General features: G+C 51.4%; 5 protein-coding genes across 8 annotated transcripts; 2 read left to right on the top strand and 3 right to left on the bottom strand.

The window, feature by feature from the left end:
- Positions 1–1,115: 1,115 nt before the first annotated feature.
- Positions 1,116–28,240, top strand: ITGB4 (integrin subunit beta 4). Its single transcript, XM_077787350.1, has 41 exons — positions 1,116–1,690; positions 5,788–5,879; positions 6,252–6,334; positions 6,798–6,899; positions 7,305–7,509; positions 7,997–8,093; positions 8,490–8,661; positions 9,280–9,543; positions 9,907–9,996; positions 10,145–10,267; positions 10,385–10,552; positions 10,810–10,886; positions 11,003–11,214; positions 11,477–11,580; positions 11,707–11,805; positions 12,550–12,676; positions 12,817–12,936; positions 13,413–13,519; positions 13,829–13,862; positions 15,242–15,424; positions 15,517–15,620; positions 16,035–16,093; positions 16,694–16,717; positions 16,866–17,014; positions 17,096–17,275; positions 17,803–17,951; positions 18,423–18,627; positions 19,088–19,248; positions 19,604–19,784; positions 19,982–20,119; positions 20,635–20,817; positions 21,024–21,155; positions 22,110–22,310; positions 23,192–23,365; positions 23,837–24,010; positions 24,902–25,051; positions 25,754–25,942; positions 26,191–26,346; positions 26,774–26,938; positions 27,359–27,472; positions 28,033–28,240. The coding sequence occupies exons 1-41, from the start codon at positions 1,686–1,688 to the stop codon at positions 28,161–28,163; spliced, it is 5,583 nt and encodes a 1,860-aa protein (XP_077643476.1). The 5' UTR covers positions 1,116–1,685; the 3' UTR covers positions 28,164–28,240.
- A 2,330-nt stretch (positions 28,241–30,570) lies between these two features.
- Positions 30,571–35,510, bottom strand: GALK1 (galactokinase 1). Its single transcript, XM_021541638.3, has 9 exons — positions 35,420–35,510; positions 34,670–34,841; positions 33,688–33,877; positions 33,259–33,378; positions 32,625–32,760; positions 32,077–32,258; positions 31,707–31,857; positions 31,369–31,531; positions 30,571–30,759 (listed from the first exon to the last, which is right to left on the bottom strand). Exons 1-9 carry the CDS (start codon positions 35,458–35,460, stop codon positions 30,688–30,690), a joined length of 1,227 nt encoding a protein of 408 aa, XP_021397313.1. The 5' UTR covers positions 35,461–35,510; the 3' UTR covers positions 30,571–30,687.
- A 7,155-nt stretch (positions 35,511–42,665) lies between these two features.
- Positions 42,666–44,359, bottom strand: H3-3B (H3.3 histone B). Its single transcript, XM_021541667.2, has 4 exons — positions 44,239–44,359; positions 43,686–43,827; positions 43,454–43,607; positions 42,666–43,368 (listed from the first exon to the last, which is right to left on the bottom strand). The coding sequence occupies exons 2-4, from the start codon at positions 43,811–43,813 to the stop codon at positions 43,240–43,242; spliced, it is 411 nt and encodes a 136-aa protein (XP_021397342.1). The 5' UTR covers positions 43,814–43,827; positions 44,239–44,359; the 3' UTR covers positions 42,666–43,239.
- Positions 44,360–47,670: 3,311 nt separating this feature from the next.
- On the top strand, positions 47,671–92,255 carry UNK (unk zinc finger). Of its 4 annotated transcripts, none has more exons than XM_077787349.1 (17): positions 47,671–47,883; positions 65,805–66,014; positions 67,474–67,650; positions 68,086–68,216; positions 68,349–68,484; positions 70,588–70,705; positions 71,642–71,726; positions 73,534–73,676; positions 74,941–74,988; positions 75,863–76,063; positions 80,181–80,249; positions 80,921–81,095; positions 82,240–82,341; positions 83,831–84,019; positions 86,877–86,974; positions 87,480–87,737; positions 88,095–92,255. In XM_077787349.1, the coding sequence occupies exons 1-17, from the start codon at positions 47,786–47,788 to the stop codon at positions 88,248–88,250; spliced, it is 2,394 nt and encodes a 797-aa protein (XP_077643475.1). In that variant the 5' UTR covers positions 47,671–47,785; the 3' UTR covers positions 88,251–92,255. The 4 variants fall into 4 exon arrangements, with proteins under 4 accessions (XP_077643475.1, XP_021397343.1, XP_021397344.1 ...); XM_021541668.2 differs by having other exon boundaries at positions 86,793–86,974; XM_021541669.2 differs by lacking the exon at positions 74,941–74,988 and having other exon boundaries at positions 86,793–86,974.
- A 2,528-nt stretch (positions 92,256–94,783) lies between these two features.
- Positions 94,784–110,231, bottom strand: UNC13D (unc-13 homolog D). The gene is made up of 32 exons (XM_021541695.3): positions 110,175–110,231; positions 108,102–108,134; positions 107,593–107,700; positions 106,838–106,897; positions 106,577–106,643; positions 106,318–106,495; positions 106,145–106,189; positions 105,706–105,774; positions 105,468–105,537; positions 104,241–104,345; positions 103,881–103,973; positions 103,042–103,145; positions 102,723–102,840; positions 101,164–101,288; positions 100,809–100,899; positions 100,478–100,534; positions 100,294–100,391; positions 100,008–100,059; positions 99,556–99,686; positions 99,202–99,322; positions 98,579–98,719; positions 98,321–98,419; positions 97,774–97,980; positions 97,546–97,614; positions 97,166–97,245; positions 96,844–96,949; positions 96,698–96,769; positions 96,492–96,575; positions 96,092–96,212; positions 95,436–95,559; positions 94,980–95,185; positions 94,784–94,887 (listed from the first exon to the last, which is right to left on the bottom strand). The coding sequence occupies exons 1-32, from the start codon at positions 110,229–110,231 to the stop codon at positions 94,784–94,786; spliced, it is 3,195 nt and encodes a 1,064-aa protein (XP_021397370.3).
- Between the last annotated feature and the right edge of the window lie 8,772 nt (positions 110,232–119,003).

The following is a 119,003-nucleotide window of genomic DNA, read 5'->3' as shown; positions in this document are numbered from 1 at the left end:
AGCCTGGTCCTGCTCTGCCTTTATTTTATCCCATGTCCCAGCTCTCATGTTGCAGTCACTGTCTTGATATGTTAAAAAAAAAAAAAAAAAAAAACTAACAACAAACCTCCTTCATTTTCAGAACCTTTATTGAGCTCTAGGAAATCTCATCTCCAAAAGGACTGGAGTTGCCAAGTTATGTGTTGGGAAACTCAGAAATACCAGATTTAAACTGCCCGGGCCATCTTCCCCTGCACCCCAGCCTGTTTCCCATTTGCTGTAGTTTTTAATGGCACAGGCACATCCTCCTTTATCCTGGGGCTAAGGCAGTTTGCATATATTAACTTGAGCTTCCTAATTTCTTGTAGTGAAAGGAATTCTGCTCCTCATCTTTCAATCAGTTCAGGAGAGCAGCAGCCTCTGAAATGCCACATTGAGAACAAGGAGGGCAAAATTGCCTTGCTCATAGGCAGGAAATGTGCCATTTTCCCATCTGGCTGTTGCTATTGTTTGCGTTGAAGCTCAGGGGATGCAGTTTTCCTTGTGAAGATCTATCAGGGGCCAAAATCCAGCTTTTGCCATTGCATCTGCTCCAGGACGTGTGTGCTCTGCTCTGTGGAAACTCTGAGTGGTTCTGAGCCGTGGCCAACCCCAGACTCTAAATCAAAAGGGTGTTGTGGACAGCAAAACAGCCTCACCTGAACTCTAAACCCTCCCCTGCTGTTCTTTGGACTGGGGAAGGGATTTTGGATCCAGCTCAGCAGAAGGGCTGGAATCAGCTGTGGGATTGCTGCTCACTGGGCCATGGTGGGATGCAGGTGTGGGTGGGAATCATTCATGGTGCTACAAGGGGTTGCACTGACTCTTGAGGCAGATTTACTGTAGGTGAGGAGTGCTTTGCTGTGCCCATGCCCTGGATAAAGCAGGATGCCGATCCATTCTCTCTGCATGCAAAGCACCGAGGCTGGGCTCGACATCTGCGGGCTGCCGGGGCAGGAATTTCCCTGGCATTCCAGCAAGGAGTCACCTGAGTTCTGAGGGTGACACCTCCCAGTCGTGCCAGGGGGAAACTGGGAGGAGAAACCCCTGCCCCGGGAGGTCGGGGAGCTCCCTCAGTCTGCCCTGAGCAGGCAGACGAAGGCGAGCAGCCCCTCCGGGCTCCTTCCCACCGCCGCTCAGCCCTTTTCCTGTGGGATGGTTCTTCCTTGGGATGGTGGGAGGGTCCGGAGGGCTGTGCCTGCCCGGCCAGGTGTGCGAGGGAGCGGTGAATGCCAGCCCTGCGTCATTCCCAGCCCTCCCAGCTGGGATAAAACTTCTCCTCACCTGGGATCCCATCTCACTGATCGCAGCTCCCACCTTTCCTCCCTGCCAGCCCCTCGGGAGGGCGAGGCGGCAGCGCGGGCATTGAGAACAAAGTGGATTTTTGACTAAGGGGACGGGGAGCCGCAGGGAGTTATGTGGGATCGCGGGCTGGCTGCACTCCCCGCCGGACCGGGACTTGACATTTAACCGGAAAGAGAACAGGGATACAAAATAGAGAGGAGAGAGAAAGAAGAAAAAAAAAAAAAAGGAAATAAAAGCCCAAAGCTGGAAATCAAGTCGCACGCAGCACGTTCCCCCTGTGCCTTCGGAAGAATTTCTTGGCTTGGTGTGTGCGTGCCTGTTATTCGGCAGAGGATTTGGACTCTGAGTCAGACCCAGCGCTAATGAGGTTTGTGGAATTAATTCATCTGTGCTCTGCAGCTCTCGCTTGAACTGTGCTGCGTGGATGAAGCGGGCAGTGAATTAACGCGCGGGCAGGTGGGCAGGACACGGAGCGCGGGGCTCGCTCCTGCCCGCCTGTTCCCTCTGGTTTTCCCTGGATTTTTGGCTGTCGGACACCGTCCGGTGCCTCTGGGCTGCCTGGGAAAAGCCACCCTCGTCAGCGGGCAGGGCTTTGGGGGCTGCACGGGTCCGGGTTTGTGTCCGCGGGTATTTGGGTGGGGGTCCCGGAGCGGTGCGGGGGTGCCGCGGGGGGAACGACAGAGCAGAGCCCTTTGGGGACAGTGCTGGAGTTCCAGGGTTTGCCCAGTCCCGGGGGAAAGGCTGTGGTGCCTCGGGGCTGGCACCCAGGGAAAGCTTTCAGGGGTGGAAGTGTGCGAGGCCAGGCGGGCTGTGGGGGTCTCCGACCCGCGGGACCCACCGGGGCTGTTTTCCCTGCCAGGGAAGGGAGGTTCCCGGAGGGAAAGGCCGGGAGAGAGTGGGAGGTTCAGGGTGGGCTTTGCTGAGCTGCAGGTGTTGGGGGTATTTGCAAATTGGTGAATCTGAAACGGACGGGAGGGTTGGTATGAGGGGGCTGACTGGGTGCGTGGGGGAAAGGGGGATGAGGAGCACCCAGGGAAGGGAAGAAGTGTCTTGTGGGGCCAAAGGAGCACAGAAGTGGCAGGAAGAGCACATGGAGGGTTCTGGGGCTGTGCTGGTGTTTGGGCAGGCTCCAGGCACGGTCCTGCCGTTCCTGCCTCTGCTCCTTGAGGTTCCCCCCTGCCCGAGCTCTGGAGCAGCAGGAGGAGATGGTGGCACAGCCCCCAGCCCTTCACGGCATGGGGGGTGTTGGCCACCAAGCAGCTCCATGTGGGTGCCCAGGCTGGGTCCTGCTGTGTTTTGTCCCTGGCTGGAGGGTGCTGAGGGCAATGTCTGGGGTCTGGAACTCAACCTGGGAGCTGAAAACAGCAAATGGAAACACTCACATGGAGTTGCCCCAGCTGCAGGAGCACACCTGAGGAAGGAGGGGGAATGGATGGGGAAGGCAAACAAAACAAGAGTAGGATTTTGTGTGTAAGATATTATTTGGTTTGTGGGTTGAGTTTTGGTAGTTTGGGGGAGTTTGGCTTGATAATTTCCAAGTTCTGGAGCATGGTCCCAGCAGCTCTGTGCCACCACATGTGCAGGGGAGAGAACATGAGCTGTGTCCCTGATCCCCTGGGCTGTGGCTACACTGCCCATCCTCAGCACACACAGACACGTGGAAGGTCCTTGATGCCATGGACCAGGGCCAGTCCCCACACAGCCCCCGTGGCTGCAGCCGTGCAAAGAGAAATTCCCACCCAAGAGAGGAAAGGCTGTGCTTGGGAACTTGCTTTGAGCATCTCCCTCACTTTCCTGCTCCCACCTCCCAACCTGCCGGTTCTCCCACGTAGCAGCTGGGACCAGGCTCCTGCTGTTGCTCATCACAACCTGCTCCTTGCTCCCTCTCCCCCATCTGCCCTTCCAACCCTGTTCTCTGTCCCATTGCACCAGTTGGAGCATTGCCTGAGTTTTTGGGGATGAGGTGGCTAGCCCCAGCTTCTCCAGACTCAGGGCTCTTGGCATATTCCTGGAGCAGGTTTGTTGGCCATGCTGAGGGGCAGGGCAAAGGCTGGGGGAGCAAGAGGAGACCAGGAGGAAATGCTGGAGCAAATCTGGGAAACAGTAGGAAGTTTATGTGCAGCCAGGACCTGCTCTGCCTTTCTCCTTGTTTTTGCACAACTGAACAGATTTTGTTGTTGTTGTTGTTGTCATGAAAACCCAACCAAATCCTGCAGCTTTCCTGAAGTGGAAGTGGCATTTTCCTTTTCAGAGGACACTTCTGAAAGTAAGGGGTGGCCACTCCCATATTTTTGCTTGAATATTGCAGGCTGCATTCCTCAGTGGCCATGCTCTGTGCCACCAGCACCCAGCAGGCTGGCATCTGCCCAGCAAAATCCTTGAAGGTTGGTGGCTCACAGGGCAACAGAACGTTAATATTGAGCAGGATTTTATGGCCTTTTATCTCAGCACTTGAAAAGACATGATGGCAGTTTATGTGCCTGAGGCCCAGGGTGTGTCCCTCCGTTGTTTGGTGACTTTTTCCTAATTGGTGATTAAGGGAAGAGGCATTAGGTCCTCATGAGCTGAGCAGTCTGGTCTCATACTCAATTCTTTCCTTGTGGCCCTTGCCATGGTGGGAGATGGGATTTGCTGGGTGCTCAGCTGATGTTTTCAACTGTGTTCTCCTTCCATGGGCTCTGAGGATTTCTTCTCTACCCTTTCAGCTAACTGGCACCTCCTCACATCCCTGTAGCACTGTCCTGGGCTGGGCAGAACGAGGGGAAAAGGGCTTCAAAATCTGCCTGTGTTGGTAGCAAGGGACACAATATTTGCCAGTGGGTGCTGGTGTGAGGACTGTCCCTGAAGGAGTCACGGGCATGTCCCAGGTGAGGAATGCTGGCCTCAGAGCCAGCGCTGCAGCTGGAATTTGGGGGACAGGGACCACCCAAAGCCAAACCTGCAAAGGGCCCGACTGGGGACATGGGCTGGCTGTCAGTGTGGCAGGGAGGGAAGCAGAGGAGCTTCTTGCTCAACTGGCACCTTTAACCATAGGACAAGCAGCTCATTGGAAAAACAGCACATTGGCTCCAGGTGCTGAGGAGCAGCAAAGCTTCCCAGGGTGTCCCTGCAGAGACACTGCCCTGAGGCTCCTGAGTTTCATTTTTAGCCACTGGGCATTAATGGCTGAGGAAAATCCCTCTGGGCACAGCTGGCAGGATGAATAGATGCCAGTGTCACGTTGGTTGCTGCCTGTGTACCCAGTGCCTCTCACACGAGGCCACAGCGATGTCCTGTGGTGGCGATGCTGGCTTGGTTGAGCCCTGTGTCACAACAATTCAATGTATTCCCCTGGCTGCAGAGGCCAAGTGTGATCTGGTGCTGCTGGGACCAGGCTGGGCTTTTCCAGGGGTTTCCCTGCAGCCCAAGCCAGGCTGTGAGTGGCTGAGTCTCCGTGTGACTGCTCTGTGCTGGATGTCCCTCAGGGAACTTGGACATCATTACTGCCTGCAACAACTTTTCCTGTTTCCTTTCCCTGTTTTAAGTGGTTTTCACATTCTTTTCATTTTAGAGTCAGGGCTGACACAGCAAGAAGCTATAAGACAATCCATTCACATTTTATATTTCACAATTGCATCTACCAGGAAGGAGATGGTTTAATGGTGTCTTTACACTGTTATTTTTTCCTTGACTGCTCTCACTTGCCCTGCTGGGTGCAAGGATGAGCCTCTAGCACAGCAGCTGCAGAACTCGAGTTCCAGCTTTGTGCCTTCTGTTTACCACATCCAAATGCTGACTTCTGCATGGCACTGAGTTTTCTCAGTCACGTGTGGTGCGGGGAGAATGGTTCACTCTGTTTGGGATTTGACCTCTGGGTCCATCAAGGGGTCCTGCTGCCCTGGACAGGACCAAGGGGATCTGCCAGGCTCTCAAAACCACAGATTCATTCAACAACTCCAAAACTCCAAGTCTGGCATTTCCCAAGGCCTCACCCTCTCTTTATTGTTGGCTTGACCATCCTGGAAACTCTTAGTGTGATAGGAAATAGCTGAAGGGAGGGGTCAGTGTTGCTTTTGAGGAGAGCTGTGGACTGTCACTTTGTTTTCCTTTTTTTTTTTTTATCCTGAACATGCCAGGAAAAGCAATGTTTTGGCCCTGTCAGTGCTCACACACATGGATGGTGCTGGGCTCTCTCTGGGAGCCTCCTGTGCTCCAGCTGCCTGCAGCAACCCCTCATGTCAAGCTGTGCACACCAACTCTAGGCACAGGGGTGGCATTTCTGGGAATTTTGAGCCTTTTGCAGATGTCTGAGCAGAAGACAAACCATCCTTGGCTTTGCTTTTGTGCCCTGCCCTGCCGAGCTCAGCAATTGTTTCCAGCCCAGGATGTAAGGGCTGGGAAGGGGCTCTGTGGGAGCTGCCCTGGTCATATCCAGGTCCATTCCACCTCTTGGCTCTCTGCAGTGTAGTAATCCCTTTATTTCAGGAGGAAGAGGATGAATGTGCTGCCAGGGGCGTGTGCCAGGCTGCTCCTCCTGTCCCTGCTCTGCGCCACCGGTGTCTGCCAATGGAGCAAAAGTGAGTGGAGCTGTGGTAGCCCTGCCTGCCAGCTCCCTTTGGGGACTGTGGGTACCTGTCCTGGGCTCCAGAAACACCTTGGGGAGTGTGTGTACCTGTGCTGGGCTCCAGAAACACCTTGGGGACTGTGTGTACCTGTGCTGGGCTCCAGAAACACCAGTCTTCATGGGGACAGCATGTGCTGTGTGCTTTTCCTGCTGTTTTCCATCTCCCCAGTTTTGAAGATCCTCCCATGCTACCCTGCTGCTGTTTTGCTGCCAGTTTCCACTAACCAGGCAAAACCTCAATTTTCCCATGGGATCAGCCTTTCTCACGGCCTCCCACAGCTCCCTTTGTTTTCCCCATCCCTGATGCCCTGATCTCTCCTGGCAGACAACCGCTGTGTGCTGTCTCGGGCAAAGAGCTGCACCGAGTGCATCCGGGTGGATAAGGACTGCTCCTTCTGCACCGACGAGGTGAGACCTTGCAGGGCAGCCTGGGGCTCCTCTTCCCACCCTGCTGGTGGAGGGATCCCCCCACCCTCAGTGGGACAGGGACACAAGAGCAGGGGCAGCTTCTCTTCTGGATGGGAAAGGCTGTTGCAATGTGGATTTCCTTTTGGTGTGGAACATGAGCAGGGAGGGGAGTCCAGGGCAGAATTGCAGCACAACAGGGGTTTATCAGAAAATGTCAGTGTGCCACAAACAGTGTGTGCAAGGGATGGAGGAAGAATTTTAGCTCACACAACCCAGTAACTCACCGGTGGCCACATTTCAGCTGGTGGTTCTGTGTGAGACTCGTTCCCATCTCTCCGCTACTGCTCTCGAAGGTTCATAATGCTCTAGGCACAGGATCCTGCTTCCTGCCCCGTGTATTTCCCCCTTTCCCAGTGGATCTGGTGCTTTCTGTGGCTCTGATGCTGCTCTTGCTCCCTGGCAGAGCTTTGAGGAGCCGCGCTGTGACCTGCGGGAGAACCTGCTGCGCTCCGGCTGCGGCGAGGCCAGCATCGTGTACACCCAGGGGGAGATGAGGACACTGAAGGTGAGTGCTGGGGACACAGCCCACACTCGCCTCTCCCGAGGGGTCCTTCACTCTTCTCCAGGCTCCTCAGCAGGAAGAATACAAAGCCCAGATTGCTATTTATGTAGGGTCTACTCGAAAGCAGTGCCTTTGCTAGCTGGTGGGCCTGTGGGCCACTGGCCCTGATCCAGGCTAGGGTGTCTTTGCAGACAAAGCAGATGTAAGCAAAATGCTCACATCCCTCTGGAGGAGGTGCCTGGCTGGGCACGAGTGGGTGTGGGGAAGGCTGTTGGACAGTACATGAGGGAGGAGGATGTGCTCATCCTTGCATTTGTACTTCCCACACATCTCCCTGCTCCTTGACTCCTCTTCATTGCACCCGTGCTGGAGATGGAGTCCATCCCTTCATGTCACTCTCCTTCACAGAATTCCAGTATCAACGTGTCCCTGCAGAGGACCCAGGTGTCTCCCCAGGCCATGTACATGAGGCTGAGGGCTGGCGAGGAGATGAGCTTCAACATGGATGTCTTCCAGCCCAAGGAGAGCCCTGTGGATCTCTACATCCTCATGGACTTCTCCTACTCCATGTCCGATGATCTGGACAACCTCAAAAGCATGGGGCATAACCTAGGTGAGGGCAGAGCTGGGAGAAGAGGGGAGCCTGCTCCTGTGCTGATGAAGGCAGGCAGCTCCTTCCTGCCTGTGGCTGCGAGTCCTCTGTCAGCACCAGAGAGGGGGCTGCAGCTGGCAGTGGGCTGAGAGGTGTTTTAATTAGAGTTTCTCATTATCTCTGTGCAGCCCAGGGTGGGGATGTCTCTCTGGTCCTGCAGGGATCCTCACATGCTCTCCCCTTCCAGCCCAGCTGGTGCCCCTCTGAGCTGGTCTGTGCAGGGCCTTTGGTATCCTGAACCTGCTGGCTGCTATTGCAGTTTTGGGGCTGCCAAAGGGGGTGTAGGTTTCTGCCCTATAAAAGCCCAAAGATCTTAAAAGATGGCAGTTTGGGGACCTTATCTAAGAGCCCACCAGCAGATAAAATGCCCACAAAAGTGCTTCTTTCCCTGGAGCAGGGAACTCACAGGCATCTCTTTATTTATGTGTGTCCTTTGCTCTCCTCCCAGCGGACTTCCTGCAAGCCCTGACTTCCAATTACACCATTGGATTCGGCAAGTTTGTGGACAAAGTCTCATCCCCTCAGACAGATATGAGACCTGAAAAGTGAGTGAGCCCTGTAGGTCCCCGAGATGGGAGTAGAGGAGTGGAAAGTGCCTTCTGTTTCTCCTTGGCTTTCAGTGTCAGCAGTGCAAGAGCCTCCATCCATCTACCTTCACCGCCAGTGTCCTCCCTGGTCTCCCCATCCCTCAGGGCTTGCTGTAGCACTGTGACAATGCCAGTGTCATCCTCTGCTTTCAGGCCTTCTCTGCTCTGCCACATCAGACTGCACATCTTGTCTTCTCTATCTCTGCCCTCATCCCTTCTCCCTCTCAGTGCTGGTGGCTGAGCTGCTCAGCCCCGTGACTTCCCCTTGAGGGACTCTCCCCACATCTCCTCTCCTTGCACCCCAGCATCCCTTGGCTCCTGCTCCACACAAGACCTTGGTTCCATCTCTCCTAGGCTGCGTGAGCCCTGGCACAACGCCGACTCCCCGTTCTCCTTCAAGAACGTCATCCGCCTGACCAGCAACATCAACCACTTCAGCCAGGAGCTCCGCAAGGAGCGCATCTCCGGCAACCTGGATGCCCCCGAGGGCGGCTTTGATGCCATCCTGCAGACAGCTGTGTGCAAGGTGAGGGTGGCCAGGGCTGTGTTTTTAATGAGTGGCTCTTCCTGATGCCCACTGATGAGCAGAAGAGCCGTGTACTAGGCAGCTATCAGGGCAGCCAGGGAGCCCTGGCTCAGCTGCAGTTGGTTTTTGCCCTCCCAGGCACACACTGCCAGTGCCAAGCTGTTTTGCATTCCCAGTTTTCCCTAAGCCTCATAGAATGTGTGTCCTGGTGTTTGATGCCCAGCAAGGAGCTGTTTTCTGGGCACCCTGTGTGTGCTCTTTGCTCTGTCCCCCTCCACGCCTGCGGTGATGAAACTGCTCCCTGGAAAAGAGCCCACTTGGGCTTGGCTGCTTGGCTGAGGGATGAGCGCAGCTCCAGACACGTCCAGGGAAGCGTGGGCTTGCCCCCTGTACACACATGTGCCTGGCACTGAGCTGCTGGGTGGGTGGGAGACACCCCGTGCTTTGGGGGTGTGGATGGGTGTTGGGATTCCTGGGGAATACGTGCCTGGTTGTGTTTGCTGCCAGGTGCAGGTGGTGCCTTGTCCCTTGGGTATTCCAGCTCCTGTCAGTGCTGGCTGCAACAGGGGTTTGGGAGGCACAGAGATAAAGGTTCCTTCTCCTCCTCCCTGGCTGCAGGATAAGATTGGCTGGAGAAAGGACAGCACTCACCTGCTCGTGTTCTCCACTGAGTCTGCCTTTCACTATGAAGCTGATGGTACCAACGTCCTGGCAGGGATCCTGGCGAGGAACGACGAGCAGTGTCACCTGGACAGCCACGGCACCTACGTGTATGACACCAAGCAGGACTATCCCTCGGTGCCCACCCTCGTGCGCCTCTTGGGCCAGCACAACATCATCCCCATCTTTGCTGTCACAAACCACTCCTACAGCTACTATGAGGTGAGGAGAGCATGGGATTGCCTTTCCTTCAGGGCCTCTGCTTCAGCTCAGCTCTGAGGAGAAAGTGTTCCCCATCGCTTGTCCCCAAGTGCTAAACCAACACCTCGGTATTTGGGAGGGTGCCACACTGTACTGGGGGGCTGCTCTAGGCTGTGGGAGGTCTTGGGGTGTATTCCTGGGTGCAGGAATTCAGGCTTCTACAGGTCTCCCTGTGTTGGTTTCTCCTTGTAAAGCAGCGGAGGTACAGAGCTGGGGAGTAATTTTGGTTGGCAGGGACATTTGGAGGTCTCAAAGCAGAGCCCACTCCCGTGATAGAGGAGGGTTCTCAGGGCCTTGCCTCAGGGAACTCCTGTCTCTCTGCAGAAGCTGCACAAGTATTTCCCCATCTCTGAGATCGGGGAGCTCCAGGAAGACTCTTCCAACATCGTGGAGTTGCTCCGCGTAGCCTTTGAGGTAACGGTGCTCTCTGGAGCTTCACTTTGGCTCACAGGGAGGGCAGAGGGCGGGCACCTCGTGGGCAGGAGGGCAGGATGTGGCCCCTCTGGAGCAGGTCACGGGGTACTGCTGAAAATCAATGTTGTGTTTATCCTCTGGCACCCAGCGCATCCGCTCCAAGATGGACATCCGGGCTGACTTCACCCCCAGAGCCCTGAAGACAGAGTTCACCTCCCCGGAATTTCAAAAGACAGAATCTGGCTCCTTCAACATCACCCGTGGAAAGGTGGTAAGTCCTCGGATGGCAGCAGAAGGAAGGCACGTGTGAGGGGATGGGCTCCCCGTGTCCAGCTGGGATGTGGTCCAGCAGAGCTGGCTCATCCCTGCAGTGTGTCCCTTCCTTCAGAGCAAGTTCCACATGCACGTGAAGGCTCTGGAGTACGTTGGTGGGCAGCACGTCTGCAGCCTCCCCGAGAAGGACCGGCAAGGAGTCATCCACGTGAAACCCACGTCCCTGAGCGACAGCCTCACGGTGTCAACTGCTGTCATCTGCGACGTGTGTCCCTGTGAACAGGTGGGGTCATGCAGAGAGGTGTCCTCCTGCTGCCAGCCTGGGGTGGGGATGTGTTGGCTGATGAATGTTGGTCCTGCTGGATCCCTCAGTGATGCTCAGCCTGGCCAAGATCTCCATCAATGCCTGTTCCCAGCTCGGTGTGATGTCCTGCGGTAGAGCTTGGTCTTCAGGGCAAAGCTTTGCCCTTGCATTTCTGATGCCTGAAATGGTCTTGTGGGCAGCTGGGCCCATTCAGCAATGGCTCTTTTCTCTTCCAGCAACAAGAGTTGGACTCGCCCAAGTGCAGTTTCCACGGGAACTTTGTGTGCGGACAGTGCATCTGCCACCCGGGCTGGTAAGGACTGTGTCCGGAGCCACCCCTGGTCCTGCCAGGGACCCACAGTGACACTCATTTGTCCCCGGGCATCCCGCACTGTGTGCTGCCCGCCTCAGCACCATCTCTGTGCCCAGGCGAGGGGACACGTGCGACTGCTCCCCGGCGTCGTCCCCCAACAACGAAGCCTGCGTGCGCCCCGGGGACGCGGAGCCGTGCTCGGGACGGGGCGAGTGCCTGTGCGGGAAGTGCCAGTGCTACTCCGAGGAGCAGACCCTGCGCTTCGACGGCGCCTTCTGCGAGTTCGACGTCCTGCAGTGCCCGCGCACCTCCGGCTTCCTCTGCAACGGTGAGAGCACCCCCGGGGCTGGGCGATGGATGTGCTGGGCTGGTGGCACACACAGGGCGTCCTGGTGGGGTTTGAGTGACCAGTGATGGGCTGCAGGGACTCTGCGGGTGTAGAGGTGCAGGGAGGATGCTGTGGGGTGTGTTTGCAGCCCCTCTGCACTTCATAAAGCCCCTGTGCACCCCAAAGAAAGGGGGGGAGCCCCAGACAGGGCTGGGGGGATGGCTCAGCACTGCAACTCAGGCAATCCCTGCTCTCCCTGCAGATCGTGGCCGCTGCTCCAGGGGTGCCTGCGTGTGTGAGAGCGGCTGGGAGGGCCCGGGCTGTGAATGTCCCACCAGCAACGACACCTGCATCGACAGCCGAGGGGTAGGTCCTGCCCTGCCCTCCCCAGCTGCTCCAGGCAGGGCTGCCCCAGTGCTGGAATCTCCAGGTCACTGAGGTGCCTTGCTGACTCCCAGTGCAGCTCTCAGGCTGTCACCTCTTCTCTCCCAGGGCATTTGCAATAACCACGGCAGGTGTGAATGTGGCAGATGCATCTGTGACATGGCTTCACTGTACACCAGCTCCACCTGTGAAATCAGCTACTCTCTGGTGAGTTCCTCTGAGTTATCACTCATTCCTCCAGGGAAGAAAGGCAAAGCAGAGACAAAGGTACATCTCAGTTGGGAGCAAAATCTTGAGCAAGGGTTTGTCTCAACTGTCCTGTGGCCAGAAATGCTCTGGCATGGGAGCTGCTTTGTAGCCATAGCCTTTCTTTGCCATCCTGTTCACCAGCAGCAACTACTGAGAGACTGTCTGTATTTATCTGCACCCTGGTTTGAAGCTCAGCTTGTGACTTGTTCTGATTTGCCTCAAGATTGGGAAAAAAATAATTTCATGGAATCACAGACTGGTTTGGATTGGAAGGGACCTTAAACCTTATCTCATTCCAACTCTCCTGCCATGGACCAGGATGCCTTCCACTAGATCGAGTTGCTCAGGGCTCCACCCAACCTGGCCTTGAATGCACTCTATTTCCCCATTGACAAACATGGGCTAATCCCACAATAGAGATGGAGAAAGCTGTCTTGCTCATGTTTTGGAAAGGCCACTGAAACCCTTGGAGAAGATCTAATTGCTGCCCAAATGCAGGCTGTTGGTATAAGAGATCCTGAAGGATTTATAACTGGGCTTACAAATCCTTCATTAGCTGCTTGTTCTCTGTGATTTCTCTTTTTGGCCTGGACCTTGCCCTGACTCTGGGATGAGGAGCTGCCTCTCCAGCTCTGCCTTTCAGAGGCTGTGTCCTCCCTCACTCCTGGGGTGTCCCTGACCATGCCACCCACCTCTGCCCAGGGCTTCCAGGCTGTCTGTGAGAGCATCCGGGACTGTGTCCGCTGCCAGACCTGGGGGACAGGCAACCTGAAAGGGAACTGCAGCTCCTGCCACCTCCAGGTCCAGATGGTGGAGGAGCTGAAGAAAGGTAACGGGACAGGCAGAGCTGGGCACAGCCACATGTGGTGTCCCCTGTGTGCTCTGCTCCGTGTGGGTGTGCACGTAGGGCTGCTCCCCAAGTCTTTCCTGGCCCTGGTGACTTCACAACCATGTCCCCTCTCCCCACAGACGAGGCTGGCGAGTACTGCTCCTTCCAGGATGAGGATGATGACTGCACCTACCACTACACCCTGGAGGGAGACCCCAGTGTCCTCCCCAACACCACTGTCCGTGTGCAGAAGAAGAAAGGTGAGCAGGGCCCTGGGAGGAGCAGGGGATGTCCAGCCTGGGATCTGGATCAGAGTGACCAACTCCACGGTGCCCCCAGTCCCTGCTTGGTCCCTTTGCTGTGCCCCTGGGCAGGGTCAGCTGCAAGCAGCTCCTCCTTGCCCACCTTGCTGTGTGACACGGGTGGGTGACACTGTCTGTCCCATGAACTGCAAGGGGTGGAACGTGGCACCCTCAGAGAGACATTCAGAGATCAGAGCCTTTCCCCTGCTGCCATGGGCAGGGATTGCTGCAAGGTGCTGCAGCCCTTTGGTATGGCTGGGTGTGAGCAGAGGTGTGATAGCCCTCCCTGAACAGCATTTCTCATTGTGCCGAGGTTAACTGGGCTGCTCCATCCCTCAGAGAGCTGTGGTCCAGCTTTCCCCTCCCTGCTCCCTCCCTCCCTGCACATCTCACACGGGGCTGATGCCTGGCACTGACGTTGCTGTCACTTGCAGAGTGCCCACCTGGAAGCTTCCTCTGGCTCATCCCACTGCTCATCTTCCTCATCCTGCTTCTGGGGTTGCTGCTCCTGCTCTGCTGGAAGTTCTGTGCCTGCTGCAAGGTGAGTACCTCAGGTGGCTTCCCCAGCCTAGGGAGAGAACCAGATATGGCCAAAAACATGGCAAATTTCCAGAATTCACCCAGCCTCCAGCATGGCCAGATTCACGGTGGATTCTCATGGCTGTTGCCAACATGAGCTGCTGGTGAAATTTTAGTCAGCTTTCCCCCATCTAACTAAAATCAGGTTGAGAGCCCACTCCACCCACTGCCCACACATCCCTGCTGATGTGGATCCTCCCTGATGGAGACTTGGAGGGGTTTTGTCTTTGGCCACAAAGTGATTTTTTGTCTCTGACCATTTGTTTTCTAGGCTTGCCTGGCCCTGCTTCCCTGCTGTGCACGAGGTACCAGCCCCTGGTCTTGGGGGGAAGGGTTCTGGGGGGTGCACTGCCTTCCTGGCTTTTGGGGTGTGCTGGGGTGAGCATCCCTCCTCTCTGAGCTGCAGAGGTGGATCAGGGAGAAGGCTTCTAGCAGAGAGCCTGAGCCAAGGAGTCGTGATCCACACTTCTTCCCTGCCCCACACCCTGGTGTGAGAAGTGGATTCATAAAAGATTTTCAAAATATATCTGTATGCAAATACTGAGATAAGGTGTGTTGAGTTAAGAAGGCTATGGAATAGAGATGACATTGTTGAGAGAGAGATTGAACTAGAAATAAGTTTCAAAATATGGCTTTATAAAAAGACAAAATATTTTAGAAAATTAGAACTGTGAAAGATAGATGGTAGCAAGGTTATGTGGGGTAAAAATATACGTGATTAGTGTTACAAGTAATACCAACATTTTATAGTAAAAGTTAATAGGCTGAAAACCATTTATAAAGCTTTATAACTAAGAAATTAGTTTCTGATAGAATGGCATTGGGTTTTACATCTCTTATGTCTCACCCTTCATCAAGACTGATAGAATAAAATAATTTCAAATGTCTCTCAATTAACCCCATCTCTGTAAAAGCTAAAAAAACCAACACCTGGGATGCCCTGCTGGGAATCCCACTGCTGCCTCTCCCTGACCTTGTGATGCTTAGCTGGTGAGACGTGTTCTCCCTGCTCATCCATCCCACTCCCCTGCTGACATCCCTGCGGCTTTGGGGGGTCACTTGCTGCTGTCCCCCGTCCCTCCCCAGCCCCCCGGGACCCCTCCGGGGCCGGGGTTTTCCGCGGTCCCGCTGCCCTGGGCTCACCAGGCAGCGTGTGGGTTAGCACGGTCCGAGCTCCGGCGTTGCCTCGGTCGCCGCAAGAATTCGAGATAAAGAGACCAAGAGAGACCAATGGTATGCTTGTCCAGAGAGATTGTATTGCCTGAACCATAGCAGGGACCTAAGGCCCTGGGCTATTGCCCAGATACAGTTTTATACAGCAAAATGAAGAGATAAGGTCTAAACAAAGGGGATACTGTCCAGCTTAGGCACATCAGAATCACCCCAGGGGTCAGATCCAATGGGAACTGCTCAGGGATGGGGAGAAGGGGGTTCACAGAGAAATGCTGAAGTGAAACTTTCCCGAAACAGTGGAGCATACATAAATATATCTTTTCCTCAGTTTCCCATTCCCAAGGCCTTTCTAAAACCCTTCCTCCACACTACCATGCCAGCATGATAGCAGCGCATCCCAACACCCTCAGTGTGGTGGAAATCCTCCGCATCGCCCGGAGCAGAACCTCTGGCGCTGGGCAGCTGCTGGCTGGCGGCGTGCCCAGGCTCTGACCCCACCCTGGCTCTGCAGGTCGCACCGTTGGCTTCAAGGAGGACCACTACATGCTCCGCCAGAGCCTCATGTCCTCCGACCACCTGGACACGCCCCTGGTGCGCAGCGGCTCCCTCAAGGGCCGCGACACGGTCCGCTGGAAGATCCACAACAACGTCCACAAGCAGGGCGTCACCTCCCCCGCTGCCACCAAGGACCTCGGTGAGTGCCCCCGTGCTGCTTCCAGCTTCTGGGTGGGTTGTTTCTCTGACCAGGAAGGGATGGAATTTGATCTGGGGGTTTCCTCTTTGCAGTTCCCTACGGGCTGTCCCTGAGGCTGGCCCGGCTTTTCACGCAGAACCTGATGAAAACGGAGACCCGGGAGTTCGAGCAGCTGCGCAAGGAAGTGGAGGAGAACGTAGGAGCCTGGGCACAAAGGGGCTTGGGGTGGCCTTGGGGACAGCCACACAGGGGGCTGGGCAGTGCCCCTTCCCTGCGAACCCACAGCTATGGAAAGGAAGGAGCAGTTTTTCTTCTTTTGTGAAAAAACACAATTTTTAAGGTCACAATTGTAAGAATTGGCAAAGCATCTCATGGAGATTTTGGGCTTACTTTGGGGCATGTGATCTGAAGCTCCTGTTTGGCTTCAGTTTGCAGCCTCTTGCTGTATACTGGGATGAAACCTGGTGTGGGAGGGTGAGGGAGGAGGGCTGGGGTGGTCAGAGGGCTCCTGGGTTTTGTGGCAACAGCATCTGCTCACTGAGCAGCACATCCTGCCTAGTGAGGGATACGCTGTGACTCCTGTCTCTCTTGTGCCTCCTGCTCCTTGCAGCTGAACGAGGTTTTCAAGCACATTTCTGGCTGCCACAAGGTCCAGCAGACCAAGTTCAGGTGAGTCAGTTGGGGAGAGACTCCTGCAGGAGAGGGTTCCCCCAGGGCACTGCTGATGATGGGGTGTGAAATCTGCCGTGCTGGGAGGAAGTGTGGTCTGTGAGACAAGCCTGGTGTGGTGCTTCACCCACCCAGGGCTGCAGAGCAGAGCCCACCCAGCTGTGGAGGAGATCTCACCTGAGCTTGGCTCTGGAGCAGCAGGAGCAAGTCCTGGTGGGATGGTGTTCAATGGGAGAATTCCCACTGGCTTCAAGAGCTTCAGCCTGGTGCAAGCCCACTTAGGAGTGGGCTGGGAGGAATCTGGGGATGCCAGTGCTGAGCAGGGAGTGGTATCTCCTCCCCACAGCCTGATCCAGATGTGGTCTCCCCTCTGGGCATGTTCCTTGCTGCATTGGGAAACCCAGGGCAGGAGAGAGCAGCTGGGCAGGAGGGAACATGTGCTGGGGCTCCGTGGGATGGGTTGGCACCCGCAGGGCAGTGCTGCAGCTCAGACCTGCACAGGGCTCTGATTCACACAGCACTTTGTCTCTCCAGAGGTGTTAGTCACTGTGATTTGGGTTTATTTTGGTTTTTTTTTTTTTTTTTTTTTCATTCCCCCAGGTTACAGCCTAATTCTGGGAAAAGGTAAGAGGAATTTGCACCTCTCTGGTGCAGCTTCTCCCTCTTTGTACGGACACGTGTGGGGTGACTGAGTGCCCCACACACTCACTGGCCCCCCAGATGAGTTAGCCTGGTCTCAGCTCTCACCTGCCCTTCCCTGCCCCCCTCCCAGGCAGGATCACACCATTGTGGACACAGTGCTCACTGCCCCTTACTCAGCCAAGCCAGACATCATCAAAGTGGTGGAAAAACATGTTTCCCACGAAGCCTTCAATGACCTGAAGGTTGCACCGGGTTATTACACCGTGACCTCAGACCAAGGTAGGGAGCAGAGCCTGGCACTGGCTCCTGGCTGGGTACAGGGGGTTATCTCTCACCTCTCACCCTTGTCTTTTCCCCCAGATGCTCAGGGAATGGTGGAGTTCCAAGAGGCCGTGGAGCTGGTGGATGTCCGTGTCCCGCTCTTCATCAGGGACGATGATGATGATGAGAAGCAGCTGCAGGTGGAGGCCATCGAGGTCCCCAATGGCATCGCAAAGATTGGGCGCAGGGTTGTCAACATCACCATCATCAAAGAACAAGGTGAGGGGCTGTGACTGTGAGGTTTTGTGTTTGAGTGTCCTGTGTCCAGACTGATGGGGTCTGTAAGGCACAGTCTGCATATCTGAGCACCCCTGGGCCACAGAGCAGAGACTTGCTTGGTGACTCCTTTCTGAAGTCACTTGGGTCTAAACTGGAGCATCCTTTAATGCATCCAAAGGAGGGTCATCTTCCCTGCTGGCAGAAACATTTGACCATCACAAAGATGTTCCATGACAGATTAAGGGCTGACCATATTCCTCTGCTGCTCCAGTTCATTGAGTGCTGGCGTGAAGCAGAACCTCTTTGATGTTATTGTGCTAATGTCCCCAGCACTTTCCCTCAGCTTCCCTCCTGGTGTTTTGAGCAGGGAGCACAAATGGGAAGTGGGGAACTCTCCAGCCCATGGAATAATACCTCATGCAGTTCACACCCAGGGGTAACTGGAACTCTCTTCAGGAAGGACATTTGTTTGGGATGTGATTTTTGTGTATTTGCTTGACGCATTCCTTCTCTCCTGCCCTTTCCAGCCAGCAGCCTCATCACCTTCCTGCAGCCAGCCTATTCCCACAGCCGCTTTGATAAGCTAGCCAAGATCCCTGTCCTCAGGGAGATCATAGACAACGGGAAATCCCAAGTCACCTACAGGACCCGGGATCTCACGGCCAAGAATGGCAGGGTAAGGGTGCCACTCCTTCCTTGGCAGGCAGGAAGGAGGGGGAATGTAGGGCTGGGAAAAGGCCAGCCCTGGGGATGCAGAACAGGAGTTACCAGGATGTGGCTGGGACAGAGGGGACCCAAGGCTTGAGGTCACCACAAGGGTGAATTTTCTTCTCCATCCCTTGCTCCCTCAGGGAGGGAAGACCTGAGAGGATGTCTGTGCCTGAGGCAGGAGATACCACCTGCCCCTGGAGCTGTGGGCACTGGGAGGCAAATGAGGATTGACTGAGGGATGAGGGGAAGCTCTTTGGGAGTCTCCTCATGGATACTGCAGGCTGTAATCATAGAATCATGGAACAGTTTGGGTTGGAAGGGACCTTACAGACCATCTCGTTCCAACCCCCTGCCATGGGCAGGGCCTTCCACAAGACCAGGTTGCTCAGAGCCCCGTCCAGCCTCACCCTGAACTCATCTCTTCCTTCTCCTCCAGGACTACATCTTCACGGAGGGTGAGCTGGTCTTCCAGCCTGGGGAGACCCGAAAGGAGGTGCAGGTGCCTTTGCTGGAGCTGACAGAGATAGACACCCTCCTCAACAACTGCCAGCTCAAGCAATTTGCTGTCGACCTCCTGCACCCCAAGTACGGCGCCAAGATTGGTCGCTACCCCCAGACCACGGTGACCATTGCTGACCCAGGTAGGGGCTGGCAGCCGGGCAGTGGCAGTGGGGGCTGTGGCACCTCCTGCCCAGAGCAGCCCACCCCGATGCGGTGCACAGAGTTCCATCCTCGCCCAAAAAAGCCGCGGCGAGGTTCCTCCAGCTCCAACTGGTAGATTTGGGTCCCCTCTAGAGGCACGAGTGGGAATAGTCAGTGGGTGGGGAGAAGATGGATCGTCTCCCTCAGTAAAGGAAATAGAATGGATTCTTAATTCCTTTTCCATGGGAAATTGAATGAAAAGCCGTAAAAATAAGGGAGAGGTAGGATTTGCCATGAATGGTGCCTGGTTCCTGTGACTGGACAAGCAAAACTGTCATCAAGCGGGTCACTAAAATAATGTATTTATCACAGCATGGCAGCGCAGTGCTGAGAGGCACACTTCCTTCTTTTCCATCCAAGGGGGAAGACTGGCACTGATATAAACTTTCTTGTCTGCAGAGCTGGTGGATGGTGTCCCCTCGATGACTGGCCTGGCCCAGGTCCCCCAGTCCCCCAAAGGCCGCCTGAGTGCGCCTCTTAATCCTGATGCCCGGGCTCTCAGCTCCAGGGAAATCAGCTTCAACTGGTTTCCTCCACCAGGAAAACCCCTGGGGTACAAGGTAAGGGGTGAGTGGATCCCAGGGAAGACTGTGGGTCCCCTCCTGCTGGTGTTTCACACAGACATTTGTACCGAAGGGGTCCAAGTACACACCCAAAAGAGGGAGCAAGTTCACCCCTTCTGGTCCCCTCCATCCCTGAGGGACCATTGCTGGTGGATGAGGCATATGCAAGAAAGATTCCTGGTGGATTCATCTCCAGTTCCATCACTTATCATGATGACCCAGACTGTCCTGGCCTCCCATTTTGGAGGAATGGCACACCACCAATTCCAGAGCTGATTTAGCAAGAGACAAGCAATTTCTCACCCATCATGTGAGGTTCTGAAGGAATCATGGCTTGCACTTGCTTTGCCAGGTGAAATACTGGATCCAGGGAGACCCTGAGTCAGAAGCCCATCTTATTGATGTCAAAACCCCATCAGCAAAGCTGACAAACCTTTACCCCTTCTGCGACTATGAGATGCAAGTCTGCGCCTACAACGCCGTGGGAGAGGGGACTTACTCGGACATCATCCACTGCCGCACGCTGGAGGAGGGTGAGTGACCACACACCTCCCTGCCCTCCACGTGGGAGCCAGTTTGTGCCTCTGCACCCAGCACCGGGGTCAGGGCTCCAGCCCTGAGCTTCTGGTGAACTCGGGATCAAGCACCGAGTGTCTCCCGCTGCAACCCAGCTGTGATCTGGGCAACTCTGGGCATCCCCTGGTTCCTGACTTTGCTTTTGCCTTCCCAGTGCCCAGCGAGCCCGGGCGCTTGGCTTTCAACCTCGTGTCTTCCACCACGACCCAGCTGAGCTGGGCTGAGCCTGCAGAAACCAACGGGGTGATCACAGCCTATGAAGTCGGCTATGGGCTTGTCAATGAGGAAAATGGTAAGTGCTTGTTTTTGGATGGACAGTCCAGCTAGGATGAGGGGCTGGAGGGGACTTCCTGCAGGCTGGGCCGGTCCCAAACAGCAGCAGCAGAGCCAGAACAGCTCCAGGCATGTTTCTTTTGAGAACTGGGGTTTGGATGGGTCACTTCTTGATGGAAAGAGCACAGAAAAATCACCAGTCAGGATTTAACCCTGCAAATGCCAAAAATCTCTGTTTCCATACACTTCCATTGTGTTTTATGTTGTTTTTCATCCCAAAAACTTAGTTAATAGGTCTAGATAAAGGGGTGGGGTGCAGGAGAGGGGGGGATACACCAGAAACAGAAGACTTCTCATGTAGGTTGACTTCAGCATATGGTTTGGGAATTACCCTGAGGTGATGCTGCTTGTTGTGAGCAGCCCAAAGAGCTGCTGCACTTCTCCCCAGAGCCAGGCTGTATCCTGACACCAAAGTGTGGGGTGTTGTGGGGTCCTCTGTGCCTGCTGTGTGACAGGCATGCCCATGCCTTGCAGTACCCACTGGGACTGTGAAGAAGGTGCTGGTTGAAGACCCCAAGAAGCGCGTGGTGCTGATCGAGAACCTGCACGAGTCGCGGCCCTACCGCTACACGGTGAAGGCCCGGAACGGCGCGGGCTGGGGGCCCGAGAGAGAGGCCACCATCAACCTCGCCACGCAGCCCAAGCGCCCCATGTCCAGTGAGTGCCAGCCTGGCAGGGGCAGAGGGACAGGAGCAGTGCTGGGGAGAGCTCCCCATCACCCCAACTGCTTCCACACCTCCTGTCTGCTCTGCTGCTCCAGCCATCCTGGGAATGCTGAGAGCCAGCCTGAGCATTGTGCGGTTTTTTGCTGCTTGTGTGGTTTTTTGCTGCTTGTCTAACGGCGCTTTCCATCTCTCCTGCAGTCCCCATCATCCCTGATGTCCCCATCATTGATGCAGGAGGAGGTGAGGACTATGACAGCTACTTGATGTACAGCACAGATGTGCTCCGCTCTCCGGCCGGCAGCAAGAGGCCCAGTGTCTCTGATGATTCAGGTTCGTGTCTCTGAGCTTGAAAAGGTCATTTCTAACATCCGTTTTCCTTAACAGCAGCTTTCAGCCATGAGCTTCACTGCTTCTTTCCATCTCTCAGGAAATCCAAGTTGTGGAGATGGTGAAAATCAGCCTTTCCAAAGCTCAGTAGTTGAATTCATGGGAACACTTGGCTGGTCACAGTGTAAATAAGGCCAGTGCCTCCTTGTCGCAGCCATGGGGCAAAGAGAAATCTCTGTGTGGGGTGGGAGAGGCCTGCCCTGCTCATCCTCCCTTTGTGTTGCCATTTGGCTGGACAGTGAGACATCAGCAAACAAGCACCAGCAAAGGCACAAACCTCTGAGTCCCCTGGATGCTCAGGGTCTAGGCCAAGCCAACAGGAGGGAACGCAGCAGTGCTGGGAAGGCACTGGCCTCTCTTCCTCCATGCCTTCACTTTCTGAATGAGGCTGACTCCCTGGTCTTGTGCTGGGGCATGAGTGAGATGATGTGTCTGTAGGATCTTCTCTGGAGGGTTCTCCAGGGCCTGGGACCCAAGAGTGAGTCCCTGGTCTTTTCAGAGAGCAAGGTGATATTCAGGAGTCCAACCACCCTGAGTGCACATCAAGGAATGATGAAACCTCTCCCGAGCAGAGGACAATTGTTGCAGACTCTTCATGCAGGGACAGGCATGTGGTGGGACTTTGACTCTCACCTTTTGTCATGAGGCACACAGGGCTGGAAAACAGTCTGGGGGTTGAGGAACCCCTTGCATGTCACGCTCCCACCACTCTCCACCTACCAGATGGTTGCACCACCTGAACTCCTCAGCTCACCCTTGGAACACGGGCTGTGAACAGGCATCGTCCCCACTGGTGCTTGTCCCTTCCTCTCCCCAGCAAGCAGCACAGAGGTGGTGGGTGGCCCACCCTGACCCCTGCAGACCGTGCCAACACCAGTGCTTGCGTTGTCCCAAAAGGCTCCAGGTGGAAATTTGTGCCGCTGCTGGGAGAAGACCTGGACCTTCGCCGCATCACCTGGAGGCTCCCACCCGAAACCATTCCCCGCCTCTCTGGCAGCAGCCGCCTCTCCTCGGACACCGAGGGGCTCCTCCAGGAGGAGGACAGCGCTGTGGCTCCTGGCAGTGTGAGGAGGAGCGGGACGCCCCGGCCCCAAGCAGGTGAAGGACGGCTCCACTACGGCACCGAGTGTCCTGTCTCGTCCTGCTTTGAGCCAAGGGGCCGGTGGATGGGCTCTGTGCCCTCTGCCTCCCCTTGTGTGCCCACCCTCGTGTTGGTGTGATCTGCTTCAAAACCTTGTCCTGGTGTGTCTGCTCACACGAGTGTCAAGGTAACCCCATCTCGGCATGGACTTGGGAGCCTGCTAGCAAGTTGCTTCTACCAAAGGCTGGAGCTTCAAGGCAGGAGCAAACTCAGATGATACCTGCTAAGTGCCACCTCCAAGGCAGCTCTTCACCTTAATTAAGTGCCCTGAGCTTCTGGGGCAGATCTGCTGGACTGTTAAACAGAAATTACTCTCTCGTAGGTGGCTGATCTCTCCTGGCCTGCTGGGAGGGGATGGGGATTTGTTTCTCGAGGACCAGGACAACAGAGCAGAGTTTGCTTTTCAGATCCAGCTGAGATGGGATCCAGAATGAGATCTGGATAAACCTCCTCCAGAATGGGCCACTTTCCTTCTTCCACCTTCTTTTAAAATCTGAAATGATAAACCAGTGCTTGTGTCTAAGGGGAGATGTGAGAGAATGTGGCGGGAACCACAGGGCAGTGCCCCAGCAAGGCCGAGGTCTGGAGTTACCTTGGGCACCATGGGTGTGTCTGGTGCAGGGAGGAGTCTTTGTTTATCTCTTTGTTTCTGCGTCTTGTGTTGGGTGTTGTGGCTTGTTCTAGATGTAACATTCCAGAATCATGTTCTAGAGTGGTTGAACCTGGGATTCAGCCAAGGCAGGGGGGGCACCGTGATGCCTCCTGCTTCCTCCCCATGGAAAGTGGAGCAGCAGCTTTGTCCACAGCCACATTCCTCACGGTGTGCCTTCTTCCACAGAGCACTTGATGAATGGCCGAGTGGACTTCTCCTTCCCCGGCAGTGGCAGTGGCACCCTGACCAGGACAGCCAACACCAGTTACCACCAGCTGAGCTCCCACATGCACCAGGAGCACAGGGTGATGGGCAGCTCCTCGCTGACAAGAGATTACTCCACAATGCTGATGGGACATGGTGAGTACCACAGGGATGGGACTGCCCTTCCCTTCCATCCCTGTGACTGTCTTTGGACCTGTGCCCTAAAGTCCTCGTGGGGTGAGGACTGTGCTCACAGCTAAGGTGGCCTGTGAACTGCAGGTCTAGAAGGTCATGTCCCCACCACTGGTGTCTTGGTGCTTTGTAAAGGCCTCTCTGCTTCCAGACCAGTTTGGAAAGGGGTCCCACCCTCACAGGCAGGGTGCTGAGGGAAGGGAGCTCCAGCCTTATCCTCGCACCACAAAGCACTCCAGGGAGAGCACTTGTCTCTTCTCCTCACTCTGTCCAGCAGTGTGGTTGCCTTTCAGCTCCACGTGTGTCAATCAGCTGACAGAAGGTGGTTTAAAGATTCTTCAAACTTGAGCCTTAATAAGTCACCTGTGCAGGAGCCTGGGCTGAACCTGCTCTGAAATCTCCAATGGTGTTTTTCTTCTTGCACCGTTTCTGTAGATTACCCAGGGACACTCCTCCCTCCCATCCATGAAGATGCTGGGAGGACACTCCTCCGGCCCCGGGACGTGGGTTTCAGGAGCAGGGCAAAGGTGAAGGGTTACTACCCCAGCATTGGCTGTCGGGACTCTATAATCATGACTGATGGGTCCACAGGGATGTGCAAGTACATAGGTACAGCTTGTTCAGTGTTTCCTCCCAGCCACACGTCCCATAACAGCCCAGCCACAGCCCATCCATGAGCTGCTGCCATCCATTGCTCACACCAAACCTCCTCTCCATGGCTTGCTGTGTGCAGTGCTGATCTTCCTTCTGACCCAGCCTGCACCTCCATCACGTCACCTTTCCATTTGCAGGTGAATTGCAGGTTTCAGCCCACCTGGACTGATTAACATTCACCACCACTGCTGCCACCGTGCTCTGATCAACCCATTGTCCCCATTCTCTTCATTCCTAACGAGCTTCTTGTTCTCAGTCTGACTCCACAGGCCTCTGGAGAGTTCTTGGGGAGAACGTGTGCTCCTTATGAGATGTCCCTCTGCAAGCTCCTTGTCAGTGAGGGGCTTCAGTCCCTGAGTGTCACCTGGGAGGCAGCTGGGCTCTCCGTGAGCCTTGTGTCCTGGTGGGATGAGCTGAGGAGCACCCAGATGTGGTCCCAGGCCACATGAACAGGGCCTGGAGGGCTGATTTAAATGTAGATTAGGGCTGGTTTAATTGACCTACACCTGATGAAATCTATGAAGCTTCTGGCAAACTGGACTGGGTGTTTAGGGGTGAGGAAGGTCACAGCCAGCACCAGGCCCCTTCTCTGGGCTCTTTGCCACAGGGGCACGAAGCTTACATTAACTTGTCCCAGCCGAGGCCATGGCACACCCCTGTGGCTGTGCAGAGCCAGCCAAGCCAGTCCCCCTTACAGCAGGTCAGCTTGCAGAGGTGACATCTCACCACGTCCTCCCCGAACCATCAGGACCATCCCATGTTTGCCTGTGCCACCTCCTTCTCTCCCCCAGCCCCTTTAGCCCCCATCCCCAAAATCTCCAGCCTGATGTTCCCTTTGTGCCTCAGACTCCAGGAAGCCACTGGGCATCCCTGACACCCCCACCCGCCTGGTGTTCTCTGCCCTGGGCCCCACGTCCCTGAAGGTGAGCTGGCAGGAGCCGCGCTGCGAGAAGGAGGTGCAGGGCTACAGCGTGCAGTACCAGCTCCTCAACGGAGGTCAGTGAGCAGCCACTGGGGGCTTGGTGGGAGTTTCGGGTGGTGGAAGGTCTGCTCTGGGTCTTCTGGCTCTGGTTGACCCTGCTCTGAGCCAGGGGGGTTGGACCAGATGATCTCCAGAGGTGCCTTCCAGCCTCAGCCATTCTGGGATTCAGGGTCCTAAATCTGCTTTTTGTGCAATATATATATATATATATATATATTTTTTTTTTTTTTTTTTTTTTTTTTTTTGGTGAGGAAATGGTGCAGCTACCTCACAGCTTTCATTCCCTGTTTCTCCTAGAAGAAGAGCAATTCCTAGAGTTTCTTGTAGAATCATCTCTCCTCCAAAAAAAATAACTCATTTTAACGAATTCTCTCCATCAGCCCAAACATCTTACGTTAATTTTTTTTTCAATACATGGGACTTGAAGGACTGAAATGAAAATATCTTATTTTTACATGAATCTTAGGGCAGTATTAGTGAAAATATAATTATTTTGACTGAAACTCCATGAGTTTTCAAGAAGCTGTTGGTTGTCCCAAGCCTTTTTTTAAAAAAGACATCTCATCCTGCACTACCCATTGTTGGTGGCAAGGTTGGGGAGGAACCCTGGATGACTTTTGCAGCCAGTTTATTTGAAACACAGTTTAGGTGAAAGTTGTGGCTCTGTCTTTGTGCCTGCAACGTGGTGTTGACATCCTCTTCCCCCTGTGTCCCAGGAGAGGTGCACAGGATCACCATCCCCAACCCCAGCCAGAACTCGGTGGTGGTGGAGGACCTGCTGCCCAACCACTCCTACATCTTCAAGGTGAAGGCGCAGAGCGAGGAGGGCTGGGGCCCTGAGAGGGAGGGAGTCATCACCATCGAGTCCCAGGTGGACCCGCAGAGCCCGCTCAGTCCCGTGCCAGGTGAGGTGCTGGGGACCCAAGGGTGGCACTGATATCTGTGGTGCTGTCTACAGTGCTGGCCTGGCTGTTTTCTCTCCCCTTGCCACATCCTCACCTCTCCTTTCCTTCCTCTCGTTTTGGAACGGGACCTTCTCCCCCACACATTCACATCACATTCATTGTCCAGGAAGCCGAGCCCTTCCAGCTCGTGCAGATCCCTCCCAGGCTCCCTTTGCTGTGACTCTGACGTGTCCCCTGTGCCCTTGCAGGCACCCCCTTCACCCTGAGCACCCCCTGTGCCCCTGGACCACTGGTTTTCACTGCCCTCAGCCCGGATTCTCTGCACCTCAGCTGGGAGAGACCCCGCGAGCCCAACGGGCCCATCCTGGGCTACAGGATCACCTGTGAGAGGCTGCATGGAGGAGGTACAGTATCAGGCTGAGGCAGCACGGGAGCACCAGATACCTCCAGCTAAGGCAGCAATCTGCTTTATTTCGGCTGGGACTAAAGAGTTTTTTGCTTACATCAGTGCAGACAAAGTGGGGACATGAGGCCGATTCCTCCCAGGCCTGGGAGCTGGTGGCTCCTGACACTATGTGCCATTGCGTGGTCTGGTCTAACAAATGTGGTGGGAAGAGGAAGGACCTCAGCCAAAACCCCGTGGAGGTTGGTTGTTGAGGCTCCCCACTGCAGTGAAGTGGGGTTGTTTTAACCCTTAGAAGAAGTGGGTGCAGTCCTACAGCCTGTGGGTTGTAAAGCTCAGGGACAGCCGAGGCAGCAGAGTTGAGAGGGAGGGTGTTTGCAGGAACCATCGCTCTGGGCCAGCTTCACCACCCTGTGTCTCTGGATTAGGGGAGCCCAGGACCATCTACGTTGAAGGAGACAACCTGGAAACCACCCTGACCGTGCCCCACCTGAGTGAGAATGTCCCATACAAGTTCAAAGTGCAAGCCAACACCACCCAAGGCTTCGGGCCAGAGAGAGAAGGCCTCATCACCATTGAATCTCAGGACAGAGGTACAGGACCCTTGTTTTTGTGGAGGTGCAAAGAGAAAGCTCTTAGAGCAGGGAACACAACTCCTGCAGTCACTTTCCAGCTCTGGTGGTGACTCCATGCTCCATGAAAGACATGGAGACAGTTTTCCATGAGGGCAGTGCTGTGCCTGGTGAGCACTGTCTCAGTCCTGGTGCATTAAATGAGGGAACATCTGCCAGTGTTTAACTTGTGGTGAAACTTCTGCCTGTTTGTACAAATACCTGAAGACAGCTTCTTACTGCTCAGGTGTGAGACCTTCCCCGTCCTCCCAGTTCCTCCTGAACCTGGCTCTGATATCAGCAAGGGAAGATTCCTGAGTTTGCTGGTGATCACTGTGCAGGGTTGAAGAGTTGGAAACTCTGTTATTTCTTGACTGACTTGTCCCTTTTCCTTCTCCCCAGGTGCTTTCTCCCAATTTGGAGGACAGCAGTACATGAGAGAAGTTTACAAATTCCCCACTGAATACACCACTAAAACCAGCATCAGCCATTCCTCTCTGGATCCCCACTTCACAGGTAGGGGCTCATTGTCGCTTTGCAACCCTCAGAAAACAAAGGATAATTCTGCTTGTCCAAAGCCTGAGGCTGCTTTTACCTCAAGAGCCAAAGGCAGGGGAAGAGGGTCCATCAGGTGGGATTGAAGAGGGTCAGCTCTTTTCCTACACTGCTTTACCCCAGGGAGGGTTGCAGTCATCTCCACACGTGCTGGCCAGTCCTGGAGGGAATGCTGTATTTGAGAGTCCTCCAGCACTATCACTAGGGACCAAATCATAGCTGTTCCTGCAAGGTTCAGTCTCTTCAGAGCAGACAAAAACAGAGCAGGGGGACAAACATCTTTATTCACATCAGTGTAGTTATCCTGTGTTACCCACTTGTGCTCATGGGTTCACACTGCAACACAGCTTGGGAGCTGTTAGGAGATCCGTCCCCTTGACTGACGTAGTGAAGCACTGGATCACTGGTGTGGAGAGGTCCCTAAATATCACTTCCTATGATGGAAAACAAACTGCCTGGAGTCACGGGGCAGCGCAGAGCCTGTTCCCTGTGACCCCACTCGTGGTGCCTTCCCCTTGCAGACGGGATGCTGGTGACCACCCAGCGCGTGGAGAACTCCAGCAGCACCCTCACGCAGGAGTTTGTGAGCCACACGGTGATGGCCAGCGGGACCCTCACCCAGCAGGTGGAGAGGCAGTTCTACGAGGCCTGAGCCAGGGCAGGCTGAGCACCAGCAGGACTTTTGGGATCAGGTGCCAGGATTTTATGGAATGACCCAAGGGTGCTTCATCCAGATGCCTGGGCAGCTCCTCCTGCAGGCACAGAGCCTCCGTGGCACTCCAGCCTCTGGATTTATCCTTTGGAGCTCAGCACACTCAGAGCTCTGGCACAGCTGGGTGTGTAAGCTCATCCTTCAGGGCAGAAATTGGGGTGTCTCTGTGGCTTCAGCCTCACCAGGTAAATGGAATGATTTTGTTACCAGGTCCACGGTTTTGAGAGGGTCTCAGATGTCAAAACCATGATTTATAGAGGGTCACCATTTCCATTTTTGCTCCAGGCTCTCTGGCAACTCTCCTGTTCACTGGAGTTGATTTGTTCAGTATGGGGGTTTTGGGGTAACTTGTGCTTTCTTATTGCACCTATTTGTGTCTGTCCTTTGCTGCTGACATTTGGTACCATGATAGCAAAGAATAACCTTTCATTTGTGTTGCGTTACTTGATGGCCTCTGATGCTTTTTTTTTTTTTTTTTGGCATACAACATTGTACAGTTTTCATAGTATATATATAAATATATATAAATGTATTTTATTATTTTATAAAAAAATGGAAGTGGATGAGATTATGCTGAATGTGGAGGCTACACAAGGATTGTAGCTGCTGGGAAAAATGAGTAACTGGAAGAAATGAGTTAAGGGCTTGATCCAAAGGCCACTTGAACCCTGTGATGAGGCTGGTGGGCTCTGCCTTGGACCTTGTATCCTTCAGCATCAGAAGCTCCAGTAGAAGGCTGCAAGGGCCCAGATCCACTCACTGCAGAACATCTCCCAGCTGGAGCACTTGGACACAGAAGGGCTGGGAGCTTCCTGGAGTAGAGGGATGGGAACTGCACTGGGATTCCTCACACAGCTGATGTGGAGAGAGTGAGATTTTGGGACAGAGGATGTTGGGTATCTTTTAAAAGACTTTTTGCCCAGCAGCAACATCCATAAAGGGACTTGTGCTCCATCAGTAAACACAAAAGAAGAGCAGGCCTGGGAACAAGAGGCACTCCCAGCATCCTGAATGAGTCTGAGATTCCTTCAGCCCCAGCTTCAGCTCTCCTCACACAGGGCTGGGCTGAGCTGAGACCCTGCTGGGTTTCATGTCCCAGTGCTGGGCAGGATCCCTGGAGGCTCCCAGCCCTCTGCCAGGGAAAACAAGCAGACTCCCTGCAAGGTTTCCCTGGTGTGTTGCAGCTGCATGGGAGCAGGTGAGGAGCCTGCCTGAGCAGCAGCTGCCATGCTCTGGGTTAGAGCTTCCAACCAAAGCAGCAGCTGCTGGGGGCCTGGCAGCATCACCAGCCTGCTTTGATCTCACAATGAACCTTGGTTTTCTTTATTGCTTTTTTTATTTCTTTTTCCTTGTGGACTGTGAAACAAAGAGCTCACCACCAACAGTTCCAAGAGTTCCTCTCCTCTTCAAGCTTTTTGTTTCACTGGGGGGAAGGGCTGTACACCTTTCAGCCAAAGATGGATGTGGATGGATCAAGTCCACAGGACTCTCCACGACTGCAGATGGAGCTGGGTCAGTTTTGAACTTGGCTCAAGGGATCCTTCACCAACCCTGAGGTTTTACTGTGCCTTCAAGAAGCACTTCTTTCTCCTGAGCAAGTGCCAGTGGCACGAGGCTGCCTCCTTCCCTGCTCCCATCTTGCCTGGGGTTGGGATTTTCTCTCCTCCTGCTCAAGGATTCTGTGACCCTTTCCCTGGGCTTTGTGGCCCAGGGTCAAACACTGAGAACTGCCTAAACAGGGACTTTCCCAAGCATTTTAACCAAAGATGCTCCTGTTCTCCAAGAGCAGAGCATGGCCCATCAGCTGCTCTCCAGGGAATCGGGCTTTCCCCACGCACATGCACTAACCCAGGCCTGTCTTTTTAAATTTCATCTGGTTGTTGGAGCTGGTGCTGTTTCAGCCTTTCCAAGATGGATCCAGAGCAGGTCTTTGATCAGATGGCTTCCTCTTGCACTTAATAAATATTTTCTCTATATTCTGACTCTTTATTATTATTTATTATTTATTATTTTTTGTTTGTTTGGCTGGGTTTTGTGGTTTGGTTTCTTTTTGGGGGGGTTGGTTTTGGGTTTTTTTTGTAAAATAAAAAAATCCCTCCCCCACCCCTGCTATCCTCCCTCTGCAGCAGATGCAGGGCAGGGCCCACAGGCAGATTCCCAAGCAGGAACTTCTGCCACATGTCAGTGCCTGCTGCTCCTGCTCTGCCATCCCCTCCTGTGACTGCAGCTCTGCTGGACTCCACAGCTCTGATAATGGCTCCTTACACCAGTGCAAACTGGAGTTAAACCAGTGTCCTCTGAGGAACAGGCCCAAGTGATTTTGGCCCACAAGGGTACAGAACAACTGTGCAAATATTTTGCTTTTATTAGGCAAATGATGCAGCTGGACAAACTAATCCCCTTGGGAAAGCCTTGAGGAGGGAGGCAATGGAGCCCAAGGTTCCCAGGGTAGGTGGTCACTCCTCTACAGGGGCAGAGCCTTTGCCCCTCCCGAGGGCTTGGTGAGGTAGAAGGTGGCTGTGCCACTGTATTTCTCCTGAAAAACAAGAGGAGCAGTCGAGGCTGGGCTTCTGGGGCTGGGGGATGCCAGAGGAAAGGCCCTGCTGGGCAGTTCCACACTCACTCTACCTCCACTCTTCACTGTAACTCCTGGTCATGTTTCCTCTTTCCTACCTCTGGCAGAAGCCAAAGGTCTCTCCTCATTTCAGACCCTCCTCTGCCCCTTCTTCCCCCTTCCCCAGCCATTTATGGGGTGCACCATGATCTCATAGAGCAGCAAAATGATGCTCTCAGGCCCCATGTCCTGACACCTCCATTCTGCTGGCATTTCCAGCTACCTGTGCTGAGTTAGGGAATACTGGTGCTGGCACTGAGATCTTTCCTGGGTTATAACTGCCAGTGTTCAGCTCAGGAGTACCCAAGCTCAGCTCACATCACATTTCTGTGAGCGGATTTGGCCCTCCTGAAGCTCGCTCAGCACCTTTTCACTCCCTTTCTCAATGCAACGAGGTCCTGTGGCAGGGCTCTGTGACTGGCACTGGACTGAACTGCCTGCAAGAGCAACAGTTCAAGAGTGTCCCTGTGCTGTGCTCCGAGTGTTCCCTTGGGATCTTTCAGAGTCTCCTGGGGCTTTCCTGCCACCTACCTGGATGTGCTGCTGGGCTCTGTCTGCAGCCCCAGCTTCCAGCAGTGTCACCGTGCAGCCTCCGAAGCCTCCCCCAGTCATCCTGCTGCCATAAACTCCATCGACTTCCAGGGCTGCTGCCACCAGCTCGTCCAGCTCTGGGCAGCTCACTTCATAGTCATCCCTGGAAAGAGGAGAGCCATGCTCTGCCCTGTCCTGCACCCTGGGCACAGCCACTGCACCACAGACAGCTCCAGCTCGTGTCCTGGTGCAGCCACCGCCGTGGCAGCGATGCTGGGTGCTGCACAACCAGCCCAGCTCTGCCTAGAAGGGCTGTCAGCATCTTTGGTCCTCCTCACCTGAGGGAGTTGTGGCTCTCCACCATCAGCCTCCCGAACGTTCTGTAGTCCCTGTGCTGCAGTGCCTGTGCTGCCTGTGCTGTCCGTGCTATCTCGCCGATGACGTGCCTGGCCCGCCGGAACACCTCATCCCCCAGCCGGCTCCTGGCCTCTGCAGAGACGTTTGTGCCCCTGCAGCAAAGCCTCACAGCCTGCAGGGTGCTGCAGGGCTGCATCCTGCAACCATCCTGTGCTAAAGCTTCTCTGCCTGCAGCACACTCCCATCACGGGCTGTGCGCCCACCCGCCTGCCCCAGGTCTCAGCCCACGGGGCACCGAGCTCTTGCTGCCCCAAGGAATGAGCAGAGATGGGGCAGGGGGGCTGTGCCCACCTTCCAGCTCGGCCAGGGTGGCATCCCTGAGGCTGGCCTTGCCGAGAGCCGCCGCTGCCTCCTCGCACTGCCGCCGGCGCGCGGGGTACTCGCTGCCCGTCAGCGCGTGCCGCACGTTGGAGTTGGTGATGAGCACGGCCAGGCTGGCATCGCTCAGCGGGACCAGCACGGTCTCCAGGGACCTGCAGGGACAGCTCAGCCGAGTGCCCGCCCCGGCTCTCAGACACCTGAGCGAGGCCACGTGGCAGGCAGATCCTGAACTACAGAGGCAAAGTCCAGGTGGTTTGGGATTTCACTCAAGCGTTTCATTCCCTCCAAATATTCGTTCCATAATAAACCCTGACGACCGCAGCCCAGGCAAGTAGCAGAAAGGTTGCAGGAGGAGGAATCAAGACCAGGAAGAATTAAAGTGCAGGCTGCCCTGCCCCCATGACAAGGTTTTGGGCTGGGTTCAAGGGCTAACCTCTCCCTGTGCTCCTGCCCTTAGTTCAGGGCCACAGGGCCAGCCCATCCCCAGCTGCTCAAGGAGCTCAGTGCTCGACCCTGACCTGCAGTCGATGAGCAGCGCGTGGCCCTCCTGGCCCATCACGGATATGAACTGGTCCATGATCCCGCAGGGCATCCCAGCAAACGTGTGCTCGGCTTTCTGGCACGCCAGTGCCTTGGCTACCAGATCCCCATCGTCTGTGCCACAGCAGAGACACACAGGTTAGCAGCTCCTGCAACTTTGGCCTTGCCTGGGAGCAGGGGAAGCAAACGTGGAGGTAAAGGGTGGTTTTCCTATGGAATGGGGTTTTGCAGCTGCAGGTGCTTGCTCCTGCACCACTGCATGGCATCTATGCCAGCCTGGGCCCCCAGATCCAGCTGGATGTGATAATTGACACTGGTGTTTCAGGTATCTTGATTTCTGGTGCCATTAGGGTGGGGAGAGGATGCTCCTAAAGGAACTTGCTCTCATCCCCCTGGCCAACCCCAGGAGTGGTCCATGGATTTTAGAGGTCTGGGCAGGTCAGGCTGGATGAGCCAGAGGAGCCACACAGGCAGGGCAGTGCCAGCTGGGGAGTTGTTAACCCGCTCACAGCAGCATTTTGCCAAGGGCTGTGGGATCTAGCTAAGGGCACCCCTGTCATCCCAGCTCCCACCTGGAAACATGCCAGGGCCCAGGATGGGCTGCTGCCTTACCAGGGCACAGCTGCTGCAGGAAGGTGTATGTAGCCACCTCCAGAGCAGCCGAGCTGGAGAGGCCCCCACCCAGGGGGATGTCACTGGCCATGACAGCGCTGAAGCCTGGCACGGGACCACCTGCAGGACGAGAAAAAAGAAGGGAGAAGGGGGGGCCGTGAGCCCCTGCAGGGCTGTGTGTGCCCCACAGCTCACAGGGAATGGCACAAGGAGCCCCTGTGCAACATTCCAGAACACAGGGTGACCCACAGCAGTGTCACCCTGCAGCCCCCCAAGCACAGGAACCTTTGGAGTTGAGAATGAGTTTGCTGGAGCCTGATCCTGGATTACACAGACACTAGAAGAGCCCCTGGAACACTCCCAAAGGTGGATCTGAGCACCAGTTCCCTGCAAGGGGGGCTCTGACCCACCCCTCAGCCCGGGCCTTACCCCGGTAGTGCTGGATGACGCCCTTGACGTAGTTGGCCCAGCGAGGCAGCCCCGGGCTCAGGGAGCTGCCGGCACGGGGAGCCAGGAACTGCACCCTGCGGGGCTCGTCCGCCTCTGCCGAGGTGGTGACGATGGAGATGGTCCCGTCCTGCGTCGGGGATCCCACCAGCACCGTCCCCAGCTGCAGGGCCTGGGGTGGGGAAGGTGGGCTCAGACCCTGCAGCACCCCTTGGAGCATCCCCAGGGGTGGCAGGTGACAGCTGTGGCTGCTTCAGCCCACAGCTGGAGCAACCAAGTGTTCTCTTTACCACCCCAGAGCTCCCAATGCACACTGCAGCTTGGCACAGAATTAAATTTCCTGCCTATTTACTGACCTACAGGGTCAGTCTTCCCACCAAATGTCGTGCCTGACCCGCCAGCTGGGTGCTGGGTGCTGCTTGTTATGCTCTGGGGAGTGGTAACCATGTCAAGAAAGGGAGAGGCTTCGAGAAGTTTCCTTGCCTGCCAGGGAATTCAGCTGACCTGCTCCCACTCTCCTTGGTCTCACAGTAATTTGATTTAGGACTGAGTGGGGACTTCACTGCTGAGCCAAAGCGGCTCAGAAGGTGCAGGAAGCTCCTGCTGTTCTGAACCATCTCTGCCACCAAAACATCATTCTCTGGGAACGGGAAGTTGTTTGCCGGGGCTGCAGAAAGAAGGTTTCAGCCTCTCGGAGAGGTGGTTGGGAAGAGAATCACAACCCCGCGAAGCGAGCGAGGAGCTGGTGAGCAGGGGAGGCTGCAGCAGCTCCGGCTCCGATCCCCGCGCTCCTGGGCAGGGAATCCTGGAGGATCGCTCAGGGTCCTGCCGGGCTATCCCGGAGGGGACATCCCGGCACGGGGGTGGCAAGGCGGTGGCCGAGGGCCCCCGGCGGCTGCCAGGAGGAGCCGGAAGGGTGACACGGCCAGAGCCCGGGGCCAGGGCGGCAGAGCACGGCCCTTACCATGGGCAGCACGAAGCCGCCGTTGTAGTCGGTGTGCTCTCCGATGAGGTTGACCCGGCCGGGGGCCCACGCCGCCAGCACCGGCGCTTTCCCGAAAGCCGCTTCGTGCGCCCGGCGAGCGGCGGCCAGCAGCGGGGCCGGAGCGGGACCCAGCGGCTCCGCCATGGCCCAGCTGCGCCGCCCCCGATGGTCCCGCACCGCCCCCGATGGTCCCGCACCGCCCCCGATGGATCCCGCACCGCCCCCGATGGTCCCGCACCGCCCCCGATGGATCCCGCACCGCCCCCGATGAGTCCCGCACCGCCCCCGATGGATCCCGCACCGCCCCCGATGGTCCCGCACCGCCCCCGATGGATCCCGCACCGCCCCCGATGAGTCCCGCACCGCCCCCGATGGATCCCGCACCGCCCCCGACCTCCCCGCACCGCCCCCGATGGATCCCGCACCGCCCCCGATGGTCCCGCACCGCCCCCGATGGATCCCGCACCGCCCCCGATGGTCCCGCACCGCCCCCGATGGATCCCGCACCGCCCCCGATCTCCCCGCACCGCCCCCGACCTCCCCGCACCGCCCCCGATGGATCCCGCACCGCCCCCGATGGTCCCGCACCGCCCCCGATGGATCCCGCACCGCCCCCGATCTCCCCGCACCGCCCCCGATCTCCCCGCACCGCCCCCGATGGTCCCGCACCGCCCCCGATCTCCCCGCACCGCCCCCGATGGTCCCGCACCGCCCCCGGGAGTCCCGCACCGCCTCTTCTCATGCTCCTCGGAATCGCCGTTCTTCAGCATCCCCACGGACAGGGCGAGCGCTCGCCCGCACGCATCCCGTGTGTGCCTGCGGCGAGGCCGGCACCGAAGATTTATAACACTTATATCCAGGTGCCAACGCCTGTCCCAATACACGTAGAGATAAATGTTTGCTTTGCACATGGGTCTCCTATATGCGGGTTCCGCCTCTGCAATGGATGGAATTTACATATCTGTATAGAACAGTCAGTATATGTGTCATTGCGTTACACCTATGTACATCAGCGTCCGTGCTTTCCGTTTAAGTACACGTACACCTGCGTGTATTTGTGTGTGTATGTACACCTGCGTGGGGCCGGGCTGCTCCTGGGGCGGGGCCGGTTCCCGGTTCCCGGTACCCGGTTCCCGGTTCCCGGTTCCCATCCAGCCGCCGTCGCGGGATTACCTGGCCCTGGGATCACCTGGCCGTGGGATCAGCTGGCCCTGGGATCACCTGGCCCTGGGGGAAGAGGAGCCAATGGCCAGGAAGGAGCCGCTGCTCAGCGCCCTTAAAGGTGAGGGCGGCCCCCGGCACCTGTGCGAGCTTCTGGCAGCGCTTGGCCGCGCACCGGTACCGGTCGGACCGGACCGACGGCGGGGCCGCGCTGGGGCTGCCGGACCAGCCCCGCCGCCCGACCTCGGCTTTGAGGAAGTTTACCCGGTTTACCTGAGGAGCTCCTGCCCAGCGCAGCGGCGGCAGCCGGGGAGGGTCGGGCCGTGCCGGGGTGTCGCAGCGCTGTCGCCCCGGTACCCCCTCGCTTTCCCCGGCTGGGCACCCACGGGTGCGGCCGCTCTCTCTCCTCCCCGCAGGAGGGGTGCTGCGGCTGCGGGAGGGCGGCGGCCCCTGCACGGACAGCTCGCCGCACCTCGTGTCCCTGTGCCAGCTGCTGGAGAGCATCCTGCGCAAGGGGCTCCGACATGAGTGACCCTTCGTGCCCGGGCGGGCGGTGGCAGCGTCCCCGAGCCCGCGGCGAGGGGTCCCGCACTCCTTTTCTCCCGCAGAACCCACCTGGGGCTTCCGCAGGCGGGATTACTGGCACTGGCTGGAGCAGCTTCCCGCGGGGACCAGCGGCCGGTGAGCTAGGCTGGGGTGAAAATCTATGAGCTGTGCTGGCCTCTATGGCGACATGCTCACCCCAAAGAGCCCAGGTGCAGGGAGGGCGCTCCGGTGTGCTGCCAGAGCTGCTTCTCCTGTCCCCAAACAGGCCGACCCCTCTGTCCGTCAGCATGCGGAGGGCCGGGGGCTGTGAGCGGCCGCGGGCGGCTCTTCCTGCGCCTGGCCCTGCAGGGGAAGGTGCTGGTGGCTGGCACAGAGCCCCCCGCTCCTGGAGGTGAGCTCGTGGGGGGAGCCGCTACCCACGGGCTGGCAATGGGGGGTGTAACCTGTGCTGTCTCATGGGTTTCAGTTTTATGATCCAGGGAGCTCCATCCTCGGCACTGAAGATCTCCGGGGTAAGATGGGTGGCTCGCTGGAGGCAGGATGTGTTATAGCACTGCACTGCTGCAGGGGAGGGGGGAGAGTCCACTGTGATTTTTCTCATCCAAACTTAGCACTGGAATCTAAATACATTGCTGCAGCGATGGAAAAAAACCACACCAAATGTAAATATTTAAACATGATTTGACTCCATCTAAGGCTGCCTTTAGTGGCATGGGGTAGGGAAATTTCTTCTGAAGTATCTTCCATGTTATTCATTTGTACTAAGGATTCTGGCTTAAGCAGACCCCATCTGGCTTTGAGGGGAGGTCATGTCAGATCAGCCTGGGCTGAGGGGTGGCACAGGGTTTAAATGGCTACATTGCCTTGACAGGCTGCAGCACTCCATCCATCCACAGCCAGGCTCCTTGGGGGGGCCAGGCCAGGGTGGAAGCCCTTAATATTTTGATTATGATAAATAACCCCACGTTAAACCTGTACATCAATGGTTTATAAATCACCTGTGCTCCTGGTGCGTGAGCAGATTGCAGACCTAGCAGTGCAATTGCAAGACTTGTGTAGGAGAGCCTGGGCAGCTTTGCTGTGCTTCTAAGGGTAAAAACAGTCAGTAGCATTTGCTGCAAGTCTTTGTCTGAATTTTGGGGAAAAAAGGTACCAAGCTGCACCTGGGCCAGTGGGATGAGCCTCCAGCAGCAGCTTGGGTGCATGGTGCTGTGATGCTCTCAAGGCCTTGCTCCCAGGACTCATTAATTACACTGCAAATGGCTTTATCCTGTGTTCTGCCATGCCCCTGTGAGGCTGTGGCTGCCAGGAACCCGGCAGTGACTCTGTCTCTCTATCCCCATCCCTCTGCAGAGCCCTTCCTCTCGCTGGTGCTGACAGAGATAGATTTCTCCCTGGACCTGCAGGTGGGGTGGTGACCAGCACAGGGGTGCCAACGTGGGGCTCCTTCCTTGCCGGGACTCATGGCACTGACGCTCCTTTGTTTGCAGAATTGCAGCTTCTTGGACGAGAGCTGGCTGCTGCCGGTAAGCGCCCGTCGCTCCCGGAGCCGTCCTTCTGCCACCTGGCCCTCCCTGAAAAGTCAAATGAGGGAGACGAGGAAGGGTTTGGTGGGGAGGGATTGCCACGCACCCCGGGGTGAACTGGCTCAGGTTCACCAGGCCGAGCAGAGCTGCCTCTGCTATTGAGGTTGGATCCTGCTGGGTACCTGCACCATCACCAGGAGCAGATCCCAACATTCCAGGGAGTAAAACCAAGCTAGAGAAGTATCCAGGCCTAAATTGCAGATATAAGTGAAGTTTTCCCATGCTCCCTTCCCTGATTTCCAAAAAAATCCCCATTTCCCTGGGCTGACACAGATTACGCATCAGTTGGTTTTGCTCTCGGTTTGCTCAGTGAAACATCAGTGTTACTGAGAACAGCAGGGATGCCTTCAGGTCTTTTGACGATGAAGAGCATCCCTCCACCACCTTTTAAACCCAAAAGAATCCCCAAAAAGCTCGGGGCAGCTTTGGGACTGGTCAAGGCGTGCACTGAGCCGTGGGATCCCGCTGGCTTTGGGGCATTTCTGACAGCCAGTGCCCCGGGCTGAGCTGGGCACGTCTCAGGGCCCCGGCTAATGCGATGTGACAGTAAGTGCTGCTGCAAACAGCAGTGCCTTCGGGGAGGGGCAGCTGCGTCCCCCGGCTGCGTGGGGACATGTGGGGTGAGCAGGAGAGCTCTTCAATGAGTCAAGGGTTTGCTGTTGCTTTGCCATCCCACCCCTAGAGCAGCTTTGTCCCTTCAGGGTCTGGGCACAGCCAAACCCTGAGGGAGGACAGAGAAAGGAGCAGCCACTGATGGTCCCAGCTCAGCCTGGGACACTGGGACTTGCCTCTCCCTGGGCTTCCAAAGCCCTGGGTTGGCATCAGTAACAGAAATTATCTAGGGCATGGAGTCCCTTGGATGTCCCATGGCCATTGGCAGGGCTGCTGTCACCATCCACTCTCCTTCAGGTGTGCAGTGCTTACGAGACAGTCCCGTGCCGAGCACTGGGGATGGTGCTCAGGTAGGAACTCTTGATCCTCCTCTCCACTCTCCAGAGGGGTCTGGTCATCACAGCACTGAAAATGCCCCAAAAAGGGAAACAAATATCCTGCTGAGAGCATTAGGGCTGTCTCTGGTTCTTTTCTCCCCATCAGCTCAGCCTCGCCAGTATCTGCTGTCCATGAGGTGGCTTTTCCCTGCATTCAGTGTATGGGTGAAGCGTCATGGATGGTACAAAAGAGGAGACAGGGTCTCTGGTGCGCAGCTGAGGCTTGGCTGCACCCCCAGGTACGTGGACGGCCGAGTCTTTGTCACCAAGGTGCTCCCTGGGAGCCAGGCAGAGGTGGACGAGGTGGTGCTGGTCGGTGACATCCTCGATGAGATCAACGGCTGCTCGCTGAGATACACATCCCCCGGGCAGGTGGGTGGGGACAGAGGGCTGGGCTGTCCCCCTCTTCTGCCCCTGCTCCCCTCTGCTCCTTCCTCCTCCTAGGCTGGGGCTGTGCTGCAGGGGCTGAAGGGACAACCGCTCGCCTTCCGCCTGCTCCGGTGGCGCTGGCACGACGGGACAGTCTTTGAGCCACTGCTGCCCTACCTGAAGGCCCTGAAAGAGAAGGAGCCCCACTTCCAGCTCCAGCACAGCCCCCAGCACAGGGGCAAGGGGGAGCCCCGGCAGCTGCAGGGGGGCAGGTGGGTCTGTGCCATGGGCTGCCCCCAGGCAGGGCTGAGCATCCTGGCACTGGGGCACCCTGTGCCCACACTATCCCCGAGCTCTGCTCGAGGCTGTGGGGCCAAGGCTGCCCCCACAGCCTGGGAACATCTTCCTCTGCAAAGAGGTGTGGTGTCTTTCCTCTCATGCTCCTGAGCCCGTTGCTCCCCAGGCTGCTCTACAAACTGTGGTTCCTGGGCCAGACCAGCGTTGGGACGGTGAGGCTGTGGGGCAGAGACCTGCCATCATCTCTTCTGGAGTTCTTTTCATGTGTCCAAGGGTTATTCCCTCCCTCCCATTCCATTTCAGCATGGTGGCAAAGAGGTGCTGGAGGGGGCCATCCCTGCCGTGCTGGAGAGGAGCTTGGCAGTGCGAGTGAGCACCAGGGCTGGGGACACTGTGGGAAGGCTCTGTCAGAGAATGCAGGGAAATATCTCTGCCATGGAGATTTTTTTCCTGCCAGCTCCAGGTTCACTTGGCTTGGCTTGAATATTTGCCACCCCATCACCCCTGTGGGGTTTTTTCAGGTCAGGAGCATCTGGGCAGCCAGGATAGGAAAGGGCATTAGGGAAAAAAATGCAACCACATGCAGGAAAGCACTTGGAAAACTTTAGGAAGGCTAAGCCTGATTCTGGTGGTGCTTTAGGGCTCAGGTTACTGTTGTTTGAGCCTCTGGGGGTCGTTTGTGAAAAGATGGAAGTGTGGAAGTACTGGGTGGTGGGAAAAAAGGGCAGCAGAGAGAAAACTTGCAAAAGCTGAGGCTGACTGTGCTTCATCACCTCTGCATTTGGATAATCTCTGGTGAGTGTCTGATTAAAAACAGAGCTCAGGGCTGTGCTGATCGGGGCTTCTTCCCCCTCATCACCCCTGCAGGAGGTTTTATTTGATGTGAAGGAGGCAGAAGTCCTTGTGCAGGAGAAGGCTTCTTCCAAGGCGAGTGACATCCAAAGTCTGGGAATTCGGTGGCATGTGGGGAGCCCAGCTGGAGGTGTCCTGGGGACAGTATAAACCAGGAACGGGGCCAACAGGGCCTGAGCACAGCCCCAAACACCGGCTCCTTCCTGTCCCCTGCACAGCTCCTGTGCCGCCATCCCTACCCCTCCATGTCCTGCGTGGGACGCTGCACGTGGAGCGCCAGGATCTTTGGGATCTTTGCCTTCTGTGCGGTGTGAGCGCTGCCTGCGGGGACGGAGGGATGTGGGTCTGGGAACGGGAGCAAGCGCGCTCCAGAGCAGCCGCCAGGGCCCCGGCGCGGGGGAGGCAGGGCTGGGCTCGGAGCTCTGCGGGATAATGGACGCGTTTCCATTTTTAGCTCTTCCCCCGAGAGCCCTGATGGGAGCACGTTCGACTGCTTGGTGTTTGCATCCAGTTCTGAGCAAGAATGCGAGGAAATCGTCGGGAGAATCGGTAAGGGAAGGGTTATGGCTGCAGCTACCATCAGTCACGCTGTGGAACACCAGGAATTCTGTTCCAGTCCACCACATGCAGGATCTGACTTCATTCCTTTTGATGAGGTTACTAAGATGAAGAGGTATTTTCATATTTTTTTGGTGTGTTTTTTTTTTTAAGGTCCACTAGACAATGATTTTATTTTAAGAAACAGCTTCTAGGCATACCCAGATGCTTCATTGTTTCCAGTAAGGACTTGGAGGAAATACCATTTTCAAGGGATGTTATTTTCAACATACTTTTCTTGCAGGAGCTGAGGCTGCTACTGCAGCACCAAACCAAGCATTCACAAACAAATCTTAGGACTTGGAATCTTTCATTTTCAATTGGTTTAAATGCAGGCTGTGTGGTTCTTCCTGAATTACGTGGGCTCCTGAGGATCCTCAGGTTTCCCATGGGGACATTCCTGGCAGGCAGGGTCCCTGGAGAGAACTGCCCAGGTGATTGACCTGACATCACCGAGCCTCACCTAAAGTTTGAGCTGATGCTTAACTTGGTGTATAAGTTGTGAACCTAATTACTTTATATCAAAGGAATCCTTTCCCCTACAGCTTTAGCAGGAATAGGAAAATACTTCTTTTAAAACCTATCATTTCAGAACAGGATTTTGGCAGGATGCTGCTGAGCCAGGGGCTGGGTTTGCCCCAAGTGTGCTCGGGGCAGCGTAGGACAGGGAGGTGAGGAAGAGGAGGAGGCTGTGTAAGAAGGTGGGTGAGGAGTGCCTGTTCCTCCAGCTGCAGGATTTAAACACACGGAGTGGTTTGTCTGAGGGAGAAGAGCACGATGAGGCACCACTGTCCCAGCAGCAGCTGAGGGATGCAGGCCCTGCCTCCCAGAGTGAGCTGGGATGGATTTCATGCTCTTCCTCACCAGCGTGGTGGGAGCTCATGGACAGCCAGCACCAATTTGCACAAGTCTGCTCAGAACTGCTGCTACTCTTCCCCGAACACCTCAGCACTTCCATTGGGATAAACCAAGCCGGGCTGGCTCAACCACTTCCCTGTGCTGCTTCCTGGGACAGCTCCAGCCTCACTCGCAGAGCCTGTTCTGGCAGGGCTCAGCAGCCTTGCCCTCCACGCTGCTGGTAATTACCGTGGTTCAAGTGCAGCCTGAGCACTCCAGACCTGCCTCACCCAGCCCGCAGCGAAGCTTTGAATCCAGACTCCATCCAAAAAAGTCTGGATGGGAAACGAGAATCCCACGGAGCACCCAGTGAGCATCAGCAGCTGCTGCCCCTGTGCAGAGCCAGAACTGGCACAGCCCAAACCCACAGGAACGCTGTCCGCCTGCTTGGGAACAGCCAGGTCAGCCACAATTCCAAAATGAACTTTCCCTGCATGTGCTGGAAAGGAAGAAAGAACTTAAGAGAAAAGTCCCCCAAAAACCCACTGCAGCCTCAGCCAGTCGTCCTGGACCCTACACAGCTGTAGGACTCTGCTCTCACATGCAACAGCAAAGACTCAAAACACTCCAGCAGTTCTCCATTCGTTACGATGAGCCAGCAGCAGCCCAGGATTACAGGAATCTGTAGGAGGCAGAAGCTTCTTCAAGCCCATTCAAACCAAATGACAAAGACTCCTCACATGTGAATGTAAAACATTTAATTTAAAAATGTTGACACTACAATATATAAAATAGCTATTATAAATGCACATAGTGTATTCTATAGCTGCCAGGTTTACGTTTTTAGGAAACTGTAAGTTACACTGTGGTTAAGACTTGTAGTTTCACCCTCTGAAGGAAGTCCACAATTGATCACAGTGATGCATGGTCAGACTAACAGCCCCAATTGTTAAACACTTGGATCAAGTCATAACCAGTTTTATTGCAAAAGGACCCTGTACACATTTATATCAATTCTAGTACCTTACAAGTTTATCTACCCAACAAGTCATTAACATACAGAAACATGCATGAGAAGCAAGAAAGAACACCCATCCCTTCTGCATATTAGCAACTTGTCACTCCTGAGCCGGAGGCTCAACATCACTGAGGTTTATGTGAACAGTCACTTTTAGCATTCATCCTGAGTGAAAGATGGAATGACTTAAGTACAAATGCAACATATTATAAACAATTTCTTACAAAAAAAAGTCACAAATTAAAACCAAAGTATTTTACAGAATTAACTACAAAACACCATAAAAACAGCCTTCACTTAAGCCCTCTCTCCCCGTATCCTGCGAGCCAACTGGATATCTTTGGGCATGATGGTGACTCTCTTGGCATGGATGGCACACAGGTTTGTGTCTTCAAACAGACCCACCAGATATGCCTCGCTGGCCTCCTGTTTCAAGAGCACAAGAAACGTTGTTAAAAACCCTCAGCGCAGCTCCCCCAACAACGCAGCCCAGCCGGCCCCTCAGCAGTACCTGCAGAGCCCCAATGGCCGCGCTCTGGAACCTCAAGTCTGTTTTGAAATCTTGGGCGATTTCCCTGACCAGCCGCTGGAAGGGCAGCTTGCGGATCAGCAGCTCCGTGGATTTCTGGTAACGCCGAATCTCACGGAGCGCCACGGTTCCCGGCCTGGATGGGAGAGGGAGGAGGCGGCGGTGAGGCGGGGCAGCGGCTGCGGCAGCGGGGCCGAGCCGAGGAGGGCCTTACCTGTAGCGGTGAGGCTTCTTGACGCCGCCGGTAGAGGGGGCGCTTTTCCGGGCCGCCTTCGTGGCCAGCTGCTTGCGCGGCGCCTTCCCCCCGGTGGACTTGCGGGCGGTCTGCTTTGTACGGGCCATTTTTCCTCACTTACCTACAGAGACACACACACACACGCGTGACACCGGGGCCCGGCTCTCCCCGTGAACCTAACGACACAGCGGCCAATCCCCTCAACGCTCCGAACGCCGCCCGCCCCCGGCGCGGGCAGGCGGCCAGCGGCCTCCCCCGGGACGGGGAGGAGGAGTAACGGCCGCCCCCGCCTCGCGGCCCAGCCGCTCCCCTCCCCGGGGAAAGCGGACTGAGTCACGCCGCCTCCTCCTTCCTCCCGGGCCGCTCCGGGGTGGGGGAGGTGCAGTGGTGGGGGGATGGGAACCGGCCGTGACTCAGGGCACGTAGGCAAGGCCCGGCCTGTCCGCCGCGCTCCCGGCGGACTCAAGGCCGCGAGCGGCCGCGCAGCAGCACCACCGCCCGCTCCGAGACGCGTCCGCTGTCCGGCACTTACCGGTAGGAAGAGAAGGAAGAGCCGGTGCCGGTAGCGCTGCGCGCCGAAGCTTCTACGCCGTGCCGCTGCTCGAGCCGCTCCTCAGCCGCCGCGCCGCACACTGCGCCCTCCCCGCCGCGGGGACACGCACTTTATAGTGGGGGCGCGCGCGCGGCGCGGTGGCGTCACAATGCCTGTAAGCAACGCGCCGCACTATTGGCCGGGACCACCGCCGGCGCCGTCGCGTCACCACACACAAAGGCCGTGCTCCGGTTCCCCGGCGCTGATTGGACTGGCGGCCAGGCGCTGATTGGTTGTTAAAGTAGGCGTCCGATTGGGTGTTGAGGGAAGACAAGGATCCAATCGGTGGCGGGCCGGCGCTCTGCGCGCTGATTGGACGAAACGGGGCAGGGTTTGGATCCTACCCTTTGTTGCGAAGCTCCACAATGGGAAGTCAATAGGAGCGGGCCGAGCGGCGGCGGCGCCGCGGGATCCCCCGGGCACCCCGGGCCGGCCCCGGCCGCCCCCGCCGCGGAGCGCCGGCACCGGCCGGCGGAGCAGAGGCGCCCGGCGGGGGCTGCGAGCGGCGAGGGCCGGGCCGCGGGGTCCCCCCCGCCTCCGCCCCCTCTCCCCCGGGAGCCGCCGGTGTGCGGCCGCTCGACACCCGCGCTCGGGGGTGGCCGTGGGGGCGAGCGGAGGCTCCCGCAAGGGGAGGGGGTCTGGCAGCGCCTCCGGCACTTCTTGCTCGGGTTTATCATTCCAGATGCCAAGGAAGGGTTGTCACGGCACTTGGACTCGCAGCGGGCAGTAGGGCTGGGATGTGCCTGCCCCAGGTCACAGCCTGACCTTTGGCCCTGGGAAGGGAGCATTCAGCAGCTGGGGCTCAGCTGTACGCTGCCATTCCTGTACGCTGCCATTCCCCAAATCATACTCATCTGTGGGTCACCTTCACCCCCAGAATGGATAACAAAGTTTCATTGCAAGTAGAAATCCAGAATCCATGCTCCCTGTTGGTGCCATCTTAGCATTTATCTTATTAAGATAAATAACAATTCCATTTAAAAACTTGTCTTTTGGGGAAAACTGCTGCCTTAAGTTATACCTTGATTTATATTGCTATTTTACTGTATTTGCACTGACTGTGGAGGCAGGTTCCTGCCCCCATGGAAAGGCTCCCAGGATCAAGAAGAACAGGTCCCAAATGCCCTGGAGTTGTAGCACGTCAGATATGCAGGGAACACAAACAGACGCTCCTAAAGGCGTCCCTGAGGTTCCCAAAGCAGAGTGCAGCTGGGATCACCCAAGCTCTGCATCCTCGGCCCCTGGGCTCAGCACTGGCCTGGTTGGAAGAACCAGGATGGAGCTTGGAACGTTGGGAATGTGTTGGGAGCATGTCCTGCTCCTCCATCCGGTCTGGCACTCAAGCAAACGTGGCACCGTGGTGTGACGGGGCTGTCACATGTGCCCAGGCTGTTGCTGCCCGAGGGACATCATCTCCCCTGCCCCTGGTCCTCATTTTCATGTTCATTTCCTCTCTTCTAAAGGAAAATGTTAATTATTTATCAGAGGCAAAAAGCTGTGTATCCACGTAATGGCCTGGGAGGTGTAGGTAAACACTCACTGCGTTGTTTTGGAAGGTGGAAAGGAAAGAATGACCCTTTAATCTGAGTTATTCATGCTTAGAGAAAACAAAATTTCTGGTGGTAACAGCGTTTAATACATTTAATTTGTTACTTTTGAGAGCTCACTGCACTGTCACCAGTGCCAGGAGGCCGGGTGAAACTTTGTTACCAGGAGTTCAGTGTCTCCTTAATTATAACCTTCTCCACTTTTCATAGCAATGGCTACTTCTCATTTTGGAGATACTTAAGAAATGTTTTGCTCTAGAAAACCCTGGAGAACAGCCAGGTGTCCCTTGGGGTGGAACAGGGTGAGGGACAGAAGTACACGCAGAAGCTGAGGAAGGTGAAGGTGGGAAAAAAGCATCCTGGGCACCTCAGCTGGAGCATCCTGGTGTTTCCCCATCGCTTGGCAGGGCGTGTGCGAGGTGTGAAACAACTGGAAAACAGCGTCAGCAGCAGGGTGTGAACACCAGCCTTGAGCGACTGGAGCCTGTGGCATCCAAATCCCTTCAGACAAAGTGAGGTTGGTGGTGTTTTCAGTCTGATTCCTCAGTAATTGAGTGGCGTTTCCAACAGGTTGATGGCTGACAGTGGCTCTGGTTGGGTGTACAGGTGTGTGTGGAGATACTCACTGAAACACCTGCTCATGCACTGACTGAGGAAAAGCCCTGCTTGACCAGGAACTGCATCATTCCATCTTTCCAGGGAGGGTGGTTAGATGAATAAGAAGGTATTGATATCCTGTGACTTATTCCTGCAAATGCCTGGGAATAAGCTACTAAATCACCTCAGGACAAGCCTGCCTGCAGTAGAGACTAAATCAGTATAAACAGGAATTTAAAAAGTGATTTGCCTCCCCAAACCAGCTGCAGAGACCAGGCCTGAAGTTTATTATTAACGTTGGTCACCCAGTGTGGGCTGGCAGAGGTAAGAAAGGTGTTTGCCTGACAAATGCCCTATGCCCTTTCCCACACCACTGGAGATCCCAGCGCCAGGAGCAGTTCTGTGCAGAGCCTAAGAGATCAAAGTCCTATTAAAAGAAACTCCTATCATTTCCTCCCCTGGGAGAGAAGTTCATTGGCAGAGCAAGCGCTCCACATGGGAATTCGGCCGATTCCTTGGACACGGCTGCTTTTGGGAGGGGGTGGGTTTCTCCCAGGGGAGGACGGGCAGCCCGATGTCCCAGCAGCCAGGTGCCATTGGTGTCACCTGCTCCGAGGTAGGTTCTTCATGCGCTCGCTGGGCCTTCCTCCCCCTCCTCCTCCTCCTCGGGCCGCAGCGCTGTTCCCGGGCACTTCCTGCACGGCGCTGTCCGTGGGTGGGGAGGGCCGCGGAGCGATGAGCGATGCCAGCACTAAAATAACCCTCTGGCCGCGCTCCCGCGTCCACGCGCGGCCCCTGAGGCAGAGGAAGAGGGGGAGGAAGGAAGTGAGGCCGCCTGACACAAATAACTCCCGGCCCCTCAGCAGCTCCCCCGGACCGGCCTCCCCTGCTCCCGTCCCGGCCGGCCTGGAGGGGCTGGGCCGCCCTCAGGGCTCGATGTCCCTCATGGACTCCGTGTATCCCCAGGGCTCGGTGCCGTCCCTGCGCTCGGAGCGCCCCCGGCCCCCATCCCGCCCCACCACCGGGGGGCGCGCCGGCGCGCCGCCCCCACCACTCTACGCACTACACCTCCCGCCGCACCCCGCGCGACAGGAAGCGAGGAGGCCGCGTCGCCGCGGGGCGCCTCTGGGAGTTGTAGTCCCGCCGGCCGGAAGCCACCGCCCGCCGCGTCCCGGGCCGGCGGGCGGCGCGCGCGCGGCGGGACTACAAGTCCCACCCCGCCCCGCGCGCCACCGGGGCGGCAATGGCGGCGGCGGCGCCTGCGCGCGGCGCCCTCCGTGCGGACCGCGCAGAGTGAATAATAAAGGTCTCCTCGGCGGCGGCGGCGGCGGAAGGCGGGAGGCATGTCCAAGGGCCCGGTGGCGGGCGGCCCTGCCGCGGCCGGGCCGGCGAGCGCCGCCAGCGCGCTGCAGGCGCAGCCCGAGAAGCCGCAGCACTACACGTACGTAGAGCCGGGAGCTTCCCCGCCGCCGCCCGCCCGCGCGCCAACACGCGCCTGACGTCAGCGTGCGGCGCGCGCGGGGGCGCGCGGGGGGACGCGCGGGCACCGGCTGGAACCGGCCTGGGCCGGCGCGGGCCGGGGGCGGCGGGGGGAGAGGGAGGGGCGGGGGATCAGCGACCCCCCCCCGCCAAACCCCCGTGATGCACCGGGGCCGCCGCGCCTCCCCCGCGGGTGAGGGACCCCCGGAGCCCCGGGTGGCACCCCCGGCCCTCGCCCGCCGCTCCCTCCCTCACGGGTGGCACCCCCGGCCCTCGCCCGCCGCTCCCTCCCTCACGGGTGGCACCCCCGCTTGGAGTGGGGGTCGATCCCCCGGGATGTGAGGGCACCCCCGGGTGACACCCCCGATCCGCTCCGCGGCGGGTGAGGAGACCCGCGAGTGACAGCCCGCCACCAACACTAAGGCCCCTCTGGTGACACCCCGGCCCCACGGGCTGTGAGGGGACCCCTGCGTCCCCAGCCCTGACCCTGCCCAGGGTGGGGGTCCGTTCCTCCGCCTGTCACCTCGTGGGGCTTTGAGGGGTTGAGGTTTTTGGTGAGCTGTCACCCAGGGCTGTCACTCCTGTCCTCCATCCCCTGAGCAGTCCCGGGTGTTCCTTGTCACCTGTGGAGGGAGGTATGAGGTGACAGGAGGTCCGCAGGGTCACAGCTTCGGTGGTTGGTGATGGAGCGGGTCCGTCTCCAGGGAGATAAATATGGCAATGACACAGGTGTGTGGAATATCCCCCTTGGAAGGATTACATTGAAATCTGGACAAGCATTTGCCCTGTTCCTGCTTTTCCTGGCTTTGTGCGGGTGTGATCTGGCTGTGCGGGACACACCGGTGTTGTGTGTCACCTCCATCCCTGGAGACACTCCCTTAGGGGACACTTGTTGCTCCAATGTGTCTTTCCTAACCAAAAAATACTGCTTCACTCATTGTCCCAAGGAAACACAACCTGTCAAAGCTGTGTGAAGTTGGCCTGTGATCAGTTGTTGGAGTTGGAGGTTGTGGGGATGATATTCCCATCCTCATTCCCATCCTCTTGTACCATAGGGATAACGGATTGGGAGCGAGCATTATCTTTGTGAGGTGGGCTGGTGATGGATGGGTGTGGTTGGAAATAGGTAATGTGTTCCCCGTCCTTAAAAAAGAGAAAAGTTTGGAACTGTTCTTTGTGAACAAAATACATATGCTGAGCCGTTTGCCCTTATCATTTTACACACTACAAATACTCCTATCTCTGGCTTGTGTCGATGCCCCCACCCAAAGTGAGACGTGTGCTCTGTGTGCTTTTAATTTACCATTTTCATAAGGCTGGAGGTTGAATTCCCTGCATCCACACTGGGATACCTGGAATAAAAAGAGCTTGGAGGAATCCACAGGCATGGATCCATACAACCTGCTGCTGGGGTCACAGGCTACCTGGCACCCTTTCCTTCAGGCTGTTTGGAATTCTATGGCAGAGTGAGGGCTTCCAGACGTTATTGTCATCGTGAAGATCCTGTCATGGTCTTTAGGGATCTTGGGTAGTTTCTGGTGTGTCTACAAGTTTGACAGTTTTATGGGGGAAATGGGCATGGAAGAGTCTGCTGGGAATGTTGCTGTAGAGAAAAAAAGGAGCTGCCTGTAGAGGTGGAGTGACACTAGTGATGGAGAAAGAATCAGTCAAAAGCGAGAAGGAAAACAAGGAGATGAGGTTGAGAAAGTGAGGACACTGGATAGAGGAAGGTGGAGGTGGTAACTTGGCTAAGCATGACTGTGGAAATAAGGATGTCAAGTATTAGGAAAAATAGAGGAAGAAAGACTTCAAGAAATTGAGGAGATTGGGAAAGAGGACGGAAATGGGACAGCGTGGAACAAAGCTGGTGGTACAATTAGCTCCTTTCCAGAGGGCAAAACTTGTGTTTTGAAGATAGATGCTATAAATACTTCAGTGAAAACAGTTGCAGAGGAGCTGAATAACCATAAGTGAAAGATGGTTTTGGGGGCTGCTGAGTGCTGACAGCGGGATGTGAGCCATCCTTTGGAAGTCTAGGATGTGTACACTGGGTCACATCAGACTGTAAACCTCCTCCTGATAACATATGGGAACTTATTTGGTGGTGGCTCATGTGAACAAGTTGTATGTTGTCAAAATGTAAATATTTTCTTCTTTTTTTTTTTTTTCCTTAAATACAGTTTGTTTCCATAAAATGACACGAAGGTTACAAGTTGTAAACTCAAGTAAGCTTAATTATCTGCATACTTTGCTGTTCCCTGGGGACAGGCAATCTGGTGCTGGGGATCTCTCAGAAAGTTTTGGTTGTATTTGTAAGGAAATGTTCCAATTTCTGTATTAGCGTGAATTTCTAAACTCTTGGTGTTACTTGCATGAGATTTTTTAGATACTTTGGACCTTTATTTTTCTGTCAGGAAGCTTTTATGTTTACTTTAGATGTGCAGCAAAAGAAAATGCGGGAAAAACAGAGCTGGTGATGCTCTCTCACACCTTTGTCACTGTTAGTTAGCAGAGGAGGCCGAACTTCCATGATTTGTGTCCTTTGGTAGCAGTCGTGGCGTACAGCTGGATATTCCTGGAGACAAGTGGCTGGTAGATGACAAAGTTTGCTGTTTAATTATGGATGGCGTGCTCCTTGTCTGGGGATCTGGTATTCCGTTTGTAGAACCCGAGCGAGTAACAAAATCCTCCGTGGCTGCTGTTGTGTTCTCCCCGGGTTGCTGGATTAGATGTTCCTGCATGTGGCTGCTTTCTGTGATCCCGCAGCTCCCGTAGCAGGATGAGACCAGCGTATTCCTGGGGACAAAGAGGAGAGACAGCCTCATTCCTGGGGTTCCTGGAGGCTGGGATCAGCTTGGGGTGATGTGCTCTGCAGGGCTGGATGGGAAGCAGATTTCATTTGGGTAGGTTCTGTCAAACCTCAGCTGAGGATTGGTTTTGAAGTGTTTCTCGGCTCTGTCTAGCATGTTTTTTCTGCAGGTACCTCTGGCTTTAATGTTTATCTACTCATGTGGGTAGAGCTTGAGTTGGAAGAAACTGAAAGAAGCAAGTTCTCAGTCACTGGAGCTGTAGGTACAGAGTGCTCTGGGGTAGTTTTGTTTTGGTATGGTTCCTCTGTTTGGCTGCTGGCAGTGTGGTTGGTTTCAGTCAGGCTTGATGCCTTAATTGTGAATTGTAAAGATTGTTTCCACTGCTTGGGTGTTTATTGATCTGGCAGAATTTAGATAAGTGAAAGTGGAGCAGCCCTTTGTTCACTGTGCATTCACCTGAAAGTCAGACAATTTAATAACTCTGCAGGAAAGCAAACGTTCAGGTGCAGATAAATTAACCCATTTAATAAAAAAACAGAGAGTCCTTTCAGTCTGGAGCATTCAGAGTACACACGCTCACAAGCAGCGTTGAAAATACTCTGATTTAGGTGATAAACTCTTTGGGACACAGATTTCTTGTGCATAACCCAAGTCATTGCTACTCAAGACATTTCTCTTGAGTGTGTCCATCTTAAATATGAGCAGCACCCTTGGAAGTGACCTTCAGCTTCCATGTCCTGACCAGCTGTACCCTCACTTGTGATCTGGGTGAGATGCCTGGGAGCACATCCTGTCCTCTTTTGCAGTGCATCAAGATAAGTTTTGTGATTATGCCTTTGCAGCATAAAAGGCAAAAAACTTATCTTTCCTTTTGCACAAGGAGAGGAACTGTGGGAAATTCCTGAAGGATTGATACCCAGTAAGTCATGCTGGAGCTGCATCCACATGGCTGGCTGGACTGTGCTGTAGTGACTGCTGGCTTGTGCTCACCCAAGCTTTGTCTTGCAACCATTCTGGTGCCATTTAGGCATTGAAAGATCAGAAGACTCAAATGAAGGATATTGTAAATGGGGATGAAAATTGAGCTGATGTAATATATAACTAAAATATAACTGAAATCAGAGACATTCTTGTGTCTGCATCGTGCCTTGTCTGGTGGTTTCTTGGCCTTAAATAGGAATTCAGATTCGGACAGCAATGGAAATGTGGGTGAAGAAAAAGTAAAAATACCAAGACCATAGGTGTGCTTCTTTAAAGCCTTATCTCAAAATTGTACATGTGAATTCTTACTCAAAACTGACAGCACTCAAAAACTCACCTCGGAGCATCCGTAGGAACTGAGAGTAATCCTTATCTCCTTATCAGTGGACAGCGTCTTACCACTGGCAGAGCAAACAGGACATGTCTGATCTCAAAGGTGCAGACTGAGTGTCTGTGGGAAGAAAACCAAAAACCAGATGTGTTGCTAACAATTTTTCAGAGTTGCTGTTTGCTTTTCCAGGTCCCATAACATGTGCCTGCACAGTGTGTTAAATTATACATTTGATCTGCTTGAGTTGGGTGGTCTTCACACCCTACTGCATGAGTTGAGGCTTTGGAAATTGTTTTTAGAAACCTTTTGTGTTCTTTTTAAACCATCAGGACTCTTTAAAATAACAAACTGCTGCTATAATTCTGCTTTGATTTTACTGGTGATAACTCTTATATCAATAAGCTGATATGGACTTATACAAGTTACAGAAACTAGCCCTGTTGTTTAAACAAAAAACCCAAACAAACAAACAAAAACCCAAATAACCCAGAAAACAAAAACAACAAAAAGAAACCCAGATGTTTTTAGGTTTCAGATTTGGTAATACCTTTGGAGAAAACACAGAAGATGTGTAATAGATTATATTATTATTGTATTATATACAGTGTAATGTAACACCCTTAGGAAAGCACAGAGGGAGTCAATACTTTTAAACCTGGGACTTACCAGTGGTCTACTACATCATTACCTGTAAATGTCATCTTATCAGGAAAGTATCAGCTGGTTATTATTATTGGTATTTTTTGAGTCTGTGTGAACTTCACTGAATGCATGTCCACTGCCAGCTGTTATTAGGAAGTGTGAATAGTTACAGGAAGTTGGAAATATAAAGTGCTGGAGTGTGAACAGGAAGAGCTGCCTTCACAGTGTGCTCTCACCACTGAACACATGTGCTGAAAATAACATTTTAGATTTTATGGTTCTTCAAGGGCCGAGTGTTGAAAGGCTCCAGCTTGAGGCAGGGACTGGTGAGGGCATTCGGGCCCAATCTGTGCCCCAAATGTTTTGGGGCAAAAAGGAGTTTTTCCCTCCTATTGAAGTGGGGCTGGACCTGTGGTTTGCTTGCTGCACTCCCACTTCTTGAGTACTTCTGGATATCAGTCTGACAGGGAATTCACATATGGATAACTGCTCTAGAGGTGTCATAGCAATATTTTGCAGAGCAAAAAGCTTCATGTACTGCTGTGACATTCTCAGAATTAGTTTTGGTATGGCAAGGTTTGGTGTTCCAAAAATCCAAAACTCAGTGAGAGAGGAGAGGGGTTCAATGGTGCAGAATTGTTCCAGTGTGGAAGATGGTTCTTTAAGTTTTCATGTAATAAAAAGTATTATGTTGGTGATTATATGTTGCTTACGTTAACATACAGGATAGTTTCTTTGTGGCATGGGAGGCAATGTTAAGGTTAATAATTGCTCTAGAATGTCTAGGACTTGCTGATTCCGTAGATCCCTCCCAATTCCATTTATTCTATGATCCTAAAATCCTCAGACCTTGGTCTCCCATTATATCAGTTTTTATAATTTTGTAAGTTTATGTGTTGTCTAGCATTTTTTACATCATATGGCTTTAGTTTAAGGAACATTCTGTTGGAATTCCAACATTTTATTGTCTTTAGAGCTATTCTTCTTCCAAAAAAAGGTTTTACTATCTTCTGGGAGCAGCTGAAGCACTGATCCTTCTTGTTCCAAGGGGTCTGACCTGTGTCCTCGGCAAAATCTTCCTGCAGTGCATTCCAGCATCCCTGCCTGGCTGCTTGCTGCGTGTCCCTGCCCCTGTGACAGCGTGGCAGCAGGGAATGTGTCAGGACATCCGTTAATCACACTTATTGTGTGGCATATTAGCATGAGCTGTCACTGGGGACTGTGTTAATGCACCCGGCTGAGCCTGGGCAGGGACACAGCCCTTCTGTGGTCCCTGGTAAAGGAGCTGTAATTTCTGAGAGAGGAGCAAAATAAAGAGGCAATAATATCTTTAATTGCTGTGTTGAGGCTCGTGGAAGCCTGCTTGTCAGGACATGAAGAGCCACGTTCACTTTCAGAAGATGCTGAGGAGGGGTTTTGTTCCTTCCATTCTTTCTGCTTTTAAAAACTTCAGTGTTTTTGAAAGCAGCAGAAATAGGCTGAAAGAGATGTTGAGAAGTTACCTGGTCCCTTTGCCCAGAAATCACCTGCATCACTTCAGCTAAGATTTTTTTTTTGAGTCTAATTGTCATTGATTTTTAATATTGTATCAGTTTCCACTTTAAACTGGATTTTGGTGAAATTGTGAATTATAAGAGGGAGTAAATCACAGCGGTTTCTGTCTTATAAAGAATTTATATACTCTATAAACTTCCTGTAATGTTCAGCAAATCAGATATAGCACTGTTCCTGAAAGCTGTGTGTGCACAGAGCCAGCCAGCAATTCCCCCCCAGTGTCCTAAATTAATGGGTGGTCACGTGCCAGCAGGCTGTGGAGCAAGTGCTATTTCTTAGCTACCTTTTGTCCCCTCTAATTTATTGAGAGCGAGTTTGTCTTTTATATCAGGCCATCAAATACATGGAGCCTCAGCAGAAGGGTGCAGAGGGAGATGCTAAAGGCTTGTACCTTCCCAAACTCCTAGTGATGACAGCCAATTTAGATGCTTGTGATAATTTTCTCAGCAATCTCTTGTCTTGTGTATTTTGATCAGTGCTTGATGCAGTTAATGCCAGCTTGACATTTGAAATATCAGTTGGAATGAATGTTCCCTTGAAATGAATACCAACAATTCCTTCTCTCCGTTAGTTCTGGTGCAGCTTCTGACTCACAGATCCTCACCCTGCTGTAGTATTCATTCAGGTTTAGGAGGTGATTGGTACAACAAGGAAAGTTCTAGGTTTTATTGAAAATAAATATTTTAAGCAATTTTAAGCGCTAATGTGCAGTGATGGCAATAAAGGAGTCAGATCACTGGAATGCTCAATACTGGCCTGATTCTTATCTCTTGTTAGAAGTCAGAGACATTTAATTGATTGAAGTTGTCAGAACAACTCTGGTAGAGAAGAAACTTGCACTTGTTTGTGGTCAAACAAGAAAAATCTCATACCATCTCTATCTGTTTGTCAAATTGGCAAATCCATTTCATCAGAGCATACACTGCCTTCCTAAGACTGATGACACTGTTAAGTGCAGCTAAGAAATTAAGGTGGGCTGGCTTTTTATCATTGTATGCCAAAAATTTGTTTTGATTAATATGCAGCCATGGCCATATGAAAAGAGAATTAGTTTTTTGAAACTATTCTGGATGAACTTGGAACCAGAACTTGGCGGTTGGAATTGGATGATCTCTAGATTTCCAACTCAAGCCATTCTATGAGTGGCTGCAAATATGAATATCTGCCAAAAAAAAAAAAATTAAAGTCAGTATTATTTGTTAATCCTTTGTCTTCAGCATGTCACCACAGCTCAAAAAGAAGCTGTCAGTCCATACCCAATGTACTCTGAGGTGATTTTTTTTTTCTCTAAAGTTTTCAATAGACCATGAGTTTTCATTGATGGCACTTGACTGTTACTGTCATAACAGAAATTCAAACAGCAGATGCCTGAGGACTACTGTGCAGCTTTACAGCAACAAAAAAAAATATTGTTTGCACATTTAAAATATCATGAGAGTGACACCAGATTTATCAGTGAATTGATTAGAAGTGAGAGGCTGTGGCATAGTCTGGGGTTTGCCTGCTTTCCCCTTGGAGGAGAGCTGGTGTCACCATGCAGTGGAGCTTCTTTGGACACCAGAGTGTGCAGGACATTTATTCAGAGGTGTGCCTTCTGTGTGGAGTGTCTAAATCGAATCCACTGGGCCACAGCAGGCACAGATGAAGTCTGATTTGAGTGCTGAGTGGAAAAGAAAATCGATTGAATGGTTGACATTGATTCTTCAAAATCAACCAGTAAGGGTTGGCTTTTATCTTTGTTCTGGCACATGGGTTATGGATGCAGGTTCATGCTTGTTAGATAATCACCATGTTTTGTTTCAAACTCACAGCAGAAACTGTCTGTTCACAAATGAAAACCTTTCCAAAGAGGCTGGTGCAAATCTGGTTGGTGTTTAACCTGAGAAGAAGCAGATGCTATTTAATTTCCAATGGAGATTGGGCTGGGTGAGAGCACTATAGAGCTGTCATGTCATGTGGAACTTTGGTTGTCTGGTTTTGGTCCTGTGTAAATATAGCCCTTCAAACAGCTCATGTTCTGGCTTAAAACTATCATGAGTGTGGGGCTGCAGCTGATCTATGAGCTGTGTGTTAAATCATGAGGGTCTTGGCATGGCCAGGAGAGGGAAGGCTACTGTGCTCTGTTTCCAAAGCTCCCCTTGTGAGACAAGATGTTGAGGCTTAGCTGGCTAAAAATGCTCATAACAATCTGCAGCTGAAAGCCTGAGCTGTGGAACGGCTTGTATGGAAATAATATTTTTTCTGAATTGGCCATTATGAATTCTTGCATGTGGGATGTTTTGTTTTAGGGAACTAGCAGAGTGAGTAACACAAGTTTTCAAACAGCCCAGCCCTGTTCCCAGCCTTCCCTGGTATTTCTACAGTTGTAAGCCCTGAGTAGGCTTTGTGAGAGAAGTACAGTGTGGAAAAAACCTTTGCTGATAATTGGAACTTTAATTTTTGCAGCACAGGACATCGGGGTATTTTTCAGACTTTAATTTGTTGTACCAAGCCTGGTGTGTGTTAACCACACTTGGGCTCTACCTTCTACAAACACTGACTCTGGGATAAAGAGGCATCATCCATCCCATCATAAGAGATGAGATAATAAAAGTTAATATATGAGTTAATAGAAGAGGGAAAATTTACCTGTCTATAAGCTGAATAAATGACCATAACAGATAAGTCTGGAGATGGATGTTTTTTTTGAAGTAATTAGTAGTAAAATATTTAACTGTTCATATTTAAGCATATGTTGGTATATTGTGCTGACAACTTGAGCAGTGTGCAGCTGTCTGGATGCAGTGAGCTCCAGTGTTTGCCCTGCAACAGGCTCAGCCCACGTTACTGAAAAATAATTATTTCCATATGATCCTGTTTTTTCATAGACTCAGCACTTAAACAGGTGCTGTAGGGAAGGATTAATGACAACTAAATACTTGTGGAACAAAAACCAGCCCAGAGAGGGATGAGGGTTGTCTCAATCAGGGTGATCCATGTTTGAAAACAGGAGAGCGTGCTTTAGCCACAGTTTACATAAACTAAAGGTATCAAATTGCAAATATGTCATTTAAACTTGGAAAATAGGCTGTGTATTTAAAACATTGCATGAACTGCCTAAATATTGAGTTAATTTCGAGGTCATGTCTAATGCATATTCATTGCCAAGTAATTTGGGAAAAAAGGGATAACTAACTCAAGGAAATGTAAATGTAAGTTCAGGGCTTTATGCAGAATTCTGGATCTTAGTGAATGGCTTTTAAGGAAATGCATCTGAAATGTAATGCCATTAAGTGTTTGCCTTTGCCAGTGCTTGGGTTGTTTTAATTAAAAAGGTGAAAGCTCTGTGTAAACAAATACTTGTGTTTGAAATGGGTTTTATTATGACTTGGTTATATACATTTCATGGTCTGCTGATGCAACAAGTGCCTGCTTTTTAAAGACAGCATGCCACCAAAAAATGACTCAAATTGCTTTATTTGTCGGGTTTTGAGTGGCACAGCTCGAGGGGTGCCAAGCAAAGGGATGCACAGCTCCTGGGAAGTCTGAGCAAGCACCTCTTCCCCATCACCCACGGACAGGAACACGGGGGTGACTTGTGGAGCTCATGTCTTGGCTGCTCACAAGTGTGATAAATGTGTGTTTTATCAAGTGAGCTCTGGCTTGAAAGCCTTGATTTTTGTTCCTCATCAGAACAGAGTGTTGATGAGCTTCTCGACTGCAGCGTGGCATTTCTCTCCAAACAAAGCCATTTTTGCTATAACTGTGGAAACTGAACAATGTTTTGCCTGAAGCTGGTGCAAATCTGTCTTCCCATGATGGGCCAGCACCACACTTCTCTGTTTTCCCTTCATTTTTCAGTGTAGACAAGGCACAACTGTTTCTCTGACTTTTTCCTTCTAATTGAAAAATATCCTGATGGTTTCTGATAGTTGCCAACATGTGTTATTTTTAGCCTGAACTTTTGCAGTCACTCAGTTATCTATGAAGTATTGGTAATATAGAATTCATCCATCATGGCTGAAATAAATTCACTGTGTTCTTGTCCAGCCTGTGGTCTCCTTTGAAATCCAGAAATGGAGCTCCAGTAGGGATCAGGTTGCTGTTGAATGTGACTGTGTGCATTTTGGTGTGTTATCCTCTGTTTCCTGTAGTCTGGTAAGTTTGTATTTTACCTTCTGCAGTACGCTCTGCATTTCCATTTTTTTTGGAAGCATCCATCTCAACTTTGCTTGCTAAGTCATTCAGATACTGAGGAAATGGAAGAGTTGAGTGCTGCCTACTTACTTCTATAACAAAAACTGGGGGAGCAATAGGTTATGGATGTGAGCAGTGTCATTTTGACCACTGAGGTACACAATGAGTTATATGAAGTCTTAAAACAAAAAAAACTCCACAACCAAACAAACCCAACTCCATGCATCTGTAATAAGTCTCTCCAACTCTCACTTTCTTTATTTGCCCTTAGACTGACATTGTTGTCAAGCTCTAATGGAGGAGGGGAAATCTAACAGCTTTAAAATCACACACTGCTGTCTGCTGTGTGACCTTTTTCCAGTTGATGGTTCAATTTATTTAGGTGATAAAGAAAACACTGAGGCATGTGAAGTCTATCTTCTTGACAGATCTGAGCTTACTGAAACTTTTTTCTCATCCTTTTCTCCTTCCTCACATTCACAGTCAGCCTTTTGTTTTTATAAAGCGATCCATATATTTTTCTTTTAGATTTAAATGCTTTCTAATCTTTTCAAGGTTTACAGAACTGCACCTGACTGCTGAGGGTGTGGAGAGGCAGATGGACTGATGGTTGTGGTGATGTCCTGAGAGAGAGATGTTTGCTTTTTGTGCTGAGTGGTGCATGGTGTATGAAAAACGCTTGGTGTGTCAAATGTGAGGGCTTGGTCAGGTCTATGATGTTATTTTTCTAAATACCATTAAATGTGGTAAAAGGGGAACTATCCAGTATTGGTGAGCCACTGTAGCTGATTGACCTCATCTAGTGGGTGAGCATCCCTGCCCATGGCAAGAGGTTGGGAATAGATGATTTTTAAGGTTTCTTTCAACCCAAAACATGCCTTGACACAGATTTCTGGTAGAACTTAATAAGAATTTCTCCCAAAATTATGATTAAAACTTTGGAAATTGCTGCTAAACATGTTTGTTATTGTTTCATGTTTAACAGTGATTCATGTGAGACTCTGTTTCAATATTAAATTACATCTGCCAGTCAGTAAAAAATATTTATTGAAACAGACTTGTCTCAACTTCTGCTCTTACTAGAAGGACACTAAACTTTGCAGAGCTGTAAACCAGGCTGCTGGTGGTCTGCAGCTACTGGCTCGACTTGTGCCACCCCTAGGAGCAAGGAACTACAACTACCATGAAGTCAGGTTATTTCACATCTTTCCTCCTAAATTCCAAGAAATCTTGAGAGTTTAAGTAAGCTTTGTGTTGAAATGCCAGCATTTCCTAAGACATTGTGTGAGTGCTGGTATAAAACTCTCCAAATTATTTTGGAATAACCCTATTCTTTAACTACCTGTTTTTATCTCACTTTTCTGAAATATCTCCCTTGCCCCAAGAGCAAAATCTCCTGAGCAATGTCAGAGCTGCATATCATGGGTTTTCTCTATCAGTAATATGTAAAATGAAAGGTGTATTAGTAGGATTTTTATTGAGTATCCTGTTGGAATAAGTAGATTCTGTCATGCACCACTGACTCATTTCAATTGGAATACCACAGTTCAGTAAAAGAAAATAATTGAGTCATGGGTTTCTTACTTAAAGTGTGTCTGATATCATCTTTTGCAATAAAATTTTATGAGGGTGAAATGAATTTAGAGAGCTGATTTAATATGGACAGCTCTTTTCCTCTGTGTTGGGGTGGCTCTCTGAGCTTAAGAAGAAAATAGCAGTTTTGAAAATATTCCCAAAAGATAAGCATTATTGAATTAGAAATATCAATGTCTATAGTTAAATATTTTCTCCTGGGTTTTGCAATGCTGTCTATTGAACAGGCAGTCTGTTGGATAAGCACACCCTGGTTTGCTTCAGATAATTTTATCTGTGTTAGCTCAAACCACTAATTTAAATTTTTAAGTGAAGCTGGTGGGATATATATATATAAAGTGTGTGTGTGTGTGTGTTTGGTTCTGGGTTGGTTTTTTTTTTAACCTTTCCTAGCCCTGAATTAGGAAAACTTTCTCCATCCCGCTGTCTGGACAGATCAGTGCCACTCAGATCTTCCAGAGGAGGAAAGCTGATGAGCAGCTGAGAGCAGTGACCTCTCAGACTGCATTTTTCAGGAAGAATATTAACTAAGACCACCTGAGACTTTACAGAGGGGTCCATGGCCTCATGCAGTCCTATCTGAAACAGCAGGACATAACTGATAGAAAAATGCCAGCAAATGTCCCCAGCATTGCCGTGTACTTTTGTGCCAGTGAAATGGCATTTTTGCCAGTGTAATATTTTGAGAGAAGGCCCACATTACTAAAATAAGTGGTAATGGCAGAAGAACATTTTCTCCCTGATATCTGAAATCTTATCAGGAGTGTAAGACTTGGTTTGAAGAAAAAAAACAGAACAAAACAGGAAAAAAAAAAAAAAAACCTAAACCAAAACCCAAGACGAAACACACAACCTAAAATTTAATTTGTAGATTTCTTGTTAGATTTGCCTCTGGAGCCTCTTCTGGACAAGTGGCTGAGAATCTCTATACAGCCCTAAACTAGTAATTTCTAATATTAATGCTAATATCAAAGTGCAGTGCCCACAGCAGACTTCACAGGAACATCCCAGACCTGGGCTGGTTTGCTGTGACCCAGGAGCAGCTGTGGAGTGCCCGTGCCCCGAGTGAGAACCTGGTGTAAAAGCTACTCGTAGTTTACACTGGTGTGATACCAGACTAGCAGTGCCTTTCCCCAGGTGCCACAGCAGAGTTTCAGGGGTGTAAACACACCCCCACCCGTGTGTGGAATGTAGATGATGGTGGTGTTAGATCTCACTGCTGCCCTACATTTGCAGACCGTGTCCTGGGCTGGGTTAGCCAGACTATCATGGTTATATTATCTCATTATCTCAGGTTTTCTCCCTGCTGTCATTCTGCTGCAGAAGGTTCAGGTCCTGTTTGTGATCCTCTCTTTGGACTCAGGAGGAATTTGGGCAGAAAGGGGGTTGATCTGGAAGAGCAAGAAGGGCTGCAAAGGAGAGGAGCTCGTCTTGGAACCTACATAAAGATGTCAAACAATGCGAGGGATGTTGGAAGTAAAGCAGAGCCTGGCTTTGCATCACAGAAGCTACAAGAGTTTTGTGGAGTTGGTTTTAATCTTTTCATTTCCTTGCTCCTTGGTACTGTTTCTCTCCCTGGTCTTTCTGATCCCTCTGTTACAAAGCAGAGGCTATCTTGGCATCAGTGTGCATCTTCCAGTGACTTCTGGGAGCTTTGGGTTAAGGCTTTTATGAGGAATTTGGAGCTTAGCTGTGCATTAGCAGCACATTTTCCTGAATTGAGCTCACTCTACTTCATGTGAAACTAGGGTCAAGTTTGACAGGAAACTGCAGCCCTGGAAGCAGGATGGATGTAGGAATCCTTTCAACCCGAGTTGCTTGAGCACACCAGTGTGAACCAGAAAAGCTGCAGAAAAGCAGGAATTCTCTGCACTAGGTGGCAAGGAGGGGACCAGGACACAGCTGCAATTGTGGAGGACAAAAATGAAACTTCTCAGTTAAAAATTCTTCTTGGGTTCTCGCTTTTTTTTTTCCTCCTTTTTCCTAGGTTTGAATTTTTTAATTCTTCCCCCACTGCACTCATCTTTTTCATGCAGCTCCCAGAGCAGGTTCCTGCTCCATTCCTCCAGGGCAGAGGGGGAACTCCTGCAATTCCAAGCTGCAGAGGTGAACACTTGCTACGCTGCCCTGGAGACTCGAGCTGTTAGTGGCAATTAAAGACAGTGAGCACCTCCCCACTAGTGTAAATAATTGCAGAATAATCACTGCCCCTTCCCTCATCCCAGAGGAAGTAGAATTTCAGCAAAGTTGCATTGAGGTTTTTCTGATGCTTTGCTGCTCCTGTTGGTCTCTGGGAGTTCCTAAAACTACTCCAAGAACCTCTCCTCTTGTCTTCCTAGGGAAAAAAGCTTATATTTCCAGCAGCGTCCATCCTGTTTGACAGCAAGTTCAGCTCAGCCTGGGGACTTTGAGCTGCATTGTTCTTGTCCTCTTTGTTTAGAATTGCATTAATATTGTTTACTAGGGCTCATAAATGGTAACATTTCCTCCAGGAATCTGGGTGTTGTTGTTGATGTTAATGTTGTATCAGAAGACAGTGCTGTGTGCTTTCCACTTTTTAAAAATTATATGGGTATGAAAGAACAGCATATACTTTTTTTTTTTTTTTTTTAACAAAAGAAATATGGAAGTAGCTCCAGTATAAAATAGGGGTAATAATTCTTCTGCCCCTCAAGTGAGGGCTGTGGAGTTTCCTGAGAGGAGAAATGCAAGTTATCGTTGCTGGATTTCCTGTTCCTGTAGAGACACAGTGTTTGGCTGACATGCTGTGAAATGTGTACCAGTCATCAATGTGTTTTCAGCTTTGAGGGTCCTTCTGAAATTCCTTTTTTCATCTGTTCTGGGAAAAAAAACCAAACTACGGAGACCATTGACACCAGAAGGATCTGTCATGATAGTGTTCTCTCTGTTTTGTTTAGAGCTGTTGCAAAGAGGCTCCTGAAATATTAATGGCTTTCTGATTTGTGAGACATCACATTGCAGTGGTGCTGGCTCTGTATCCTCTCTGTGTTCCCAAAACACACGTGGTTTTAGAGGCCTTTTATATATTTTAATACTAAGTGGCTGGTTGAGTGGTCTGTGTTCTCCCAGAGGAGCCAAAACTCACTTCATGGATCAAGAAAATAAAGGGCTGCAAGGCAATTTACCATTCAGGCTATTGTGGAGGAGGGTGATTTAAAACGTTGTAGTGGCTTGGAAAAAAGGAAAACCCAAAGCAGTTATTGAAAGGCTTGAAATGACTGAGTTAATGTGACAACTCTCCTTCCCTCAGCTGGGTCTGTTGCAGAGGTGACTGTGCACAGTTAATGCTCAGTGGTACCTGTTTGCAGTACTTGCTTTGAAATTAAGAGTGAGACATCATTTATTTAATAGAGACCATTAAGAAACGACTTTCTGATGAAGCAAGTTAGGTGTTAAACACTTTTCAGGTGAACCATTTACTTATGTAATTATCTCTCATTAACATTACAATAAATGTTTCTCCAGGGAGTTTAGCCAACCATGAAATGCAATTAATTTTCAAATACTCTTCAGCAACAATTGAGACACTAGAGACCGAAATCCCTAGTCAGTGTGTATGTTTTTAAACTTCCCTGCTGAAGGGGGAAGCAGCTTCAGCTCAGCTGATTGTGGAGTTGTTAAACTCTCAGATTTTTAAGTGTTTCATTTGGGCCTGTTATAAGTGTGTTGTGCTGGGCTCGATACTCAGGTTGTGTAAGCCTGGTATCTCCCCTTATTTTCCAGAGCACTGAGGAGGTTGAGGATGGAGGAGTTAAAATGCTCTCAGTTTGTCTCTGGGATTCTGGTTTCTGTGTGATACCTGGGGCTCGTAGCCAGCCGTGTTGTTGTTTGTCCATGTGTAAAATGGGAGTAACACAAATCTCGTGTCTCTAAGGTGTGTGTGGAGGTGTGTAAGTGGAAACGACTGGTTGGTGACTGTATCCTCTGTGGACAGGATCGTCCTACTTAAGGTTACTTAATTCACTTTCTAACCAAAATGTTGTTACAGTCACTTTTGTTCCAAGTCTTCCTAGTATCTGATAAAATAATCTGTGGAATTCTGCCTTCTACAACTACTTGGTCCAACAGTTTAGAGAGCTTTTTGAGAATGGATTAATTTACCATAGCTTTTCGTTTCCAGATTAATTGTGGCTGAAGTAAGGATCTCCGCGTGAACAGAGCTGGATTTTCAAATGGGAAAAGGAGCAAAGTATTGTTGTTAGCCCTCACCTATGCCAAGCAGACCTGGTTCTGCAGCTGGCTCTGGTTTTTCTGCTGTTAAGCCTTGGCCCCCAGTGCAGATACTGTTCCAGCCACTCTGGATTGCAGGGGACAGATGGGCTTGGGTAGAGAAGGGCTTACAGCCGGCTGCAGAGGCTTCCAGCCCTGGGTGTTTACAGATCCCAGGCAGTGGAACCTGCAAATCTCACATATTTAGAGTTTGAAGAAGAGAAAGAGCTTTTATTCTTTCATGCTTGCAAAATCCAATGTAGGAAAGCTCTTGCCACTGATACTGTCTCTTCATAGCAAGCAAATAAAACCACTTGGGTTAAATCTGTGCATTTTCCTGAGGCTTTCTCCTCAGCTGAGGTAAAGAGGAAAGGAGGCTTTATTTACAGATGTTGCTTTCAGAATGAGCCTAGCACTGTGATACTATCTATAAATACATCTTTGGGCATCAGACATCTTTCCATTTATTTAGAAACAGGAGATAAAGACTGTCTGACATGGGAATGAATTCCTGCACTCCTTTTGTTGCCTTGGAGAACATACGCAATTTAAAATGAGTCCGAATCTCCTGTTATATCACCCTGTTGCTTCCAGCAGAATAGTTGTATTTTTTTTTGACCTACAAATCTTGGTCCTCGCTGTTTACACTGACCTCTAAACATAAGAGACCAGAATGCTCCAGGTTTTCTGCCTTGTTCCTGAATGTGCCTCTGAGACCGAACTTGGTGGGATTCGGGTCTGAGCTCCTGGAGCTGTTTGGATATTCCCTGTAAATACGGGGCAGCCCGTGGGTTACTGGTGTGGATTTTGTAAGCACCTACACACAGATCACAGTCAGATCATTATGTTGATCTAAACCATTTTGTAATCCTCTACAATCTGGGTTTAGAGACTGTTATTAGTGTCACAAATAAAAGCTTGTGACTTCTTTAGTTCTCGGGATAAAAGAAGCCATGTACTTTCAGGGAATTACATATTAAAATTAAAGCAGCATAAACATGTGGGAGTTTGAGGATAGTTACCCCACTTTGCAAGAGTGAGATCTGAATTCATATGACTGCAAGAGAGAAATTGGTTAATTTTTATTTCATAATTGAGCATGTACTGACAAAGCAGAGCTAAACCAGGAGGATAAGGCATAAAAGAGTCTTTTAAAAGTCTTTCTTTCTCAGTAACTTGAAGCTTTAAGTGTGGCTCAAATAAGTGTATTCTATTTGGGGTTTTTACTGTTTTGTTTGTTTGTTTGTTTTTTAACTGAACATGTAGGAACGAAACCTCTTTTTGCTCAGATAGGTCACAGATTTAGAAAGGGATAGAAAGGTACTTAAGAGTTCTATTTTCTCACAAATGTTTCCTAAGCTCATGAAAAGCCTCTTCAAAAACGCTCCCGACAGAAAGCGATTTCAGCTCTTGTAACATTGCTGCGTGTAATGGATATCTTGCCATTACAAACACCGGCAGCTCCCAGCCTCCACCCTGGGAAGGGGAGCAGGGAGGGCACCTCTGCGACGGGCACGGGGCTCTGCGGGTGGCTGGATCCCGGTGCTGACGTCCCTGTCCCCGCAGGTACCTGAAGGAGTTCCGCACGGAGCAGTGCCCGCTCTTCGTGCAGCACAAGTGCACTCAGCACCGACCCTACACCTGCTTCCACTGGCACTTTGTCAACCAGCGCCGGCGCAGGTCCATCCGCCGCCGCGACGGCACCTTCAACTACAGCCCTGACATCTACTGCACCAAGTATGACGAGACCACGGGAATCTGCCCCGAAGGAGATGAGTGAGTAAAGGCTGCACCCTGCTTTTCAGGCATTAGGCTTTTGGGATCAGGCCAGGTGATGATTCCAGCCGGTTCTTGCAGAGATGAGGCAAGTCAGCAGTAAAGCAGCTTTGTCACATACGTAACATGAGACCAGATGTAAAATCTGGAATAGCAGCCCGTGTGCTCCAGGCCTGCTGCAGAGATAGTACTGAGGGTGACTGAGATGGGAATTCAGCTCTTGGGAACTCACTGTGCTCACGAGCTTCAGCATCTTCAGCAAAGCTGAGATGGGAAAAAACAGCTCAATGAGACAAATGAGTTTGGAAGCACTCTGTTCTCTAAGTCCCTGACTCTCAGCTCTTGCTCACTAGCAGGGTAACTTAGTTTTTCACAGATTGAAGAAACAGGAGGAACTTTGTCCTCCAGTCTGCCTCCTGAGTTATCTGTCTCAACTCATATCAGTTTATTTTGTCTTTCTGAACTCTTAAGAAGCCAGTAGAAAACAGAGATGTACCGAGAAAAAGGCAGCATGAGGAAGAGTTTGGGTTTTCTGGGTGTTCTCTCCCCATGACTGCAGATTTAACTGGGGAAAAACTGCAAATCTTTCTGCTGTGTGTGTGACAGACCCCAGCAATTAAGGGGTTAACCTGCTAATATAACTTTAGCCATGTGACAGATGTGGGATAAATAATGTAGCCAAACTGTGGTCAAATATGGAGAGTGTTTTATAGAGAGATGCTGTAAAAAGATGGAATTTCAGTTCCCTTTTGTGGTGCCAGTATAAACATACAAAAATGCTATTCATTGGCAAAACTTCTTATTTTTCATCTTGATTTATGTAAAGTTTTTGTGACTACAATAGAATGGAATAGTCCCTCAGGCCTGAGGCTTCAGTTTCAACACTTTCTTCCTTGCTAGAAGAGATCTGGAAAGAGCTGGAAATGGGATTTTTGTGGGCTTTGGCTTCTAGATTACTGCTTGATACATGGCTCAAGCTCAGTGAATGAAAGCCATTGTCATCTAGGAACCTTTGCTCATTTATATTTTTACCTTAATACTGCAATATCTGAACTTTACTCATTCCATTTTGTTATATTTCTGTTTTATTTCTCAGTGTAGATTGTTTTTCTGCCTGAAAAGGGAAACAAAACAAGTTAAAATGGTAGTTTTGTAGTTGTCCTTCCTTATCCCACATCCTTGCACTTTTCCAGATCTCTGGCAACCACTCGCCCTGAATAATAAGGTGCTGCTGGATTCATAATCCAGTTTTCTTTTAGGGAGGGAAACTTACATCCATTGTAGTGACAGGTTTGGGGGGTTCTCTGAAGTGTTGGAAGGCACAGCATAAGAGAAGGGGCAGAGTTAGCAAAGGTGGTGTCAACTGCAGCATCTTCTCTCAGCAAAGTGTCTTCTGGTAGTTGAATCCCTCACCTGTGTGACTAAACCTTGTCTGTTCCTGCCCTCCTTCCTTCCTCAGGTGTCCCTTCTTGCATAGAACTACTGGAGACACAGAGAGGAGGTATCACTTGCGCTACTACAAAACTGGAATCTGCATCCACGAGACAGACTCCAAGGGAAATTGCACCAAGAACGGAGTCCACTGCGCCTTTGCTCATGGGCCCCATGACCTGCGCTCACCCGTGTATGACATCAGGTCAGTAGAGCCTGGGGCTCCTGGGAAAAGGGTAATTTCTGTGCCCAAATGGAAAAGGAGATGGTGGAAAAGGTAATTTCTGTACCCAAGTGAAAAGTGAGATGATTGAAGGGCAGTACTGCTTCAGCCTGAAGTGAAATGAGGCGAGATATCCCTTCCTAATAAGGCAAATATAAAAAGCCTCCGGGGAGGATTCTCAAAATGGGGGAAGGAATCATACTTTGGGAACTGACGGAGGGGGTCAGAACAGTGCATCTGAAGTTCCCAGGGAATGAAGACTTATTGCAGTTGCTGTTCAGCTAAAGATGTTCTGACAAAACATGCATGGTTGAGATGCACCCACTTAGCAAATGCTCCAGTATGTTAGTTTTTACACACATTTATCTGACTCTTCCTCTGCTCAGTCTGTTTGTTCATTTACCTCTGTCCCTGAAGAGAGCTTCAGGCGATGGAAGCTTTACAGAATGGTCAGACAACATCTGAAGGAGGCATCGAGGGCCAGTCTGCAGTCGCTGCCAGCCATGCCATGATAGAGAAAATACTCAGTGAGGAGCCGAGGTGGCAAGGTGAGTGTCACCAAGGGTCGGTGGGGCTGGGAAAGTTTGGTCTTTGTGAGTGCCTGCTCCTGTCCTAAAGTTTTATGTAGTAAATATGGATTGTGGTCATCTCTCTTGACTCAGTAGGATTTTTTTTTGCAGATACAACATACGTGTTGGGAAACTACAAGACAGAGCAGTGTAAGAAACCCCCCCGGCTCTGTCGCCAGGGTTATGCCTGCCCCTACTACCACAATAGCAAAGACAGAAGACGAAGTCCAAGAAAACACAAATACAGGTACTGTGTACAGGTACAAATACAGATCCTGGGTATTGTACTTCCCAGCTGAATGGTGCAGTATATTGGAAATCTGTGGTGCAGGAGACAGGATTTTAACCACTAGATAGTTGTTTATGTACTGAGTGGTATGAAGGATGGACTGTTACTTCTTCCTAGCAGAAAGATAACAAACAAAACAAGGAGTTTTCCTGTATATAGTAACCAGTACTGTAATAAATGAATTGTTAAATCATGTTACAACTCTGATTTTACAACAAAGAGAAGCTGTGTCTCACTTTCCCTTACCACACAAACCTCTGCTATAGAAAGTAGAGCAGGGAAGAGAAAACAAAAGAAAGTTTTAATCCCCATCTAGAAACAAACTCATACAACAATGTGTTCATGGTAAAGGATTCAGAATCATCAGGCTGCTTGTTGCGTATGCCTGGTGATGGGGATCATGAGGAGGGACTGTAGCTGGACATGCATTCTTAACCAGCTGCTAAAGGCTCTGCTTTTGAGGCACCAGGGTGTTCTGTCACTCAGCTGTCACTGGATGTTTTCAGTGTGCTGTGTCTCCCTGAACGCATTTCATCCAAATTATAGGCCCTCATTTCCTCCAACACAACAGAGCTTTTGTTGTGGTCTCAGTGGGGCTTTTCCCTAGTTCCTTTTAGAGAGACATAGGAGCAGACCAGAAAGGCAGGAGTGAAAATACCAGGGATGCTCTCACTTCTCTTCCCCACCCCCAACATTAACAGAAATTTTTGAATTGGCACTGAAATTCCATATTTAAAAAAAATTAAACAGGCAGCAATCAAAGGATTGTTAATCTCAATGCTTTAAGGAGAGGTAGAACCACTAGGGCAGTCTTCAGGCAGCAGCCAGGAGCTTTTTGCCCCTCTCTGGGCCCTTTGGGAAGGGAAGAGGGGAAAGCTTCGCTGCTGCTCACCACTCACTTCTGTGTTTTCCCCTCCCCAGCTGATGGGGCTGTGCTGGTGCTGCTATCTGCTTCCCTCTGCTGTTGTTTGAGGGAATGGTTAAGAGCATAAAGAGCAGGGGAAGTAGGTCACGGCAAAAATTCGGATCTGGGAAAAGGAACCACTCCTGGCTGGGAGAAAGAAAACGGCCTTGCCTTTTCCCCAGTGACCTGACTCAGCCTCTTTTCCACATGGCCACATTATAAACCTGGAAACATACTGCTGTAAGGGTATTATGTGTTTTAGGATTAGCCAATTAACTTCTTAGCTTTCTATGAAGGTGCAGTTCCAAAACAGAAACCAGACCCAGCGTCTCTGACACTAATCACATCAGCTGCTGATATTGTTATGCTGGTTCAAGTTGTATTTCGTTTCAAACAGAGAATTAAGCCATGTTTTTTTCATTGGAAAATTGGGAGAAGGGGGAGGAGATGCAATAGCAGCTGGGTGGGGGCTGGGGAAGCAGCAGCCAAACAGATTATACAGCTGAGGGTGGGCAGCCAAACCTGCCCCCGACTGAGGAATTGTAACATCACAGAATGGTTTGGGCTGGAAGGGACCTTAAAGCTCTTCTTGTTTCACCCCCTGTCACGGGCAGGAACACCTTCCAGTATCCTGGGTTGCTTCAAGCCTCATTCAGCTTGGCTTTGAACAGTTCTAGGGATCCAGGGGCAGCCACAGCTTCTCTTGGCAACCTGTGCCAGGCCTCACCACCCTCACAGAGAAGAATTACTCCCTTGTATTTAATCTACACCTATTCTTTTTCCACTTAAAGCTGTTCCCCCTTGTCCTGGCAATCCAGGCCCTTGTCCAAAGTCCCTCTCCAGCTCTCCTGGAGTCCCTTAAGGTGCTGGAACAGGCTCTGAGGTCTCCCTGGAGCCTTCTCTCCTCCAGGCTGAGCACTCCCAGTGCTCCCAGCCTGGCTTCAGAGCAGAGGGACCCTCAGAGCACCTTTTTGGCTCTCTCTGGACTTGCTCCAGGAGGTCCACATCCTTCTGATGCTGGGGGACCCAGAGCTGGATGCAGTCCTCCAGGAGTGGATCAGGGAGAGAGAATCACCTCCCTCCACCTACCCAAAGTAATCAAAGCTCAGAGCACACCTGTGAGTCTGATGCCTTCTGCTGCTTCCTTGTTTCCACAGATCTTCACCGTGTCCCAGTGTGAAGCACGGGGACGAGTGGGGAGATCCCAGTAAGTGTGAAAATGGAGACTCCTGCCAGTACTGCCACACTCGCACAGAGCAGCAGTTCCATCCAGAGGTACAGGAACCTCCTCACTCCACTTAGAAAAGCAAAAGCATTCCAGTCTTACAAAGTAAATCACTGTGCTAGGTGGGAGAGGATGTGGGCTGCTTGGTCCTGGGATGCAGAGAAGCTGCATGTTGGGAGTAAATTGCAATTCAGCTGCTTGACCGAATAGACTGTATGGGAGGAGGTAAGAAAAGTAGGGGAAAACTCAAATATAGGAGCAGTTCCAGGTATGGGGGTCCTTTGGAAAGCACAATGTGGGTCTGCATGTGAGCAAACAGCATCTGTTTCCTAGACTAAGAGTTTGTGGTTTGTGTTGATAGCGCTAAGCACCACCAAGCTCTTAGCTGTGAGCATGCCCAGAGCATTCCAATATCCTTACAGAAAGTGTAATTAAGACCTTTTCGTAGTCTGCTTCATGTTACAGTGTTGAAAAGCTTTGTGGGGCCCGTATCTGCACAGTAACCATTGTCACCGCCTGTCAAACTGGGGGGAAAGGGAATAATCCATTTGCTACAGTCCTTGTCAATGGTTTGTTATTTTCCTTGCAAACATGTGGCTGCAACTTTCTGTGCTGTCATCTGTCAGCTGTTTCCTACCTTTTGCCATTTGTAATGTCCATGGAGCTTCCAGTGAGTCTGAGGGACTTCATGGCAGATGGTGACCTTTGGGTGAGCTGGTGTGTGGTGGGTTGGTCTCTGGGTGAGCTCTAGCTGTCATGGGCATATTTTGGTGTTTCCAGAGCTATAATGGGTTTTCCTTTCTTTGAAGCAAAGCACTGAAATGGTCACCCTGAGCTCTGCTGGCCTTTGCACTTCTTATCTGTGTCCCTACCTTGCTGTCAAATTTCTTCATAGTATTTCTGTACCGGGTGGTCACTGTTACTTTCTGTTAATTTCTGTTTGGTGTTTTCTTTTGTTTTGTTTGGTTTTTTTTCCCCATCCTTAGATCTACAAATCCACCAAATGCAATGATATGCAGCAGTCTGGCAGCTGTCCCCGAGGACCCTTCTGTGCCTTTGCACACGTAGAACGTACGTGCACTACTTCTCTCATCTTTCCTGGATGTTTGAGCTGTGGAAAGCTTCTGACCAAGAGGGTTTAAATGCAGAGCTGCAAAATCAGAGCTCCTGTGAAGGGTTAATTTTGATTTCTGTAAAACTGTGCTGATGTGGGAGGTGTTGGCAGAGCTGGAGGCAGTAGGTGGCCTGTAGGACTCAGCCTTTAGCTCTCCCTGCTCTGTCTCTTGAAGGATCTCCCTTTGTTCCCTCTCTCCTGCTCAGTTCTCTGGGTGTCAGTTCAGGAGGATGGAAGTGGAGAAAGCTGCTTCTCTTCTGTACATGGATGAACTGTACCTAGCTAAATTGCCAAGTGTCATCTTAAAATGCTGAAGATAAAATTCCTGATTATAGATAATTTATTGATCCATTTTTTTTAAAGAAAGCTATTTTACTGTTTATGAAGTTTTACTTAAACTCTAAGTCTTTAAATCAGGTTGGAGAAGAAAAATATGTGTTGTTTTTTTTTTTTACTGCTTTATCTCAAATCCTCTTTTCTCAATAGCTCCCTGACTTATAGGGCATTATTTCAATCCTCACTTTAATCAACTATAAAGTAGTGATGCAGTTTTGGTTGTGGAAGTTCTACCTGCAGGTGGTCCTAATATTCATAAATAATGGTTGGTTTCTGTCCTAGGGCTCTTCCTCCGTTGCTGCTCTGCACTCTCACTGCTGAATTTGCAATGATCAGAGCAGGTTATTCACTAGATTTATTCTGATACTGACTCACTACATGGCCTTGAGAAAATCTCTGTTATTTGATTATCCTTTGTAAATGAGGGAATTAGTAATTGCTGCCTTTGACAAGGAATGAGGAGAGTAAATTCCCTACAGGTTGTGCTGTTCCTCTTATAGGAAGCCTTGTTGACAAGCAGTAATTATAGCTGGAGTTGTGGGCTGTAATGGCCCAAAACACAGCAGTGCAGCTACACAGTGGGATCCAGCCAGCTTTAGAAAATGAAATCTTGATAAAGGAACAGTGTTTAGCAAACTTCCTTGCATATAATATAGTATTTTTGTTTAGGGATGCCCTAATCCTAATAAGATTACTACACTTGATATTATATTACTTAGAGTAACCTTCTGTGGCATGTAGGTCATTACAACTTGGTAATTTCTTGTGCTGTCATATGGATTTATATCTTTTAGTCCTTCCTACAGAGGTCAACAAGGACAGGCCTAATGCAATTAAAATAACAGGAATCCATTTATTATGTCTACTCTTAGCCTGAGTGTTTCTGATTAATAGCAGGAAACCAGCATTTTGAGGATATTTAAATATAGATGTAGTGTCAGTTCTATAGTTTTTTGTGAAGATGCTGAGTGTTAGATGTAAATCCTACAAATCTACAGCATCTCTACCTTCCACACCAGGGTCACTTTTTTTTTTTTTTTAATGATTCGTAACGAGCACAGATGGAAACTTTAACTCCCTCAGCTAATTATAATGCACCCATCAACTCTGTGCTAGGCAAAGAAGGAAACTCTGCTTAGTTCAAGAGAACTGAATGAATAACACACAATTCATCCAGAGAAGATAATTTTGGAGCAGCATTAATGATCTAAAGAGCAGCACAGTGTGTATGTGATGACAGTAAAAATGTGAGGAATATTAGATAAGCAAACAAGCCAAATAAGGTTTCTCCTTACTTCTGCATTTTTAAGTAGGTGCTTGTGGGGTATTTTTTCTCTCAGGAATATCTGGGTGTTCTTGTTCCTAAATGTTTTGTGCTCTGTGGCAGTGGCTGAGCTTTGAGGGTGTTCCTGTGCTTTTCTCCCGCAGAGCCGGCGCTCAGTGAAGATTTGCAGCAATCCTCAGCCGTGTCCAGCCCCACCCAGACAGCTCCTGTGATGTACATGCCCTCAGCAGCTGGGGACTCTGTTCCAGTCAGCCCTTCCAGTCCACATGCCCCAGACCTTAGCAATGTATGTAGCCCTGGGGAGTAGCCTTGTCCATATTGTGCAAATCTGTGTTTCTCTGAGTCTGTTCTTTCTCCCAAGAAAAGTATCCAAAAGCCTAGAGGATATGAGATTCTTCTTCTAGTTCTCAGTTCCATTATTTTTTTTTTTTTTTGCACATACATTCAGTGGCTTTAGTATTCTCCTCTCATCTATAAAATTCCCAGGCCTTCCTTTCTGTGCAGGGTTTGTTGATGTACTTTCAGGAAAGTGGAATACATCCGCACACGCAGTCCAGCTCCTTCCTGTTTGGAGGTACACATTGGGCTTAGCTTCCAAGACCTATAATTAAAGGCTGTGAGCCAACAGCCTCTAAAGTACATAACTACAATTGAGTTTGTTTACATATGTAATCTCAGAGCCTTAGCCTGTGCATATTGTGTGGTGCATTATAGGATATCCTTAGTTCCCTCCCTCTTGTACTTCTGGAGATAGCTAAACTCTGGATATGTTTCAGTAATGCCCCCAGATTGTTGGTAGTTACTTGTCCATACAAGAAAGAAGATGTCTAAGTGCTGAACAGATAGAGTCAGATTAGAAACCCATGGAATGCTAGACCACATTTTTACTTAGATTTTTCTTTTTTTTTTTTTTCTTTTTTTTTTTTTGTTAAGTCTTTCCTGTTTGTACTGCACTTGATAAGGTGTGTAACCTTTTCAAATGGTTGGCTGAAACTTTGAGAAGGTACTAGACACGAATTTAACTCATTTGAAACTGATCAGACTTGAGGTGAACTCACCTAGGACCTCTGCTTTATTTTATTCCCTCTCTTTGAGGAGAGAAGCTGTGTTTGAGCCAACCTAGCAGTTCATAGCTGTCCTGAATTGGATTGCAGGTAGAATTCCAAACAGATCTTGAAAAGGGGCATAATATTGTCTCTTATTAAATAACACTGGAAAGCAATAAAAACCAAAACCCCTTCATCTTATGAAGGTATCATTTAAATTCTCTGAAAACTGCAGGACAGTTGAAGATATCTTCTACTTTTTGGCTGTTTAAGTCTTGTCTATCTCAAGCTCTTTTTTAAACAGTCTTTCCTAATCCTTGGATATGTGCCAAATGGCAGCACATGTCTGTCTATGACTTCATCACTCCACAGGGCATCTGCATGTAGCTTGCAAACAAATATGGCTTTGCTGGTGATCATTTTACATGATGAATTAATCAGAGAAAAAGGTCCCTGTAGCAGCCAGCCTCACGTGGCCTGTTCTGTTTTGTATTTGTACTGTAGGTGTGGAATAAATCAGGAACTCTGCCAACTAGCCCCACCTCCACCACAGTGAGTAGTTATCTTTGTGACTGTAGGGAAGCTTGGACAGCAGAATGTCTATATAAAAATAAAATAAAAACATTGTAGGCTGCTCCTTTTTTTTTTTCTTTTCCTGATGCCAGCCCAGACTGTGCCACATTTGAATCTGTGATGTCTGAAGCACAGTCGTGCTTGTCAGTGGAGGCAGATAATTCCTTGTCCCAGAGAAATGGGATATTTGTGTTCATCCAGGTGGACACATTCTCTAAAACTCAACTTCCTTTGCTGCTGTCTGTGGCTTCATCTACAGTGCAAAACTAGCCTTGTTGCATGTGATTGTGATCCCTGGTATTAGTCCAAAGAATGGAAGTGTTGGAAATCATTGCGTTTTTATTTAATGCAGCTGTTGATACCTGAATTGTGTCTGCATTAAATCTTGGAGATTTCCAACTGGAAAGTAAAAAATAGTGTATTACATATAGCTCAGATGTGCCTGATTGTTGTGACTGCCACAGCACCTTTCCAGGTTCCACACCACTCCCCAGATTCAGGCAGGAGCCACTGTAGCCTAAGGAAAGGGAAGAGTGTTATGGTGATTTTGGGAACCTGATCAGTCACCTCTGAGGCCTCGGAAAGAATAAATGTCACTAGAGTTGTAGGTTAGATTTTCCAAGACTGCACTCCAAAGTAACAACAATAAAACTATAATTGTGGGACTGTGTAAATTCAGTGGAACTTTTTCCTGTTTTTTAATGAGTGTTTACTGGAAGCTTGTATGGTTGTGTTGGCTGTCAGTGTGATCAATCTACAAACAGTGACGTGATTGAGCACTTCCATGGATGCCTCTCTTTGAGCAATTCCTGCTGTCTGGCTGTACTTTCCTGACACTTGTTCCCTCTGTTAGATTCTTTGTAGGAACAGCAGTCTTGGAAGCCCATCTAATATATGTGGGTCTCCTCCTGGTGCCATTGGGAAGCCCCACAGCTTGGAGACCATTGGTTTTCCTCCAGACTCAGTCACAGCAGCTGGCAGCTACAAGAAAGCACCGGGGTTTGAGCGAGAAGATCAGGTTGGGGCCGAGTATTTGAAGAGTTTCAAATGCCAGGTTAGTGGGGAATATTGGCTGGAAGAGCTGGGGGAATGAGAAAGAATAAAAAATTGCCCAGTCTAGCTTGAATGGGGTTTTGTTTATGATGGAACAAAAGTGGGAAAGCTCTGTTCTCATAAGAGCAGTTTCTGGATCTCTGCTCTTGCTTTCAGTCTCCCTTCCAGCCTCTTTCATCTCACATCTGGTCTTGTCTCCCTTGCTGCCATCACACACCCAGTTTGTAGAAGTCGAGCTGCTGCTTGTTTTCCTAACCCCTCTCAACTTCTGTCTTGTGTTGACCCTGGGTAGCTTCCCACATCACTTCTTGCTCTTTCTTTTTCCATGTTTAGGTCCTTGCCAGGAGTTGCTGTGTCTTTTGCTCCATTGTCTCATGGAAACTCATCTTTCCTTCTGTCTTTCCACTCCAAACTCTTACCTTGGTCTCCATGACTTGGTTTGTCCTCTGTTCACCATTCCTCTGGTGTATTAAAGATGTCATGTTAGTTGTCTCTTGTTTCTGTGGCTGTATCATTCTGATCCTTGACTCTCTCCTGTGGCTTCTATATTAAATTAGAATTCCTCATTCTTATTTGAAGAACCCTCTGAATATTACCCAGCCCTCATCTTTTAATGACATTCCCTCTTACCCCTTTTGGATATCCTGGTCTTGCCTTGCTTCTTCCTCAGTCTTGTTCCTGGTATTATGCCTTATTCATGCTGCTGCCTGGGACAATCTCTTCCATCTCTTTTGCCACACATGAGTTTTTCTACAGTCAGTTTCTTGCTGTGAATTTCCTTTCTTGGTGTTACAATTAATAGTTTCTCTGCACCACCCCTTCCAACCTGAGCCCAACCTAGAGCTTGGATTTTTATTTCAGTTTTTATTTCTTACTGGGTTGGTAATTGTATCTTGATTTGGGGGCGGGGGGATAGTTACTTGTATGAGAAGGTGCCTGCAAAAGAATCTCCTACAAGTTCTTTTGGACAAGAGTATAAAAAGGAGTAAGAATACCAGGTCTGTGTTGCCTGAGAACAGAGAGGACAAGAAGTGCTGCTTTCAGCCTGACTGTGTTTTCACTTTGGTCTGTGACATTAAAGAAGTCAGTCTTAATGAGCCTGTACTGCTGTGAGAAAACTGTGGAAATATCCTGTCCAGACAAGGTCTTGCATAAAATAGTTGAATTTAGAAGCAGACTCCATGGGTTTTATTTATTTTTATGGCTTTGGGAAAATATGGCCAAGCTTTGCAGTAGAGCCAGTCCTGAGCACTGTTTAGTCTAATTAAAATGATGCAGTGACAAATCCAGATTAAGCTATATGCATGTGTGCTCTCTTATCAATGCTCCCTTTGTCTGGCCTAAGGGGGATGTGCCTTAGGAAACTGCAAATTGATGCAACACGTCTTTGGGGGTAAAGAGCAGAGCATGCTGTGATCTTGGCACTTCTTGCAGGCACAGCAGCTTGTAACAGTTGTTTAGAAACAAAAGGAAAAACATGTCCTCCTTCTCTGTGGCCTCTGCTGCAAAGGAGGAGTGAACCCAGAGCTGGAGGACTGAGAGAACCCCTGTCTGCTGCCAGCAGAGGCAGGGTGCCAAGGAGGCCCTGCTTTGGAGAAAATGGGCAGCAAGCCTAAGCCAAGGAGAAAGGGGATGTAGCATGAATAGGATTCATAAAAGAGGGACCAGATGATGAGCATTTGTATCTGAAGTCAGATCTGTGCTACAAAGTTGCTGTATTTTGCTCAATTTTGTGGCTTTAATTAAGCAAAACCTGTGTTAAATAGGAATAAATAGCTATTAAGGTATAGACAGAAGTAATCACAGTTGCCTTATGCTAGGCTTCTACAGATTAGGTGTCTCATAAGTGTCCTGATTTAATTTTACTTTAATCTATAATTACTTACTTTTCAAATTCTACTGTAATTCCCTTTGGCTGCAGTGGGCACCAGAGATTCTCAAATTTCCTGTAAATTAGCTCAATAATGAGGCATTTAACTTTGTCAGCTCCTGTGTGAAAACGTCAGAGGAGACACTCTGGCTCAGTTCTGCAATGGCCTTGTCATTTTTCCCCTGTAGAATTGGTACAAATAGTTTCTCACTTAGAATGAAAAACACACCTTCAGTCTTAATAGATTCCACATAGTTTATGGTAAGGCTGAGCCAGCAGTTAAAGCTAAAAATACTTTTCCCAAGTCCCAAAAGATTTAGCAAGCTGGAGAAATGCTGGCTGCACTGGAAAGACTTGAATGCCACGACCAGGAGGTGTTCCCAAGTCTTGACACACAGCACAGTAGGTTTGTTCCATGCTGGTCAGAAAACATTTAGTTTCACTCATAATTTATGTCCCTTGTTCTCTTCCCTGACTGCAGCAGAGTGAGCTGGAGAATTTCAGCCTGTCCTTTGAATGTTTGTCTCAATGTGTGCCCTTTCTAATGTTATTCAGAGCTAAAGGAGACTGGCTTAGTGGTGACATTTTGCTTGCTCTATTTTTCCCTTGCATTGTGTGAATTCCAGGCATTGGGAATTGAGGCTAACTTGGAAATATGTTCACTTTTCTCCTCCTTAAAGAAAAAAAAAGCACTTCCAGTAAGACTTAACTGCAGCAGAGGCAGCTCCCCACGCTGGCAGGAAGCCTCTCAGTGGGGGCACGGCTGCGTGTGTGCCCTCCCCTCAGCTGCTGACGTCTGAGATTGCACATTTTGTGTTCAGCTGAGTGTCAGACAGGGCAGGGCTGTGCTGGGTAATGCAGCAGCAGCTTTATCAGACACTCACAGAGCACAGCTCTCACACACAGAGGAGAGCCAGCCCATCATGGGCTCCTGTGTCGTGAAGATGCTCAGCAAAGTGAGAGAACACTGCAGAAGGATCTTTGTGTCCATCTCCCAGCTGCCTGTCTGCCAGGCTTTGACCTCTCTGCCCATGGGCATAGAGCTGAGCAGAGAAAATGATTTAATGAAGTAAAACCAAGGGAGGAATTCTTGCACTGCTCTTTTGTCTGTCTGGTTACGTCACCCCTCTCCAGCACTCATTTATCTTTGTCATGAGACTGTTCAGCCAAGAAGTCAAGGGCTATCACTTCACTCAAGGTGGTGCCTCATGTGCTGCTGTGGCACATCATGCCTCAGTTTCCTGCAGAGATGGTGCCTGCCTGTATTTGGGATAAAAACCATGTTTGCTTTATGGCTGGAATGTGTCTGTGTTTCACACTGGGGGGTTTGGGGAGTGAGTAAACAAGCAGGGTTGACTCCCATCACTCTGTTGCTGCCTCTCTGTGCCTAGAGGGTGGGATTGATCTCCCTGTGGCATGTCACAGCATGGGAGGAAGGCCTGCAGCCAGACTGACAGGCTCCTGAGGCCACTTCCCAACTGAATCCAGCAGAGCTGACTGATGTTGCAAGACAAGAGAGTTAATATTCATTAAATATATAATGCTGAAAGGACTTTAAGCTGAATTTTTAGCCTGGATAGTAGGATTCCAAATGTGTATTGGCATTCATGCAGTTTTGCAGTTCCAGACAACCTTGGCCTCACTTATGTTTTCTACCTTTGAGCTGTTATGTTAATGGATGAGGGGAGGATATTTTGTAAAGTTAGTATGGTGATGTTGCTTTGAAAATTGGTTAGTTATCACTGTGTTTTACTTGGCAATCTTAGCTGGGAGCTGGAAAAGTTTGAGGAAAAACATAATCTACATACTTTTATTTTCCCCAAACTGAAAAAATATTTGCATAGTTTAACAATGCAATCTGCCTCCCACCATTTCTGGCCCTTTCTGGGTCTTAGATGCAGTAGGGCTGATGAGTTAGTTATAGCAAGGCAAAAATAATTTGGTTTTGATCTTGGTTCTTAGAATGTGCTTTGTGCTAGCAGGGGTCTTACAGCAGCATTAAAGGCAAGTGTCACTGTGACAAGTCTCTGCATAACTCGAGGAGTGATATCTTGCTATACAGAAAGCAAATTTCTTGGAATGTTTAGTTTGCTGTGCTTTTCCTCTCCCCAAATTCTCCAATGCCTTGAGCAGCCCAAGAGAGGAGTGGGCTGTGTTTCCCATGGCCTCTCCAAAGCCAGCAGCCAGGCATTTTTAATTTTGCTAAATAATCCCTCTGCTTATCTTTTGTTTTGTTTCTTTACTTCAGCAAGCAAAAATGAAGTCTCACTCCCTGGAACACAGGAGCCAGGAGCAACCTTTGTTACAGCCCAAACAGGTACGGAACTGCTGGTAGGGCTCTGAGCCAGCTCAGGGCTTCCAGCACCACAGAGAAATCTGTGGATCCAGACAGCTCTGCAGGGAGTAACTAACAGTCCAGACACCATTAGGGATGCTCAGCTGGAAGGATTACTTTATGAAGATGGGATGATTTGCTGGAGGTGTTATTTGTGAGTAGTTAGACTGAGTGAATTCAGGGTAGAGTCATAGGGCTGGACTGTGCAGAATAGAGTCTTCAAATTACAGAAAATTGAGCTGGAATAGATCTCTGGAGTCATCTAAGTTCAAGGATTTGACAAAGGGAATTTAATATCAGGTTCTAAGTCGTGTGCTGAACTAAGTCTGAGTGGGTGATTGTGTGGCCCATGGATGTGATTGCATGCAACTTGTGGGTCACAGGAGTTAATTCTGGGGCAGCCTGAAAGATGTTTAGAATACTGGGGGGGTGGGGGGACATAGAATGGAAAACAGTCAACAGAAATTAAAGAAAAGCTGTTAATCTCTCCCCACCCCCAGCCCAGTGGTAGCTGTAGCCATCTGTTAGGTTGGAAGCAGGCAGGAAACAGGTTTGCTGCTGTCATTTGGCTCCTTCCTGCACGTTTCTGAAGGGGTTGTTCTAGAAAGTTGTTTTATTTCCTACCTCTTTTGCTTTCCACACTCTTGTTTCAGGACATCCTGGGCATTCTCCCAGTGGGGAGTCCACTGACATCCAGCATCTCCTCTAGTATCACCTCCAGTCTGGCTGCAACCCCCCCGAGCCCCGCCGGCACCAGCAGCATTCCAGGCATGAATGCCAATGCCCTTCCCTTCTATCCAACCAGTGACACCGTTGAGTCTGTCATAGGTAACTTTGCCTTTTTCACTTATGAAAATAGGGCTTCCTCAGCCATGGATCTCCAGGTATGAGACTTGGAATAACGTGGGTGTTCCAGTGACCTCCAGTTTTCCGTGTCTGTCAGTGCTGGCAGATTCTTGAAGCTTGTTCTGTGACTGTGACACATCTGATGTTTCCTGCGGGTCATTTTGGATGAAATTCACCCACGGGACCAACTGAAGGCCTCTGAGCCACTCACTCAGAATGTCCATGGTGTACAAGGGCCTTAGTTTTAGCTTTGTCAAAGTGACAAAGAGGTCTTGGACTAGGCAGGAAATCACAGGGGCATTTTCCACAGTTAAACCCCTCAGTTCTAAATGACAATTTTATAGCCAGAGCTACCATCAGGTAGATTGTAAGGACTTTGCCCTTTGTAGAGTGTAGGACAGAGGCTGTAAGAGAAAGGGAAACAGGAGAGTCCAGAGAGTGGAGTCACTCTTAGATAGGTACAGGCTTTTTGGTCACCTGTTTTTCTTCCTTTTTTTCTTTTTTTTTTTTCCTTTTTTTAATTAAATATAACGTTTCTGAGGTGATCTCACTAATTTGTTAAAAATAATAATAGAAATGAGTGGGCACATGTGGGATGGAATTATATTGATCATCATTAGTGATGAGACATGTTCAAATAGATACAACAGTTTCAGGCATTAATAAGCTTTATTTTACCCAATATGAGAACCTCAGAGATGTTTTTCAAGTGTTCCCTTCTCCTGGTATTTCTTTTCCAAGTGGCTTTTTGGGAAAGCAGAGACAAAGCACAAACCAGACCCAGACATGCCGTAAGCCAGTGTTCCTGTACATAAGGGGCAGACTTAAAAGAGCAGTTTGGGGAAGACTTATGGGATCTGCTGTTAATTAATCCGATTGTTGTTTTCATATACCATTTGGGAATACTTTTAAGACAAAAAGAAACAGGTCAGGTTAAAGAACCTGAACTGAAAAGCTGCCCATGACACTTCTGCCAAACCATCTGAGACCAGGATAGACCAGGATGGAGAGTAGGGCCCTGAGAGGTAGCGAGCACAGGCTCCTCTGCATGTAGGCTCTTTGGGCCACCCTATCTCTTGAAGTTGTTGGTCCTTTATAACATAATTGGTACCTCTGTGTCTGGCAGAGTCTGCCTTGGATGACCTGGACCTGAATGAATTCGGAGTGGCTGCCCTGGAGAAGACATTTGACAGCAGCACAGTGCCCCACACGAGTGGCATCATGATAGGTACATGAAAGCAACAGAGCTTTCTTTATCTTCTGCCAAGCAGTGTTGCCCAGTCACCTCAGTGGAGCCAGCCCAACCAAGCTCTAAAACCAGTCCCAAAATTACATTGGTTAAAACAGCAATTACAACAAACTCTGGCAACCCCTGAGCATCTTTGAAGTGAGAGCTTGCCCTTACTGACTAGCAGAGCTGAGCTGTTGCCATTGGGCCCAGCTGTCTTAGGGATGTTTCTTGAGACTGAATGGGACTTGCCTGATTTTTTTTTCCCTTTTTTTTTCTTCCTTTTTTTTTTTCTTTTTCCTTTTTTTTTTTTTTTTTTTTTTTGAATGTGTAAGTGGACTCCAGAAGGCATCTGATGCATTTCAAATCAGGCCAAATTATAACAATTTGCATTTTAAGCAGTAAACTCTCCCTAGCTGTAACAGGAAACTTACTGACCTGGTAATGCCATCCATCTGTCAGAGTGTCATCATGGTCTGCTGATTTTGTTCCTGTAATGTCTGTCTCATTTTGATACATGGAGGTAGGCTAAGGCCTCTTCTACCTGTCTCTGATGGGTGCCCAGGGAAAAAAAGAAATGTCTCATAACTTCTTTGGAATTGGTTGTAGTTTCTGGCTACCCTTGCTGTGTAAAGCAGCTGTTTGAGCAGGATTTAACTGGTTGTCTGAAGGTTTCCAAGGGAACTGCACTGCCTGGAGCTGTATTGAGGTGGGAAAAGACCTGTGGAAAGAGTATCACTTCCACTTCCCTGCCAAAGATTAGAGCCTGTTGGAGGTTTTTTGTTGCTGTCTGCTGCCAGCCCTGCTGCTGCTGCTCCCCCCTGCAGTGCCGTAGGGATTCTCCCCTTCTCCCTCTCTTCACATCAGGCCTGGGTGTTGCCTGCTGACCTTCTAAGGAGGGACATAGATGAGGACAGAGCAGGGCTGAGATCTCCCTAAATCTGTGAGTGGCAGGCAGAAGAACCTCTGGTGTAAGGGAAGTTGATGTCTTTTGTGCTTAGGCTTTTGTTTATTTGGGGATTTTTATTACTGATAGATTCAGGCACTCAGGTATGTGTAATTACAACCAGTCAGCAGTTTTAGTGGTTGAGATCATGGTGGTCTTCTCACTACAGGTTGTTTGGAAGTATAAAGGCAGAGGCAAATGTTTTAGAAGTGAATTTTTCGTGACAAAGTATTTTACCAGATACCAAATTCATCTTCTCTAGACTGACAGGGACTGAGCTCTGCTCAGAAAACCTTTTGTTCCTTGGCCACTGAAAGAGTAATCCATTGAATTGTGGAGGGTCTTAACGTATGTGGGTCATGGGATAGCAGCTTCAGTGCTCCTCTTAAAGGCTGAGAGGGGAATGAAACCTCAGGAGAAGGAGGGAATCCCGAGGGGCTCAGGGAGGAGAAAGGGAACCTGACACCTCCTGCTCTGAACTCCTGCCTATGCCCACACCTCATGTTCATACATAGCCATCCTCTCTGTGTGTTCTTTGTCCAGGTGGGAGTTTGCTGCAAAGTTCTGCTCCTGTAAATATCCCCGGGTCCCTTGGAAGCTCTGCCTCCTTTCACTCCGCCTCTCCTTCTCCACCGGTCAGCCTCTCATCGCATTTCCTCCATCAGCCCCAGGGACACTTAAGCCAGTCAGAAAACACGTTCCTGGGGACATCAGCTTCTCATGGATCATTAGGTAAATGCACAGTCTGTGTGTCCCATGTACATGCCTGTCTGTGCCGTGTAAGTATTTTCTTTTCAGTTGGCTTTAATTTCAATGTGTTATTTCACTGCTGCCATGTATCTCTTCTTCTCATGAGAACAGCAACAGGACTAGAAGCTGTTTTATCAAAAGTCAGTTAATACCTCATGGACAAGGGAGCAATTTCCTCTTCTTCCCTTGTTTCTAGGCTGGGAAAAAGGGGCGCATAGGTTAATTGCCTTGCTCTGATGATGCCTTTCAGGGAAAAGAGCTCTGTCTTTTCCAGCACCAGCAAAGCAGTGCTTTGCTGAGATTTCATGTAAAACTCAGAGCTGGGTCCTCAGCTTGGCTTAGTTTAGACTGCAGTTTTCCCCCAGGACTGCTTGTGGGCCAGATCTAGAGCTTCCAGAAGCTCTAGAGCAGGCCTGGACCATTGGAACTTTTTCTTCTGTTTGACACTCTGCACCAGTTCTGCAGTGTGAACTTGCCAAAAAGTCAGTGTTTCAGTTTTGTCCCCTTTGCTCCTTCCCCTCCTCGAGGGTCTTTCTCCTGCATGAGGGACTGAAGAAAGAGAAATTACTTTGGAGCTTCAGCTGTATCAGGGAATTTAGCAGACAAATCTGTTTTATTATCAAGACACGGGATTACCTTGAGAAATAAAACTGTTTGGCCTCCAGGCTACAGGGACACCAGTTCTGCTCATTTCTGTTTGTAACAGTAAATATTAATTCTCTCTCTTGATGCTAGACATAAATGCCTCTTAAAATCTGAGATACACTTTAATCTTTACTATTCAGCTTAACCTAATAAAATGATTACATGCTTGTGTAAGCTCTTTCTGCATGCACTTATCTGTGTAACTGCATCCCTTGTTTGCACAGCCCAAGCCCATGCTTCCATGCTTGCCATTGCTGCTTGTTTGGCTTTAACAGCTTTTACAATTACTGTAATAAAAGACATCAGAAGCCATCTCTGCTCTTAATTAGGTTGAGGCTGGCTGTTTGTCCCAGTTTTTGTAAGGAAAGGAAAAATTGCTGTTTCAGAAGAAATTAGTTATGCTTATCTTGACTGTGTATTTATACAAATAAAAAACTAAAAATTGCAGGAAATTCACAAATGCATTTAAATAATTTATTTATAAAATATATTTTTCCATAAACATAACAAATCCTTTGCTGGGGTTCTGAGAAGATATTTAAATAGTATCTTAGCAGTTGGCAATCATCTGTTCCATTTAACTTAGTGAATGCACATAACATGTCAAGTGTGTAATTATCACTTATTTGTATTGAAATTGAGTTAAAAATACCTAGTTCTGGGCTGGTTTCCACTGTGCTAGGTGCAAAATGTGCAGAGAAGGCTTTCCTGCCCAAAGGGTCTTGATAATTCCAATGTGAAATGAGAACAGCAGATGGAAAGAGGGAGTTAAAACAAATTACAAGATCAGCCTGGTCAGCACTGTGGCAGAATTTGTGGCTTGCCAGCATCCTGCTTAATGCTGGGTTCCCATTCAATAAAACTGAGGTTTAAAAAATAAAATGTGAATTGGGATTCCATTAAAGCTTCTTGCTTTCAACTGAGCACCCTTCAGAGCAGCTGAAATGGATCTGTGGTAAGTGGCCCAAGCCAGCAAAGATCCCTTGCTGCTTTGCTGAATGAGTTCATGTGCCTAAGCCCTTGGTGAAGACAATTTTGTCACTATTTGTGTCTTGGCTGGGACATCAGTGGTGCTGGGATAGACCTCAGTGAGAGGCTCTTGATTCCAGGGTTCACTTGCAGGCACAGTTTAGCTACTGTGAGATCAGAATTATCAATTGCAGCTCAATTTAGGAATATTCCCAGCCATTGGTGAGCACCACTGCATGAAAATTACTCCCACATCAAATTGGAGCAACGTGTGTGGGTCAGAGTCCACACTCTGTCTCAATATTCCATTTTCCTACTAGTTTCCTCCTGAATGCAAAGTGTGGGTACCTATTTTAAGTGAAAGTTATTGAAAGAGTATGAACATTGGACTCTGGAAAAATAGCCAGTTTTGTATACAACTGATATTCTACTCTTTTGTCCCCTAAGCCTTGAATTTCTTCCTGAAAAGAGAGTTTATTTGAACAAGCTAAAATAGGGAAATGGCTAATTAGTTTTCTTTGATGCTGCTCACTAGCTCAGTGCTAGAACTCTGCAGAGGATGAAGCAGATACAGATACCATTGTCTCTACTTGTTTATAAACAGGATTTTCCAGTTCTGTTCCTTGTGTATGGAAACAGTAATGACTTGGAGCATTTTTGTGTCACTGTTTGGAACTCAGATTCCTTTTCTAAGCCCCACACTGAGGAGACAAAAGCAGAAGTTTCTTAGGGTGTAGGGTGGGAGGAAGCACCACTTGGGCTCTGTGAAGCAACTCTGGTGGCTGTGCTGCACTGAAAATTGGGAGGTAGAAGCAGGTCAGGGGCTCCCCTGAAAGAAGGGGCATTCAAGCTGGCAGTCAGCTCTGCTGTAAAAGTGATGCTTCTAAAAACAGCCTTATTCAAGAGTTGCTTCCACTCAGTGTCATGGTTCCTCCCTGCATCAGTAAAGATGAGTGTGTGAAATTCCCCTATAAAGTCCCTCTGTGGCGGACTCCGGGTGCAGGGGAATGAAACTGATTTTTAAGATTACCTTTTTATCCTATTTGCTCATTTTTGAATCCTGGATTTCACAGGGTTAGGGCGGAAATGGGGAAATTGCCAGCACCTGTGACATAACCCTCTCTATTTCCCTGTGAAACAGGTTTAAATGGGATGAACAGCAGCATATGGGAACACTTTGCTTCGGGGAGTTTTTCGCCCAGTACCTCACCTGCATTTCTGTCAGGTCCAGGTGCTGCGGAGATGGCACGGCTACGACAAGAACTGGATGAGGCCAACGGCACAATAAAGCAGTGGGAAGAGTCTTGGAAACAAGCCAAGCAGGTACTTGGGCAAATCCTGGGATTAGGGAGTGTAAAGGAGTAGGGGGTATCAGCCTTTCAACAGGCTCTTTCTGGCCATGGAGGTGATGGACAGAGCTGTAGGTTTTACAGGTGCTCAGCATTCTTTCCTCTCCCTTGGAAATCACCAAATCTCTTGGTCTGGTGAGTTCAGGTGCTGAAATTGCAAGGCCAGATGTCACAACAGATGCCCTGAAGTGTTTGACAGTCAGACCTTTGATCTACAATAATTTATCAGTGTGCAGAGTTCATCCCCTGAACGCTGTGAGCCAGATGAGTAGAACCACAGCCCAAAGCAGATGGGGTATGTGGAACAAGCAGTGCCTTGAAGTAAGGCTCCAGACGTGTTTCAGAATTTGGGAGCAGGCCAGATTGATCAGAACTGATGTGAGGAGGGTATGGAAATTGATAGTTTTGCCTGGGTTTCTCTTTGGAGACAGACCAAGTTTTCAGACTGCTTCTTTTACCCTCTTTGTTGGGACTTGCAGGCTTGTGATGCCTGGAAAAAGGAGGCAGAGGAAGCAAATGATCGCGCCAACACAGCTAACATGGAATGTGAACTGGCCCGGGAGCAGAGGGAAGCCTTGGAGCTGCAAGTGAAGAAACTGCAGGAGGAGCTGGAGAGGATCCACACCGGGCAGGACCCGCAGTTCCTGCGCTCCTTCTCTGACCTGGAGACGCTCTCGCTCTCGTCGCTCTACACCCTGCAGAAACAGCTGCGGGCAAACCTGGAGAAAGTGGACAAGGTGAGTGCCAGGGCTTGGCAGGGCAGGGCTCTGCCCCCTCTGCTCCTACAGATCACAGCTTTTTCCCTTTTCTTTATGAGACTCAGAAATCAGAAGCATATCAGAGCACTTCCAGCTAGATGTAATCTAGCTGGCTCACAGGAAGATAACTCCATCTTCTTTGTGCCTACAGTACAGAACGTAAATCAATCAAAGCTGCTCTGTTGATCCTAAAGCTCCTGAAAGGCATCACACTGTGCTGCTTTCCTTTTGCTTCAGGAGATGAGCAGGGCAGCCAGCTGCAAGCCCTCCCTGGCCTTCCCCAGGCCACGGCGGCGTGCGTGGCGCTGACGCTGTGCCCTGTCCCCTCTCTTGCAGGCGGTATTTCAGATGCAGTCAGTGAAATGCCTTGACTGCAAGAAGGAGAACCGGGTGGTGTTACCGTGCCAACACGCGGTGCTGTGCGAGACGTGCGCTGAGGAGGGCGAGTGCCCCATCTGCCACCCCAACAGGCCCCACTCTCTGCAGTCGTGACCTTCCGAGGACGCTCCTTCCGATCATATCCTATAGAACTTTTTAACTTTATACATACGTACATATATATATGTATGTGTATATATATATATGTATATATGTGTGTGGATGGGCGTGGCTGTGCACGTGTAGGGACGTGCACACACACGCACATGCACACATGAAAACAGAAAATTAGTTGCAGAGCACTTTTTAATATTTTACATCCCGTATCTAAACTGCCCCTCACCCGTGCCCCACTAATTCTAACTCTTGATGAACCTTGAGAGCTGTTTTTAATACAGATCAAAGGGCCATTTGCAAAGAGTCTGTGTTTCTCCTCTTTTCTATTTAGGTGATAACAAATTTTTGACTATTTCCAGAAGGACTTAGAGTGGGCAAGAGGGGCTTCCACGTGCTTTCCAGAGGAAGAGTTGAGATCACGGGGAGGATCGAGGTGGTTTGAAATGACTTGCTCATGCCTTCGGTCCCCCTGCTCTTTCACTGACCCAGCTTGGTTAAAGCCGTCCTCCCTGATGGGAGCTCTGCCAGGCTCCTGCCTGGAGGGCCTCACACTGCCCATCTCTGAATGTGCAGGAACTTTGTCTGTTGTTTAATCAGCAAAGTTCACTTTTTAAATTTTTTTACACTCTTTGTATATTTGTATGAAAAGATGAAAGAGGGAAAAAAAAAAATTTCTATTGGACCTAGAGCAAGCCAAGCCCCAAAATTCAGTGACCAATGTTCACTGCTGATGCAGCCAACATGTTCCAGGTCTGAGCAGCCTTAGAAGTATTGCCCTTGGGTGAGCCAAAGCCCTTTATGAAGGAAATTTGGATGCAGAGGTTAGTTCTCTCCAGGCACCACTTTGTCTGGTGTCTGTTCAGAGACTTTTTACTGTTTCAGACCAGATTAGTTTTGTTTTAGCCACAGGGACCTGATTCGTAGTCACTGCTGAAGTGCATGAACCAATTCCAGGTAGGCTGAGCACATTTTTGTTGCCTGTGTCAGCAGCTCAAGGGTGGTTTGTGGATTGCTGGCTCCAGAAATCCTGGTGCTGGAGATGTGTGGTGACAGAAACAGTCCAGCAGGACAGAGAAATGCCACCAGCTCAGTCCTGCCCAGCAGCTGAGCTTTCCTGTGACTTTCCTTACCAGCATGTCCATTGGATTTTTACATCAGGTGGATTGCAGTAACCTGCTGGGATCTCAACCAAAAGGCCACTCAGTTGACTAAACATTTTTATTTTGCACAGGGATGCTCCTGTGCTGCCCCTCTGTGACCTGGAAAAGCACTGGAACCTCCAGCAGCCCACTATTGTAGGAAAACTGAATTTTTACCAGAGCCTCTCAGAAAGCTTCATATTTAATACAAACACATAATTAGGTTTGTTTCCATAATTCCACCTTTCCTCTCCATGGAAGGGGTTAATATGCATTCCCAGATGATCTCTTAAGTGCAGCTCTGTGTAGTTCTTTTTTATGTTTTCCCATTAACTTGTTTTTGGGTTTTTTGGTAAAAATGCTTTTTTTCCATGTGTATTTTATTGTAACTAGCATCAGGTTTTTAAATTTTTTTTAATGGAGAGACACTGTTGAGTGACTATTGTGGCTATGTTGTTTGGTTATAGCCTTTGAATGTCTGTGCCATGGGGCAGCATATCTGCCTTGGTCTGATCTTAAGGAAAGACCTTTTATTAAAATACATGAACATTTCTCTTTTTTTTAGGAAAAATAAAAAATTAAAAAAAAAATTAAAAGTGGGGGGGGGAGGAGGAAGAAAAAGCCCATTTAAGAAAAAAAAAATTACTAAAAAGTTTTTTTTTGTAACTAACTTAAATCATAGGAAATAAACTCTTGAATCAGATCTTTAATATTTATAAGCAGCAGAGCTGATCAGCCCATTTTTGGCTATGGTTTGTAACACTTTTTATGAGCATGGAGGTTTCTCTGCTCCTCTGCCTCCCTGGGGGCTGCTCAGGGGTGATGCTGCCTTTTGCCAACCCTCTTTTTCCAGATGTGTCCAGCAGCAGCTCTGTGATTCCAACAGGGAATCCCCTGAGGGCAGCCTGGGCTGTCTCCTGGGATTTGCAGTCACGGGGTGATGCAGGACTTGGGGGGGTTAAGGGCAAAGAGCTGTTTGCCCCCAGTTTCCCTGGGGTACAAGGAAAAATTCCAGGCCAGAGAAAATGTGTTTTTCCCTTTTGAGTAAAACAGTTTCTCTGTTTTAAAACTTACACTGAAGGACCAAAGAATACAGAATTTTCACCTGTTTGTGGCCCTTAAATTTTAACTTTCCATTGCCACACTGCACTCATGGCAGAGCAGCCTGAAGGAATTAGCACTAGACCCTTCCCTTGCCCCCACCCCCACCTCTCTCAGCACTCTCTTTGCACAAGCACATAGACTTTCTCACTTTTCTCTGGTTCTTGAAGAAACACTTCCTAAATTTAGGTTTCTATCAATTTGTTTGCTGCTTTAAAAAAAGGAAAAAGGAGAGGAATATTGAAATGTGAATTTATTTTCTTAAGCATCAGATGGAAAAGAGAACTTCATCTTTGCATATTTTGTGAATGTTCTGGTGGGCTATTTAAAGACAATTTCTGAACCAAATGAGGTGGGAGCAGGGGGAAGGAGCAGCATTCCTGACCCATTCCAGCAGTTGTTGCTGCCTGCTCCGTGCAGGAAGGACAAACTATAATCACAGCACTGCAGTTGAGGCTTAAAGAGTCAGCGATCAGCTTTTGTCTGGTGTAAAAAGAGCTGAAATAAACCTGGTGCTAATAAGTGCAGCCCCTGTCACGTACTGTCAGGCTTCCTTCTGAAGCAGGAACTCCCTTTTCAGGACACACAGTAACACAGCACAGCTGAGGGGGCTTCAAAACAAAAGTGGGATCCACAGGGTTCCTTGGGGAGCAGCCCAGCTGAACAGCCCCGACCACGTCTGGGTCCTGTCTCCTCACACAGACTCCTGAGTGGATAATGACATTTTCCTCCCCAAAATTTTGGGGGCTTCAGAAGAGCTGACCTTGGTGACGAGTTGGGCAGGTCGAACACTTCTGAGTTGAGAGCTGGGGGAAGGAGTTGTGGTTGTGATGTGAAACCACAGCATCCTAAAGGTCAGTAAACTTTTACATTATTGCGGCAAACCAACCTAGAAGCAGCTGGCTTGGGACAACACTAGCCTGGGTAGATCCAGAGCAACAAGCAGGGTCAGAGCTGTAGGTGAGAGCCAGGAGCTGAAGGATTTTTAGCATTTTGGGCTAACAGGACCAGTCTGAGCTCCTCTCCAGCCTTAGGTGCCGTAGCCATGTGCCTGCAGGGACCGGGAAAGGTCTCGGAGCTGGAGCACATTTCCTAAAGCAGATCCCACCCCTGGGGGTCCCTGCAGCTGATCCCCTGCCGAAGGGTTTTACACTTTTGTACATCTCTGAAGCTGAACCTGAGCCACTGGCAAGGCTTGTGCAGCTGAGACAATGAAGAGAATTCCTTATCCTGGGAGGAAGCCCGTAACACTGAATGGACTCAATCATCCCTTGCTGTTCCACCAGCCTCTGAACCTCCTCTCTTCCTCCTTTTCCCCTATCTGAGAAGGAAGAATATTACCAGTGTTTTCCTCCAGAGTTATTATAATCCTTGGAGTGATGGCCAACAGCAAAATAGATGTTACTGATGTAAAACCTAGTATTTTAAAGGTGAAGTATTCCTGCAAAGTAGTGACTGCATTGGAGAGATTTCTGGGGCTTCCCCACTCTGTAGCTTCCAATGTTAAAACAAAATAAATACAGTATACATTTAAAAAATAATAATAATACACACTGCAGTATTTCTGGTGGCAATTCTTGCCCAGTCCCTTCCCTGCTTTCCCCAGGAGGAAGGGCACTGGGCAGAGGCGCCCCTAGTCCGTGTAGAAGTTGGCAGAATGGTGATCAGTGGTGTAAAACGTGTTGTTGATTCCATGTATAGAACTGTGATTTCAGCTGTCGTTCTCTCGTACTCTGTAAATATGTGTTTTGGCTGTCGGAAACCTGGTTTAGACTCTTTTCTTGGCAGAGTGAATTTGCATGTGGGGCTGGAAAGAACTCAATCTGTGTCACAGTTTCCAAGGGCAGGATGGATTTTTTTTTTTTTTTAGACGACAATAAATTTTTATTTTTTTGCTAAGAAAAAAAAATACAAACTGAAGCGGTGTGTGCGTGTGTGGTGTGAGCATGGGTGCCCGGGTGGATGTGCAGCCCTGGGCTCTGCTCTGGGCTTTGGGAGGGTGGAGGAATCTGGGCTTTGGAGCCCTCAGAACAACTCTGTGGCCAATTTTCACACTACTAAGAATAATTCCTCTCTGAGCTCCCCTTCCTTTTGGGGGTGTTGCAATTCACTTTCCTGATGGAGGTGTGGTGAAAGAGGGGGAACATCAATGCAATGTGGTTAAGGTGGGGCAGGGACCTCTTTGGAAGTGGCAAATCCAAAAAATTCTCATCCAAATTCTTGGTCTGGACATGGATTTGTGTCCTGGAAGAGCCAGGCTGGGCAGAGCTGAGCTGTGCCTGCACAGTGGATGGAGTGTTTTGTGTGCTGGCACCCAAAAGAACACACCTGGCCTGTGGATTCAAGAATTACCTCTTAGTTTTGGTCTAATTAATGCTTCAAAGATGCATCAACCACTTCCCATTAGCCCAGTCACAACAGTATTCTGAATGGGCCCGTTTGTATTGCAGATTATTGGTAACTCAATAAAATCAGTAGATCTAAGTGCCAGCCCCTTCTCTCTTGTGGTCTGGCCATCCACCTGTGTCGGGTTCCTCACCAGGATTAGGAGGATGATGATGGAGACTTCTTCCTCTTCATCATTCTTGCATTTGCCAGGAGCTGGTTTTGTGTGCTTCAAGCCTTATGTTTTAATGTTTGGGGTGTTCTGCTCCATGGGGTTAGTTGTGTTCTGACTGGTTCAGGTTTATTAGTCTTCCTCTGTAAAAGGTGGGATTTCTTTTAGGGTGGGACAAGACCCACACCACTGCCTGTAGCTGAGCAAATGTTAAGCTAAAACACCTTGAATAATACAGTGCAAACAACCCCAGAAAAGAGGTCAGCCTGTGCCACCTGCTCCATGGGACACGCCTGGCTGGTGGCAGCCCAGGGCAATGTGGGACACAGGGATTTTTAAAAAAACACCTAAAAATGAGCTGAGACCATATTCAAACCTCCAGCCTCGTGTAGTAAACCTCGTAATAAAGCATGAGGTGGTTGCCAGCTCCAGGTGAGCTGTGGGGTGCAGGCACAGGGAGCTGGACCCAGCTGAGATGACACCCCGAGACAGCATCCCCACAATCCCAGACCCAGATCTGGAATATTATTTCTCTGCACTAAAACCTAAGCCAGCAAATGGCTTCCTTGAGAGCCTGCAGTGCCTTAATCCCCCCTGCTGTGGGCTCTGTCACACAGATACCAAAGGAGCTTTTTTCTTTTCCCACCCCCGCCTCCAGGATTTGACCTGAGCTGACCCAGCGGCTGCTCTGCCCACCAAGGGAGCAGCTGGTGCTCAGGCACCCGGGAGGGGGATGCTTTTAATTCCCTGCTCCTTGGCAGCTCCCAGGGACCTGCTGCAGCTCAAACGTGGTCACCCCCATGCACGGTGGGGGTAGAGGGAGCTCCAGATGTATAATTAGTACTAATTGCAGAGAAAACAAGCTCCAAAAAGCCCAACAAATTGTTAAAACCACCTGCCTTGTCAGGATTTTGTACTGTCATACTGGGTCACCCCACATGGGTGCAACCTGCAGAGCTTCCCACCACTTCCAGAGGGACCCAGGTCCCTGGCACAGGCTGGGAGTGATGCCAGGGACCTGCACCACATGCCTGGGCTGTCAGCTGCCCAAAATACCTCCTGGTTTGGCTACCAGGTCTGTGATGCTCTTTATTGCTGCCCAAGCTCCAGCAAGATCCCAGGCTTCCAGGAGGTCCGTAAAATTGGTGGTAAATTAAAAAAACACCCAAACAGACACATTTTAAAAAAGTAGAAATTCAGCAGCTCCCACCAGGCCGCAAATGTCTTGTCCCACCCCACTGTGCTGCTGCTCCCAGCACAGGGCCACTGCCCCCAGGCACACAGCCCACGCATCAGCTTTGTGGCTTTTCATTTAAAATAAGAGGCTTATCCACAAGAAAATGAGGGTGAAAAGAAATTTTTAAAATTAAAGAAAAACCAAAACTGAAGGCAGGTTTGGCCATGGCTGTCCCCATGCTGCAGACAGGAGGGCTGGAGACACGGCCAGGAGATGCAGCACTGGCAGTGACAAACTCCAGAGGGACATGCAGGGACAGCAACACTTTCACATCCCTCTTGTAGTGTTACTAGTCCAGGCAGGCAAAGAAATCCCCTCCAATCCACCTGCCCACCCTCCCAGGCTCATGGGAGTGTTGCTGCCCGAAGCTGGGGGCGAGTCTGGGAGTTGTGGTGGGGCAGGCACAGGGACCCCTCTGTCCCCACACTCCCTGCAGATGGTTCTGGCTCCAACACCACCAAAGTTCTCCTTTGGGGGCCACCTTCCTGCCCCTCCCTCACTCTGTCTCCTTGGACTGCTTGGCTCGTTGCTTGCGGAGCTTAACGAAGGCCTGAGCTTCTTTGTCCCTTTTCCTGGATTCCAGCAGCTGCAGGATCTCATCTGCCAGAGAAGAGGGGAGTGATGGTGGGAGATGCTCCCCACGGCTCCCTCCCGGCTCTGCAGGGGCTCAGCCTGGCTGTGGCACCACGTACCCGTGGGCTTGGGGTGGGTGAGAGGCAGCCGGGTCTGGGGCACCCGGCCCATGTCAGCCTCGTCCTCCTCGGTGTCGAGCCCGGGCAGGTGGCACAGGGGCAAGAAGGCTTCTCCCTCCAGCTCGTTGGCTCCCAACATGTCGTAGTCAAACACGGTCAGCAGCAGACAGGCTCCCTCCTGCCGGCACTTCTCGGAGGGGATCAAGCTGCAGGGGCACGGGGGGCAGAGGGGATCATGGCATCCCACCCCCTCTGTCACAGCCTGCTGTGCTCCACGGGCACCCACAGCCCCAGACCCCTCCAAGCTGAGGGCCCCAGCGCCCTCCCAGGGATTTGGGACTGAAATCCCTGAATTTGGCAGCTCCCGGAGCAGCAGCCCCATGGCAGAGGCTCTGCTGAGGCTTGAGGGGCTTCAGGGGGACTGGGGGGCCCCGGTGGGTGTCAGCCCCTACGTACAAGTCGAAGGCTTCGTCGAAGAGGGGGTGCAGCTCGTTCCTCTTGCACTGGGTGCTCCGAGCCACCACCTCGGGGAACTCGTGCCGGGGCTCCAGGGTGAGCTGCACGAAGGGGTCGCTGGAGCCTGGTGGGGTGCAGACATCAGCCCCCTCCCCTGGCCCCTCTGCCCCAATCGAGGGGGGCTGGGACACACTGGGGTGGCTGCAGGGGGTGCTCAGGGCAGCCTCACCACAACCCCCAGCCCAGCTGAGCATCCTAATCCTGCCCGCAGCGCGGCCGGGGTGCTGCAGGAGGAGTGACCTCTCCTGGAGAGCGCTCCGAACGACAGCCGCGCCCGGGGAAGGTCGCTGCTCACCCGGCCTGGTTTGTTATCTGCCTCTGCTTTGCGTGGTGAAGAAAAGCCGCCTGCCCTGGCTGCTGGCTTGTGCCACAAGCAGTGGGATGTGGGCACTGCTTGGTCCTGCCTGCCACATCCCACTGAACCACCCAGATCCAGCGCAATAACCCCCCTTTTTCCCCAAATCCACCTCCTTGGGTAACAAAGCAAATCAAGAGGGAGTTCAAGCATTGCCAGCATCTCTCCTGACTGGGGCATACCAGGGACAAAGGACAGGAGACCCTGGGGCAGGGTGGCTCCCCTGCCCACCCACACCCACCGTTGGAGTCCAGCGGGATGAGGTTGGTGGCGTTGAGCACTTCCACGCGGAGTTTCTGCTCCGAAGGCCGGTACAGAGCTTTGATGGTCACAGCCCCGTACTTCTCTGAGCTCGTGTGCAGCTGGGCAGTGGGATACAAGGATAAGGATGTTGTGCTTGATCCCCATCATGGAGGGGATGCACGGGGTTGGGCAGAGGCTCGGCAGGAATTTTGGGGTACCAAGGTGTGCTGGAATCTTCTGGGATGCATTGAGCCCCCTCCTGCTCAACGCTGTGGCAAAACCTGCCCCAACAGCCCCAGGACTGGGAGGGTAGTGGAGAAATTTCACATTTCCACAGGCAGGGCTTATTAGGAAGGGTGGGATGTGGGAAGGGGCTGGGAGCACCATCTGGATCCTACCTGCTGCTTGATCCTGTTGCTGAAGTATTTCTGGATGAGTTTGCGGCTGGTGGCGGAGCAGAGAGCCAGGTGAGTCTCCAGAGTCTGTGGGGAGGGGGAGAGGTGATGGTCAAGCCCACGGACAGGTCCACAGCCCGGGGATGTCCTCCCTGGCATCCCTGCCTCCCACAGGAAGCCACGGGGACTCCCCACGCCCATCTCCATACCCGGAAGGTTGCACTGTGCAGGGTCTCCAGCGGCAGCCCGCAGCCCTCGGCGTGGAAGCACAGCTCCAGGCTCTGGGGACAAGGATGCTGTCAGCCACCAGCCAAACCCCTGTCCTTGCCAGGGACCCCCTGCTTCCCCTTGGTACCTTCAGGGCACAGAACAGCCTCTGGCAGTGCTGGACCGAGGGCACCTGCGGCCCCTGTGCTGCTGAGAGCACGGACAGGGTGTGGTGCCACAGGAGAGTGAGGAGGCTGCAGGGGAGAGGGAGGCTGTGAGCAGGATCCAGGGGCTGGGCTGCAGGGATCCTTCAGCTGAAGGGCTCTGCAAAGCCCCAGAAGGAAGCGCCTGATCCTGCCAGCCCTGAAGTGGGATGGCCCCAAGCCCCATGGAGCTGAGGGGATGCTCCTGCCCAAGGGATGGTGCTGCTGGTGGCCTCTTCCATAGTGCATCCCAAGTGCCCTGGTCACCTTTTGAAGTTCTCCTGGACCAGATGCTCATTGAGGTACTGCAGCTCCGACTCCAGGAACTTCATGAGGGGGATGATGGACTGCAGTGAGAGGAGAGGGCATTGGGGAGGACAGGGGGGTGTATCCAGCAGGGCACAGCAGGCCAGGAAGGATCCCAGGGGGCTCCTTCCCACACGGCCAGGCTGTGCCTGGTGTGGTCCTGCTGCTGACATGGGCATCAAGCAAAGCCTGTGGAGCTCTGGGCCCCATCACTGGTGTGTCCTGTGCCCCAGGTGTGGGCAGGGAGCAGTGATGGAGGGTGACAGAGGCACCAAGCAAGCAAAAGCTATCCATGGCTGCCCAAAAAAGATGGTCCAGGAGGGGCTGGACTAGATACTTACATCCTCAGGCTTCTGGGTGTCACTGGAAGATGCGAGCTCCTGGATGTGTCTGGCAATGCCCTTTTCCAGCTGCCGGGGAGAAATGCAGGAAGAAACTTGGACTTTTGCCTCTGCACCAGCCTCCCCATGCCCAGCTCCACCTTGTTTCCATGCCAGGAGAGTTACGGGCTTCAGGACACTGCTCTGGGCCAGGGGAGGGCCGAGGGGGCATCAGTGGCAGGTGGTCACCTTGGTAGCCAGGGCTTGCACCACGTCCCGGACCTCGTGGTCCAGGCAGGCCACGGTGCTGTCCAGTTGGTTGTGCAGAGCATTCTGGATCTGCTGGGGCTCGATGATGCCCCTCATGCGCTGCTGCAGCTGGGCCCAGTCCAGCTGTGATGGCAGCTTCAGCATCTGCAGCCGGAGCTGCTCAATGTTGTTCACCACGATGCAGAGCTGGGGGAGGTGGGTCTGCTTCAGGGTCCACACCCCCTGCAGCATCCCACATCCCCATCCCCAAGGCAATTCATCATTATTCCCGTTCCCATCTCCATCCTCATCTTCATCCCTGGTCCCATCTCCATCACCATCTCCTCACCTGTCCCCATCTCCATCCTGCTCCCCCTGCTCATCATTTCCCTCCTGGTTTTCCAGGATTATGGCTTTTGATGGCCAGCTGTGGAACCCAAACTGGGGATGTCAGCTGGGTTCTCAGCAGCTCAGCTCCCTCTTTCTCCAAAAACCAGGCCCAAATCCTGCCTTTCCTGGAGCAACCTGGACAGGCTCCAATACCAACCTTGTTGGCCGCCTCGCCCTCGTCCTGCTCACTCAGCGACAGAGCCTCAGCCCTCTCCTTGATGAGCTTGCAGTACATCAGGGAGATCTTGCACATGTCCTGCAGGACAGAGAGGAAACCAACGGGACTGAACCAGGCAACACGGGGACCACCGTGGGCTCAGGGAACCACATCACTGGGGTTCTGGCTCCTTCATGGAGACACAACCCCAGCAGCAGGAGGAGGAAACTCCAGGTGCTGATGCCCAGCTGTACAAACCTCCAGGAGATTGACCATGATCATGAAGGCTTTCTCAGGGTCTGGCCAGCTGAGCTGCTTCCAGGTTGTCACAATCTGGGCGTAGCAGGTGGACAGGTCAACGGTGGATGTGCTGTGCTTGTGATACCCGTAAGGCTTCAGCTGAGGGGCAGAGAAGGCAAAAGCTTGAACACAGAGATGCCATCCCAGAGAGCAGAGCTGCTCCCTCATTTTGGGGCTCTCTGACCCATCATCAGCTCCTTATATCCCAGTGTCATCACACGACCACTTTGGAGAGTGGAGATGAGGGTGGATGGAGCAGCACGAGCTCCCTGCTTCCCTCCCTACACGCACAGAGCAAGGGGAAGCAAAGGGGATTCTCACAGCGTGGCCCCAGTGCAGGGTCCTCAGAGCCCATGGGCTGCCAGGGAGCAGTGAGGGAAGGGACACAGGGACGTTGTGCGGGGCCAGGGTGGGTGGGATCAGCTGGCCCAGGGGTCCACACCCTTTGTTATGCCTCTGGGAGGGGAACCAGGCTGCTCCTGGGCTGCCAGAGCACCTACGTGATGATGCACAGCAGCAAGGGAGGGAGGACAGCTGCAGTGTCCCAAAGGGAGGAGGCAAAATTCTCCTCCCCACGTTACCTGGTCCATCTGGATGGCTCTCTGGGCCCTCTCCAGCGCGGTGCTGTAGGCCTTCTGCAGCCACAGGGGCAGCGCCTCCTCAAACCACTGGTGGAAATTGCTCAGAGCCAGGGCTCCATCCCTATGGAGGAAGGCACCGGTTCTCCAGCCCCACAGCACCCGCCACCCCTCCTGCTCTCACACCAACCCCACCCAGAGATGAGCCCAAAACCCTCCTGGAGATGCTCCCATTGACACCAGACACCAACAGCCTGCTCTGCCTGGTGTGCAGTTAGTGATGAAGGATCCAGAGACCCTCTCAGTTAACTGCTCAATCCCTCCCTCTGGCACCTCTCCCCTCTCAGGGCTGGGTACCTGTTTGGGAGGGAATCCTTCATCTGGCAGAGCTCCTGCAGTTTCCTGTAGAGATCAAAGAGGCTCTCGGCCGTGGGTCTGGACATGCTGCTGTCAACCTTGTGCAGCTGCTCCTGGACATGTTCTGCCACCTGCATGGGAGCAAGGCCAGGGGGGACTCGGTGAGGTTTGGCCAGTGAGGTCTGGCCAGGAAGGCTCCTTCTGGAGTGAGGCTCAGCTCAGGGGACTCCTCTTCCTTTTGGGCGGCATTTCAGGAGGTTTGTTGGGTCAAACAGTCCCCATAGTCACCCTGTGGGCACACAGGGATAGAGGGGGAGTTCCTCTTGCTCCCCTTCCAAGCTTGCAACAAGCAGTTGCCACCTGAAAGGTGGCCAAAAACCTCAGCCTGGCTTTAGACCTTATTCCCTTATTCCCTTATTCCCCTGAGGGCAGAGCAGCCCAGGCTTGCTCACCAGGCTCTCCAGCTCCAGGTAGGCAATGGAGAAGATGTTCAACTTCAGGTTGCTGCAAGAGAAAAACGTGGAGTCAGGAGCCTGCCAGCCCCAGCCCAGCAAAGCCAGCACAGCAAACCCTGCCAGTCCATGTCCTGGGTGAGGACAGCACAGCTCAAAGGGGCAGGGGTGGGACCAAAGATCCCACCTGTGGAGCCCAAGGGCCAAGGAATGAGGCATCAAAGTGCCCTGTCACTCCTGATCCCAGGGAAGGTGGATGGGGGTGAGATCAAGCACCGAAACCTACGTGCTGAACAATTTATTCCAGATCTTTTGGCACTGCTTGAGATCTTCTATCACCTCCAGGAGGAGCTTGGACAAGGCTTTGCTATTCTCCTCTATGCTCTGCAAAGGAAAGAACAGCTTGTTTTCTATGCTCAGACATTCTGAGGTGACTTTATCACATCAGAGGGACAGAGATGGGAACTGACCTTCACCATGGGCTTGAGGTGCTGCTTCTGCATGTGGAACCATTCTGTTGTGCCTGACTGCAAGAGAGGAGTCCTGGTGGGATGGCAGGGAAGCAGGAGGAGCAAAGCCAGCTCTGTCACCCCCTTCACTCTCCCTGTCCCTTGGGTGAGGGGAGAACCTGTGGTGGGAACCACAGGCTGGGGCCACCAGGTTGAAGGGGTGGGTATTTCCCATGCCACGGGGATCCATGTGGATTTGCTGAGGTGTGGGCATTGGGCAGGGGCTGGAATGACAGGAAGACCCACAGGGTCCCACCCTGCAGGGGCTGGGGTGGCTGAGACCCCCCAGTACCTTCAGAGCTGTGGAGATCATCTGGGGGAGGTCAGGGCTGGGCGTGCACAGCTCACGGAAAGCTTTGGTTTTGCACATTTGGACGAGGACCCTGCAAAGTGAGAAACTGGAGTGAAACCCAGCACCTGCCATCAGAAACAAGCACCTCTCCCCTCAGAGACCCCAAACAGCCTTCCCCTCCCAGCAGCATTCCCCAGAGGGAGCCCAGGATGGGGTTTGGGACAGGACAAGTGTCACAGCAGCCTGGACCGGGGAGAAAGGGCTCCCACTGAGTTTTGCTGAGGCTCGGGGTTTGTCCATCACAGTGGCCGAGCCACAGGACCCCACAAGCAGCTGGCACCAGTGCCCGACTCACCGCAGCAGGGACTGGAGCCTCTCCGTGGACCTCGGGACAGAGAGGGGGAAAATGATGCGGAACCTACGGATGAGGGAGACCCCGTAGGTCAGCAGGGACTGGAAGGACTCGGCAAGTTCTGCTTTCTGGGGAGAAGAAAGGAAACATGCATTGTTGGAACTCAGAATGTCCCCCAGACATTTTTGGATGTTCCAGGCCCTGGTCAGAAGCATTTGAGACCCTGGCAGGCAGCTGTGATTTTGAGTTTGAGCCATGGAATGAGTTACCAACCTTGCAGGGAGAACAAGAAGTCACAAAAGTTTAGATATTAGAGTAGAAGTAGTCACAAAGTAAAGGGAAGAATTTTTGAGTGCTGTACAGGGGGGTTTTGGTTTTGTACATGCGGGGTCAGAGGTTTTAAGATGGATTTGGGATTTGGGCCTGCCCTGTCCTCCCTCTTTCTCCTTCCTCACCTCCATGTTCTTGGTGGTGTTGGCACTCACAGATTGGTTTAGAATAGAAAATCACCATTTAATATAGGTAATAGGCATTGGGGAAAAACTGTAACCATGTAACACGTAATGTACCATATAAAAGATAGAAAATCACCATTTAATATAGGTAATAGGCATTGGGAAAAGCTGTAAACATGTAACACGTAATGTACCATATCAAAGATAGAAAATCACCATTTAATATAGGTAATAGGCATTGGGGAAAAACTGTAAACATGTAACACGTAATGTACCATATAAAAGATTGAAAATCCCCATTTAATATAGGTAACAGGCATTGGGAAAAACTGTAACCATGTCACACGTAATGTACCATATAAAAGACAGCAGCAGCCCTGGGTGGGGGGAGAAGAAGCAGTCGGGGTCAGAGAGGATGTCAGGGTGTGTGTGTGCCTCTGCCTGAGCTCTGAGCAAACCACAGCAGCCCCAGAAGAAAATCTTTTAGATAATTTGCAATAAACTGCCTTGAGACTGAACAACAGAGACTGCTGAGCCTTTCTTTGGAAGCTCGGGTTGGAGGAGAAGTTTTTCCACCACACAAAGCCACCCCTGACCTAGGGTGGTCTTCGACCCTCCTCAGTGACAGGCAGATGCTGGCAGGACCATGGCACCACAGTGGAGGGAGCTGCTGCTCCCATTCCTTTCCAGCCTCCTCCAGGGATGGGAAAAAAGCCCTGATATCTCTGGTAGCTTCTCCCTGGAGGGACTGAACTGAGCTTTGTGCTTAAACCTCATTGCTATGCATGGAAAATCCAGTGCCTCAGCAGGGTGCAGGGATGCTCTGGGAAAATAGGCTGGGAGAAGCAGAAATTGGGTCATATTTAAGTTTTGCAGGGGGGTGTGATTGATCTGATGGCAGGGATGGAGGAGGGGGATGTCAGTGCAGAGGGTAAGGGGCTCTCCACAAAGAGGGGGAACAAGCCAACAAACCAGGGGGAATTGGCCTCCAGACACCCTGGCACCCTGTACCCCACAGCCTCCTGCCCCTCCTGGAACCTGGGGACTGAAACAGCCCCAGGGGCTCAGGGAGGAGAGGCTGGGGTGGGTCCTGATCTCTGCCCTCACCTGCTCCGGCCTCAGGCGCTCCTGCACCCAGCGGTACTCGATGCTGGTGATCTGGTGGAGGAGGCAGCTGCTGCTGAACTCCAGGCTCTGGTAGAGTTTGCTGTAAGCCAGCCACTGCCTGGGGAGGAGGGAGGGCTGGGCTGAGCCCCCGGGGGCTGGGGGACACGCAGGAACCAGCCACGGTCACAGCTGGGGTCCCAGCGGGCACCCAGGTGTCCTGGGGACAGCACCTGAGCTCACGGCACAGACCAGCCCTGCTCAGAGGGTCCAGGAAGGCCCCAGGTGCTGCTCTGGGGTGTCCTGGCCGTGGGGTACTCACGCCATGGCCTGGTGGAAGTCAGAGAGGTCCTTCTGCGTGGCGTGCAGGTACAGCACGGTGCTGGCGTGGCTGCTCAGCTCCCCGTCCCAGGAGGTGCTGCCAGCCTGCCAGGAGGGAAAGGGGGAGAAAAGCCAGGGACCTCCTTAAATCAGGGGATCTGGCCAGACAGAACGCACATCCAACCAATATGATCAACGTTCTCCCTTTATTCTCCCTTTATTCGAGAGAAGATGGCAGTTTTTATACACTTCTACATAGTTTACAATTTACAAAGGCACTCTCATTGGCAAGCTAACATTGTTTGTCTTAAGGTGGCCTAAACCTCACACTATAAACCTGTACTACTTCACACCCAGACAGCCCAGTGCATCACACCTTAATACAATTTCTAACTGCGCCACAAATTCTTAATTTCTAAGTGCACCACAAACTCTTAATTTCTACCTGTGCCACAAACTCTTAATTTCTAAGTGCACCACAAACTCTTAATTTCTAACTGCGTCAGAGGCTGGAAGGCCTCACAAAGCCCAGATCTGAGGCTTTGACTGGAGTATCTCAAATCTCATTCCAAACATAAATCATGCCCTCTTTCTCTCAGAAATGCTGCAACAGGAGAAGGATGTGTCCTGGAGCAAGACAGGATGAGGAGGAGGATGAGGAGGACAGGCAGCATGGAGGGTAGGGGGTATTTGCAGGAGTGGGAGCCCCAGGAAGATGCCAGGCATCATCCTGACCCTCATTCCCATCACACGGCGTGTTGGGGTGTGGGCTGCAAAGGAAGAACTCCCAGCCCAGCTGCTGCAGGGCTGGGGTGATGCTGGTGGCAGCCCTGGTGGTACCTGGTGCTGGAGGATCTCGTGGGACACCAGCTGCTGCAGCAGGTGCCGGTGCACGGTGTAGCTCGGCTGTGTGCGGCTGCTCGTGGTGGCTCTCTGCAAAGAGACAAGGCAGAGAGAGCCATCACCTGCCTGACACACGGGGACGCTGCCACAGTGCTGCCACAGGAGCCAAAAAGCAGGGCTGGAGAGCCAAGGGCTACAGGTGAAGCAGGAGCAGGGTCCTGGTGCTGGCACAGAGCTCAGGGGAGGGTCCAGCACCTGCAGACCCTGGTGCTGGCACCTCTGCTCCTGGGGCAGGCACTGTGAGCCCAGAGCAGCCCCAAGGGACAGGCAGCAGGACCTTTCCACGTCCCATCCCACCTTCTTGTGGGTCAGCAGGAACTGCAGGTGACAGTGTCCCCGCTCGGGATAGGTATCTGTCCGTGGCTCCAGCTGGTACCACTGGTCATTCCAGCAGTGCAGGTCCTGTGGGCACAGAGGGACAAGGGGGAAGCCCTGGGCAGCCTTCCCAGGAGAAGGATCTCATTCAGAGACCAGGGGATCTTCATCCCACTGCAGGATTCTCTACTGGATTAAAAACACGGGATGTGCAGTGACTGAGTGTGTTGGGATGCCTGTGGCACAGAGAGGGACCTGACACTGGTCTGTGGCTCTGAGACAGGACCCTGGGTGTGCCAGGGCTGGGATCCTGCCCAGACTCCAGAGGGTTCCCTGTTGGAACTCAAAATGTCCCTCAGACATTTTTGGATGTTCCAGATCGGAGGCATCTGAGACCCTGGCACAGCTGGAAACAGCTGTGATTTTGGGTTTGAGCCATGGAATGATTTACCAACCTTGCAGGAAGAACAAGAAGTCACAAAAGTTTAGAGATTATAGCAGAAGTAGCCACAAAGTAGAGGGGAGAATTTTTTAGTATTGTACAGGGGGGTTTTTACTTTGTACATGGGAGTCAGAGGTTTTAAGATGGAGGAATTAGGCCAGTCCTGTTCCTCCTCTTTCTTCTTCCTCGCCTCCATGTTCTTGGTGATGTTGGCACTCACAGATTGGTTTAGAGTAGAAAAGCACCATTTAATATAGGTAATAGGCATTGGGGAAAATCTGTAAACATGTAACACGTAATGTACCATATAAAAGATAGAAAAGCACTATTTAATATAGGTAATAGGCATTGGGGAAAAACTGTAAACATGTAACACGTAATGTACCATATGAAAGATAGAAAAGCACCATTTAATATAGGTAATAGGCATTGGGGAAAAACTGTGAACATGTCACACGTAATGTCCCATATAAAAGAGAGCAGCAGCCCTGGCGGGGAGAGAAGAAGCAGTTGGGGTCAGAGAGGATGTCAGGGTGTGTGTGTGCCTCTGCCTGAGCTGTGAGCAAACCACAGCAGCCCCAGGAGAAAATCTTTTAGATAACTTGCAATAAACTGCCTTGAGACTGGACAACAAGAGGCTGCAGAGTTTTTTTTGGAAGCATGGGTTGGAGGGGAGACTTTACCACCACATGGAGCCCCTGAACCAGGCCGGGGTTCCGACACCTGGGGAAAGTCCTGGGGAGTGCTTTGCAGGAGGTGGGGCTCACCTTCAGGCGAACGACCACGTTCCCCAGGAAATCATCCTGCCCTTTGTCTTTGCGAGCATCTTTAAAGATCCTGGAAGGCACAAACATCCGAGGGGTGGGAAGGTGTCCTGCAGCCATGACCCGCCCATGCTCGGGATGCAGAAGGGTGACACAGACCTGCCGCCCGCCCTCCCTCCTTCCAAGGGCGATTTTTAAAATCCAGCAGGCAAATAACCATTTTGCAACCCTCAGCACTGACCTTTTGAGGCCGTGGAGGTCCGTCAGCTCCCCCAGCTTGTGCCGCATCGACTCCACCACGTCCGAGTCCCTGCGAGGCAAAACCCGGGGCAGGGAGAGGGGGAGATGCAGGGGATGGAAATCAGAGCAGGGAATTGCATTGACGGTGGGGAAGGGAAAGCACAGCAGCAGGGAAGTGTCAGGGTTGAGGCAACCCCCAAACCCAGCCCAAATCTGCAAGCAGATGGGTCTCCATAAATTAAACCAGGGCTTAGGACCAGCGCTGCCTGGGCACAGCCAGCCTGGGCTTCCCTGCTGGCACAGGTCACATCCTGCACGGAAAGTGATGGGGAAATGGGTGCCCAGCTGGCTTTGGGGCATTTTAAAAAGCTGCAGATTGAACCCCAGGAGGCAGGAGCCCCTCGGGCAGGGTCTGGGCTCACTGGGATGCTGTCACTCACCACATGTCCAGGTGGAAGCTGGCTGTCTCCACATCTTTAAACTCCCTGCAAGGCACCAGGAGATGCTGTTACTGGAGTAACACACGAGTGGTGAACTCCCATCCCCAGCCAAGAGCCCTGGCCATGCCCTGCATCCCCCCAGAGAGCAGAGCCAAGGGGTGGGGGTGGATTACAGGATGAAGGTCTCGTTCCACACTGGGCTGAGGGTCTGGTTTATGACTTGGGTGCGATGGATTTGATCTTCAGGGATGAGGTCTTTGACCACAGCCTTCATCCTCTTCTTGTGGTCAGGGTGGGCTGGCTCCTGGCTCCTGGCCTCGATGCCCAGCAGGCAGTATGGGTCACTGAGCCCTGCGAGGGCAGAGGTCTGGGAATTCCACTCAGGAGCAGCAGCTGCCCCTCTTCCCACGGGACACCCACCCCTCCACTTACCACTGACATCTTTACCCAAAATTCCCTTGGCTTCCTTCACAGTGGCTTTCAGGCAGTAAATTGGGCTCTGGAAAAATGAATAAACAGCTATTAATGCGTGGGGTCACCAACCCTGTGAGGAAGGATCACCCCTGCTTGGAAGGATGGGGCTGGAGCAGGACATCAGTGACAACCCCAGGGCACCCCAAATCCCAACCACAGGGGCTCAGGGGCACCGCAGCCCCCCAGCAGCACCCCAGCTGCACCCCGGGGACACTGTACCTCCAGCTCCATGACCTGCTGCATGATGGCACCGTGCTCCTCCTCGTTCATGCCAAAAGCCTGTGTGGATATTGGGGCTGCTGATGGATGCTGCCCTGTTAACAGGGGCTGGAGAGCAGCCAGGGGCTTCCCTCTGCTCCCTGGGCACCAGCAGCAATGCAAGGGGAGAGGAGAGTGGCAGAGTCCAGCAGGAAGGCTGGGGACCAGCTGAAAGCTCTTGAGGGAGAGCCTTCCTCCCACCATCCCCAGCCTAAAGATAAACACTTCTCCCCAGGGCTAAGACTTCCCAGGCACAGGATGCTCCCAGCCCTCCAGCTGGACGCTGCTGCTACATCTTTCATGGTGCTGGTTAAAAGCTCCCTCTGAGTGGCCCTGTAGGGGCCAGAGGAATGATTATTGGCTCCAAACAACCAGAGAGAAATTGTGGATGGTGGGGGTCAGGGCAAGTTCTGCACAGCTGGGATGGGGCATTTCTACATCCTGGCCTCTGGAGGATCTGGTCCAGCCCAAGCCCCTGGCAGATGGAAAGCCCAACCTTATTCAACATTAATATTCTCAAGTTTGCAAGTACAAGTTTGTTATTCAGCCTCCTGAGAATGTTGTGGTCTCCTGTGAACCACCAGAATGAATCAAAGCCCTTTTAAAAACTCACCGAGCGAGCTTGGGACATCAGAGACCCCTGCCATCCCCTGTAGCTGGGAGGATGGACATGTCAGGGGACAGGTTTTGGGGACCCTGTCAGGAAGGGGATGCACCTTCTGCACGTAGGAGTAGAGCTCCTGGGAGTCCCTGACGTGCTGCTGCTCGGGCTTGCCCAGGCGGTGCCGGATGGTGTAGAGAACCTCCTCGTAGAGCAGGGCCAGCTGTGGGGGACAGAGCTGACACCTCCCGTGGGGACAGACATGCTCCAGGCATCCCCCAGGACCAGCAGGATTCCTGTGCACCCCCCAAATCCCCCAGGATCAGCAGGATCCCTGTGCATCCCCCAAATCCCCCAGGATCAGGAGGATTCCTGTGTACCCCCCAAATCCCCCAGGATCAGCAGGATCCCTGTGCATCCCCCAGGACCAGCAGGATTTTCCTGCATCCCCAGGACCAGCAGGATTTTCTCCTCACAGCCCCCCAGGTTCCGTGCCAGCCCTGCCACCCCCAGCATCCAGCCCTGCCCGCTGTCCCTGGGGAGCTGAGCCAGGTCCCTGTGCCCCTGCAGCACTGCCACCCTGCAGTGCCACCGAGGGACACCACAGAGGGGCCACCCTCGTACCTCTGCCTTGGAGAAGCGGTGGGACAGATCCATCTGGGGAGAGAAGAGAAGCAGGGAGCTTTCCCACCAAGAGCACGGCTTGAGGAGGAAGTGGTGGCCGGACAGGGCAGGGCAGCCAGCGTGGTGGCATCACCCACAGCACACCAGGGTGGGATGTCCCAAAGGATGCTGTGTCACCCCACGGCCAATGGACAATGCCCCCCACCACACACCAGCACAGGGGACTTCACCCCCACGTCCCATTAAAGCCTCCTGGGGGTCACCCCAACAGCAGCTTGGGGTGATTCCCAGGAGGATTGAAAAGCCAAGCACCCACCTCCCATCCCCCAGAGCCACTCACTCCAGGAGAGCAAAGAGTTGAGGGACAGGGCAGGGGGCCAGAGCACCCTGAGGAGCTCCAGGCTGGGCAAGGAGATGCCAAATCCACCAGGATTTGGTGCCCTGCTACAAATCTCTGAAAGCTGCAAGGGAGCACTGCTCATCCCCCACTTGAAGGATGCCCAGTGACAGCACTGACTTTCCAAATAAGAATTAAATCCAAGCAGTGACACTGCCAGAGGAGGGGACCGGTGTCCCTGTGCCATCTGTCACGGGTTGTGGCACTGGAGCCTCTGGGAGTACAAGGGGGTGACACCAAAAAATACAGCAGAAGTTTTTAAAATGAATTTGGATTTTTCTGGGCTGAGGGGCATTTGCAGAGCATGGTCCCAGCACCTGCTCATGCAGGGCTGGCAGGGATGGATGGATGGATGGATGGATGGATGGATGGATGGATGGATGGACGGACAAATCCTACCTGTGGGTCAGCCCAGGCCCCAAAGTGACCTTAGGAACCCCTAACAGAAAAAAAATAAACCAACCCTGAGCTTGAACATTAACATTTGCTTATGGCAAATCTAGGGCTGGCATAATCCCCCGGCCATCTGGACTGAATTCAACCCTTCCAGGCCTGGCAAGTTTAACCCTCGAGCTGCTCCTCTCTCACCAGCCTCCACATCCCTCCTTGTACCCACTGGTGGCTGCTGGGGGCCCTGGTGGCTCAGTACCCCCCTGTGAAGGGGAGCCTGTTGCACTCAGGAGGTCCCAGCCTGCCCCTGCCCAGGTTCCATGCACCTTCTGCTGCTGCTGGCACTGCCCTGCCCGTGCCAAGGCACGGGGGGCATGGCCCCATCCCAAATCCTCCAGCATCCCCAGTCTGTGCTGCCCCTTTGCAAGGTCACGAGCGCAGAGGGACAGAAAAGGATTTGATTTCTCTGCTGCTGTTATTTATTATCAGCAAGATACAGACATCTGCTCCTCACCCAGCAGTGGGGTAGCCCAGGAGGGCAGGGGGAGGAATCCCTGCAGGTTTTGGGGGCAGCTCCCTGCTGTTCCACTCTGCGGCCCGGGCAGCAGGGTCTGCCCTGTGCTGCCCTGTGCACACAGGGCTGGTTAAACTAAAGCTGAGCTGAGCCACCAGGACACCAGGACGTGTTTTCTGCTGCTAATTCTCATGCCAAGAGCCCAGCTCAAATCCAGCAGCGTTGCTTAAATCCAGGTCTGCATCCAGCCCCCAGCATCAGCCCACCCCAGCAACTGAACGGTGGAGAGGCAGCAGGGACAGGGGTGCTCGGGAAGGGGACAAGTCCCTGAGAGGGGGACAAGTCCCTGAGAGGGGGACACCCCCAGGACAGACCAGGACACCCCCAGGAGCCCAGCACCACGGGCACTGAGCCCTCGTGCTCCAGCAGCACCAGGCAGGGTTATGGTTCCCATCTCACCAGGACAGACACGGGCACCCAGGGGGAGCTGGGCACTTTGGGATGGCCTGGAGCAGGGCTTTGGGGCAGCTGTGGCAGCACAGAGCCCAGAGGGGCTCAGAGGGGACCCTCAGTGGGGGCACAGAGCTGCAGCTGACCCCACACTCGCCCTGGGGTGCCCAGGGGTGTGGTACCCCCCTCTCTCCATCACAGCCAGGTCCCTTTTCCCCCATCCCCCCTGTACAGCCTCCCCTGGGCACAGCCACCCTGTCCTGCCTTGCTGCCACCACACCTCGAAGGCTGTCCCCAGCCCCCTGAGCTCCCATCCACCTACCTCGGGGCTCTCCTCCCCGGGAAGGGTCCCCGGGGGGCTCTGGCCAGCAGGATCCATCTCGGGGGATGCTGAGAGTGGGGCAGGGCTGCAGCTCTGCCTGCAGCTGCGGCCTCCCCCAGGGCTGGCTGCTCGGAGGAGGAAACCACAGCCCTTATCAGAGCGTGGCCATTTTAACAGAGCGGAAATAGCAGAGCTGGGGCTCCTTCCAGAGCGCCCCGGGACGCAGGCGCCCCAGCCCTGCTCCCCAGCACCCCCCTGCCATGGGGGGACACCCCACACATGCCATGGGGGCCAAAGGAAGGCGCCTGCTGTCACTTAGGAACTGGGAGCAAATGGAGAGAAACAGCCCTGAGAAGGCAAAGGCCAGCAGGAGCAGGGGGAGATGGAGAGGATTAGTGAAGGCAACACTGAGGATCTGAGCTCTGATGTGTTTTTGGGATCCATCGTGCCCTGAGAGCAGAGGCAGGGTCCTTGCAGGAAACAGGGGGTGTCTTCAGCCCCAGGGGATGGGGGGATGTGAAACCCCATGCCAAAGCTGCAGGATGAGGAGTCTTTGCAACACCCAGGAGAGTTGCACAAGGTTGGGCTGAGAACAGAAGCAGCAAAGAGCCAAGAACAGCTCTGAGAAAGGACCTTTTTCCTAAACGGGCTGTGCAGAAAGAGCTGGTTACTGAGAAAAAAAGCAGAAAGAAATGACGGGGAAAGCTTGTTCTTTACCGTCAGCTTTCATTCTTGTGAACAATTTATCTGCCTGCAGCTTGCCACATTTGCCCTCCCCTCGCAGATCCCTATCAGGATGCTCTCACTGATAACAAACCGGGCTGGGCATCAGGAGATGGTCAGGGTAGAGCCAGTCTGCTGGTTTGTTGTGTCTCCAGGCACAGCTCCCAGGTTTGGAGGAGCTGTTGAGCTGCACAAGCTTTTGCTGCTCAGCAGCCAGACCCACAGCCCGGGGAAGGACAAGGACATCAGCCCCTGCTCAGTGTCACCACCGGGTTTGGTGTCACTGTGCAGCAGGGCAGTGACTCCCCACGGGGAGGTTTTGTCTTTCTGGCCCCTGGATGGCCCAAAAGCCCTAAAAAAAAAGATGTTTCAGATGTAACACAGACGACAGTGGCTCCACACTGGGATCGGTGGTACTGTGAGAGCACTCAGGGATTTGTGCTGAATCCAAACAGGAAGACATGACCATGGAAATTGCACTGGAAAGTTTGTCTCCTGAATAGCAGAGAAGGAATCAGAATCCACAGCACAGAGCCTCCCAGCACGCTGGCTCCAAGCAGGGCTGCAGGAGGATGCTGGCAGCAGCATCCCTGCAAGAGGAGGAGGGCAGGCAGCTCTCCAGCCTTGCACTAATCCAGCCCTTTAATCGAGGCAGGTTGCACTCTTCTAATTGCTTTAAGAGAGACACAACTTCCCTTTGCCCTGGAGCCCTGTAAGAGCAGGTTATAATTGCAAAAGGGGTTCCCTGAAGCTGTGGGACCAGGCGATGGAGAAAGGGCTGAGAGCAGAGCAGGGGTTTGATGTGGGGGGTAGATTTTCTTTATCCAGGTCAGCCAGCCCAGGACTGGGGCCAAGAGGGGCTGCACAGCATAAAAACACTGCATTTTCAGGAGTAGGGGGATGCCAGGATAATCTACAGAATAAAAATCCAGAGATACAGTGAGACCCCCAAAAGCTGAAATGCGCTGAGATTTTTCAGCCTTGTCCCCTGAGGTCTGAAAAAAGCCGTTTGTTACAATTCTGCTCTCTCCCCTGCCAGGAGGGCTCTGAAAACTGTCCCCAGAAATTGGGTGCCCCAAGGAACTGGGCTTCAGAACCCCTTCTTGGGGTTCTTTAGTTTAGTTTAGTTTGGTTTAGTTTAGTTTAGTTCAGTGCACTTCCCAGTTTGGCACTGGAGCCACCTGCTGAGGATGCCTTTGCTGTCAGAGATGCTTAGAGGTGCTTGCCCAGCCCTGCCAGCCTCAGCCTTGGTTTATCCAGCCCTTTTCCAATGGCTCACCTCGGGCAAACAGCTTCAAAGCATCCCCTCCCTCACTGATGGGGGGATCTGGTGGAGAAGCTGATTCCTGTCCCGTGACAAGCACAAATGCAGTTTATTGATCTGGGACACCAGCTCTGTGCTCCCTTGCAAAATGCTGTTAGTGGGATCTAGAGAAAAGTGCATGATGGCCTTTGGAAACCATTGCTGTCATCTTTGCTTTTAGCGTTAATAGCAAAATGCAAAATCTGGCCCAGAAAACAGCAACTCCAGAGGTAAAGGCAGGACATGGACTCAGCATCCTTGAGCTGCTCACACCTTTCAGTGCTCCTTGACAACAAAAAATAACAGCAGTCATGATGTCTCTTGCCTCAACCAGCACAGAGAGAACAGCTGAAAGAGTTGAACCAATCCTCAAATCCACTTCTCTCCTCCTTGTAACACTGAAGAAGTAAAATCCACTCATAACTATTGCTAAACATCAGGCAGTGACCCTCCAGCCAGAAGCTGCTGGGGTTGTGCAGCCTTTAGAAAGCAAAAGTTCAAGTGCAGTGTGGAAGTGTCTGTTTAAAAGCTCTTTTCCCAGCTGGGCACTGCACTGGTTTGCAATGCCCAGCTGGAAATGCTCAGGCACAGCCCAGCACACAGCTCCCATCAGAGCCAGCAGGGTCCTTGGGAAGGACTCTGTGCAGGGATCACATGGATTCGAGTCTCTGTGCCATGGGAGAGCTGTCTGGTGATCAGGTCTCAAAAGCAGTAAATATCCTTTTTTCCCTGGGTTTTACCAGCAGCCACCTGTTCCACAAAATACCAGTGACAAAAATCACCAAGCTCCAGTAATTCCAGCACCTTGAATTACTCCTTGTCCAGGAAACAATAAGAGAAGCCCTAAAAGCAGCTCCAGAATGAGGATTTCTGGTTAGCAGAGACAATCCTGATAAACTCCTGATCTATTTCCCCACACTGGCATATAATTAGCAAAATATCCCAGACATCAAATGCAGGACTTCCCAAAGGAATGGGGGTTGGCATTCCCCAAAACAGCCCCTGCTTCCCATGCTGGCATCCTGGCTCCCAAAATAACCAACATATATATGCACAATGTGGAGTGAAGCCTTACATTCCTTTTAAAAAGAAGTTATACTAAAGGAAAACCATTTATACCTGTCCCAAATATAAATATACGTCCACAGCTCAGTTGTGAATGGGGCTATAGGTGCTGCTGAGAAAACAGATCTCCAAAGAACAAGCATCATCACCTCTTTGCAGGGAATCATCTTCCCCTTAAAGGAAAACCTGCTAGGAAAGAACCTCTACCAGAATTAATTGTAGTTTATCTCCTACCTCTTGTCTTGATCCTGAAGCTGCAGCCTGGCCTCGCTCTTATCTCTCGGATGGAAATGGGCAAATAGTCAAAAAACTGATTTCAACATGTCCCTCCCTCACTTCTCCTTTAAGCACGGGGTCTGATGACTCTGCAGAACCCAGGCTTTGCCAGGCTTTGGCAAAGGGGAGAGTGCAGGCACCAGGCAGGGGAGAGGAAGGGAAGGTGGCTCCGAAATGAAAGACATCCCTGTTTGCCCCCTTTGGGGCTGCCCAGGTGAGGCATCCCCCTGGGAGCCACTGAGTGCTGTGGGACCAGTGATTCCATACCCAGGAGGGATGTCAGCCATCCCCCCTCCCTCCTCCTGTGGGACCCTCCCGTTACTCCTGCCCTGACCCCACAGCTCTCCTGCCACAGGCTCTCCTGAGCACTTTGGGGGCACTTCACAAAATATGGGGGCACCTGGGAAGGAAGTGGGGAACACACAGTACCTCCCACCTCATCTGGGACATCTTAAAAGGATGTCAAGGCAAACTCCATCCCTCTGGGAAGAGCAAAGGGGACTTCCAGCCACCCACGCAGGACAGGGCAGTTGGGAAAGCTCTGTTCCCCTTGGGAGCCCTATGCAGGAGCAGAGGTTTGGCACAAGAGCTGCCAGCTCCATGTCAGGACATGCAAGGATGACTCTGAGGAAGTCACAGGCTTCAAGTGTAGACCTGGATGTCCCTCATTTGCCTCATAGCACCTTGTGACCACTTTAAAATGTTTTCACCATCACTGTCATGTGCTGTCTTCCACTTCCCTCTCCCAGTGAGATAATTCTGTTTCAGACACTGGATTTAACATCCCCTCACTGCAGGGACAGAGAATGGGGGACACATTTCAAAGCCAATTTATTTGCTGATTTGAGGGCTGAGTTGAGAGCAGCAGGACCTACAGCATGTGCCTGAGCTGATGAGGAACCAGGGGGATGCTTGTGAAGGTGGAAGAACCCAGGGCTGACATCCAGTGTCTTAGGTTGAAATATGTTAGGGGCTGTGTATTCTGTTCCCATCTGTTAGAGGAGGAGCAGTTATCTGATGTTCATTGGGCAGTTTGCTTTATCTCTCCCTTCCTCTGCTGTTCATGGCCACTGAGTGTCCCTGCATGGCTGAGAAAATTCCATCATCCATGGGGAGATGCTCTGCCCAGGGGAGGAGCCAAGCATTCCTACCTGGATCCAATCTGACCTGGGAACAGCACAGCAGCCTTTGCCCCCTGCATTCCCAGAGGAGCAGCTTCCTTCCCCCTGCATTCCCAGAGGAGCAGCTTTCTTCCCCTGCATTCCCAGAGGAGCAGCTTCCTTCCCCTGCATTCCCAGAGGAGCAGCTTCCTTCCCCCTGCATTCCCAGAGGAGCAGCTTCCTTCCCCCTGCATTCCCAGAGGAGCAGCTTCCTTCCCCCTGCATTCCCAGAGGAGCAGCTTCCTTCCCCCTGCATTCCCAGAGGAGCAGCTTCCTTCCCCCTGCATTCCCAGAGGAGCAGCTTCCTTCCCCCTGCATTCCCAGAGGAGCAGCTTCCTTCCCCCTGCATTCCCAGAGGAGCAGCTTCCTTCCCCCTGCATTCCCAGAGGAGCCCAGGCCCATCTCCCCCAGCCCTGCAGCTCCAGAGGAAAACTCCCCCCTTGTGCAGGATCCTGCTCCAGCAGAAGCACAGCTGGCACTGCAGGAGGGCTGAGCCCCCCTGGGATGGGGCTGAGCCACCTCCCTGACACACAGGGGGACAGGGCATGTTCTGACTCTGTCAGTGGTTTGTTTTCTTTTTTTGTACTATTGCATTTGTATTTTTAATTTTCCTAGTAAAGAACTGTTATTCCTATTCCTGTATCTTTGCCTTAATTTCAAAATTACAATAATTCAGAGGGAGAGGGTTTGCATTTTCCATTTCAAGGGAGGCTCCTGCCTTCCTTAGCAGACACCTGTGTGTTCAAACCAAGACACTCAGGTACCTCCATGCCTCCATGGTGCCCATTAACCAGGTTATTCTGGAGCACGGATGCCAAATTACTGACCAGCTCCAGCACAGAGCATTCTCCCCATGGCTTTTCCACCAACAGTTCTCTCCACACACCTACCAAAGCCCCAGAGGAGCCCAGCAAGCTCCACAGTGCTTGTGATGGGAGGAGGCTGCAGGACAACCCCTCCCACCGCCCCCACATTCCAGAGGGACACACCAAGACATGGAATACTCTTTTAGTAAGTCTGTCCCAGTGTGTCCCAGCCAGAGCCCAGCCCTCAAAGAGCAAAGTGCATGGAAAAGGAGGAGGAGGAGGAGGAGACACGACTTGAGCAAGGGCAAGGAAAAGTTTAGAAAGACAGGATTTACTAAGCTGAGCTCATAAATGGAGCCAAGCTGATACCTTTTGCTTCCAGCATCCAGAAACCAGAGGGATTGTGCAGGGAATGGCAGGTGGGCTGGGAGGACCCAGCAGGGAGGGATCCTGGTCTGTTTGCACCCTGGGGTGTGAGATCCAGCAGCCACCACCGGCAGGTACGAGTCCCTGCCCCTGCTCCCCGTGACGTGGGGCACTTGGTGTCCCACTGGGGCCTGTCCTGGCAGCACAGGGCCAGCCCTTGAGCAAGGAGTGGGCTGAAATACTGGTTCCAGTCTCTTGGAGCTGACTCACTCCAGGAGCAGACAGGTGAGTAACACCTGCTCTGGCTGCAGGGAGAGCCTTGACTGAAATAAAGATCCCCACCCTGCACATCTCAGCGTTCTGTCCTCACCCACAAACCTCACTTTTCTGTACAGCTTTAATCTGAAAACTCCTCCTGATCCCAGCCTGCCTTGGCAAAACCCAACTCCAACACACCCCTGGCAGCTCTTCACAGGTGGTGGTGCCTGTGATGCAGCCGGAGCTGCTCATTGGCAAGGGCTGGCTCTACTCCTGGATGCTCTGAGAGCAGCTGGAGCCAAACTTCACCCCACACCTCCTGCCACCTCCAGCAGTGTTTGCAAAGGAGACAGTGCTATGGGCAGAACTGATAAATCAGTGTCCATCATGTGTCAGAGGCAGTTTGACCATCTACAGCTCTGGGAGTGGTGGGAAGTCCTCAGGATCTCCAAAGGAAGGCACATACAGGACAGGGAGGTCCTGGCCAGGTGGGCTTAATCCCTCTCTCTACAACTGCTTAGTGCATTCCCCCAGCCAGAAAGAAATCAATGCATTAAGCTGGAGCATTTGAGGTAAAACCTGGGCAGAATGGTGTGGAGGAAGATGTTTCTTCGTCTGGAGGCAACCCCAGGCAAGCACACACAGGACGGAGCAATCCTTCCAGGGTAAGGATCCTTAATCCCTAAGGATGGGGTAATCCTTCCAAGGTAAAGAACTTCCCCAGCCCCAGGGATAGCACCAGGATTTCAGGGCTGACAGCAGGAAGTCTGTCAGCAGCACCTGCGGTTCCTGCAGCAACACTTCTTTGCACAAGATCTCAAAGCACTTTGGAAATAGCCAGTTACCCCACACTCCTCAGAGGAGGGAAGCAGCTGCCTTTCCCAGCATCAGGGGCAGGGAGAGACCTCTCAGCTGGAGAGCCCGGGTCACATCAGAGACAGCTCTAGGTGGTGGTGGAAAAGTCTGATTCTGTCAAAGCCTCCAACACTAATTGTTCCCTGTGCCTCTTCTCTCCCTTCAGTAGTGTAACACCAGCCAAGTTTTGGAGTTTAATGGTACCAATCTGGCTGTCACATGGCAGCCTCCTGCTGCACAGCCAGTTAATCATTGAGGCAGGAACCAGACCTGGAGACGTGTCAGTGAACAACATTTCTTCCTGCCCTACTCCCACACAGCTTCAGAGCAGCAGAGACTTCAATTTGCACGGCCCTGCTTTAATATTTAAAACGTTCTGTGTGGGCAGCAGGACTGGTGACCCTTCTACTCTCCCTGAGCCCTTTCCCGAGCAGAGAACAGCAATCAGTTTCCATCAGGGGATGGCAGGGAGTGCTGAGTACCAAAGCCAGATTTGGGCATTTTGGCAGGGATTCTCACCAGCACCCATAAATCTGGATTCCCAAATCGTTTTGCTCCACTCAGCCCAATACCTGCCTGAGCCTTGCTGGCTGTGTGACCGGCCCAGCACTCCCAAAACGTGCTTCTCCTCCCACCAGCACACTCCAAACACATCGAGACCACACCCAATCTCTTTTTTTGGCTTGCTCCTCCTCCCCTTCCCACAGACCGTTCACAGCTCCAGCCTGGAGAAATAGGAACATTCAACCTCAAACCAATGTGGAAAGCCCACAGCTTCAACTCCAGATTTAGCCCACTGACACCCGTGCTAAGGAATACTTCATTTATTCCATCCTGATTCATCCTTTGAGTATATTTCCCTTTTGCCAGACAGAAACCTCATGGTGTCTCTGGAGGTCTTGCCACTTCTCCACTCTAAGGGAAGTGACTCAGCTCAAACCATGGAGCTGAGTTCCCATGGGAGCAGATATATAAATATTTCTCTCTCAAGCACACTTAGTTGAAGGTTTTAAAAGAACCTCATGGATTTGTTCTGATTGTTGGTCTAAGAGCTGCACAGGGAGTGGGGCTGGGCAAGAGCTCTGGAATGTTCATGCAATCTCTATTTTCTAGGATTCTGTCTGAGCAGAGGGTAACTGGGAATGAGCCAGAACAGAAAGGTTTCAGCACAATCTTAGAGTTGGACAGATATGACTGAGGAAGTAATTTGATTTGAAGTAATTTAATTTACAAATTGGGATCTATTCATCTCCTACTGGACTGTAAAATTTTATCTCAATGCTTTCCTCCTTCAGCCACCTCTTCTACCCAAGAAAACAAACCCAAGTGGCTCAGCCAGGCTTAAAGTGCAGCCAAACAGCCATGTGGGAGGATGTGAGAGTCAAAAGGGATGTAAAAATGAGCAGAATCTGGAAGATGAGTGAATTCAAGAGAACGAAGGCAGCCACAGCAGCTGCTGGGAAGAGGAATGAAACCAAGTGAGGTTTGGATGATAGGTGGAGAGCAGCCACCTCCTGTTTGACACGTGTCAGTGTGAGCTGGGGCACTGACCAGGACTGATCCCACATGGAACACTCCTGTCCTGCCCTGCCAAGTGAGACTGACACACCTGGTTCAGGCCAGAGGCAGGAACAGCTCTGGCACTGCTGCTGGAGCACAACTCCCAGCTTCTCCAGGGACAGGAGCACAGGGGCAGCACACCTGAGACAGCACACCTCACTGGGCACAACCACCCAGGCACCTCGGCACACTTACAGGGAAAAAAAGGATAAAATTGTGGCTTGCTTATAATTAGAGACACCTTTTAGAGGATTAATTATGCTGCAGTGCTGAGCTAGTTCTTGCAAAATAAAACAGTAAACAGGTTGTAACTTTTATGAGGAGAACTGGTCTGGAAAAACAACTTGGGTGACACATCTGGGTAGGGTAAAGCAGCTGCCCCATCAGCTTCCAACAGGAACTGTGAAATGGGAGTTTCTTGAAACATTTTAACAGCTCATTTTCATTCACAAAGCCA

The sequence above is a fragment of the Lonchura striata genome, chromosome 19 (genome assembly GCF_046129695.1).
Source record: "Lonchura striata isolate bLonStr1 chromosome 19, bLonStr1.mat, whole genome shotgun sequence".
In the NCBI taxonomy this organism is placed as follows: domain Eukaryota; kingdom Metazoa; phylum Chordata; class Aves; order Passeriformes; family Estrildidae; genus Lonchura; species Lonchura striata.
The sequence above is the reverse complement of the archived record's forward strand: the minus strand, read 5'-3'. Positions and strand labels throughout refer to the sequence as shown.

Excerpts from the sequence above, each read along its gene's own strand:
- GALK1 (XM_021541638.3), bottom strand. The coding sequence starts at position 35,460 with ATGCTGAAGAACGGCGATTCCGAGGAGCATGAGAAGAGGCG. Across the intron at positions 32,761-33,258 it reads CCTGCAGCAGCTGTGCCCTG|ACGATGGGGATCTGGTAGCC; the intron begins GTAAGGCAGCAG and ends GCTGTGGCACAG. Across the intron at positions 30,760-31,368 it reads GAGCCCAGCAGCACATCCAG|GAGAAATACAGTGGCACAGC; the intron begins GTAGGTGGCAGG and ends CTTGTTTTTCAG.
- ITGB4 (XM_077787350.1), top strand. Across the intron at positions 19,785-19,981 it reads CTGCCGCACGCTGGAGGAGG|TGCCCAGCGAGCCCGGGCGC; the intron begins GTGAGTGACCAC and ends TTGCCTTCCCAG. Across the intron at positions 24,011-24,901 it reads AGGGATGTGCAAGTACATAG|ACTCCAGGAAGCCACTGGGC; the intron begins GTACAGCTTGTT and ends TTTGTGCCTCAG.
- UNC13D (XM_021541695.3), bottom strand. The coding sequence starts at position 110,231 with ATGGATCCTGCTGGCCAGAGCCCCCCGGGGACCCTTCCCGGGGAGGAG. Across the intron at positions 108,135-110,174 it reads CCGGGGAGGAGAGCCCCGAG|ATGGATCTGTCCCACCGCTT; the intron begins GTAGGTGGATGG and ends TTCTCTCCCCAG. Across the intron at positions 98,720-99,201 it reads GAGCCATCCAGATGGACCAG|CTGAAGCCTTACGGGTATCA; the intron begins GTAACGTGGGGA and ends TCTGCCCCTCAG.
- UNK (XM_021541668.2), top strand. The coding sequence starts at position 47,786 with ATGTCCAAGGGCCCGGTGGCGGGCGGCCCTGCCGCGGCCGGGCCGGCG. Across the intron at positions 68,217-68,348 it reads TGAGGAGCCGAGGTGGCAAG|ATACAACATACGTGTTGGGA; the intron begins GTGAGTGTCACC and ends TTTTTTTTGCAG. Across the intron at positions 84,020-86,792 it reads AGCTTCTCATGGATCATTAG|GTTTAAATGGGATGAACAGC; the intron begins GTAAATGCACAG and ends CCTGTGAAACAG.
- H3-3B (XM_021541667.2), bottom strand. The coding sequence starts at position 43,813 with ATGGCCCGTACAAAGCAGACCGCCCGCAAGTCCACCGGGGGGAAGGCG. Across the intron at positions 43,608-43,685 it reads AAGAAGCCTCACCGCTACAG|GCCGGGAACCGTGGCGCTCC; the intron begins GTAAGGCCCTCC and ends TCTCCCATCCAG. Across the intron at positions 43,369-43,453 it reads CGGCCATTGGGGCTCTGCAG|GAGGCCAGCGAGGCATATCT; the intron begins GTACTGCTGAGG and ends CTCTTGAAACAG.